Consider the following 118,952-nt stretch of genomic DNA (forward strand, 5'->3'; position numbering starts at 1 on the left):
ATGTGTGTTGAACAAAAATTATCAGCTTCGTTGAATAAGTGTTAATAACCTGATCCTTAGTAATAAAACTCACATGCGTATATTTTGTCCTATACAAAATTGGCAAGTAAAAAGAATTGAGTTACACGTTGTTGATAAAAGTCGCAGTAAATTAACAATAAGCTGCTTTCAAACGAGTAAGTTTACAAACACAAATTCCTTCTGTAAGATTTTTAACGTTAATTATAGTCAAACACTTCCAAGTAGTATACATCTTAACTCAACCCCCGGTGATAGGTCAGCTCCAGAATACTTTTTTCGGCGATAGTTTGTCTCTGATAGAAACAGCATTGATTTTTTGTTTACATCTTGATTGAGTGTTTCTGGTGTATCTCTCAGCTGTCCTCAGTTCTGTCCTATCCAAGGACTTTGATATGAACCCGGCAGTCTGCAGGTTTCTCTGAACGTTTTGTATATACCTGCCCTGTCGTTCCGAGATTGATACAAGTTCTTTCGTATCCTTCCAGCACTGTTTGTCACTTTTAATCGAATCCAACTCCTTTCTACACTTCATGAAATTAGTGCGCAACTTACTAACTTCTTCATTCAGCTTATCAAATTTGTCCGTTTCCCTGCTAATTTCTGCAAGCATAGTTGCATTATTTAACTTCGCCGTGTTCAGGTCAATTTGTAAACAATTTGTAGCCCGTTTTAAATCCCCGTGCTTCTTTTCTTGTGCAAGAAATATGCGAATATCTGCCATTCTTTGTAAATGCAAATCCTCGGAGAGTTTGAGAACATTCCTTTCAGGTTTAATACTAATTGTATTAGAATTTAAATTATGTTCATGCTTCTCTGTCTGTGAACGCATTGCAGTCACCCAATCCATAACGCCATTTATTGAATTACATTTGCTCTTAAGGTTGTCCATATCTGTGTCATTAGCCTTGTAAATTCCATCGTCATTACTGTCATTAATTTTCCATGGCAATGTTTAGTTTCTATCGAGAGGACGTCCTATCTGAGCAAAACGACATCATTCAAATTTAAATGATCCTTTTGCATTACGTATTGTAAATTTGTTTTGCAGAGAACTCTTTTTGTTCTGTTTATTTGTCAAACATTTTTTAAATAAACGAAATTAAGTCCATTGAAGTTTTTGTACAAAAACCGTCGATCATGATATCGATATTTACATACACCAATTGTTTAGACAAGGGCTAATGTTTGCAAACTATTGTGTTTGCTAATATGATCCGAAATCGGATAATAGCTCAAAGAAAATCCCGTTGCTTCAGAAAATAAACGAAATGGACAATCAGGCTCAAATAGTTCACATCTTTGTACGGTTCCCTTTAATGGTCAATATTTAATGTAAACATTATCCATTTTAAGTTTAAACCTGAAACTTATCCGATGTTCATATCTTAAGTTTAAAACGAATATTCGTTTTCAGGGTAATCGTATCCTTTAAATCACAAAAAAAGTTCACAATGATGTTTTTGTGAAGAATAGACAATAGCAGATATCTGTAGAAAAAGAAATATTTTTTGTTTAAGATGTCTGATGTATGTTGCTATAGTTGTTGTTGTTGTTGTTTAAGAGACCTGCTGTTTACTTTTGTTTAAGATGTCTGCTGTTTGTTTGTGTTTAAGATGTCTGTTGTTGTTTTATCTTCAATTAAGGTTTCTTGTTTTTCAGATAAGTATGTAGATTAAATAAATTATAAAACCAATCACATGCATTTACGCCATATAGAAAAACACCCGCATACTTGTACATGGTCTAGTTCAAGTATGCAAACATCACATAGAGAAATGCGAAGAGAATTAGAATGTACCATCACAAAGTATGAGCATCTTAGAAAAGATGTATGTGTGGTTTTATTTTCCAGGTATTCATTCAAGAATATCTTTGTATTCGAATGACAAGTAGATGCAACGCAAACTTACAGTTGAAACCAATATTGAAATTCTTGTTGTGACGTTAACATAACGTATACTCCGTACGATATAAGTTGACACAGTGATATTATAACACACACAAACAATTTTAATTCAGTAAAAATCGTTTCATTTGGAAACGATGCGACAATACTTTAAAATAGCCGTCTATCAACTCAACTGTGATTATGAAAAAAAAATTCACAGAAACACCTCAACCACGCGTGTCCATTTCCGGGTGTCACTGGGTCGCCTGGTAAAGAACTCTCTCGCACTGACGTATTCTTTTGTTGTGTTTAATGACCGCGACCTCCGCAATATACCCTTTGATGGTCGTTTTAGCGGTTTAATTTCGTCAGATGTTTTGTAATTCATCAGAGACTTTCTATCAAATATTTTCGGAAAACGTGACTTTGTTCCAAACCTTAGTCCTTCCGTGGGTTCGTTCTTTGGAGACGATGAATGTACATTATTAATCTTTGATCCATCAGCAGTAGGATCTATTTTATTGTTTAAGAGAAGTCTTCGTAGCTCTTTATTTGATTTTGTTAGCTTTGCTATTTTTGTTTCATTTTCTTCTACAGCCGCTTCATCTTTCTCGCACATACGTTTCTCTCTTTGAAGGTCTGTTGTTTGGATCATCAGTCTGTTTATTTTCTCCAGGACTCCGTCCATTTCTGCCTGGAGTTTATCACATTCATCCTTCCTTGACTCCATCTCCCTGTACAGCTCATCATTTGTGAGCCGCGAGGCATCCAGCTCTTCTTTAACATGCTTAAATCTATCCAAAGTCATTCCAAACTTGCCCTCCTGCTGACGTATCAACTTTTCATTCTCCTTCCTGTACAACCGTATCTTCTCCAGGAGTCCCCTGATATCCTCCTCCTGAATTCGTTTCTCCTTCTCAATTTCCGCGGCGTATCCATCGCGCTGTTTGCGGAGATCTCCGGCGCGGCCCACGCTAACACTTGACCGTTTAATGGGGTTTGCGTTCTTTAAAATCCCTTTTGACTTCGTGCTAAGTGCTGCGGACTTAGCCGACCGCGGTGATGTTGAACTAACTTTCTTGCTTTCCTCCACATTAACTTTTTTAGGCGGCATGATTTTCAACTGAAAGAATTGAGTAAATTTAAAAACAATGCTATTCAATCGATATAAAATTCATAATTATCTATACATGAAACGAATGCTTTAGTTTCTACTTACTCGTGTATGACATTATACTTGAATTGGTCTCAAATAACTTTCTATTGATAGTAAAACAATGAAGTGTTAAAATGTTACAATAAAAATTGTTCCATGTGTGAATACGAGGTCAAAGATCTATTTGCTCCAAAAACCTGCTAAAACGCAATTGAAATTTTACCACTAAATAACAGTTGGAATTACTTAACATTTTCTTTTAAGCGAATGTTTAAATCTTAATACGAAATACAATTAGTGTACATTTAGTTCGCCCCTGAGTCGGCGTCGGCGTCGTTGTCTGTATCCAGTTAAAGTTTTAGGGTAAGATGGCATTTTCACTTATTAAGTCCAATACCTCTCATTCAATTCTCTTAATACTTCACAGTTGTTCAGGACCAGCAAACAATGAGGTTTCATAACCCCATTATAACATAATTAAATAGTATGGCCCCTGATTGACAGAGGAACTTAGGTTAAAGTTTTCGGACACATTGTGTCAGGTTAAAGTTTTAGGGCAAGTTGGGATTTTTACTAATATTTTGTATACTCTTCATTCAATTGACTTAATACTTCAATGAAATTATTGACTACCATCTAATAATAAGGATACCTAATACCATTTTATTCTAAATAAAATTATGGCCCTGATTGATTTAGGAAATTAGGTTAAAATTTAGGGCGACATATTGTGACCAAACTTGGTATATAGAAAGAGCTTATGTATGCCTTTTATGGATTGCGTTTGGGTCCCATGGGGTCAAGATCAAGGTCACTGTAACCTTCAGTAGATACTCGTTTAGTACTGATTAACTTTAGTAAGGGTTAACATATTGTAACCTAACTTGATATGAATAAAGACATTATGGAGGACTTCCATGTGATTGCACTCACAACGAGGGCTGAAATTATTCTGTCAATCATTGAACAGCTGGTTTCGTAGCATTGCGGCGTTTCTTGTTTACTTTTTAATTTGAATTTTTATTGCGTTTGACAGGCACATATCACTTCATTAGTGTATTCATTTCTATGACAAAGCGAATGATGGTCGAGCGCCCTGTCCTACGACAGATCTTGTTCATTACGTTATACCTATCTAAGGTCATTGTGGGTGAAGTCCATATAATAACAATAAAAGTAGTTTCAGTTGTAGTGGACACATGGCTTCATGAGATTGTGTGATAAGGGTAAAATCATCGATGAGATGGGGTGAAAAGAACTATCAATAACCTTTTAAATGGAGGAGTTTTCGATAAGAGTGTAGATAGACCAACTTACGCATGCAGGGCAGCGAGGATGGTCCCTTAGCTAGGCCTTGCTTCGAAGAGTCTGTGGCTATACTAAAAAAACGCATGTAGGACAGCAATGATAGCCCCTTTTTAAGACTCACACTCTCATTTTATGCTCCCGGATGAAATAAAAAGCCTCAAATGTGAATTTGGTTTGTGGTCTCCTGAAGCTATCTATAAAGTGGGTTTCCTCAAGGAACTCAGATAAACCCCACAACTTAAATAAGGCAATTTTCTTAAGTTTGCAGTAACGTTTTAACAAGAGCTGTAAAATAAATATGTCTAAACTAACTGTCTACAATCTGCATATTTTAGCTTATTCTAATTGGCATGCTAATCCCGACAATCAAGAAAAGTGATTCCCTAAAAATACATGCTGAAAACGAAATGTTGTTACCACAATGAACTACAACAAATCTTGACATTGGGCCACAGCGGTGACCGGAAACTACGTTATGTCGTCGTTTTGGACTGAAAAATACCCACACCATTTCACACTTTTCCCTGTTTCACACGGTATAATATTTGGATAGTGAACTATTTTTGACGATTTGCCATTTCAACTAAGCTGACTTTATTTTCACCTCAAAATTCCATACGGACATATTACATAAATGTATATATTTTACTGCTTTGTATCTATTTTATAAGTTTTATAAGTTCCCTCATATTGCCATATATTACTGTCATCTGCAATGTCAAGGTCAATGTTATTTTAGGGTCAAAGTACGCAAAATACCCAAAAATTTATCTATTTCATAAGTGTGTTCCCTGTTGACATACATTACAGACATCTGAAAGGTCGCAGTTACGTCTAGGTCAATATACAAATTACGCAAAAATAAGATATTTGTTTATGTTCATCGCTTTATATGTTGTTGTATTGTTAAGCTTTCGCTTCAATATTGAGGGTAAGATAAGTTTGTTAAAAACATGATAAAAAAAAATAAAAGATACAAATGTATAATCATCTTCATGTATCTCGTGTATAGTGTTATTCTGCACATATTGATATTGAAATATGCTTAGATTTCAATTATCATAAATTCAACTGATTTGTGGTTTATTTAATTGGGTGTATTATATAATCATACATATATCTTTATTTGTGCCTTTATATTACTGTTTGTGTTTGTGTAACATGAATGTTAGTCTCATTTCTTTTGTGAGGTTAGTATTAATATTTATTTCTATCATATCATAATGGAGAAAATAAAGGCTGTCTCTCTCCCATTATGTTTTGTTTGCTTTGTTAAGTGCAGTGATTGGTGCACTCGCTTCTTAAAAAGGCGACCCGGGTTCGATTCCCGGCCTGGGCGCATGTGCATTTGGTTGGTGCTCGCCCTGACAATTGGGTTTTCTCTGGATTCTCCGGTTTCCCATTCAGCACAAGACCACGCTAAGTGAGTGACTTAGTATAAGTTAATATTGTCGTAAAATAAAATAAAGTTTAAACTTAAGTGATTATGAAAAGGTTTATACGTTTTTCCTCCATATTCAGTCATTGGTCAGTAAACTATTTAAAAAAATCATACGAAAAATACTAGATGTCATGTTTGTGCAGATGCCTAATGAGGGCGACACAAATTGCTGTTTCCATGAAGTTATGATACTAAAACGTAACTATTTTAATTTTCAAAGGTACATCATAATAAATATAATGAAAACCATCGAAACGACTCACTTCTTTAGAAGTGTAGATATGAAATTGATTATAGCATTGCTAGTTGTATATTATTCTATTGAACTTAATTCAAAGTAATACATTTGTTGTGATTTAATGTAAACCCATCAATTGCCAATACTAACCCCAAAGTGGCACAAATAGTTAATCAACCTAATTTGTAAGTATTGAGTACATAACAACTAAAACAACGTTTTCCTATAGATGTTTTATCAGTTCTTAACAAATCATATGCCATTTGAGTGTCCAACGGCTAATAGCGGAAATTCAAAATTGCTAATGTAGACGTAACAGGTTTACTGCAAACCCGCTGCATGATTGAAAGAAGGCTCAACGGTTAATCGTTTAAGAAAAGTGTTAGCTTTACATCATTGTATGGTAACGGACACCGGATATAGCTCAAAAAGTGATAAGTAAACAAACAATTATGCAGTTGTTTTTCTTTACCAGAGGTAAGATCTTGCTGTGTTAACGCAAATCTACCGTATCCACAATGAAACAAGTGTTTGAACTAATAGCTGAATGCCAAATTTGGCCTATGGTATACTTTAAAGTGCTTACGATTTAGAAGACCCCGGAAAATGTTTCTTCAAATCTGAGACGATCACCTCGAAACTTACAGAATTTCGACCAGTATTGTTATTTTTAGGAAATATATCGAATAAATAAAAAATCTTAATCGAAGGATTTCACAAGCATAAGCTCAACTATTTTTAATGTAAGAACTGGCAATGTAACTTTTAAACTGTTAAAGATATGCCCTTAGAAATGTTCACAGTACTGTACTGGGGATAGCCGTATTATGTACTGAGGATAGTTTCAAAGTTGAAATATGTGGCCTGGTGATAACATGTAAAATGGGACAAAAATTGAAGGGTAACACTGCTAATATACAATATACATATATGTCTGTTTCAAATAATCTTCAAAAAGTGGGAGTACAATTTGATAAGAAATTATTGAGCAAACTTTAGTTAACAATGAGTTTGATCCATGCTCACCTAAATGAACGTATATATGCAAGCTGCTTAATTGTCAGGGTTGGTCACAATACATACTTTCTCACTGAAGTGAACGAGCAGAGACCATTATTCTGTTCTAAGTAAAAGCAACATCGACCCAAGCTTAGAAATAAGCTTCACGTGTTCCAAATTTGATCATAATATCTCATTCCCTACTGATGACTTTCTGTGTGCAAAAACGTACCTACTTGATTTACAAAGCAATACGGGTCACGGACACTACGGACCTTGGACATTACGGACCAGACACTACGGACCAGATTTAGGGACATTACGGACCAGATTTAGGGACATTACGGACCAGATTTAGGGACATTACGGACCAGATTTAGAAATTTACGGACCATGATTTATATTGTATTTAAACATTTGTTTTTTTTTAATTATTCACTCATTGGTCTGAAATTTGTTAATAAATACTTGAATATTAGTGCTCAGTATGACAATTATCTTTAATGTAACTGAAAAATCCCATGAAATTTCAATGTTAAACATCAATGTATTTTTAATAAAGTATAATGATAATTCGAATAATAATGAACGTAATATGTGTTTATCTTATAATTGTAAATGTGAATATTAATGTTTTCATATGTGATCGATTGCTTTCTGAAATAAACTTTGAATAGTCATATTTGTTTGTTTTCCGTTTCATCTGATTTAATTGAAAGTGCGCCGTTACAGTGGGTTTTCACACTTTTATGATTGCCAATTAAAGGTTGTCAGTGTAATGTTTGTTTCTTTTGTAATATACCGCCGATAATTACGGGTACAATTATAACTAATTAAGGCAACCACATACATTATACGGCCATATGTTTTGTGTTCCTAAATAAATCAGATTACTGGCGTATTTCAAATATTTAGATATTTGCGACTCGAACGTTGATGCTTGTGAAAAACACATCATGGTAAACTAATCTGTATGAATGGTAACAGTTTTAAGTGCATAAAGATACAAAAAACAGCAACTTTTTTTGCTGTCATCCCTCGATTTGGACAACATCGAACAATTTCCCTCGAGCTCGCGTATAGGTAAAAGGCCGTTATCATTATCACAGTCTCTTCATCTAAATACATCGTTACTATCCCCAGTCCACTTAATAGCTATCCCCTGTGCAGTTATTTATTTGCTTGATCTATCCCCAAGTACACCGCCAGGGCATCAAAAGGTATGAATATCTCCGTAACAACAAAACATATTGATATCTTACACATTACTAGATAATGTTATTACGAAGAAATCACTCGATTCAGTTTTTATTTTTATTTTTATTTTCAATTTGTTGATTAATGTTTGAAATTGTACCACATAAATGAACATTTCTGAGCGATCATGCAACTTTCGGCGAGAATTATTATACAAAAGAGGAGACACATTTCCATCATAGTCGTATATTGCACATGATCAAGTTATTCGAAACACTTCGAGTTTGATAATATATAACCATAAAATACAAAGAAATTATAGAAAACTTTCCATGTGTCAAAATTAGGGATGAAAACCGGATAGCAAATTGGTATCCGGATACTCGTATGAAATTGTTGTCTAAGAATGTGTACACCTTGTTATATAACGTTTACCCTCTACTATGTACACCCTTTATCATATCATATGAAATAATAGTACACTTCAGTTGGTATCCGTCGTAAGCTTGATGTGTTTTTACTAATCTGTTTTACGTCATTATCGTTTTAAGTCGTAAAATACGTTACATCCATTGTGTCAATGGATTGTGGAAGGCAGTCACGTACGACCAAGTCCGTCACCGCTCGGGTAATCCTCTCCGTCGTGGCAGCCTGCATCCTCGGAGGGGTGGAAACGGTGACGTCAAGTGTCGTCTGCTTCAGGGGGGTCTTAGACGGAGTTGATGGCGTACTGCACACAGGATGCTTCTTCATGTGATTCCTTAGATTTGAAGTCCCACCACAATACACAAGTTTCACACTACACAAGTTACACACAACACTTTTACCATCCTCAGTTTTAGTGAAATACTTCCAAACACTAGAAGTCACTTTCGGAGGCATAGTTCCAGTTTTGACAAGATTGCTCAATTGATAAACTTTGAAACGATGTTAACTGATTGGGAATAAAATAGAAATGAAACGATTTTTTTCCAATAATTTTATTCAGACATCAATACTTGATTTATGCATATTCATTAAGATAACTGATTGGTTAATAATCTACTGATTGCATGACGTTACTTTGTGATTGGACAGTTAAATCGTATGGATTAATGCACATATCATATACGTCAGCATTGATGTCAACTACTGCCAATTAGTGCCAATTAGCCACTTCAGAGACCATAAACAACACTTGTTTTCATAAACAGGACCATGGACCTTTCAAAAGATGCAATCTCGCGCCTTGTGCAAACAACCAATTAATAGCAGACGGTTTATGGCACCCATCACGCTTCGCCAATCAGTCTGTGCAGCACCTGAAACAGTCTAAACGCTAAGATGTTTAAGACCTACACTTATTAATCGACAATTTTAACCGCATAATTTATACAAAAAATATTAAGAAAATTATACGAATATCAGAATACCAATATTAGTATCCGAATACCAATCTAATATCCGGATATTCGCTTCCATCCCTAGTCAAAATCAAACGCTTATCGATTTATCACTTTTTGAGCTATATCCGGTGTCCATTTCCCCACAGTGTACATGGCATATTATGTTATATGAAATTTAAAAATTGGTATAAGAAAAAAGTTAATATATATTATTTATTATATATACACAATTACTGGGGCCAGTCATTTCAGATGGGATTCTGGGCAATCAGTGAAGCCGAGTACCAGCGGGTAATTAAAGTATGTACTCCTCTTTCATTGATGACTCCTCATTGGCCGAACGAGAAAATGCGCGCGGAGAAGGGAAGTAGCCATTCGAATATGTTGTTCGAAGCCTCATGGCCAGTTTTCTACCGACGAATTAACTCTGGGTAAATCCAAGATTTGTAAACTCGCGAATTATTCGAGTGTTATTTGTAATAATATGACTCTATGTGGAGTTATTTAAGTAAACCAGGTAAACGTTGTTAGGTATTTTTTTTTTTTTGTATTTTTCTGTATTTGATCTTTGTTCATTTCAAAAACAAGAACTGTTTGTTGTACACTTTTTATGCCTTTATCTTGACCCACGTCTCTCATTGGTACAACGGTTTAAGATTATAAATGACAGATGTGAAAAGGACTTGGACCTAATGAGAATGTTATGTGGAACAGACCTAAGTTCAGACAAACACAGTCTACTTGTCATCTATAAGTCCTTAATGCGTTCAAAAATAGACTATGGACCTCAAGTCTATGCTAATGCCTCGCCAACAGTCTTAAGATATTGGACAACATACAAAATAAAGCCGTCCGAAAAGCACTGAGAGCCCTGTAAGTGAACTCTTTGGGACCGGCTACTTCATCAAGACAAAAGACGATAAGGCTAAGCACAGAGACTTTACCTTTGGAGCGTACACACATAGCATTGTTGAGGCGGCCGAAATCAAAGATGTAAGTGTAGCAGACCTAAGGCCTCCCTGGACCCTTCGTAACCATTAAGTGGACATTTCTAAATCTCTAAATAACGAATGCAGACTTGCTGCACCTCGTCAAGGCTGAAACTCTTTTCCATATTGATCAAAACTATGCTGAACATCTAAAAATACACACTGATGGGTCTCAAAACCAGGAATCTGGCATAGTTGCATGTGCCATTTATACTCCATCCAAACATATTAAAAACATTATTTTTGGCTATCAAAGATGTATTGGACTGGGTTATCAGTAACAAACCCATACATACTGTTATCATCTCAGACTCGCCATCATAATTGTAATCTATAAAATAGAGATAGCAGCTCAAGACCTGATTTAATTAAAGGTATTTTGAAACTGATAATAAGTGTCTGGAAAAGTAATTTAACGGTTACCATGGTATGGGTCCATAGCCCACGTCGGCTTGAAGGGGAATTAAGTGGTTGAGGGGTTGGCCAAGGATCCGGTCTCTCGTGCACCCCGTCTATTGACTAGCCCGTCGACACGACCTTAATGAATGGCGGTCGGCGAGGGCAACTAAAACATGTATTGATACATTTGATAGGGCCTCTGTGAATCTTCAGCCTTACAGATACTATGATTCCTTAAGAATAGACAAATGTATAACAAAGCTAAAATTGGGCGCATCACTTCTTGTGCTGGAATACTTTAGAAATTGATCCCAGCTGTGCTCGGTGGGACGTGACCTGTGACACTTCCCATGTTCTGTTACACTTTTATACTTACAGGGGACAGAGAGCAGAACTGATGGTGACCCTCTGGTTTAGATTTCAACATAACTAATATGCTTAACCCCAGCAAGGCCGCCCGGAAGTCTGTCTTCAAGTCACTTGCTAAATTCCTGGTTGACTGCCAGATGACAGACGAGATTTTGATTTGTGCAGTTAGGGGTCAGCAAGTAGTTGAAGAATTTGCAGTTGACCGCTAGCAAGAGAAAATGGTGGAATTATTCGCACCAATTAAAAGGGTCAATCAAAGACATTCTCTGATATGTTCAAGAAAACTACACCCGATAGGTAGGGAATAAACCCGGATTTTATGTTATCTTGCATATATAATTCTTAGTCCTCTACAAACAGGGAACTAGAAGCGCCGCAATGCGACGAAACCAGGTTTTTGTTATGGGCAATCAGAAATTATAGCCAATTAATTTGTTGTATGACTTTATCTTTACTTTTATCAAAAAGAGACGTAACTGAAAATTACTGTTGGCGGAAACCATTTTTCTATTTTTAGTAATAGTGACCTTGACCTTAGCCCCTCCCCACTCAAAAGCAATTCCAAGCTAGCTCTTCACATAAGCTACCTACACACTAAGTTTCATCAATATCAATCAATGAAAACTTATGTTATTGGGCAGAAACCATTTTTCTATTTTTAGTAACAGGCGACCTTGACCTTAGCCCCACCCCCTCAAAAGCAATCCCAAGATAGCTCTTCACATAAGCTACCTACACACCAAGTTTCATCAATATCGGTCAATGTTAACTAAAGTTATTGGGCAGAAACCATTTTTCGATTTTAAGTAATAGTGACCTTGACCTTAGCCCCTCCCCCCTCAATAGCAATCCCAAGCTAACTCTTCACATAAGCTACCTACACACCAACTTTCGTCAATATATATCAAACCTAACTAAAGTTATTAAGCAGAAACCATTTTTCTATATTTAGTAACAGGCGACCTTGACCTTAGCCCCACCCCCCTCAAAAGCAATCCCAAGCTAGCTCTTCACATAAGCTACCTACACACCAAGTTTCATCAATATATGTCAATGCTAACTAAAGTTATTGGGCAGAAACCATTTTTCTATATTAAGTAACAGTGACCTTGACCATTTTTCTATTTTAAGTAATAGTGACCTTGACCTTAGCCCCTCCCCACTCAAAAGCAATCCCAAGCTAGCTCTTCACATAAGCAACTTACACACCAAGTTTCGTCAATATCTATCAATGCTAACTAAAGTTATTGGGCAGAAACCATTTTTCTATTTTTAGTAACAATGACCTTGACCTTAGCCCCATCCCCACCCTCAAAAGCAATCCCAAGCTAGCTCCTCCCATAAGCTACCTACACACCAAGTTTCATCAATATCTATCAATGCTAACTGAAGTTATTGAACAGAAACCAATGTTTGACGCCCGCCCGCCCGTCCGTCCGCCCAACGACAACCTCCATTCTAATAACCCGGTTTTCGTTGAAAACCTTGTTAAAAATAGCAGGGGCATAACCTCCCCTTGACGCACGCTTAAACGGCACAACTAAACTATTTAGAGTAAGATGTACATGATTTTACACAAGATTTAACATTTTCATACATATCCCTCACCACTGTCAGTAAATGACCTTTTATACCAGATTTATACTGTTTAAGCCACAAGGCATTGCGATAAATACTATCAAAACTGCTTCCTTTTTGTCATGTTTCAAAATCGTTCGCGAAGTCTTTGATACTTTGCATCAAAATTAGTCTTGTTGCATAATATTATATAAAGATTTTTTTTATCAGAACCATTATGCTTCATATAATAAATAAATGCATAAATGCAAGTAAGGTAACCACTCCCGTTTTCATTTCCTGTCATTCTTTGTGTTTCTATATAATTTTCTTGCTTTCGTTTTGTATATATATCGAACCTAGAGGGGAAGCAACCGCTGCATGAACATATTTCATCCGGTTAAACATAATCTCACTCAAGCGTTTTTAACCATATAGGTCAAGTTTGTGTTTATGTGTATTTGAAATCTAGACTCCATTTAGTTTCAATTGTATTTGTGAATGGAAGCAGAACAATACGAGATCTGTACAAAACACTTTTGTTAATATTAGTCATAGGTGGTTCGGTGTCACCTTTCTATCTGTAATCTTTAAATCTGTGACGCGTAAACGACTTGCTTTATATGGATGCTTGATCAACTTCCAAATTAAATTGCTATTTTATAATAGTGTACGTGTATGCACTATAAATGGCATTCGTAAAGTTTGCAGTAGCAGCTATCATGGCTGCGTTGGCTTACGATCGGTTTTTACCTAAACATAAAAGTGCTGGAAGTATTGACGTGCGATTGGATGGTGAATACGATTATATTGTGGTTGGAGGAGGCTCCGCAGGTTAAGCGGTCGCCGCAAGATTGTCCGAGGACCCTACCAACAAGGTTCTACTTATCGAAGCAGGTGGGGACTATGATGAGAGCGAGTTGCCGCATATTGGATTCAGCTCTGGTTCTCTCAGTATGACTGGGTTTAACAGTTCCCCAAAAGCACGCCGCTAAGTCTATGAATGATAACAAGATTTTCTGGTCACGGGGCAAAGTGCTTGGAGGTACAGGGATCTTGAATGGCATGATGTAATCACGGGGAAGCCGCTTTGATTATGAGGAATGGAAGCAAACGGGTTGCGACGGTTGGGGTTACAGAGATGTACTGCCCTACTTCCTAAAATCGGAGGACAACCAGATTACACAATTGGAAGGCTCGCCTTTTCATAATACCGGGGGCCTTCTAGCCGTAAACTTCGGCCCTGAAACTGAGATGACAGCAGTTTATAATCAAAGCACTGAAAGTGCTGAGGGACGGTGCCTCTGGTGTATGTGCAGAAAAATATACAGGGAGAGCTGCCTGGTTTCAAAATCGTGTCGTTGTTATCAACTATTGACAGTTTGGTTATTTCAAGAGCCAACTTTAGTCATGCATGAATATTTTTTATGAATGCATGTTAAGCAAGCGATCACTTCGTACGAAGTTGCATACGGAGATTTCTGCGACCGTTTTATTAACGCTTTCGTACGTAATTACTCTTCAAAATGGGGAAGGATCGGACGAAAATGTAAACAAACCGTAGATGTGAGTATACTAAAAAAATCGCAAATAGTGATTTGATCTGCTTCGCTTTTCGAATAATCAAAATAGACATTTACTATTTATTTTAATAAATATAGTGGGCGGTAACGTTTTGTCGACTACGGTTGCTACGGCATGGTTTGACCCGTTTAAACAGTTGTTTCCTGTGTCACATTGCAATGTTTTCAGGTTATGACACATTTCGATACCAACTATATTCATTTCTTATCGCTTGTATTGTGTATAATAATTGTTATGGCGTTAACATGTTAAATAATAACATCCCAAAAGGTAAATGTACTATTACGTTCGTTAATTCTTTGTTCTATTCGATTGAAAACCCCGGAAGTACAAATTTAAGAAAGAGTTTAGTTAGCGAATATTATTTGAACTGTTTCCTTAAGGTATGTAAGTTTACACACTCAAATATGTTTTAACATACAATTCTATATACTAACCAGTATACAAATGACATTTGTTATTACAAATAGGTAGACCTATTGTCAATTACAGTATCCTTTTTGTTTGTTATTGATATGATTTATTAAGTTTTTCATTGCAGGCAATCTTTTGAAAGAAAAGCTCAGTCATCTGGGATGCAGTGTTGCAGCACTGAAAAGCATGGGGTATGACTGTATATCTCAGCGTATGATTAAACCTACTATTGCAAAAACTATGCAAACAGTAATCGGGGAGTAACATTATTATGATATTTTGTAGTGTTATTAGACCCAGTCTTTCAAAAACAGATGCAATTGCCATTATAACATAGTATGAAATAAGAAAATACTTGCTACTGCTTCTTGCAAACTACCGATTTTTGACCAATATATGTAATCTTAATACAAAATATCACTGTCAAGGCAATTTCATTTGAATTTGAGAAATGGCTTTTACAATACAAATTTGTACTGTAGTGTTTTTTATCTCTTAAGATAAATGTGTACTTTTACAAGAAATATTATCAAGAATTGTATTTGAAAAAAATGTTAGACCATTTCTTTTTTATTTTACTAACAACTTTCACGTTTTATGGATAATAGTAAAGATTATGTATCTTCTATTTTACAGGTGCCCATCAAAGAGTGTTTCTCTTTGCCTGCAATCAGGATACATCAACTGACCTTTGAACTGTGTTTACCAACTTGGGATTCAAACACATGCCCTCTTGGGTAGGAGAAAGTCAGACAAACACCTGTGGCTATATCACTATACTTCTTCAAGTCTTGCTCTATGAGTGATCATGATGTGAAATAAAACAAAATGCAGTCATCTTTTTGTTATATTAAATAAGTTATGAACAAATAAAATATTTCAAACATTTTATTAATTCGTTATTTTGAAAAACAGTATGAATAACATACATGTATACCAAAAGACAAACAAATAATTGGCAAAGAATGGGCACAAAAACATGAGAATATTGAAGTTGGATATTTATTGTTAATATTGATTTTAATGTGACAGAAAATGCCCCAATTTGCCAAAAAGCATTGAATATCAAATGACAATGCTTGGATTTACAAAATTCTGCCCAAATGAGTATTGATCTGTGAGTTGCTGTTTGGTATGTGTTCATAAAAGTCATGATATATAAATCAAAGTTTAAAAAAAATGTTGCAAACATAAAACAGTGGAGGATCTGATGTTATGTTGAAATGATATACTTGTATAAGCTATTTAAACTGTATATGAGCAGATTCTTATGGAAATACTTGTATTGGTCAATGTTATATTGTTCACTTAACAGCTTGAGGTAAATGCAAGATATAATACAGTCAAGTTCAGAAACTGCTCAACAGTTATAAGAATAAACCCTTCCTCTCAATATGGTGTACATTTGTGGGAAGTTATATCAAATCCTTCAAAAGGTTAAAGAGACATGGAGCAGACACAATTTGTTACAGACGGACAGACAGACAACTGGAGCTAAAAGAATTAGTCTATTTCAGGAGGAGACATACTAAGCCAAATGGTTCTTGAGAAAAAGTCATTAAAAATAATTTATAAAAAGTACAATAAACAGGCAGTTATAAAAGTTAACATGAACACTAACTTAGGCTTAGATGAGCTGGATGAAAAATGTCTTAAACAAAATAATTGAGAAGTTGCCCAAAATGTTACAGCTACATGTAAGAAATGAGCCAAGTATCAACAAGAGATGTTTGTCAAACATTATGCCCCCACCTGAGCGCCATGTTGTCAGGATTATATGAACAATTGAATGAAATAAGCATGGACCGAAATGACAGCTGATTAGTCACTGACATTGGATGCCGTTGAGGCAGTTTTAAGATTATGACAATTCAAAATGTGAGGATAGTGTGTTATGACCATGACCTTTGATTCTATGACCTCAAAATCCATATGAGTCATCAGTTGGTCTACAAAATCTAAATGTCAAGTTTGAGGGACATGGGTTCAGGCATGTTATCACACAGACAAGCTTTTTTCAATCAATGTCACTGTGACCTTGACGTTTGACCCGATGACCCCTAAAATGAAAGGGACTCATCTACAGGCCAGACACAACTCCAAGTCAGATTTGAGGGCCATGGGTACAGGCATTGTCAAGTTATCACTCGAAACATTTTCACATTCAATGTCACTGTGAACTTGACCTTTGACCCAATGACTCCTAAAATCAATAAGCGTCATCTCCTTGTCAAGACCAACTTCCATGTCAAGTTTGATGATCATAGGTTCAGGCATGGTTGAGAAATATAGGATTTGTTATCTTTTTTGCATTAAAGGTTATTGTGACCTTGACCTTGGCTTGATGACCCTCAAAGTCAAGAGGGGTCATCTACTGGTCAGGCCCAACCTTTATGTCAAGTTTGATGACCATTCAGACTGAATGGCATGATTGGTCCAGGAATTGTCGAGTTTGCTTTCAAGATCACTTTGACCTTGACCTTTGACCCCTAAAATCAATAGGGGTCATCTACTGGTAAGGCCCAACCTCTGAGTCAAGTTTAAGGGCCAAGGGGGCAGGCATTGTTGATTTATCACTTGGACAACCTTTTACCATTCAAGGTCACTGTGACCTTGATCTTTGGCTCGATGATACCCAAAACCTATAGGGGTCATCTACTGGTGAGGCCCAACTTCCATATCAAGTTTGATGACGAAAGGTCTAGGCATTGTTGAGTTATCACTCGGACAAGCTTTAAAATTAATTTACCATTCAAGGTCACTGTGACCTTGACCTTTGACCTGAAATCATCTACTGGTCAGGCCCAACCTTCATGTCAAGTTTGATGACCATACGTCCAGGAATTGTTGAGTTATCACTCGGACAAGCTTTGGTCTACAGACGGTAGACGGTACCGGCCGACATGTGCAAAGCAATATACCCCTCTTCTTCGAAGGGGCGCATAATAAAAAATGTCTTATTATGCACAGCAGTAATTACATTGACAGAGACATTTTTCCTTTGAAGTATTTATAAATTGAGTCAGTAGCTGAGTCCTTGGATGACATAACAGTGTAGTATGTTGGGTATAATATTTGTTTCCTTTTTAAATGTTATGCCAGCATGTATAAAGATGGTCTCTTCTTCCTGTATAGAGTCAACATCAAAGTCCACAGTAAATAGATTCATGTGAGTTGCACGAAGACAGAATTTTCAAGTTTAAACAATTTACAATGTTGAATTGATGTAAATAGTTGCTCAGATCACAGCAAGGGTAAACTGAATCAGAATGAATCCATTGAAGGTTTTGAAACAGTTTCTGTTTGAAGGCTGTTCAACTCAAGCACAATCCTTTGATATGAGATGGTGGCATAAACTGTTTTGTGAATTCTGTCCTTGAAAAGTCTTTGGTATTCTCAAGTATCACCTTGAAAAACAGTTAAGATGAATTTTGTAGAGATTGGAAAGTCTATTGCTCTTTCGGTAACTTTCATTCTAGGTTCTGAAGTATTTGTGACATGGCGCTGAGTCTCTGAAACGAAAAACAAAAATTATTTAAAAGCAAAAAAAACAATGATAAAAAAAAATTGAGTACATATACAAAATATTTTAAATTTACACCATTTAACAGTCACAGAATATTTCAAAGAGCCACTTGTAAAATCCGTATAATAAAACATCAGTTGTTTTCTCAGTTAAATAAAGGGCACAAGCCGGATTTATAGACCTAATAATTAGGGCCTATACATCATATACAAATATAATACAAATGTACAATAAAATTAGTGTATTGTCTCTGACATGACAGACGGCTATAATGATACCTTGAATTTGGTTCTTTGACAACAGACTTATCTGCTAGAAATCATTAAAAACCCTTTTTATTTCATTTGTTTTCTTTAAGGCCGCACTCTTACAGATTAACAGTTTTAATAATAGTTCATCTTTTGTCCAGGAATGAGCAAATTTTGTGCAAACATCTGAAAACCAGCGATACAAGAATGCTTACAAAAGATTTTATCGCAGTTTTTCATATTTCTGTCCCAAATTAATGTTTTTGAAAAATGCATAAAACATCATTTTTTGAAAATAAATATGAAAACTTGCTATATGATTTTTCAGCAATCTTATATCACTTGTTGCTATGCATTTTCACATGCAATGTTACATATATACAGTATCCAGTGATGTGGATCATTCCATTATATGCTGCACATCTTTAATATTATCATTATAGAATGTGCATCAAACTATACTGTATGCATGATAAGCTTAAAAGTTTGTATTAAATTGAGATTTGGTAAAAAAAAAATGCTACAAACTGACTGTAAATACATACATAATGTACGATTTCCACTTGATTCGCTCTTGCGGTGTATTTACTTTTATCTTGCTTATAAATAACACAAGTAAACCGGAAATATGGGAATTTAGTTACCCATCCAGAAACCTGCAGTTCTGTGTAACAATCCGTCCTGCCTAGTTACCAGCATCTTGGATCCATGTCAAGATCTGAAATAAAAAATGAATAATCTATTTATTTATAAACAGGCTGTTTTCTTTCTGAAGCTTAAAATATGGTTGACATTTTTCTTTAAATGCAAGGTGGTTTCTGTTTTAAGAAAGCCATTGCTTGAGCTCAAGTAGTCATCAGTCGTGGGGTTCAAGATCTGAACCTGTCCCACTTTTGCACCCAGGTTTACCGTACTAATATTATACCGTTCATGAGTGTGTCCCAGTACTAACCCACAAAGGTCAGATTGTTTGCAAATTAAGTTATCAGGAACAGTTTGTCGAGCTGGTTGAACAATTCAACTGCAAGCTTTAAGTTATTTTAAGTTCTAAGAGCCTGTGAGCCAAGTTGATAGAGCACAAACTTGCAAACAGGGAGTCCCCAGTCCAAGTCCCATTACTAGCTGCAATGTTTTCAGAATCGCAAGAAAATCGAAAAAAAAATGTAGTTTGGGACAAACAAGTCTCCCAACTGTGACCAATAGAGCTTATGCTTACCTTCTGGCTGCTCTGGATATTTAAAAAAAACAACTTTTTGACCCATCCCACCCCCCGCATCCCCACCCCCAGGCAACTTTTAAATTTATAAGCTTCAATGTTGATTTAGAATTTCTGAACACTATTAGAGACATGATAATCTTGTAAATATATAAGTCAAAGCAAGTTATTGAAAAATGATAAAAACTTTGACAGATGAAATGACAAATCACATTCGGAACTCCTCGGCCATTTTATCGAAAACAACCTCGGATGTATGCCGGTACATCAGTTGAAGTAGTCCGTAAATTTTTGAATAATATCATTAATTAAATGTAGTGTTTAAGAGTTGTATTCATTGCTCTCAGTTTAAATTGATTGCCAATGAAGTGTATTATTGCAAACATGATTAAGATTCCCAAGAGTTAAGTCATAAAGTTTAACAACTAATTCAGATTACTACGCGATCTATTTGCAGCGGACTTAAACGTACCACTTTTTTGAGTATGTAAACCGTCCAAATACATCCGAGGTTGTTTTTGAAAATAATGGCCGAGGAGCTCCGAATGGACAAATCAGTGTAAACACCGTCATAAACATTCGGAGCTCCTCGGCCATTATTTTCAAAAACAACCTCGGATGTATGCCGGAACATCAGTTGAAGTAGTCCGTATATTTTTGAATAATATCATTAATTAAATGTAGTGTTTAAGAGTTGTATTCATTGCTCTCAGTTAAACTTTTTTCAATAATACTTAATCTTTTTTGAATAATTAGCCTTTAGATCACTCTTCACCAAATGACTCTTTTATGTCCAACTCCATAAAATGCAAACAAGAATAATTACAGTTTGGATCAACATGTCTCTTAATTTTATTTTTAATATTAGTCAAGTAATAACAGAGCCATATGTATGCAATCCAATGTAAAACTAATGATAAATTAGGTTTTGCTCCCATTTTTACCTTCATTTCTGTGCCAAGCCCTTTTAAGTGCATTGAGTCTTTTGGGAGACTTCACAATATTTCTGGCGCTTAATCCCCATATATGGCTTTAAGTTGCCATACAAATTTAAGTCTTCATTACAAAATATACTGTATGTCTCCACTTTAACCATAAACACACAATGAGAGGACTATTTAAAGCATTACCATGTGTCAGAATTATAGATCTTTCTTTACATTTTATTTGTCTAATTGTATTACCAGTCTCTTTAGCAATATCCTTGTGCCTCTTTGAGTACTTGGCTTGACAGTTTGGTTTTTAATACATTGTTTTGAATGTTTTATTTGTACACAACAATGATGATGATGACACTATGCTATGCCAAAACCTCAACACATTTTCTGAAAACAAAAAAGGACAGTCATTCAGAATAACTTTTATTACATCATTTGAGAAAATAAACTCATACAATCAACGAAATAAACATGCATCTGTAAAATCACAAGTCATGTTATGTGTTCAACTTAATAAAGAAAATAAATATTGGTTGCAGTAAGCAATGCGCATCACTTCTAATAAACATTCCAACAGACTGAAAAATAAATCAACACAAATGGAAAAACTGTTTGCAAGTCAGCTAGTATCTTATTTTATGCCTTATCAGATTGCTATGCAAGCTGGAAGCTTACAAAATCACTCTTAAGTCTGTTGCCTAAGAAGAAACAAGTATGGACATCCTTTTCCTGAGGTCAAGAGAAAGTATCTTGGAGGTCTTGAACTCACAACCTTGAATTTGGGGCTTATCCTCTAGACCACTTTCACCTTTTCACATTTTAAAGAGCCCAGTTTACAATATGGCATTTACAAGGATGTGCCCTATTAACAGATTTTCTGAAGTCTTAAAAATTGAACTGAACAAAATAGTTCTCCTTTATTTGGTCTGCCGATGCCCTCCATAATATAGGAAAACCACTTAAAGCGTATATAAATCCTTTACCATTTTACCCTTTTAAAATATATGTTCAGATTTATTTAATAATCACGGACCAACAGATGACTTTTATCTTCAACTTCACATCAGTATGTAAGTCATCAAATATTTGAGATGACAAGATGTTCCACTGAACGCTTTGTTTCCATCTTGCACTCATTTTTCCAAAGAAGGCGTTGCAGTTGTGTTAAGATGATTGCCATGCATTGCAGGTCAATCCTTATACAATGGCATTTTTGATTACATTCGGATTCCAGTGCCTGAAATAGAAGACAGAAAATACAACAATAATAGGAATTATATTTTCAGATCAATTATTTTAAAAGCCTGTACAACAACAGAAAAGTATTCACAAAACATTAAGTGCAACACCAATTTAAAGCTGCATCCTCACAGTTTTACTGTTTTGACACCTTTTTTATTTTTGTCTTTAAACGAGCCAATTGGCAATTATTGTGCAAATGTATGGAAACCAGTGATATTAGACTGCTGACATAATATCAGATCACAGTCTTTCATATACAAGTTTGAAAATTTGGTAAAAATTCCTCCAACTAGTCATATAAGGTCACACATAATAGAACAGATTTCAATTGTTTGGAAAATATTTTTTTGCTATTGCTTTAAGCCATATAATTAATTATATGTGTAAATTTAATTTAATTACTCCTTTGGGCTTTTGAAGAATGACCAAGAAGAACTGTCAATCTGTGAGAGGGCAGCTTTTAGCTCTGGACTACTGGTTAATTAAAAAATATGAAATGAAATTGTTATCATGTTTAAATTCATCTACAATGTTGATATTTTAATACTGTCAATCCTTGTTGGTTAATTGTACAAACATGCAGGTACTTTTGGGCTTAAACCAATAGGATACTTGACTGTTAAATTATTGTCCGAATTTCGAAAATAGCACAACCATTACCTCATCTGCCTTTTTTCATTAGAACAAGCCGGGAATCAGTCAGCTGCACCCCTGGTACCATACTCTTCTCTGAAAATGACAATAAGATTAAAATTTAAATGTCTGCATTTCATTGGCACAGTAAAAATGTCAGCATTTTTCAATGTTTCTGCATCACCACCACTGGTGGATATCAAAGAATTTAGTCTTGAAAAAATTGTGTGCTGGTTTATGCGTTCAAACTCATTTTGTTAAACCAATAGAATGAAGATCTAATTTATTTAGAGAACTATATTAGTGAACAGGGCCGAGGTATTCAATTGTGCCATTACATTAAGTTGTTCGCTACCAACACTCACGGACATATAAACCATACATCCTTGGTTAAAAGAATGTAAATTTTAATTATAAAAAATTAAAGTTAATGATATGAAATGTATGAGATGAATACACTGAGAAAGAAAGTCTTACCTATAATCTAGTCATTCTAAAATGCCGTCCAGGCTTTTTTTTTAATGATGGTTAGCCTGGACTAACCATCATTAAAAAAAAAAGCCTGGACGGCATTTTAGAATGACTCACCTATAATCGATCTAACTAAAGTCAGATTCAGACTTATTTGTTATAAAAAAAAAATAGAGTATTTGTTTTCTTAATTTTTGCCACTGATCACTGGAGCTTCAAAATTGTTATTTACTAACTTAGAATCTGTCAAATGAAAGAAGACTTTACCCCACCCACTAAGAATTAATGACATTTCCAATTAGTTTCACATTAGGGCTCTTAATTTTTTTTTATATTTTATTAAAATACAATAAGTATAAAAATAACACTTACACACAAATAAGTGGTAAAAGTTCGCTCCTCATTCTGTCTTTGGACTAACATATCTCTTGGTTGTTTGAACATCTTCTTGGTCGGCCATGATGGACTACTGATGGTCCAAACTCCGCGCAGTGTTACTTCCCTTGCAGTACAGTAATCACTGCCACCACAAGATTTTCATCCAAAATTGGATGAAAACTTTTAATGGCATTTTTTTTAATCATATATATTTATTCTTATATCCTTTCTTAAATAATTACTTTACGCCAGTTGATAGGCATAATATGTTTTATAAAAAAATAACAATTAAAAAAAACATTCGGAAATGTTCGGTCTTTTTTCAAATTGAAAGAAGGATTTACAAATTACAATATCAACATGGATGTGTTGTTAGCTATTCAGACATGTATCGAACGTTTTGCATTTTTTCCTTTTATGGAATAAAATCGTTTATTTTCTAAACAAATGAAACATGTTGCTGGAATTTCTTTTAAAGGTGTTCCGTCCATTTTGTAAATTGCAATCACGTGCCGTTTCTATCATCACGTGATATTTGTGAAGGCAGTGATTACTGTACTGCAAGGGAAGTAACACTGCGCGGAGTTTGCTGATGGTCTTGATACTAGCCGAGGAGTTCCGATTGGTTGTTTTCGATAAAATGGCCGAGGAGTTCCGAATGCGTCATAAAATCAGTCTGTTTTCGGTCGGTGGAATTACCGAAATCCCGAAAATACCGAAAATCCCTTCCATTCTCTGAGGTATATAGCGTTTTCTTTAATACGCCCGGATTTACTACTTTATTGTGTTTATTGTGTTCGAATGTTGTATGCCGTAATTGTTGGAGGTTGGAGAGGGGTGGGGAAGCCTGGGGAGGGTGGGGGTCGTGGTGACTAAAACCCGGGACCCCCTTTCATTTTCAAAAGTTCGTACAAAAGAAGAGTATGCGAGGAGGTTCTTACGCCGTTCCTTCCTATGCTGTATATCTTGGTGGTTGGAGAGGGGTGGGGGAGTCGGAGTAGTTGGGGTGGGGCAGGGAGTGATTAAACCCCGGGAACCCCATTCATATTTCTAAGTACATACACAAGAGTATGCAGTATGGTTTAAAACTGTATTGTGTTTAAGTGGGTTGTATGTCGTGGTTGAGGTTGGTTGGAGAGTGGTGGGGGAGTCGGAGGAGGGGGTGGTGGCTACGAAGAAGTCTCAAATACTACTTTCACATATCTCATTTCAAATTGTAGAGGTAAGGGAGGGTAGGGTCGTACCTTACCGTATACAAAAATGTATGCGAGGGTGTGTACGCCGATATTTAATACTTCATTTTGGTCGTCCTGTATGCCAAAGTTGTTGGTGGGTGGAGGGGGGTGTGGAAGTCGGACGAGGGGGATGGCTAAATCCCGGGAAGTCCTTTTAATTTCATATATGTTAATGTTTTAACGACTAGTTCAATATCACATTTCATTGTGTTTGATTGCTATTCGTATTTTAAGTATATCGTATATTGAATGTTTTAAAGGTGTATTATTTGTTATTGATATTTCCTCTAATAAGTTATCCGTTTATTTCGTTGTAAAGCGCCTTTGAACGTGTGGTTAAAAATGGTGCTGTATAAGTTAATCGATAAATAATAATTGTGTAGTGTGAACAAGTTGTGTGTCGAGAAAGGTGAATAATTGGTATCAAGCGGGAGTTGATTATATTCAAAGTCAAAGTCAAACACGGTTTATTCTCTCATACCATAAACATGGCAAATGAGGTCCAATACAAAACATATATACATGGCGGCAGATATAATGTAAATTTCTAACTACAATTCATATGATACCCAATACGAGTATCGGACGGTCACTCACATGAAGCCAGAAAACATTATAGCCAAATCACAATGAATAAGGTTGTATCAATAGTAGAAATATTACCTTTGAATCACTTGTACATAAGAAAAAGAATATCTAACAATTGTGTGCCTAATTTATACAATTGTTCTTATGTGTATCATAACGATTTGTATGTGTCTCAACTGTTATGTGGAATCGCTTGGTATGTTTCATTGCACAATCTCGCGAAGAAAGAAATGCAAATTGTACAATTTCACATAAATACCATCACTGTACCTAAATAAGAATCATCAACATATTTTAACATTTGTCATGACAATGATAGGAAAGTGTATTTAATGAATAAAGGCTTAATATAAGATTTAATATCATAAAGCATACTACTTAAATTCATACATGAAATATTCGTCTCAATATCGATATGGACATGTCATTGTGAGATATTGGTCCATGTCTGATACCTATAGTAATGACACCCCGCTGTGACAGATTCTTATCGTGCGGTCAGTACCTGGAACCATGCTGTCACTGATGACTATAATACGATGTGTATTGAACCCCAATGGCGATCAGGTTCAAAACGGGATGCTCCTGTGAACCAGAAATTAAATCTTGTATTTACACAAAGGAGTATTTGAAGATCAACTTTAAATATTGACTTATAATTATAATAGTTTTGTTCATCCTCACCTGATGTGAATATTTTTTTGAATGTATTTATGATTCTATTTCATATTATGTATAACCTATGTCATACCATGTGTTTGTTTATTTATTATTCATTTGTGGTTAAGAAGATGATGTACGTTGTACAAGTCTTAATAAAATATATGTTCTGTTCTATTTACACGAAGGTAACAAGTAAGAGTACGCGGTGTATGAGAGAAACATCTGAAGTCGGAATATTTATTTCTTAATGCAATGCAGTTCAAGAGTACATTGCACGTCAGTGTTTCTATTTATATATATATATATATATATATATATGTATGTTTTATCAATTATATTCGTATTGTTCTTGGTATAATAATAGTACAATATAGATTTAGTGAATACATTTTAGGAAAAGCGTTGTAAGCATTTGCTTTTAAAAAGAAAGGCGAGGAATATTTGGGGAATAGTTGAAAGCGAATATGGATTTTAAAATTGGCTAATTAAAGTCGGAACACCTTGAGAACGTGATATGTTAAATTTCACGTGTTTGGTAAAAAGGTGTGAATTCGCAGTACCTAATGAAAGCGCTTGTTGATATATCAAAGTTAGAACCGTGTAATGAGTGTTTGTAGCAGAATTAACACCTTGGCATGGCTTGAGCACAATCGTCAGATTGTCAGTATATATAAAGGTGTGTTCAAATATATTGCATGTATGTTGTGTTCACTCTTGTTATTAAAAATGAAGAAAGTTGCAATTTTCGGGGACAGTCACGTCTGGCGACTAGGCGCACTCTGCAATGAGGACCTCAAGGTGCGTTGTTTTTTCATGTTCACTCACTATGTACAGTAAAACCTAACTTCCTATTTAGTTAGCTTACATCGGCGATTTATACGTGTTTGTTTCTAGTTGTCATATAACGACATGCCAATATACTCGTACTAAAAAGTTTTAGGATGGTCAATCTGTGAGAGTGCAGCTTGTAGACTTTTTGTAAACACCTACTGTCACGATTTAATGACTCAACCTAATTAAGCGTACTAAATATTAGGTCTGAATGTACAATGATATATTATGTATTCATATGTGATGTTTAAGCACTTTGCACACTGTGAAATGTTACAGTCATAAGTGTAGTAATTCTATAATTGAAAGGCCGCATATATATTCTGTTTTGTATATATTATGTTTTACTTCAATTGAATATATACGGATGACAATTATTAAAACAATGTTGCAATGAGGTGATAATTGAAAAGAATATTACAAAGGCAACGACTGTGAAGCCATTTACAATATTAAATGTATTCTTTTAGGTGCCTATGGAGGTGCGTTTCTTTGGTGCGGGCGGGATGAAAGCTTCCAAACCCAAACCAGGACTTTTGAAACAGGTGAAGATGTATGGGGCGGACTTGGTGGTAGTGAGTTTGGGCGGCAATGATATCATAACTGCATCCGTACCGAAGGACATAGTGGCGGCCGTACTTGACATTGCCCAGGACTTCCTTGACAGTGGTGTATCTACCATCCTGGTGTTGGAGATTGGGGAGCGTGAAGCATTCCGGGACGGGTTGGGGTACAGGTCTTTTGCAAGCCAGCGTGCACGAATTAACCAGTTGCTGGGGAAGAGAGAGCTCGTTGAAGTTTTGCGGCTTCCCCACATACGTTTTCCAGCCGAGTTCATGCGAGACAAAGTACATTTAAATGAGAAGGGACTGAAAAAGTTGTTTTATAGAATTAGGTCGGCAGTGTGCCGGTACATGTAATTGTGCTCGTTTCATTCGTCAATAATGTTAATTTGTATCTGTTCATGTGTTCAGCATAATAAACATTGCAGGATTGCTTCTTAAAAAACTGTTATATGCCCGATTAAACACTTTTAATCTGGAATGAAGTTTGTCTTCATTTATTGTACTTTTGCCACTGACTACAGTCAAAGCAGTTGTGCGTGCGTGCGTGCGTGCTTGCGTGCGTGCGAATCCAATTTGCCGTACAGAAAGCGAAATCCCTCAGCTTGTGATTAATAACGCGATTTATTCTAGCCAAGCGTAATCACAAAGAAGAATGGTAGTAGCAGTTCACTGCCACTAAACCGATTCACATTCCCTGCAATGTGTTGTTTTCTAAGACAGTTATATGAGCTGAAATTAAATCATGATGATTAAGAATGGGCGAATTGAGTGTATAATCCAGCTATTACTCAAAACAAGATGACGTGTCACCAGTGTACAAATAATATGAAAGAACATTGGGGAATATAGAAATCTATTTGTACAGTTCCTGAAGTATGCGACCATTAAGGTAGCACACCCCTAATAAAACCTCCACTCGATACTCAATGCTTTAGCCTGTAGTGTTAAGCACAGGGACTAAGAATATTTTGAGGGTTTCATGATAGGGGTTCGAATCCAGCCAGAAGCACATTGCAATATTTTTTATTTTTTTTGGGGTTTCATTACCTAACATTTCTATTCAAAAGTTCAAATTGTATTTTAATTAAAAGTAATGAGATAGATGTTTTGACATATTAATATATTAGCTTCTGTGACGTTTTTTAACTCGCAATTACGGCTGAAATAGATGTTTGGGATTCACCAACTTAATTTGTTAAGAATGAGACGGTTAAACATTTCGATATTTTGGCATAATGTTCTCAGAAGACAATTCTTAATACTAAACTACATGAGTATTTCAAGATAGTGTTGTTTTTGTCTAAATATCGATGTTCCAATTTTAGTTAAACTTGAAATGGCCATTTAAGTACAGTTTCATTATATTTGTTGCTGATGTGATCAATACTCTAAACTTCTGAAATCAAATATTTCTTCGTATAATTATTATAATTTTGCAAGAAATAATAAAAAGGGACTGATCTTGTCATTCGGGAGATGGTGTACGGTAATTCAAATTGAAATAAAAGTGCTTTTTTGACGGTAAATATCTTTTAAATTCTGATTGTGAACCCAGAAAATGATATACTTAAAGAATTTAACAAGCTGATCAAAGTTTTAAATGGAGCCAATTAGTGATGTGCTCCCTCAATGTGCAATTTGTATTTTACATGTTGTTGCTGTTCTAAAAATAAGCTGTTTTTGCACCAGCGCCTTCCAACCGTAACTCACAAGATGAATAACCAGGGCCGAACATTATTTGAATTTAACGTATACCAAGGTACATAGTCATATATTACGAAGTACATTTATTTAACGTTAATTGAACGTGTCGATATATGCAACGTCTATATGTCGATATGAGTAATCGTCTATTTGGGAAACTATAATATGCAAATGATACGTACAGTACGTCATCCAGATGTAGTAATGTCATTAACACTTGACAGGTGTGAAAAGGGTCAAGTCGCCACTCAGTGGTAGGGCCAACACGGTAGCCTTTTCTGTGTAAAAATAACATGCCAAACTTAGTTATACTTGTCACCTGGTGTCAACAGAACGGAATCATTACATAAATACCAGGTAATTTTTTAGTAGTCTCATTCCGTGATTAAACGCACACTCTTGGATTTTCTTAGTTAAATAAGGTCTTCTTTTCTCGTGCAATTAAGTTTAATTCATTTCTTTTATTTCACTTGCATGAAAGGAACAAATTCGTAAAAGATTCATAATTAACTTAAGACAGTAGCTTTTAAAATGGGTAGTAAGTGTTATTGCGTGGTGTGTTCGAACAGTTGCGTGACAGGCGTTATTCAGTGCAGCAAATGCAAAAAGTGGATGCATAGTGACTGTGTCAACATCGCAGAGGCCGAACTGCCGTCGTGGTCCACCAAGCACACGCGACTTCTGTCCCAAGTGTATCTTCTCCGGAGATTAGTACAACTCAGGCAGCGCTCTACTTCGGTAAGTCATATGTAGTGTAGTAAATTTTGTTTTATTTCATGATCAATACAGAAGCATATTCATTCGATTGAGTATTAATGTATACAATGCGCAACATGTCTCAAACTTAACTGTTGAAAATGTGACTGCTAAGTACTACATTAAAGCTTTCTATGCTGAATACAAGCCTTTCTATGCTGAGTACCTGCCTTTATCCCCATAATGTAATGCTTATCATGCCTACTGCAATGCTTAGTCTGCGTATATTATACTATATACTGGGCACTATATACTCCCTTGTTTTGGTTAAATTTTGTTTTGAACTAACCCCAAATTTTACTGTTTTTTACCATATCTGATAGGGCGCCTCATATGGGAGATCATGTGACGCTGACGTACCCGAAAAAAGCGTGTTGAAAATTTTTGCTCGTGCCATGCTGTGTTTACTCTGGAAAACATGTCATACCTTTTGAAGTGCTTGCGCGTGAGTTTGTTGCTGCAGAGACCCGCCGTGAATCCCATTGTAGGGAAACTTCAGTCTCACTGAGGTGGCATATCTCTCAGCGCAACTCGCGTCGCAAGTGCAACTACTCCTTTTTCCAAATTGCATTAACCTTTTGTCGTCGTCGAAAACCATGCGCCAATAATAAGCAATAATAGCGGCTAGCTGATGTCAACATGCACTTTTATGTCAAACGATATACATGGTAAATTCAATTTTGGGGTGTACCATTTATGTCAGAGCTAGACAATCGGTGAGACCCTTTTAAGCGCGTGAGTTTGTTGCTGCAGAGACCCGCCGTGAATCCCATTGTAGGGAAACTTCAGTCTCACTGAGGTGGCATATCTCTCAGCGCAACTCACGTCGCAAATGCAATTACTCCTTTTGTAAACGGCCAGCAATAAATACGGTTAGCTGATGTCGACTACATTTACTGGGATGGATTATTCCATAATCATCGCTTTATGATAAAATATTTCTCTATATCGCATCAACAACAAATAAATAAAAAATAGTTCAGGAAAAGTTCATGAAGAGTTCGAACTTGCTCGACAACATGACATGTTACAGGCATATTTTCCTCGCGTTTCGCTTTCGAGTCTTTGAGGTACGCATGAAGTAACAACTGTACTTAAAAAATGAAAAAGGGTGCTTATGTTTTCAGTTTATGTCCCCCTTTAGGGAAAGCTGAGACATATGCATTGACGTGACATTCAACAGTACTGCCAACAATGTCACACCATTATACCTATCTTTCTAGCCATGGGTTCTTTGTATGCTTTGATTGATAATTGACAGTCATTATACAACTGTTTTGTCAACTCAGTTTTACATCTTGTACATATGTTTTATTTATTTTGTTTTATACACTGAATGTTCAGGCTAACATATGTGTATTTAACTTCTATTATTATACATGCTTTACATTTGCCACAACCCTTGCGCGTTAGTGCTACATTGCTGCTGAAGAGAGCCATTACATAGCTCTCTTACGTGGACTTAAAACATTGCATTTCTGTATGATTACTAACCCATTTAAATGATGGTGTGCCTTTATGTGAATAGTTCTAAAACGGGATATTAAATGTTTGTGAGCTAGATAGGTTTATATAACAAACAAGGTACAGTTCACGAGTACTGTCATAGTGGCAAGACGGTTGTTAATTACCTTTAATTCGAACATATCACTTTACGGTCATTCCCGTGAATGTTTCGGCAACCTTACTGTTTTCGCAGAATAGGATGATTATTTCAAAATAAGTATCGATTTCTTTCGGGATTAATTGATGAATATTTTTAACATTGCATAAGCAGTCCGTGTTAAAATAATACGAAATGAAAGTCCATAAGGGAGGGAGGTTATTTTCAATTAGACCAATTTTTTATGATTTTTTGAAGATGCTGTTGCATTTCAATGTTCTCTGAAGCTGTAGTACGTAACAAATTAGGAATGTGTTGAAACTTCTTCAACTAAATGAGGGTAGGTTTTGGGTGGGGGTGGGGGATGGGCCATAACGAGAGCGCCTCCTCGTGGTGTGGCCTGGATATGGCACGGTGAATGAACAATCTGTTTTTCATCTAAATTAGAAATATATATATATATATATAATACAAATCTTTGGTCCAATTCAAGTCCACATTCATCCTGCCATAACTGAACGCTCTCATATGGTCGAAAATTAGCAATATCACTTCGCTTAAGATCATCCTCTATCATATAATATACCACTTCGGGACATATGGCATTATAATAACCGCCTACTCAGCCCCCGAAGGTGAACAGACCTCGGCTTACGCCTCGGTCCATATACACCTTCGATGGGTAAATGGCCTGTCCTTATTATGTCATATGGCCCTCAGTGGTGTATTATATTAAATTTCTTTAATATCGTAAACACTGACGTGCAACGTACTCTTGAACTGCATTACACTAAGAAATAAATATTCAGACTTCCGATGTTTCTTTCATACACCGCGTACTCTTACTTGTTACCTCCGTGTAAATACAAGATTTAATTTCTGGTTCACAGGAGCATTCCGTTTTGAACCAGAACGCCATTGATTGGGGTTCAATACACATCGTATTATAGTCATCAGTGACAGCATGGTTCCAGGTACTGACCGCACGATAAGAATCTGTCACAGCGGGGTGTCATTACTGATAGATAACAGACATGGACCAATATCTCACAATGACATGTCCGTATCGATATTGAGACGAGTATTGCATGTAAGTATTTAAACGGTATGCTTTACGATATAAAATATTAGATTATGCCTTTATTCATTAATAACACTTTCCTATCATGACCAATGTTAATATGATGTTGATGATTCGTATTTAGGTGCAGTGATGGTATTTAAGTGAAATTGTACAATTTGCAATTCTTTCTTGGCGAGATTGTGCAATGAAACATACCAAGCGATTCCACATAACAGTTGAGACACATACAATTCGTTATGATACACATAAGGACAATTGTATAATCAACTCCCGCTTGATACCAGTTATTCACCTTTCTCGACACACAACTTGTTCACAATACACAATTAATTATTATTTATCGATTAACTTATACAGCACCATTTCTATATACACGTTCAAAGGCGCTTTCAACAATATAATCTGATAACTAATTACAAGCAATATCAATACAAAAGCTATTAAACAATCAATGTACGACATATTAAAAATCAGAAAATCAATAAAAAAAATATAATGTGATATCAATTGAATTACTAGTTTGAAGTTAAAACATTAAATATCTATATCTACGATAACAAAATAACTCCAGCCCATGTAAAGTACACAACTTCTGTGTATCTTTATTACCGTCTGCTGTCTTATCAGATCACACATTTAAGTGTCTTGCTGTGCGGTGTCATCCAATACAGTACAATTTTCATAAACGAAACTGAATGAATAAATCTTGTTATCATACTTCGTTGGTTTTGATTACGTTTAAGTCACCCCAACACCCCTCCACCGACTCCCCTTCCCCTCTCTACAACTAACTATGGCATACAAGCGATGACACTAACAATAAGTAATTACTCCCGGCGTACAAACCACCTCGCACACTCGATTTAAAACGAAAGGGGGTCCCGGGTTTTAGTCACCATGACCCCCATCCCCACCCTCCCCAGGCTTCCCCACCCCTCTCCAACCTCCAACAATTACGGCATACAACATTCGAACACAATAAAGTAGTAAATCCGGGCGTATTAAAGAAAACGCTATATACCTCAGCGGAATGGAAGGGATTTTCGGTATTTACGGGGATTTTCGGTATTTACGGGGATTTTCGGTATTTACGGGGATTTCGGGATTTCGGTTATTCCACCGACCCCAATATCAAACGCAAATTGCTTGTTTCAAAAATAGAATATTGATTAAATCTAAGCTAATAGGGTTCTGCATGCAGCTCGCATCAATAGCAAAATCCATTTGCATGCTATTGATGTAGTCTGACCCGGTCGAGTCCATGTGACGGATCGATACTCCCCTCCATATAGCCATCAGTTCCATTTCGGATACAGAGGCTGGCAGAATCATTTCTTCCGTAGGCGTAGTTTTCAACGTTTATTCAGGGATTTGTAAAGAGTAAGTGTTTTGAACTTATGTTATTTGTTACAGTATATACCTGGTATAACATTGTTTTGGTATCGTTTTATCTAGGATCGAGTTGTATTGAAGTACGTTAGTGCGGTAATTGGAAATTATAATAAAAACTCCTTCGTGAGGTAGCGGCGGTGTGAAGGTGAAATTTATCTTGATCGATATTGTATTGATTCGCATGACTACTCGCAGATATTTTTTACGACTATCTCTTTCTTATGAAATTTGTGGTTTGATACAATGACGTTTTAAATACAATTTTGTATTATAATATTACGTACTGTAATAATTATTATAACATTAAGAGTGATGACTCATTTTTGCGCTTAATTTAGTTGTCACTGTCAATGTGCTGCAGGTAGATCTAGTCAAAATAATTTTACATTGAAATACTTTTTTACGTATGTTATATGGCAAATCCTTTTAGGGATAGAAAATTTCCGTAATGAACACATACACGTACTTCAAACATCCTTGAACATAAGTAGAAAATAATTGATGTCCTGAACAACACATTAGTAAAAAATAAAAGGTGTTTTGAACGTCTATTATTTATACTAATGTTTGAGGATGTTTGAAATGTGTATATATGCGTAAGAACCAATTACCACCTGGCTTAGCTCAGTCACAGGGGACATTCCCTTGTGAGCTCAGTTGGTTAGAGGCTTACAGTAGAGGTTCCAACGATCGTGGGTTAGAGCACATGCAAAAACCATTTACACTTTTCCACCATGTTTACTTTAACATGTGCAATGGTGTGCGATTGAGGGTTCTCTTGGAAATGCCTATCAAATTGTTTAGTGCCCTATCATTAATATCATGGGTAACTAAGAATGCATTCCAATAGACAAAACCTGTTTATATTTGATGTAGTCCAAAATGTCCCTGAACTGTATATTATGTACACATGTATATTAACTACAGTTTCTGGTGATATTTTAAAATAAATTTGTCTCATTCAAATCAAAGTGCATGCTTTTTAATGACAATAGATTCTAAGTTAAGATTTTATAATAATATGTATCATGGTAATGGCAAAATAAAAATATATATCATGGACATATAATTAAATGGTTTATTGGTCCGGGTAGATATACAGATGTACATAGATGGAAAGACATTGTCAATTTCTCAGACATTGTTATTCTAGATGATCAGATATTGTGTTTTGTTCAGTTTAATCAACTACAGGCTATTTTGCAGTTGTAAAGATTGTTTTGTGCATTGACATTTGTGTCAAAAACAGTAGGAAGTACATTGAAATAAATATAAAATATTAAAATAAATTACATTGGAAACAATTTCAAAAGAGTTGCTTTTGCTTTTGGCATTACCGTATTATATCATGCATAGGACGCACTTTTTTACCCCCAATTCTCGTCATAAAAATTGCCTGCGTCCTTTCTATGCTATTAGAATTGCATCTGTTTTTTCCCAGTCCATTTCAGGTCGAAAAATATCGGACCGGGGAAGAACGCGGTAATAGTAAGTATCTCTACTGCGTCACCGAAGAGAACAACTGACATCTAGGTAAAATCACGCAAGTTAACACACACAGAAATATATTGAATGTTCACTTTAAAATGATTTATTGAGAAATAAATTGAAAACAAACATCAGTGTTTACTTTTTTACAAAAGGGACGCTACTCACAAAAACTCGATGTGAGTCAGCACTTTAACTGTATTGAGTTATAACGGCAACGGAAAATCGGGAAAGGAGGTAAATATCAATTAATCGTTGTTCACGATTTTAATGTTTTGATATTTTACAAAACATTTTGTTGTATGTTACTGTTTTAAAAAAATAAATCAAATCTTTTCAAATGTGCGAAGGTGTGATAAACGCACGCTGTCTGTCATTAGAAAAACATCAATAGAACAAACTATTGCGATGGTAATACCAGTATGGTTGTTTGTTCGCACTTTACCCGTCGTGCCTTCTGCTGGCAAGGATAATTACCGACACGCATTAATTATGCCTGACATGCTTTAATCCGCGCAGCGACAAGCCTTATCAAAACAATCATCAGTTTTGACAGTACAGTTTTGCAACAGTTGCAACGGTTGACTGTCATTCAAAAGGCATGTCGGAACTATTGCAACGGTTGACTGTCCTTCAAAAGGCATGTCGATACTATTATAACGGTTGCAACGGTTGACTGACAATCAGAAGGCGTGTCGGGACTATTACAGCATTTGTATAAGTCTTATAATATGCGTGAATGTTCTCAAAATGTCAAGACTTATATAATTGTTGTGTACACTAAATTACCGAAATGCGAAATTACCGAAATACGACAATAATTATCGAAATATGCCTTATATACAATATACTTATATACAATTTTTTTTACATCAATATTATGTTATAAATACTTTACCAACCTTAATTTTTCGGCTCCGATTTTGACATTTTTCCGCTGCGTCCTATCTTATATATTAGGGGTTTTACCCGTTTTTTCAACGATTTTTTTGCCTGCGTCCTATCTGTGCTAGCGTCCTATACATGATATAATACGGTAATCCTTCATATTCAAAAGGCTATTCTTCAAAATTGAGTTTACCTCAATGTTAACTTTTTTCCAAAGAATCATGCCAAAATCCGCAAATTCTCACGGGGCGTATGGCCGCATGAGATTGACTGCGCATGCATAATGACCAATATGCATGTTTATTTATAGCAATTAGTTTTCTCTCAAAAGAAGTTTTGTAAGTATAGTATCAATTTTTGTGCAACAAACTCCAGGAATGGTATTTCATTAAATTGCTTAGTTGAAAAAAGAAGTATAAATGCAACACTGATCTCCACATCCTGAATACAAAATTCACCTTGATATTTATTGACCATTTTGTTTATCAAGCCAGACAACTCATACAAACACATGATTGCCTACATGTAGTTTTATTGTTTTGGCAACTTGTTCCTCTGTGGGAAAACTGTCACAAACTTCAAAGAAACACTTCAAAGGAGAAAATTAAGTGCTTTCTTATATTTAACAAGGAAGTCAGTAAAATTAAGATTAAAATCTTTCATTTGGTAAATTATTCCTTCGCTATTGAATTGTATCATTTTCATCAAAACACACTATATACATCTCGTTTTATACTATGAATGAGTGCATTTGAGCTCATATCGGGATAGCATTGGATTTGGAATGAAACAAAAACATTTATTGGGTTTTATGCCGAAATGCCGGGTACTGCTACTAACTAAGCTTAAAGCTGGACTTAAAGATTTACCATTTTTACAACTTTACAATTTTTTGTCTTAGAATGAGCAAATTTTTGCTTAAAAATCTGCAAACCAATGATAAAAGACTGCTGACAAAAGATCAGATCGCAGATTTTCATATTTCCGTTCCCAATTTAAGGTTTTATGGCTTAAACGGTTACTAATGGTTTGGGAAGAATGCATAAAACATCATTTTTTGAACTTCAATATAAAAATCTGCGATCTAATTTTTTGTCAGCAGTCTTATATGACTGGTTTACATGCATTTTCGCATAAATTGACTCGTTCCAAGACAAAATATAAAAAAGTTGTCAAAACATTCAATCTGTGAGAGTGCAGCTTTAAATAAGGCTTTAATAATTGCCCCCTTTGGCGCCCCAATTTTGCACAAGCTTTATCACGTCACAAATTTTTATTATTAACAATCATAAGTCATTAACCCCCAGTTGTGTAACTATAAGAATCATTTCAGACAACAATGAACGAGAAAATCTTTAAAAGCCTGTCAAATTTGCCGTACACTGCTCTCCAACCAGTATATACATATCTAAAACAGAAAACAACAGACCATACTCCCCATTTACCTCCATTTTCTAGTGCTTGGTGCCACAACATGGACCATTTTCACTGCATGACAAAACAACTCCAATGTTCACCATGGGTTTAAGTTATGGGCCCTAATACTAGCCAGGGGTGTCTGTGTATTTCACATGTCAATTAGCCATATTATTCCTTAAAAAGAGAATTGGACCCGGATTAATGGATTTTTGACTCATCAAATTTGCACAACATTAAGTACCAATTCACATTGTAGTGCCCTCATTGTTTAATATATCTGAATGCATTTTAATGAAAGCAAAATTAAAACCAACACATTTAAACTGGTCAGTTATTTTTAGGCAGTATGGGGCAGAAAAGGAAGACATATTTTGAATGCATGGGGGAAGGGACGCTGGGAAGGGCTGTTGGTTTGTACAAAAAATAATTCAAATGAAACCCAAAATGCTTAACTTTACTGAAATTAAATAGGATTGGGGCCTGTTCATCCAAAAGTCTCGTTCCAATGACTGTTGACATTTGTTGCAGGTATTGTATATAGAATGCAAGTGTGAAGGACTACACAAGGATGTCGTCGCTGCTTGTCTTGGTGTTCACTGCCCTGCTCTTCTGTGCTACAGCCAGGCCCAGGGATAGACTGGTGAGTGAAATTGTTCAGTAGCGCTACTACAACTTGACCTGCACTGCTCATTGAAGCAAGACCTCGTGGAAAAATTAAGCACACTTCTATTACAAAATTTCAAATGTAAATTATTAGACACAGCCAGGAGCCACCTATATAGGGATACATGTTAACAATGAACAAGGGTATATGGAAAAAAATTTAGATTGTAAAAAATGTGAATACTTTCAATAACACATTTCTTTCAATTTTCCTTATTCTATGGTGTTAGGGAACTGTTTTGATGTCCTTGAATAGTTAAACAATTGATACATAACATGTTTTATAAAGAAATATTAGTCAGACGGCAATGACGGAAATCTACAAACTTATTCACTTGCTTTTCACTTATACTGGTCACTCATCAGACGCAATGGTTATTTGCCTATCTCCCTTTGAAAAATTGCTATACATTCACATGCTGTTAACAATTAGACTAAACAATTACTCCTGCCTGTTTACATTATAGTGGGGGATGTGCTAGTAAAAAATTATAACCTGGGAATAGGAGCTACTTGATATTCTGTTTACTCTTTTGCATAATCATTTCTATATAAATAGCTTCCTATTATCCACCAAAATCAAACACATGCTGGAAAATATGGTTAGTAACAAGGATAGGTTGTAGACGGATGTTTCATGTTAACAAGGATGGGTTGTAGACGGATGTTCCATGTTTAACAAGGACGGGTTGTAGACGGATGTTCCATGTTTAACAAGGATGGGTTGTAGACGGATGTTCCATGTTTAACAAGGATAGGTTGTAGACGGATGTTCCATGTTTAAACAAGGACGGGTTGTAGACGGATGTTCCATGTTTAACAAGGATGGGTTGTAGACGGATGTTCCATGTTTAACAAGGACGGGTTGTAGACGGATGTTCCATGTTTAACAAGGATAGGTTGTAGACGGATGTTCCATGTTTAACAAGGACAGGTTGTAGACGGATGTTCCATGTTTAAACAAAGACGGGTTGTAGACGGATGTTCCATGTTTAAACAAGGACGGGTTGTAGACGGATGTTCCATGTTTAACAAGGATGGGTTGTAGACGGATGTTCCATGTTTAACAAGGATGGGTTGTAGACGGATGTTCTATGTTTAACAAGGATGGGTTGTAGACGGATGTTCCATGTTTAACAAGGATGGGTTGTAGACGGATGTTCCATGTTTAACAAGGATGGGTTGTAGAAGGATGTTCCATGTTTAACAAGGACAGGTTGTAGACGGATGTTCCATGTTTAACAAGGATAGGCTGTAGATGGATGTTCCATGTTTAACAAGGATAGGATGTTTAACAAGGACAGGTTGTAGACGGATGTTCCATGTTTAACAAGGATGGGTTGTAGACGGATGTTCCATGTTTCACAAGGATGGGTTGTAGACGGATGTTTCATGTTTCACAAGGATAGGTTGTAGATGGATGTTCCATGTTTAACAAGGATGGGTTGTAGATGGATGTTCCATGTTTAACAAGGACAGGTTGTAGATGGATGTTCCATGTTTAACAAGGACAGGTTGTAGACGGATGTTCCATGTTTAACAAGGATGGGTTGTAGATGGATGTTCCATGTTTAACAAGGATAGGTTGTAGATGGATGTTCCATGTTTAACAAGGATGGGTTGTAGACGGATGTTCCATGTTTAACAAGGATGGGTTGTAGACGGATGTTCCATGTTTAACAAGGATAGGTTGTAGACGGATGTTCCATGTTTAACAAGGATGGGTTGTAGACGGATGTTCCATGTTTAACAAGGATGGGTTGTAGATGGATGTTCCATGTTTAACAAGGATGGGTTGTAGACGGATGTTCCATGTTTAACAAGGATGGGTTGTAGATGGATGTTCCATGTTTAACAAGGACAGGTTGTAGACGGATGTTCCATGTTTAAACAAGGACGGGTTGTAGACGGATGTTCCATGTTTAACAAGGATGGGTTGTAGACGGATGTTCCATGTTTAACAAGGACGGGTTGTAGACGGATGTTCCATGTTTAACAAGGATAGGTTGTAGACGGATGTTCCATGTTTAACAAGGACAGGTTGTAGACGGATGTTCCATGTTTAACAAGGACGGGTTGTAGACGGATGTTCCATGTTTAAACAAGGACGGGTTGTAGACGGATGTTCCATGTTTAACAAGGACGGGTTGTAGACGGATGTTCCATGTTTAACAAGGACGGGTTGTAGACGGATGTTCCATGTTTAACAAGGATGGGTTGTAGACGGATGTTCCATGTTTAACAAGGATGGGTTGTAGACGGATGTTCCATGTTTAACAAGGACAGGTTGTAGACGGATGTTCCATGTTTAACAAGGACAGGTTGTAGACGGATGTTCCATGTTTAACAAGGACGGGTTGTAGACGGATGTTCCATGTTTAACAAGGATAGGATGTTTAACAAGGACAGGTTGTAGACGGATGTTCCATGTTTAACAAGGATAGGTTGTAGATGGATGTTCCATGTTTAACAAGGATGGGTTGTAGATGGATGTTCCATGTTTAACAAGGATGGGTTGTAGACGGATGTTCCATGTTTAACAAGGATGGGTTGTAGACGGATGTTCCATGTTTAACAAGGACAGGTTGTAGACGGATGTTCCATGTTTAACAAGGATGGGTTGTAGACGGATGTTCCATGTTTAACAAGGATAGGTTGTAGACGGATGTTCCATGTTTAACAAGGATGGGTTGTAGACGGATGTTCCATGTTTAACAAGGATGGGTTGTAGACGGATGTTCCATGTTTAACAAGGATAGGTTGTAGACGGATGTTCCATGTTTAACAAGGATGGGTTGTAGACGGATGTTCCATGTTTAACAAGGATGGGTTGTAGACGGATGTTCCATGTTTAACAAGGACAGGTTGTAGACGGATGTTCCATGTTTAACAAGGATGGGTTGTAGACGGATGTTCCATGTTTAACAAGGATGGGTTGTAGACGGATGTTCCATGTTTAACAAGGATAGGTTGTAGACGGATGTTCCATGTTTAACAAGGATAGGTTGTAGACGGATGTTCCATGTTTAACAAGGATGGGTTGTAGACGGATGTTCCATGTTTAACAAGGACAGGTTGTAGACGGATTTTCCATGTTTAACAAGGACAGGTTGTAGATGGATGTTCCATGTTTAACAAGGATAGGTTGTAGACGGATGTTCCATGTTTAACAAGGACAGGTTGTAGACATGCTTCTTAATGATCCTTAATATCAGTAATGAGCCAATATTTAATGCATCGGAACATTTTAAGAATATAGGAATATACTCAAAGTGGGTTCAATCTGAGATCTCATTCTGGGATCTCATTCAGGGAATCAATATTTCTGTGCAAGAAATTCAGGAAACTTTCCAAAAATATCATTTTACACGAATATTCTGAATAATGATCTTTCCCCCCTGAACTGGAATTATGTCTGGGCATGCAGTTGATTATTCCATTGTCAGAAATTTTCCCGTTTGTTGATGACATTGATATTGGCCATATGATTTACATGGAGGCTATCATTAAAGAGTATTAACATTTGCTTTTTGGATGATAGGCTATTGTATATAAAGTACATAAGTAACAATGTAAATTGGCAATGACAGAGAGGTAGATTTAGGTCTCAAAAGTGGTAGATTGGGTTCAAAAGCGGTAGAATTTCTAATTCCTTTAATTTTCAGTCAAAAACAATGATGAAAGCAATGTAAACAAAAACTTGATATTTGTGACTATTTTTAGTTTTTCGCATTAAATACGTCATGGTTAAGAAACTTGTCAAATGTCAGTGTTTTTTATTGAGAAACAGAAGGAATATTACCTCTGACTTGTAAAAACAAGTTAATAATCAGAAGAGCTGCTAGTAAATCAAATCAGACTGCCAAAACATGTCGGATTGTAAGTGCAGATGACTGCAGAATTGTGTACAGTACACTCCACGTGGAACTATTACTTTCCTCGGTCACTCGGAGGGTTTTTTAATATTGCGGACATCCGCCGAGTACATAACCGCTTTCCTTGCTAAAATCCGCCGAGTTTTGCAGTGTTGCTCGTTTTCCGCCGAGGGTTTTATTGCCAGTATCGCCAGTGATCGTGTTGTTTTATTGGCCTCAAAGCGGAACTCCGAGTTGTATGCTTTGCTACTACATTACTACTATTGAAAATAAATTGTTACATTTGCAATTATTTCGTTTATAAAAATCAATTTTCTCGTAAAGAAAGAAAGAATACATATTCAATAAAACAATACATCTTTATCTCGTTCGGTTATTAATTTACTTTTCAACTAATATTCGTTAATTGCCTGTTGATATCCAGACATTTTAGATATAACACCGCGTATTGTTTGTTTACCATAATTACGTCATACAGCTTTTGTGTTGTTGAGAACTAAATTGGATTGGAGTAATATGCAAGTGTTGAGTACCATGTATTAGTGTGAATATTTTTCCTGTCACTCTTTTGTGATATAAATCAGTTGTTTTTCCGCATTCCAGATAATATTTAAATTGCATTGTTAATTATGACGTTAAAAAAGTATGAAGGTAACTCATGTTCTGTGGTTTAAAAAATCGCCGATTTAATCTACATCTGTATGAAGATATTGTCGTAATCTATTTCCTACTCTAAATGAATATAATTCAGCTTTCAATTGAACTATTTTATTAAAGTTACGGCGTTTGTATGAATATTGTGCTTAAAAATATTGAAACCATAACTTCTTAGTTAATAATTAGAAATTATAAGTATGAAAAGCAATGTAGTATTTTTGACATTGTGGAAGTCACGTGATATGCAAATTTTGTAGTGACGTATTGTGCGCTAAATTTAGACTACTTTTGGTTATCTGGCATGTTGGTGATTGCGAAAAATGCATTTTTTTTATCAAACTGCAGGTTTAAATGTAAAACAGTTAAGTGAAATTAATTGAATAAACGTAGCAAACAGAATGTTTACATTACTTTAAGTAACTTGGACTGTTGGAAGTCAAATGAGTAAGATATAATTAGAACTGGGTCATAAATGGACATCAACATATATTGCTTTTTTTGCGCCGTCAAAGGATTGTGAGTCTAATTATGTGCAAGTAAGTCTGAAAAATATTGATACAACACAATAACATTAAAAGAACAGTTTTCCAATAAATTACACAAAATCAGATACATGTACAGTAGGAGATTCTTATCTGTTTCCTCGGAGTTTCGCGGGGTTTTCACTCCCGAGTTAGCGGCGATTGTAATTATACGGTCCACTGATCAGCCTTCGAGGGTGAACGAGTGAAACACCAAAGAAAGCGGATTATGATAAATTGGATGTCGTGGTCGCGATGACCAAAATCAGCCGAGGAAAACGGAAAGTGGTAGTTCCGCTTGGAGTGTACTGTATGTTAATTTTCCCGCCAAAATGTCGTAAAATTTTATACTCTGTAGATAATTAATAACACCTTGGAAATGTTGTTTTCTTTAATGTTTATAATGTCTTTGATATTTATAAAAATGCTGATTAGTAGGATGCCAATTAACAGTTTGTTTGCATTTCACCAAAATGTGGGTAATGTGCTTGCAATAAACAAAATGGGTGGTTAAGGAACAAAACATCAGTCAGGAAACTTGTACAGTCGAGTAATAACCATGAAGTTTGAAAAATAAGTATATACACATGAAAGCACAGTTATAAAATGTATAATGACGTGAATGTGTGGATTCAGTCCTGACGCAACTCACAATGAATGTTTTTAAAGTTTTATTAATCTCCACGATGTAAACACATGTATGCAGTTCTATGGAACACCAATAGAAATAAATCATACACAGTCATCTAAATTGTCTTGTAACACAGATGAATTTAAGTCTTATAAATTGGTAACACAAATTTGATGTCTTTTTAAACTGTTAATAATAAAAATATATTTGTAACACAAAAGTCCTTACTTTGGTAACACACAAAGTATAAGGTAATGTAATGGAACACCATACATATTTTTTTTGAAAGTCACCCTTAAAGGGCTTTTATACCCAACATATTGGTGTTTTAAAAGGTTAAGAAATAACAGGAATGTCTGAAATGTCTCACTCAGGCTTAGCTATCAAAACTTGTCTAGCTAAGCCTGTTGCATAAAGATAATCAGAGCATAATATAATAAAAGTGCTAAAATCATAGGAAACATATAGACACAAGAAATAACAGTTTGTTTAAGAATAAAAAAAAACAATATGAAACCCTTCAGATGTAAAAGGAAATAAATAAAATGTATCTAATATTGCATATAATTTAAAGGTACAATATTATAAAGAATATTAATGAAATCCTTATAAGTTGACAATCGTTTTCATACTAAATATGATGAGTTTATCCAAAATTTAAGAAGTTAAGATGTACTAAAGACATTATTATTATTCAATATTTTGCAACAAAATATAATGCAAAAAGAATGATCATAATAGTTGCACAGATATGCCATATTTGCAGAGAAAATACGAAAAATTGTGGATAAAATCAACACGTTTATTTGTAAACATGGCCTCCTCAGCCACAATCTGTTCAATAACTTTTTTATCTTTAAAGTTATAATACCAAACTAAGATGTTGAACAAAGAATATGTTCTTTTCGCCACATACTGGACGCATTCATATTTCAAAATTTAAAGAAAAAGTCCACAAACCAGGCAAAAGTTGGTACCTGCATCGGTACTTTTCATTCTAAATCCGCCATTTTGTTTGACATGAAACATTTTTCTCACTCAATGTTAGTATGAAACGAAAATACGTCCTCCCCCTTGATAGTATTTTTGTGAAATAGGAGTATTCGTTCTGAGAGAAAGACAACAGGAGAAAGACTCACATCATCTACATCTAGAATGCCATCAACAGAATTGACTGTCTTGATAAGAGATGAAAAGTTACATATGCCTATTTCAAGACACCGGACATTAATTTGTCCCCAGGAAAAATATTGATTTGCCCATGGACAGTATAGAACTATTTTAGGGAAAGTGGCCATGAGAGTGGGTCTGATGTTTTATCTCTCACAATCTAGTCTTGTATTATTTGCCATGGGGCTAAAATGGGTACTCTTAATTGAGTTACAATGTTTTATGTTTGCTATATGAACCTCGCAAAAAGCTACAGTAACTGGTGTTTGATCAACATCATCTGTTTTTCAAAATTTCTCCTCATTTCTTCCTAAATTGTTAAAGCCATGCATCCTAATGGAGATATAACAGTGTACAGAGTGAATAAAACAGAAAATATAAAACCAGGAGCCATCATTCTGCTTCACTTTGAAAGCCTTCATTATCAATTTTAACAAAGCTTATGAATATTCATCAAATGTATGCTCCTAGTTTGTTTCATACATGCTTTCTTCTTTGTTTGCAAATAATCGATGATTTTAAATGAATTTTGGCCAGTATTTGTTTGTTTCAAGTTAAGGGAGACTCGTCATGACAGCCATTTCATCCCTGGCGGGAACCAAACACAACATTTTTCAGAATTCATTTAATTGATTTCACCAATGCTTTTATCCTCATAAGGATTATCCAGTGATTCACAACATTGATACCAATGTTCTGACAGTTGATATAATGTTTGTAGGTTGATGACAGTCAATAGTCTCTACAAAAGTCTAATTTTGGGAATATGATCCAATTCCTGCAAGTTTCGTACCACACAAATTCGCACCTGTGATTCATACCTTTTTTTTCTTCAGAATTACGAATATTTAAAAAAAGTTGTCAAAACGTTGAATCTGTGAGAGTGCAGCTTTGATGTTCAAACATTTGCTTTTGCACATAACAAATAACAGATGAAAACATCTGCACAATCATAAATTCAATGTTATTTCATCTATCAAATATCTATTAATAACAGGGGTGTAGAAATTAATTTAAGTAGCAGGGAATATCCCAAAAGTAGGGGGGGGGGGGCTCTGGGTGTCCTCCCCCAGTTATATGGATCAAGGGGCAATGCCCCTTGTGGGATGAATTTAAGTCTTTTTTAATCAAAATTTCTAGTCTTCCCCCCCCCCCCCCCCCCCACACACACACACACACACCATTGAGGGCTTACTAATAAACCAAATAACTGTCAAATTCAGATTCATGATAATATTATAACATTCCAGGCCTTGCCATTTACTATCAATTCCCTCCAAATTGTATATGTAATATATGTAATTTCTTCTCTACAAATTATATATATATATACTTCCAGCCACTGAATCACTCTGATCCTCTGAAAATTAAACATCTAACTTCATTTTCTGTGGTTCTAGTTATTTCACCTGCAGCTAACTTATTCCGTTTTAACAACCAAAAGAAATATCTGGATACTTTGTGATGTTTAAAGCGTACAAAATTTCACCTAAGGTACATGTAAAATTCATCAAAGTATTAAATGGATTATTTTTAGCAGTGACATCACCGCAACCTTGTTTCATTTTGTTTACACCCGGGTAGCACGCATATACAAAAATGAATGTTGCATAATAATGGTAATTGGACTAGCAGATGGCCAGACACGCTCATGTTGCAAACTTACTACGCTTTTTGACTTCGCGAATCATTAACTTCACAACATCCCCAGAGGGGGATGCGACTAATGAGGTCATGTATCGAGCTTATGTTATTGTATTGGGAACGCTGGGAAACGCAAACCTAGCACTTGAAAACATCCCAAAGGGGGATGTGACTAATGACGTCATGTATCGAGCTAATGCTGTATTGTAGTCCGAACGCGGAAACCAAAATAAACAATACCAACGGGGTTTTAAACAGATGTGGACATAAAAACATGACAGAACAGATTTTATTTTCGATGATGCGGGGAAAATAGCCGGGTGAAGATGCTAAAGTAACCGGGTTATTTTACCAGCTTCCGGCCCATTTCTACACCCCTGTATTTAATAACTTGTTTAACTTTGTAATACGAACTGCTGAACTTTACGTCAGATTGGCACAATAATTAACTGATGATTTTTTTACCCTATCATTTCTCAAATTTGTCAACAACCTAGCGTGGCTTTCACTCTTTATCTGGAAAACGACCCATCTTTGAGCCAATCAGACTGGTCTCTGGCAGTGAGGGGAGATCGAATACCTCAGTATCATGAAACAAACTCCAAATATTGGTTTCTGCCCAATGACTTGACTTCATGCTCATGTGTTCGTAAAATGCGCTTATATATATATGTTTGTATGAGGAAATAAAGTGCGGCAAATCATCAGGAGTGTTAAAACTAAGATACCATTAAATCTGGAACCCTTCGGCAAATGTTGATATGTCCTCAGATATTGTCTTTCAAGACCACAATTTGCATGAGCGTTAACAATGCTAACAGTCACTTACAGCTTTGTTGTTGCATGATTGGTTGATTGACATTATCATGTAATTTTAAAATATCTCCCACTTTTGTTAAGATACCGGTGGCATTGAAGTTTAGGCGTCCATTTTCTATTCTTTTCTTGACTTTACCAGCTTGGGATTGCATCCCACTAAAACCAAAATATTTATACAAAAACTGTATTTTTTCTGCATTTTTTTTATTTCAAAGAGTAAAATAATGATAGAATAAGTGTTTTTCAAATTGATGCATTACTGGGAAAATTATATTTAGTCCCAAAACAACAGTGATTACCTTTAAGCTTTAAGTTACCATGGATGAATAGTGATAAAAGTTGGATAGTTTCTGATGTGAAGAGCTAGGTTGTGATTGCTTTTGAGGGAGGTGGGGTCATGGTGAAGGTCACTGTAACTAGAAATAGGAAAATGGTATCCATCCAACAACTTAAGTTAGAATATATGGATAGTGATGAAAGTTGGTGTTAAGGTAGCTTATTTGAAGAACTAGCTTGGGATTGCTTTTGAAGGGGGGGGGGGGGGAAGGGATTGAAGGTCATTGTATTTAAAAATAGGAGAATGGTTTCCGCCCAATTAAATTAGGCTGCTACTTATTCCTTACCCATACAAGAAAAAAATTGGCTATAACTTCTTATTGCCATTAGTAAAAACCTGGTTTTGTCACATTGCCTTGTTTCTAGTTGATCCTTTGATAATCTGTAATTGTTTTGCTGACACGTTTGACCTTTCAAATTTCCATTCAGTGAATGGTGACAAGTGTAATTCAGGTTCATGTATTCATACCCTGTTTAATTTAAAAATACAATTGTGTATTAACTGTTATTTTTTTGGAACATGAAAGCATTAACAAATGATCATTGATGAATGTTCATAAAATGTTTGCAGTGAAACACCAGTAAATAATAAAGTTTAAAAACAATAATCTTGGAGAACTACTTCTCCACTAGCCGGCAGAAATGACAACCATATCATCATCATCAAAACTCTGCCTGAGGGGCTTCCCATGAGTAGCATCATAGTTTACACTCTTCAAAAAAATGGGTAATTTCACTCTATATCATATTAAAACTACTTTTCACTTGCGGCTTTGGAACTGTTGAAAATATGTTTTTTTACGACACTTGTGAATTAAAATAAGATCTTAAACTGAAGTCAACAAATATCCTCTATATACTCTTTAAAATCAAGGTGAATATTACATTTGCTTGAATGTTGCTACTTACTACATTAAGTTCTAACCCAGCATGTTCAATTTTATGAAATATTTTTCTGCATATTATACAAGAACAAGATGGCCAAGTTGAGTCACTGAATAATGATCAGGCAGACACTTGTCGCTTTTCCTAGGGACTGAATCATGCTTGCCTGGTAATGATATTGATTGTGTTACTCATTTCTCATGTTCAATGTTCAAGAATGAACTCCTAGCTTTACTGACAATGATTAAAATTTGACAGAAAGAAAAACTAGGTTTACATACTGAAATGATAATTTGAGAAACTTGTCTGTTTGTTAGACATCATATGTTGTTATAGGGGCAAATAAAATACTGGTGATCCTCAAGGGAAGAAAAGATGCACCAGATTTTACCAGATGAATTACCATATTTTCTCGACTATAAGTCAGGGAAATTTGGTCCTGATTTTGAACCTTAAAGTAGGGGGCCCGTCTTATAGGCGAGTCTATAAGAATTTCATAAAAAATCTCTACTCTAAATGATAAATCAAGCAAGAATAGATACTTAAGGTATAAAAGTTTCAGGAATAATGATAGTTTTGATTTACAGTGAATTGAGCATGTAAAAACATGTCTATCAATCATAAGAACTTTTTTTTTTTATTGAGAATTTTCCACACAACGGAAGTACATATGACGTAATGGTGACGTCATTCCTATAACTAAACCCGTCCCTGCATTTTTTATGAAAAACACTTTCGATTAGTCCTTCATACATAAATACACCCAAAGCTAGCTCAATCTGATAGTCTGTGTCAGGTTTTCCAGTTTCACTGCCTGTCACCCAAGTGCCTGTGCGTCTGTATTTTCTAAGGTGTTTTGGCCCAAAATGCCATTCTTTGAGGTTTTTCAACTGAACCTTGACTCAAATGGCATTCTAAGCATCAAATGGGGCAGTTCTACACATCTTTGCACACATTTCAAGTTCTCGCAGTCAAATTTTCACCAAATTTGGACATTTTTTCAGTGCTCGTAAGATTGCAGACGACTCATTTAAAAAAAAAAAAATAGGCGAAAGTTGTGAAAACCAGGAAATAGCATATTTTGATCAACCGGACAAGATAAATGCATTTAATTGTGAAAATTTGCCAGAAATAGTGAAATGCAATACATTTCTTACCAAAAATAACACTTTTTAAACAAAGCAGTTTGGTCCCTATAACTAAACCCGTCCCTGCATTATTTATGAAAAACACTTTCGATTAGTCCTTCATACATAAATACACCCAAAGCTAGCTCAATCTGATAGTCTGTGTCAGGTTTTCCAGTTTCACTGCCTGTCACCCAAGTGCCTGTGCGTCTGTATTTTCTAAGGTGTTTTGGCCCAAAATGCCATTCTTTGAGGTTTTTCAACTGAACCTTGACTCAAATGGCATTCTAAGCATCAAATGGGGCAGTTCTACACATCTTTGCACACATTTCAAGTTCTCGCAGTCAAATTTTCACCAAATTTGGACATTTTTTCAGTGCTCGTAAGATTGCAGACGACTCATTTTAAAAAAAAAAAAATAGGCGAAAGTTGTGAAAACCAGGAAATAGCATATTTTGATCAACCGGACAAGATAAATGCATTTAATTGTGAAAAATTGCCAGAAATAGTGAAATGCAATACATTTCTTACCAAAAATAACACTTTTTAAACAAAGCAGTTTGGTCCCTTTTAAATCTACCCCGTCTTATAAACAAGTCTAGACAAAAACACCAGATTTCATGGGCATAGTAGGGGGGTCGTCTTATAAGCGGATAGCCTTATAGTCGGGAAAATACGGTATTATGTTAATTGGCAACATTTTGCTTTGATAAAAATAACATTACTGAAGAGTTAGTTAAATCTGAATGAATTGATTAGGAACAACCCATTGTGCTACTGGCCCCAATTTTTCGAAACTTCTTAAGCAAAGTTAACACTAATAACAGGCTTAAGTAACTTATTTCAATTAGCCAAAATACATACTTCAATTGAATGTTGATAAATGAAAAATGGTTTATTGTGATTATCATAAAGATAATTCCAATTTAAAGTATTAAAACTCTTAAAGAAATAAATATAATGCAAATTATTCAAAAAACAAAAATAGTGAGCTTAGCTTAATCCTGTTATAAGGGACTTAAGAAGTTTGGAGAAAGTTCTTTAATGGCATGAACACTATTTTAGGGTGAGACACAGTTTCAAGAGCCATTTTCCCCGTGTTACATACATGTTATTATTTAAGACTACTTAAAGCACCAGGCCCCAATTTCACGAAACTTCTGAAGTCCCTTATAACAGGATTAAGCTAATCTCACCATTTTTGTTGTTCTATAAAATGTGTTATATTAACTTCTTCAAGAATTTTTAGAAATTATGTAGGAATAATGTGTATGATTATCAGAATAAAACATTTTTCATTAATCAAAATCCATTTTCAGTATGTATTTTCGCTAATTGAAATAAGTGACTTAAGCCTTAAGGCTTAAGAAGTTTCGAGAAATTGGGGCCAGATGATCAATTTCCAAGAATTTTTTTTTGTCGAAAACAGACATAAACTTGGTATTCATGTGTACAATGCATTGAAACTTACTAACTAAAGTACCACATTGTTTACAATTTATTTAAGTTTACTAGTTATTTCGTATTTTTCCATTAAAAAAGATTACAGGGTATGTCTACCTAGTAGAATTAATTCCTTATGCGTGATTCGGGCTAGTCGATGTTATCACGTGATATTACCAAGTTAGGTATATAGCTTAAATATACCACTTGTTTAGAGTAAGTCTTCGTGGCTCAGTGGATACGACCCTGGGCTGCAATTTTTGCGACACGGGTTCGAACCCGGTGTCTGCCACAATTTTTTTTTTACATTTTGATACTTTTTTTTACAATTATGATATCAAAGCGTAACACATTCTATTAAATAATTGTCCTGAGATTTGTTACAGAAAAAAATATTTTTGGTGCCAAATTACAGTCCCTTTAAGGGTTGGACACAGTTACAAGAATCATATTGGCTTGCTACATCAATGTTATTGTACCAACAATAGGGTGAGACACAGTTTCAAGAACCATATTGGCTTGCTACATCAATGTTTTTGTGACAACTATAGGGTAAGACACAGTTTCAAGAACCACATTGGCATGTAACTACATCAATGTTATTGTGACAACTATAGGGTGAGACACAGTTTCAAGAACCATATTGACCAAAAAAAACAATGAAAGCAAAACAAATTTCATTTTTAAAGTTATAAAAGATGCACAAATGTAGGTCATTTTGAAGAGAAAGCCAGATGTTCTAACTTCTGATGACTATAATAACCTTAATCATGCTTCCAAATCATATCAAATTGTCTTGTTGTTTTCTTTTGACATACAATGTATTCTGCTTGTTGTCATATTCATTTAACATTTTTAAGACTGCCAGTTCCTTCCCCTGCGAAAAAGGTTCATAAAGTTCATAAATTATTCATGAAATAGTTCATGAAGGAAAAATGGCCGATTTATTCATGAAGTTCATGAGCTAAAGGTTCATGAAGTTCATGAATTATTCATGAAATAGTTCATGAACTTTTTAATGAAAAGTTCATGAAGGAAAAAGGGCCAATTTATTCATGAACTAAATTTTCATGAAGTTCATGAATTATTCATGAAAAAGTTCATGAAGGAAAAATGGCCAATTTATTCATGAAATTCATAAACCAAATTTTAAGAACTTCATGAACTAAAAGTAACTGAGCTAAGTGTTCATCATAAGTGGTCATTTTTCTTTCATGAACTTTTTGCAGCAAATTAATATTATGAATTTCATAAATATTCATCAACAAAATTTCACTTTGACCACAACAATTTACTCAATAATTGGAAACTATGAATGTTATGCAATAAACATGTAGAAATGTGATGATCACAACTGTAATAAACTATTAGTGGATTGTAAGCAAATTAAACTTGACCTTCACATAAATGTTCTATTAAAAATGAAAGTACTTTCAATAGTTATGCAATTGAACACACATTAATTTATAATACTAATTCATTGTTTTTCATAATGGTTTAAGAAGTTATAATGAAACAAGACTAATCATTATAAAATATGACAGTTCTATGGTTTTGTGAAGAAGTCGTCCATTTATAACACTTCCACTTTTTATGACACATAACACTGTTGTGAGTATATACACTTAAGACCTTGCCAAATGATGTAATCATTGTAGATGATGATGGTTCTTCTTCTTTAGGGTAGAATGTGTGTAAGTTTCAAATTTATTTAATCACTGCGACTTGCCAAACTTTTTCTGACAGGATCTAGTTTGTGTAAAGCAGTCCCTCACTATACAGGAACAGTTTTTCACTTCTTCTTTAGTTAAACATGAAATTGGCCCTTGTTCATTAAAATAAACTTTACATACGCTGTCAATAACATACATGAATGCTAATTGCAATGATCTCACTAGTCTCCCGTACCAAAAAAGCTTCGCTAAAGCATCGCAAAACGATGCTAAAAGCTCGCAAAACAATGCTAAAAGCGTCGCAAAACAATGCGGTATTGGCCAAAAAAAAGCACAGCTTTTTGGACATAAAAGCGCAGCTCTTCGCAAAAGCTGTGTTTTTTGTTCGCAATAGCTGTGTTTTTTTGTTTGAAAAAGCGCAGCTTTTGCGAAGCTTCTTCCTTTCTTGTTTGAAACAGCAAGGCTTTTGCAAAGCGTTGTGCGGTATTGGCCAAAAAGCGCAGCTTTTCGCAAAAGCTGCGCTTTTTGCTTGAAATAGCGAAGCTTTTGCGAAGCTTTGTGCGGTATTGGCCAAAAAGCGCAGCTTTTCGCAAAAGCTGTGCTTTTTGCTTGAAATAGCGAAGCTTTGTGCGGTATTGGCCAAAAAGCGCAGCTATTCGCAAAAGCTGCTCTTTTTCAGGCCAATACCGCACAAAGCTTTTTGGACATAAAAGCGCAGCTCTTCGCAAAAGCTGTGTTTTTTGTTCACAATAGCTGTGTTTTTTTGTTTGAAAAAGCGCAGCTTTTGCGAAGCTTCTTCCTTTCTTGCGGTATTGTCCAAAAAGCGCAGCTTTTCGCAAAAGCTGCACTTTTTGCTTGAAATAGCGAAGCTTTTGCGAAGCTTTGTGCGGTATTGGCCAAAAAGCGCAGCTTTTTACAAAAGCTGCTTTTTTCTCTCCAACCCTCTAATACTGTAGGGGATAAAAAGCCTCAGACTGGTGTACCAAAATCTTTTAATAAAATATAAACCATATATACATCAATGCCAAGTTTATCACTAGTTCCCACATGATATGAATAAATATCCCATTGACCTGTGTATAAACTTCCCCAATAAAGAATAAAAACAAAACATTATGACCTTTTATTGCTGTATTAAAATGTGAAATTGTTGAATATCATTTTTTTTTCACTGATACTATAGTCTCTATCAAACCACATGGAAGCATATTCTAAATGTTTGAAATCAATATTTATACTTAATATTGTTTATTTTTGTTTAGATCTTCTAATTATTTACACCATTAGTTGTTGTAGAGGCATACCTTTCAGTATGATACCTAAATTGTAAACTATTTTTTAAAACTGTCAACTACATAGTAAAATGACTTTTTCCAGCTGCCTTATGTTACCTTTTTGTTAAATTTAGAGGTTCCTAACAGCTCTGTTTATTACACAGTGTGAACTACCTGATTGTTAATTAATACTTTACATAATTGATCAATCCAATTTTCAATATCTGGTAGGCCATCTGGCATATGGCAGTTTTATTACCGCTTGGAAAACAATACTGATTCTTATCAGATGTACATTTAATGGAAAAACATTCTGCAAATTTTGATAGATATTCTGTTAAGCCAATGGTAAAAACAAGAAATCAATGAGTTTTAAAACAATCCCAGCAGGCACAACAACGTTGAAGCAACGTTGAAACAACAGTCATCCTTCAAAGTTAAGAAAAGGTTGAAATATGGTTGTATTTGAAAGTTGTTTTGACGTTGTGATTTCAATGTTGAAACAACGTTGCAGTTTAAACGTTGAAACAACGTTGAAATGAGGTTGAAACAACGTTGAAATGAGGTTGAACCAGAGTTGCAGTTTCAACATTGAATAGACGTTGCAGTTAAACCGCTGAAGGGTTACGGTAAGGTGAAAACTATAAAGAACACAGTTTTGTTTGGATTACATATATACAGTATGTACATGTTAATGGTAAAAACTGCCCCATCAACAATGATGCGCCACCTCTTCTTCATCCATGCTGAAATGTAAAAGATTAAAACAATAAATGTAAATAAACCATCCTTTATAAACATAATAGATGCAAAAAAGAGTATTGTTAATAACAATGCAAGATCACCGCTTGATATGAACATTTTTCACCATAATTTGAACAATGGAAATCGTATCCGAAATCCCGTCGTATCCGAAATGCATGATTTTCAACAAATAATTCGTTCAAAAACATAATTTTTTGACATTTTGTAAATAAATACCAAACGTATTTACTCGAATGGAACCGACTGTCATTTCCCACACGAAGTTAGCTTGAACTAATGGAATTTACGATAATTTTAAAGCTCTGCTATTACTGATGATCTGCACAATCGATATTTTTTTTTAAACTGACCGGAACTACGCAATATGCTAGGGGCGCAACTCGTTTCGAACTGTCCAATCGGGGTAACTCTGTATTGCGGTAGATGGCCATTCAGCCTAAAAAAAGAAGTCTACTCGTCAAGCATGAATGGCTCTCTATTAAAAATTGAATGTGGAAATATTAATATAATCAGAACAGAATATCGATCTATATTCGAATGTCATGACAACATCAATATGACAACCATTTTTCAACCATCCTCAATGTTGAGGTATCGACCGTATTTCAACCTCGTTTCAACGTCGAAATGTCGACAATTTTTCAATGTTGAAGCTTCAGCATTGTTTCAACGTTGAAATATTGTTGATCTACGTTGTGACCAAAATTCAACTATATTTCAACGTTGAAACAACGTTGTGTGCCTGCTGGGATATCTTATAAATTTCATTGTATTTTTATGAGCTGGATATCATTTTGAAATATAAGTCCAACATGTTTAAGAAAATAGTCACTGAGGTTATTAAGTAATTGATAAACAACTAAAATAAGTATAACATCAGAATATTATAAGAACTCACCAGTATTGCATGTCATCTTTTACAAAACATCAAATGATTGGATTGTCATTCCAAATCATAGTCCATGTTCATCTGATCTTATGATAGTTATAGTGCTGCAAATTTTGAGAGGTATAGAGCACCTAACTGGTCTATGTCTGCCAACAGCAAGTTTCATATACCAAAATGTTCGCAAAGGTCTGTAGTTTCTGGAATGGATAATCATTTTGTTCAATGCCGATGCGAAGCTGAGAAATCCAAGATGGCGTCCAAGATGGCCGCCAAAACACAAACATTTAGTGAGTATTCATATTTGCCTATTTCTATTACCACATTTGAGTTTTTAATGACAATTTTCAACTGATATGTTAGTAGGTATATAACGAATGCGATATACTTGTTTTTTATTACTGTCTTTGTCATTTTTGTTTATTTATTTAGCTAAAATATGCTAAATTATGCGCAAAATAGGGGTTGGGGTTAGCATTTTTATGTGCATACTGAAAGAGGATAAACAGACATATGTATTTTTCAGTTTAAATGGATGCACAGAGTATGGACATTCATGTATGTGGCATTTTAATTAAAATTAGTGTGATGTCCTCTTGCAGTAAGGTTTATGATGTGGGTGGGGTAATTAAAACGAGTTTCAGCGGTACCTCATACTGCACTTTTTCTACTACAGATCTACTATTTTTTATCTAGTTTTAAGTATTCTTACACTTCATAGTTAAACAAGACACATATTAAAACGGTTAAATACACTCTTTAATGATTCATAATTTGTTGGCCAAGCTAGGTGGCACCTAATTTTAAAGAATACGTGGGGGGGGGGGGGGGGGTGGGGGGGGGGGGGTAAGTTTTCATAATTTTATGAGAGGTCATACCCATCATAATATATTACATTTAAAAAAAATGAATATAATTCATAAATCTGTGTTGCTTCTTTAATTTATTTCTTTTTACAGAAGGCGCATGCTACATTTGCCTTTAACTGCGAAATTATCAGTAAACCTACTTGCTGACCACCACCACACTTTACGCACATGACGAAACTGATTTTTATGCATGTTACTTATGGAGGTATATAGCTCATGCATTATGTACATTTGTATAAACTCAAATACAGTTTGTTATTTATCAGTACATTAGTAACTTGTAGAATACCAATATTATAACAAAATTCATACATGTTGAGAGAAAAAATATGTTTTCATCTTTATAGAAAAGATCTTTATAGAAAATTTGAAGTACACACTATTATGTAAAAAAGTCATATACTGTTGCCTGTTGGACAACTTCATAAATGTCAACTCATTAGGCAAAGAGATCGTAATGTTTGTTATAAGGAACTAAAACACTCTTACTCAAACTCACTGAGCAGCATCCGTACATGAATAAGAGAACATGATGCATATCATTCTCAATCTAAATGTATTTACTTTCAGAACCATCGGCTGGAATAACGCTGGGTTTTAAATATGGCCAACAAGGAAAATATTGGAACACATTTAAAAACAAGATCTTACAGCGATAACTTTGACTGGAATGAACATTGTTTTATTTGTGGATGTAAATGTGACCCTAACTGTAAATCGTCATCACAAGGTTATTCGCGAAGTTGGTCGTATTTTGAAAGTTCTATTTCTACAGACCATAATTCCATATATCACAAGGTGTTAAAAACCGCTCTACAGATCAACGATAAAACAATTATCGATCGGTTAAGTGCTGTTGCAAATGGTGATCTTGTAGCAGTTGAAGCCCGCTATCACAGGAGAAAAGGCTGTCTTGCGACTTACTACAGTTATGCACGCACTGGTGGCCGTACTCCACCCAAAACTGTATTTATTGAATCTGACAAGTATAGTGAAATATATATAAAGGCAGCAGAGAGGCTAAAGGAAGAGTGCGAGCACTCGATTGTAGTCCAAAATAAAGTGTTTTACTTGTCTACGTTAAGAGAACGTTTCATCCAAGTAGCAACAGATGCTTACAAGAAACCAAGTCAAAGCCCAACTCCTGTTTTCGAAAGCTCTGTCACACTAGACGAAATAAATTCAGTAGAGCCCAATGCTGTAAAATGTGTGAGACTGAAGGAGTTGCTATACTCATTGGGACGGAGCTCCGTCTTTTGTGATGACTTAGCTGAAGATAAAAAAGTTCCAAACTGGAGCATTTTTTTCGCAAATTCAATTGGGCAAGCCAATCAAACCATCTCGACTATCGATGATTGGGTAATCATCATGGCCAAACAACAGATTACAGCACTGTATACACAACACTTCTTCGGGCCAAAGAGGTTATGCATGAGTTAGAACAGAGTCATATCCCTGTAATTTGTGACATGGGACTGCTGTCAAAAGCTTGTGAAATTGTATGGAGTCAAGACATTTCTCTGGAAGGTGTTATTCCCGTCGAAGGTGGGATGCACCTTCTCATGTCTATTTTTGCTGGAATAGGCTACTTGTACGGGGAAGCAGGCCTGAAGCATCTTTTAACCGATGCTGGAACATATGCCCAAGCTACAGCAGCCAACATCATGACTGGGAAAGATTTCGACCGAGCATTGACAGCCTTCAAGTTGATTGACGAAGTGTTATACAGCCGTCTGCTCATTAACTTTGAAAGCTGGTGTATAAACAACAACAAAAATCTACATCATGACGTTACATCGGTCTTGTCAACACTCAAATGTATGAATGATGATTCTTACCCAGAGCCTGAAATAGAAAGCTTCTGCCAAGCTTTTGCGACTCATGTGGTGCGTCTGCTCGACGAATTCCGAGAGGAGGGTCGGAAAGTATCCCCAACGTTCCAGGTATGGAACAATTATTTATCAAGAGTATCAACACCCCTTAAACTTCTCCTGGCTTCTACAAGGTCTCCCAAGTTGGACAGTATATCAACATGCAAAATTACAGCTTATGCCTCTACTGTTCGCTTCCAATTATACAATTTATGCTACGTTTATGTCAATTCAAATTCTGACTATGAACAGGCTACCGACGGAAGTCGAAGAGGGATTTCTTGCAGGTCTTTTCAAGAAAACGGAAACACGAAAATACAGAGGTGATTGTAGCAGTTGTAGAAATGTTGATGTCCGGGGTGAGCTTAAAGTATCGAAGGACTGGAAAATGTTTTTGAGTAACGGGCAGAATAAGGAGAGACTGATCCAGTTTTACAGTTGATACATGGCCGAATATGCATGTACTAAATTAAAAGCACAGGAAGTCCTGTTGATCAATGGTGGTAAAAGCACACCATGCGTTATTGTGACCACAAATGGGTGTTGCAATCAACCCATACTCGATACTAACAAAGAGGAAGCAGACACTGTAATGATACTTCATGCCAAGTATGAGGCGGATAGAGGGTCAACTTGTATAGCAATCCACTCTCCAGACACAGATGTTCTTGTGCTCTTGCTGCATCATTATCGATATATAGGCGCTGCTCATCTGTGTATGTCAACTGGAAGGGTTACTCTTCACACGGATGGTAGACGATTTATTCCAGTCCACCAGTTGATCGACAAACTGACTAAAGACCAATTAAATATAATCTGCTGTCAGTGTACTGTATCACAGGATGTGATACTACCAGCGGATTTTTCGGAAAGGGAAAGCGAAGAGCATTCAAATTGCTGACGGAGCGCGAGTCAAACTACCAACCTCTCTTCAACTTGGGCGAAGAATTACTGCTTTCCGGCCTTCAAAGAACAGCATGCACTAGGTTTGTTATCAGTTTGTACGGGGGAAACAACGTGCAAACTCTTCACCAGTTACGATGCATCGAAGCCAAGTCTTCTGTTCATCCCAGGAACATTCCCCCAACCGCTGACAGTCTCAATCTTCATCTGCAATGATTTGTGATCCAGTTGTGGATATGGAGACACGCCACTACAGCACAATACGATCTTCCTCCATTTACCTACTTTGGATATGAAATAGACGGAGATGGTTTGACACCAAAAATGATGAGTCAGCCAGCCGCTGCACCGGAACTCTTGAACGACCTCGTTTGCGGATGCGAAATATCTAGCGAAACATGTGTTTGCTTTGCAAACAGACAACCATGCACAGTGGCATGTTCTTGCACAGGGAACACTAAGACAAACGAAATGATGTGCACGAACATTTACACACTTGAATCCGTCTTTGTCGAGGACACCGAAAGCTCCGACGATGAATAAAAAGAATGCCATCACTTGTTTCTAGTGTAATATAACTATAACGCATTTCTTAAATAACACGCGTTATTTATAACACATTGTTCTGCAGTTAGTACTAAATTAATTTAAAACGTGAATTGTACTCATATACTGCCATGTGATCAATTAAATCTGACTTTCGCTGTCATTTCATACACATTTATTCAACATTTGTTCAGGAAAACATTATACATGCATACCCATATTCTGTATTGTCATTTAAACAGAAAAAAACAAAAAAATTTCAGTCAACATATAGAAGTGCTAACTCAAACCCCTATTTTGCGCATAATTAAGCATATTTTAGCTTAATAAATAAACAAAAACGCCAAAAATAGTAATAAAATACACTTATCTTGCATTAGTTATATACCTACTAACATATCAGTAGATATATGTCAGTGAAAACTCAAATGTAGTAATGGAAATAGGCAAATATGAATACTTTCTAAATGTTTTTGATTTGGCGGCCATCTTGGACGCCATCTTGGATTTCTCAGCTCTGCATCGGTCTTGACACAAACGATTAACTTTTCCAAAAACTACATATCATTGCGAACATTTTGGTATATGAAACTCCTTGTTGGCAGACATAAACCAGTTACTCCTCTAAATATTCGTGTAATGTGATCTGATTTGCAGCACTATTATATCATAAATTTAATATCATTAATTTATCCCTTTAATTATCAATGGTTGTTATTTGTGAAAATTCATTAATTCCTTTAAAAACATCCAGCCCTTCCTGCTGAAATCCCAACAAAATGGCCGCCCCTATTTCAAATTTGGTTCTGAGATTCTGATTGGTTGTTGTACAAATATGGCTTATCATGGGAATGGCTTATGAACAAAGCATTACGATCTATGATGATAACATGTATAGAAATTAAAGTAATATGAATTCTGTGAATATTCAGTTGAATGCAATTAATAACTGTTTATTTTGTGTATTATTTTGCATAATATTATAAAATTATGATTTATTGCATTGATTTATTAAAAATATCCTTTTTTATTTTATTTTGAATCATTAATTGATAATTCATTTATTCATCCAGTCATTTGAAAGTAACCAATTAAGTAAATTAATTAATCAATTTATTTATTATTTATTAATTTATTTATTCATTCCTTCATTCAATTATTTATTCAAATTTTCATCCATTCATTCATTCATTCATTCATTATTCATTCATTCATTCATTCATTCATTCATTCATTCATTCATTCATTCATTCATTCATTCATTCATTCATTCAATCACTAATCAATCAACCAACCAATCAATCAATCCACCAGTTAATCAAACAATACATCAGTAAATCAATCAAACATTCACATTCATTCATCATTCATTCATCATTCATTCATTTGTGCAATCAATCAATCAATCAATCAATCAATCAATCAATCAATCAATCAATCATTCATTCATCCATGTATTATTTTATTAGCTCTACTGGCCAAAGGCGTAGTATGTGCATCCGTGCGTTCGTGCGTCTGTAAACAATTGCTTGTGAACACGATACAGTCTTCAGTTTTGATTGTATCTCGATGAAACTTGTACAGTATCTAGATATCCATTAGAGCTGGGTTCCTTTCGAAAACCAACCAGATCCGCCCATGCATGCCTAGATTATGGCCCTTGATAGTATAAAAAAATGCTATTGTGTAAACAATTGGTTGTGAACATGATACAGTCTTCAGTTTTGATTGTATCTCAATGAAACTTGTACAGTATCTAGATATCCATTAGAGCTCGGTTCCTTTTGAAAACCAGCCAGATCCGCCCATGAATGCCTAGATTATGGGCCATGAAAGTTTTAAAGAAATGCTTTCTATTTTTAGCCAGGTCTGCATGAGCTAATTCTGTTTTTAGCCAAGTTTACATGTACATGTAAATTCAAGTTTAGAGTTAAGGGAGACAATTTGCAAGTCTAGGATTTTGAGAGACAATTTGCTTTTTGCTTCTGCAGTTGATTTTGTGAATTACTCTGCCTTGTTCTTGTTGAAAGCCCAAAGGCCATTTTTTAGCTTTAAGTTCTGTAGTTTGTGCATTCATCTTAACAAAATTGGTTGTGAATGTTTAAGTTATGCACCTGGTGTCATTACTGGCCACACCCAGGGTTCACAGGTTTGGTAAACATAAATCTGGAAAGGTTTGAAAATCTTTTTGTGTGTTGTGCATCCATCTCAGCACAATTGATTGTGAATATTTGTTCAAATTGATCAATGTTGTCCTAGGATGCCCTTGACTTTGACCTTTTGACCAACTTTTTTTAAATTTTAAAACTACAGAAATTTTTACTATGAGTACAGTTTTGAAAGCATTTTTTTTTGTCAGATGACTTTTAACATATTAAAATAGTTCATGCAACTAATCTGCTTACAATACTTTCTGGGCTCAGATGTTGAACGTGCTACGTTTTCAGGTAACCCAAACACAAAACATAAACTATATGTCTGTTGCCTTTTACCCATACATACATGCTGTGGATAGATATAACCACAAAAGCCATGCCAGTAGAGCATAGGCCCTTTTGGGCCTCTTGTTTTTGGATTCAACCCTTTTTTTTCCATATTTCATTCATTCATCAAGAGGTTGAATACTTCATTCAATCAGGAATAGAATGTATATGACTGAATATTTTTTTTATGTTATTGTAGATTTACACATGGATAAACTAAAACAATTAAATTACTGCTGATAAAAGAAATTCTTAACTTGAACATTAATTATTATAATTGAGTTGAAATGCAGAATTTTTAAAAGAAAATTCTTTATATAAACCACTTAAAACGTAAAAAAGTGGACCTACAAAGCAAAAGATCCAAAAAAATAAGCTTCGTCTTTTCTTTTAAAGCTTCGTCTTTGGTTGAAAAGCTTCGTCTTTTCCAATAAATATTGGCCATCTTAAATTTTAAAAAGACGAAGCTTTTTATGCAAAAGACGAAGCTTTTATGTTAAAGAAGAAGCTTTTGTTCAAGGAAAATATGGCTTAAACAAAAAGACAAAGCTATTTTTCAAAAGACGAAGGTTTAGCGAAGCTTTTTTACTAAAAGCGAACCTTTCATGAAAAAAACACAGCTATTGCGAAGCTTTTGAAAAAAGCGAAGAAAAAGCACATCTTTTGCGAAGCTTCTGAAAAAAACGCAGCTTTGGATAAAAAGCGCAGCTTTAGCGAAGAAATAGCTTCGCTAAAGCTGCGCTTTTTATGAAGCTTCGTTTTTATTTGGCATGGGCTGCGAAGTGCTACACAGCCTGACAAATATTTGCTATTCAAGTGTGAATCTATGAATGATGCCTTTAGACTGACCTTGCTCATATTTATAGACATTGAGAAGACCTCAGTTCTTTGGCCAGAAGACATCATAATAGTTTTAAACTTGTGAAAAAAGTCACTTATTTTGCATTTTCACCCATGGTTGAAGCGAAGAACAAGGATTGATGAAGATTGATGATCAAATATAGCTAAATTGCATGCTCACTGATGCATGTAGATTTTTTTTAAAGAGAGTTAAACTCTTTTAAAATGACTCTGGATGTTATGAATTCAAGTTGTTCAATAAATGTTTAAAGCTTCCCTCTCACGGATTGAACAATTTGACAACTTTTTTACTTTTGTCTTGGAACGAGCCAATTTTGGCGAAAATCCATGAAAACCAATTATATAAGACTGCTGACAAAAAAATAGATCGCAGATATTTATATTTAAGTTCAAAAATTGATGTTTTATGCATTGTTACGGTAACCGTTAGTAAACTATAAAACATAAATTTTAGAACGGAAATATGAAAATCAGCGATCTGATCTTTTGTCGGCAATCTTTTATCGTTGGTTTGCAGGTATTTATGTCAAAAGTTTCTCTATCTAAGCCAAAAAATAAAATAAGTTGTTAAAATAGTATATCTATGAGAGTGCAGCTTTAAAAAATGTTCAGAAAGTAAGTTTTTGTTCAGAGAGTAAAACTTTTTATGCCCCGAAGGTGGGCATATTAAAATCGCTCCGTCCGTCCGTCTGTGTGTCCGGCTCAATAACTCGTGTCCGGGCTGTAACTTTCCCTTGTATGGACAGATTTTAAAATAACTTGCCACATGTGTTCGGCATACCAAGACGATGTGTCGCGTGCAAGAACAGTGTCCCTACCTCTTAGGTCAAGGTCACACGTTGGTGTTTATTCACAATGGAATGCTGCATATAAGGGGGCGATACTATTTCCCGGTCCCGGTCTCATCCAGTCCCGGTCTCATCTGGTCTCTGTTTTCAAAATTTTATTGTAGCTATCGGGCGTGATCGAGAAGGTGTGAATGACCGCGGGGGGTAATACGATTACAAAAGATTACAGTTGATTAAAACATCAGATATTTAATGATAATTATTACACCATTTATTTCATATTTTATATCAATAAAACAATAATAAATTAAGGCAAAGATAAAAACATAATATATGCACATGTACTAAAATTAATGTTATGAATAATAAACACATTGTGTTTTTTTTCCTTATTAAATTCAGTTATAAGTATACTTTTGATAAAAGTAATACAAATAGAAATGCATGAATACATGTAAATCAAATTTGTAAGTTAACTCAGTACTTCAGGAATTCTTACATTTTTGTTTTGTTTAACTATTAATTTTGTTAAAGGAGATGCACTGCCACGACCAGTTGCCTTATGTATTTCTGCCAACTGATCGTCTATTTTTAATTTTTATGCCGACGCATTTGATGTGGAATCTTTTCCTGCATGTTCTTTTTTTGCATATCACTATCGACAAATTCTGGCATTTCACATAAACAGAATGTTTTTATTATATTTTGAAAGGGATCGCGACTTTTAATTTTCTTTATGAAACAGATTTTTTTTATTTTCTAGACAGCTGACTTTCAACGAAATTGACATTTGTATTTACACAGCCATTCTTAAAACAAAATTCTACAGCATTCGCAATTGCAAAGACACCACAGGCATGTCCATTTGGTTGTTGTAGTCTAGAACTAGTCTAGAATTCGTGGAACTTGAGTAATCACAAGCTGTGATTTGTTACTTTTTATAAATTTGTAGCATCGTAGTTCCAACAATCATGACGACTTTGAATAAAGATTCTTGTATCTTGTAAGTTATATTTCATTTGTAAAATAGCCCTCCGAATATTTCAGCAGTTAATTTATTATTATTATATTTTGTTTCATAAATAAATAATTTGTGTTGAAGTTGGACTTCTTTAATTATCACCATCACTATATTTTGTCAAGGAACTCTTCTTAACAGGTTTATGAAAATACACAATATTGTCATACCATAAAAGGTTTAAATGCATTATACAACGTATGCGTGCCAGAGTTTAGCGCATGTCCCTCGTTAAGGACATGATAAACGGATTAGCCAGTTTTATTACACACGCACTGCTTCAAAGAGAACCGTTCACACTCATAGCTGGACTGCTTAAACAATATCATGTTTGTTTGTTTTTAAACAGAAGAAGAAGAACAATAAACCAACTTTGACATAACATAATTTAAAAGGTGCAATTCTAAGTTACTCTAGCCGTCCTCAATCCTTTATTAAACAACATGAGCATTTTTATTGCCATCGCATCTTTCTCTACACCTTTAACAAATTGCATAAATTAAGACATAATGTTTATATATTTTATTCTATTTTGTTACATATAAAAGCAAATAAGACTGTCAAATTAGTTTAACAAACATCGGCAACACAATCTGTTGCCTTGGGCCATATGTTATGAACCGGGAATTATGAGACCGGATGAGACCGGATTTTATGAGGAGAGACCGGGAAATAGTATCGCCCCATATAAGGACATAGAGTATAGGTTGTCGTGTCCGGGCTGTAACGTTCCCTTGTATGGACAAATTTCAAAATAACTTGCCACATGTGTTCAGCATACCAAGACGAAGTGTCGCGTGCAAGACCCATGTCCCTACCTCTTAGGTCAAGGTCACACTTAGTGTTTATTCACAAGGGAATGCTGCATATTAGGACATAGAGTATAGGTTGTCGTGTCTGGGCTGTAACTTTCCCTTGTATGGACAGAATTTAAAATAACTTGCCATATGTGTTTGACAAACCAAGACGACGTGTTGCGTGCAAGAACCGTGTCCCTACCTCTAAGGCAAAGGTCACACTTAGGTGTTTATTCACAATGGAATGCTGCATATAATGACATAGAGTATAGATTATCGTGTCCGGGCTGTAACTTTCCCTTGTATGGACAGATTTTAAAATAACTTGCCACATGTTTTCGGCATACCAAGACAACGTGTCGCGTGCAAGACCCGTGTCCCTATTTCATAGGTCAAGGTCACACTTAGTGTTTATTCACAATGGAATGCTGCATATAACGACATAGAGTATAGGTTGTCATGTCTGGGCTGTAACTTTCCCTTGTATAGACAGATAATAAAATAACTTGCCACATGTGTTCGACATACCAAGACGACGTGTCACGTGCAAGACTCGTGTCCCTATTTCTTAGGTCAAGGTCACACTTAGTGTTTATTCACAATGGAATGCTGCATATAACGACATAGAGTATAGGTTGTCGTGTCTGGGCTGTAACTTTCCCTTGTTTTTTTAATAAATTGGTTATGGATCTGCCGCCCAATTATTTCGAAATCGAAATCTCCAAAAAAAAAAAAAAATTGAACAAAATTTTTTTTTAGTAATTTTTTTTTTTTTTTTAAATATTGAAAAACAAAGTCAGATTTTTTTTCTGCGCACATGAAATGATGTAAAACCTGTTGCCTGTTCCTTTGCAACATAAGGATACAGTTCTGAAAAATGTTTTCAAAATGGCGGCCTCAATTGAGCTGAGATCATACAAAAAATATAAATTTCTCATTTTCAACATACCATCTGCATTTAAAGAAAAAAAAAATTTAGTAATAAATGTAAACTCAACTGTAAGCGATGTAATTGCTGCTATTATTAATGATATTTTGATCTTTTTGTTTTGGGTTTCACCGCAAACACTATGAAAAATACATGCATTGTAAAAAAATTAGTAACTAACTAGTCTGAATTCCTTTTTTTTTTCTTTTTTTCGCACCACCCGTCCAACATTTTTCCTAAAAAATCTGTTAACCAATTAATAAAAAAAAATGGCCTAGCTGAGTAACTGCATAACTGGTTGTGTATTACTGGTCTCCATTGAGTCTGAAATGGACAATTTACTTTAGTGAATATCATAAACAATTATGCGTAAGACATGTTTTTTCACCCAAGAACATTAAATGAATGCAGTCACATATCACAATTCTAAACTGTCACATATATTCGCGACTTCTTTAAATTGTCTCTTTTCCGATCAAATGAAAGTATTACACAAGTAAACACATTTCAAAGTGATGAAACGAAATGACAATAAGTTCTAATGATTTTTTTGTAAGAAAAACATATAATTCATAATTAGACAAATCAAATTGACGATTGACATGCTCTTTCCAGAAATTACAATTTACAGTCACTTGATATTGTCATTGAATAACGTCTTCACATTTAGTAAGGAGTCAAAACCAATTTAGTTCAACAATAATTTACAAGTGATAGGTTAATGTACGTGGTGTGGCCTAGATCTAGATTGATATTTCTATATCTACAAATGATTAAAAAGTCATCCATCTTTAACTAAACGCTCTTATAAATTATACAAATATTTATAATAAATCTGGTATAATACATTCAATAGTACAAGGAAATCAAAATAACCCATAAAAATTAATTCAACAGAAATAATTCAATTTTCAATTTTCTGGCTAGCGTTTTCCCTCTTCATTTATATGGTCAGCTCTCGGGTCAGCCTTTTAGCACAAGACAACGCGCACCTGCTAAGATAGTTCCAAATGGCGATGTTTTGTTGAAAGAAGCCGATCTGAATACGTTTTTTCATAAAACACTAGTGTCATAAGAGAAAGGTATAACCTACAAACAATTCATGTGTAACCATTGTGTTTTTATTTAACAATGCACTGTGAATATTGTGGAGTTACAGTCGAAGAATATATTTTACAATATGAATCAGCCGCCTTTGGGCGCTACTTGACTCGCGTACTTATGAATAGCGGACAAAAGGTTTAGTTTATTTGGCCGTGCACTTCCGTTTAAAACTGGTTCCTGGACGCTTCTGTTTGAGGTATGAAGCCGGGGACCAAATGATGCATGCCTGTCGAAAAGTAGCATGAAACCTATGAACGGCACTGCTTCGCAGTACCGTCCAACAAAACAACAAACATATACAGTATAATGGTCTGATTAACCTTTCCAATATTCAAACTGTAATCAGGGATAATTAGAATAGTTCATGACATGAAATGAGAAGCTTTGTGTTTCATAGCTGCATATGCACCTGAAAATACATTTCACTATATTATTAATTGTTTGTAATATTTGTTTTATATGCTATCATTAAGTTGCCATGTGATGATTTGATTGTCATAAAATGCAGTGTTGTACCTATGGAGACTTATCTCAAGTGGCTGAGGAGCCACATCAGTGGTTGGGCTTGAGACTTGCAAAGCGATATGGTGGTCGACCAGCAAACTTATCTCAAGTTGCTGAAGAGCGGCATTGGTGGTCTGGCTCGAGACTTATCTTAAATCACTAAGGAGCAACATTGTTTGTCGAGCTCAATATTTAAACTCAAGTCGCTAAAGGAGTGACATTGGTGGTCTGGCTCGAGTAATTATCTCAAGTCAAGTCTGAAGTCACTTAGGAGTAACATTGTTTGTCAGGCTCAAGACTTAACTCAAGTCACTGAGGAGCGACATTGGTGGTCTTACTCGAGTAATCATCTCAAGTCACTGAGGAGCAACAATGGTGGTCTTGCTCAAGACTTAACTCAAGTCACTGAGGAGTGACATTGGTGGTCTGACTCGAGTATTTATCTCAAGTCACTGAGGAGCAACAATGGTGGTCAGACAAGTTGCCCCATGGTGACATCATTTAAAAGAGTTTTTAAAGAACATTTCAAAAGAAACAATGTGTTTTGAGTATTTAATTCTGAATATAATTGATATATTTCACAAACAGACCATGTTTCCAGTTTTATAAATAATTAATTAAAATACACAGCATTAGTTTTTTTAGTTTGTATTTTCTTGTATACAAAGTGTGAGTCACTGAGAAAATTTCATGGGCAGGCAATGCAAGCATTAATTATTGTGTTCTTCTACAGACATAAATAATGGTACAAATGATTATAATATGATTATAATATGGAATGAGGGCAAATATTTACACATGCTTTGATATTAATAATTTTCCCCATATTTACCTGTAACACAATCATCACTGACTTGATTCAGTGTTGGGGCAGTTGGGCCTGTTATTGTATTGACTTTCTGAGTCACTGTTGCTCCCTTGATTGATAAGTGCAGTTGTATTGACTGCTTCTATTGACTGCTCGTCTGAGTCACTGTTGCTCCCTTGATTGGTAAGTGCAGTTATATTGACTGCGCCCCTGAGTCACTGTTGCTCCCTTGATTGATAATTGCAGTTGTATTGACTGCTTCCCTGAGTCTTTGTTGCTCCCTTGATTGATAAGTGCAGTTGTATTGACTGCTCCCCTGAGTCACTGTTGCTCCCTTGATTGGTAAGTGCAGTTGTATTGACTGCTTCTATTGACTGCTCCCCTGAGTCACTGTTGCTCCCTTGATTGGTAAGTGCAGTTGTATTGACTGCTCCCCTGAGTCACTGTTGCTCCCTTGATTGGTAAGTGCAGCTGTATTGACTGCTCGTCTGAGTCACTGTTGCTCCCTTGATTGATAAGTGCAGTTGTATTGACTGCTTCCCTGAGTCTTTGTTGCTCCCTTGATTGATAAGTGCAGTTGTATTGACTGCTTCCCTGATTCTTTGTTGCTCCCTTGATTGATAAGTGCAGTTGTATTGACTGCTTCCCTGAGTCACTGTTGCTCCCTTGATTGGTAAGTGCAGCTGTATTGACTGCTCCCCTGAGTCACTGTTGCTCCCTTGATTGGTAAGTGCAGCTGTATTGACTGCTTCCCTGAGTCACTGTTGCTCCCTTGATTGGTAAGTGCAGTTGTATTGACTGCTTCTATTGACTGCTCGTCTGAGTCACTGTTGCTCCCTTGATTGGTAAGTGCAGTTGTATTGACTGCTTCTATTGACTGCTCATCTGAGTCACTGTTGCTCCCTTGATTGATAAGTGCGGTTGTATTGACTGCTTCCCTGAGTCACTGTTGCTCCCTTGATTGGTAAGTGCAGTTGTATTGACTGCTTCTATTGACTGCTCCCCTGAGTCACTGTTGCTCCCTTGATTGGTAAGTGCAGTTGTATTGACTGCTTCTATTGACTGCTCCCCTGAGTCACTGTTGCTCCCTTGATTGGTAAGTGCAGTTGTATTGACTGCTCCCCTGAGTCACTGTTGCTCCCTTGATTGGTAAGTGCAGCTGTATTGACTGCTCGTCTGAGTCACTGTTGCTCCCTTGATTGATAAGTGCAGTTGTATTGACTGCTTCCCTGATTCTTTGTTGCTCCCTTGATTGATAAGTGCAGTTGTATTGACTGCTTCCCTGAGTCTTTGTTGCTCCCTTGATTGATAAGTGCAGTTGTATTGACTGCTTCCCTGAGTCACTGTTGCTCCCTTGATTGATAAGTGCACCTGTATTGACTGCTCCCCTGAGTAACTGTTGCTCCCTTGATTGGTAAGTGCAGCTGTATTGACTGCTTCCCTGAGTCACTGTTGCTCCCTTGATTGGTAAGTGCAGTTGTATTGACTGCTTCTATTGACTGCTCGTCTGAGTCACTGTTGCTCCCTTGATTGGTAAGTGCAGTTGTATTGACTGCTTCTATTGACTGCTCGTCTGAGTCACTGTTGCTCCCTTGATTGATAAGTGCAGTTGTATTGACTGCTTCCCTGAGTCACTGTTGCTCCCTTGATTGGTAAGTGCAGTTGTATTGACTGCTCCCCTGAGTCACTGTTGCTCCCTTGATTGGTAAGTGCAGCTGTATTGACTGCTTCCCTGAGTCACTGTTGCTCCCTTGATTGGTAAGTGCAGTTGTATTGACTGCTTCTACTGACTGCTCGTCTGAGTCACTGTTGCTCCCTTGATTGGTAAGTGCAGCTGTATTGACTGCTTCCCTGAGTCACTCTTGCTCCATTGATTGATAAGTGCAGTTGTATTGACTGCTCCCCTGAGTCACTGTTGCTCCCTTGATTGATAAATGCAGTTATATTGTCTGATCCCCTGAGCTTTTTTTGTTTCCTTGATTGATAAGTGCAGTTGTATTGACTGCTCTTCTGAGTCACTGTTGCTCCCTTGATTGATGAGTTGTATTGACTGCTCCCCTGAATCACTGTTTCTCCCTTGATTGATAAATGCAGTTATATTGACTGCTCCCCTGAGTCACTGTTGCTCCCTTGATTGGTAAGTGCTACACTGAGTCACTGCGTCTCCATTGCTAGGTGCACTCATGATATTGATTCTTTACCGATATATAAATTGTGATCATGATTTATCTAAGACAAATTGATATAACAAAGTATGTTTTTATTTTGTGGTCTGTTCGTTTACAGAATTAAGTCTCACTGTTCACCTTTGTTGAATTTATGTTGCATTTACCTTTAATATTTAATCAAAATGAAACAACATATAATAATGATAGACTACATTCTTCCTGGTTATTTCCTAGAATATTCATGTAAATACAGATGGGGCTTGATGAAAACCAATATGAAGCAACAGGCCAAATGAAAAATGCTTTAGACTCCTGTGGGACTCTAAGACAGCACTTAACAAGAGGACCATGTATTGATCGGGCTCTCAGAGGTGATAGAGCACTGCAAATGATTGTTTCCTGTTGTCAATAAGTAATGTAGGAAAAATGGTTGTTAAATGATCTTATTTTTAGCTCTACTGGCCAAAGGCCAGAAGAGCTTATGCGATGGTAATGTGTACGTAGTATGTGCATCCGTGCGTCTGTGCGGTCGTGCTTTCGTGCGTCTGTAAACAATTGCTTGTGAACACGATACAGTTTTGATTGTATCTCGATGAAACTTGTACAGTATCTAGATATCCATTAGAGCTGGGTTCCTTTCGAAAACCAGCCAGATCCGCCCATGCATGCCTATATTATGGCCCTTGATAGTATAAAAAAATGCTATTGTGTAAACAATTGGTTGTGAACACGATACAGTCTTCAGTTTGTATTGTATCTCGATGAAACTTGTACAGTATCTAGATATCCATTAGAGCTTGGTTCCTTTCGATAACCAGCCAGATCCGCCCATGAATGCCTAGATTATGGGCCATGAAAGTTTTAAAGAAATGCTCTCTATTTTTAGCCAGGTCTGCATGAGCGAATTCTATTTTTAGCCAAGTTTACATGTACATGTAAATTCAAGTCTAGAGTTAAGGGAGACAATTTGCAAGTCTAGGATTTTGAGAGACAATTTGCTTTTTGCTTCTGCAGCTGATTTTGTGAATTACTCTGCCTTGTTCTTGTTGAAAACCCAAAGGCCATTTTTTAGCTTTAAGTTCTGTAGTTTGCACATTCATCTTAACAAAATTGGTTATGAATGTTTAAGTTATGCACCTGGTGTCATTACTGGCCACACCCAGGGTTCCCAGGTTTGGTAAACATAAATCTGGAAAGGTTTGAAAATCTTTTTGTGTGTTCGTTCATCCATCTCAGCACAATTGATTGTGAATGTTTGTTCAAATTGATCAATGTTGTCCTAGGATGCCCTTGACTTTGACCTTTTGACCAATTTTTATTAACTTTTAAAACTACAGAAATTTTTACTATGAGTACAGTTTTGAAAGCATTTTTTTTTTTTTGTCAGATGACTTACTTGGCACATATTAAAATAGTTCATGCAACTAATCTGCTTACAATACTTTCTGGGCTCAGATGTTGAACGTGCTACGTTTTCAGGTAACCCAAACACAAAACATAAACTATATGTCTGTTGCCTTTTACCCATACATACATGCTCTGGATTGATGTGACCACAAAAGCCATGCCAGTAGAGCATAGGCCCTTTTGGGCCTCTTGTTCAGTATTGGCCTGCTTGAACCAGTCTTTTGATATAAAAATTCCAAATTACTTTAAGCTAAAAGGTGGTCAGAAATTTTGGTATTTAGAGCAATCTATGGTTGTTATTGCCAAATATTATATTGTGAAATTATGTTATTTACATTAGGCTGCAATAATTTAAAGTTTTGTTCTCAGATTTTGGCTTCAGAATGAAGAAAGTGAGGGTGCAAAAAAACAACAACAAATTTTCCATTGAGTTTAGCAACAGGAAGGCAAAAACCATGTTTTGTAATTATTACAACATTATTCATGCCAAGACCCAGGAATGTCTTACTTGGTATGCAGGTTGGTCATGACCAGTAGATGACCCCTAGTGATTTTGAGATCAAAGGTCAAAGGTCATGGTCGCAGTGAAAAAAACGTTTTCCGCTCAAAAGCTGAAGATCCTTTTAGATAGAATAAAAAAAATATGTCTACATGTGAAAAGCTTTGAAAATCTTCTCTGCAGAAGCTATTGACACAATTTCAAAATAATTTCACAGAAATTTTCCATCGATGACCATATACATGTATCAAATTCTTTTACCCCATTGTGATTCATAAAAAACATGGCCATCATTTGCGGGGCTTGTTTTCACTATACTGTATTATATCATGTATAGGACGCTAGCATAAATAGGACGCAGGCAAAAAAATAGTTGAAAAAACGGGTAAAAACCCTTAATATATAAGATAGGACGCAGCGGAATAATGTCAAAATCAGAGCCGAAAAATTGAGGTTGGTAAAGTATTTATAACATATATTGAAGTAAAAAAAAAAAAATGTATATAAGGCATATTTCGATAACTGTCTTGTGTATTTCGATAATTATCGTCGTATTTCGGTAATTTAACATTTCGGTAATTTAGTGTACACAACAATGATATAAGTCTTGACATTTTGAGAACATTCACGCATATTATAAGACTTGTACAAATGCTGTAATTGTCCCTACACGCCTTCTGACTGGCAGTCAACCGTTGCAATAGTTCCGACATGCCTCCTGAATGACACTCAACCGTTGCAACCGTTGCAAAACTGTGTATCGTCAAAACTGATTATTGTTTTGATAAGGCTTGTCGCTGCGCGGAATAAAGCATGTCAGGCATAGCTAATGCGTGTCCGTAATTATCCTTGCCAGCGGAAGGCACGACGGGTAAAGTGCGAACAAACAACTATACGGTACTACCATCGCAATAGTTTGTTCTATTGATGTTTTTCTAATGACAGACAGCGGGTGTTTTTCACACCTTCGCACATTTGAAAATATTTGATGGTGACAATAATGCTACTTTGCGTTATGCACATTCCTTTATTATTTTTTTAAAACAGTAACATACAACAAAATGTTTTGTAAAATATCGAAACATTAAAATCATGAACAACGATTAATTGATATTTACCTCCTTTCCCGATTTTCCGTTTGTCGTTATAACTCAATCCAGTTAAATGCTGACTCACATTGAGTTTTTGTGAGTTAAGCGTCTCTTTTGTAAAAAAGTAAACAGTCATGTTTGTTTTCAATTTATTTCTCAATAAATCATTTTAAAGTAAACATTCAATATATTTCTGCGTGTGTTAACTTGCGTGATTTTACCTGATTTTATGTTTAGTTGTTCTCTTCGGTGACGCAGTACAGATACTTACTATTACCGCGTTCTTCCCCGATCCGATATTTTTGACCTGAAATGGACTTGGAAAAAAACAGATGAAATTCTAATAGCATAGAAAGGACGCAGGCAGTTTTTATGACGAGAATTGGGGTTAAAAAAGTGCGTCCTATGCATGATATAATACGGTACGTTTATATGGAAAACTTCTTTTCAGAAACAATATGGCCTGACTTCAAAATATTCACAGTAACAATGTGCTCTTTTGTGGAAAGTTATATAAAGCCAACTTAAATATTGTAAGAAGTATGGGTCTTTGTAACTATTTAGACAAAAAACATATTTTTCATGTTTTTATACAACTGTAAAAAACAGGTCATATTAAAGTTTCACATGCAGTGTAAGAGCAGGTGGGTGTCTGGGCAGGCAATGTTTAGTATGTTGTCTGATTGATTACTTTAGAACTCTTTGTCCAATCATGATCAAATTTGGTCAGAATGTGTATGGGCATAATATCAACAGCCAATTCTTTTTTGTCTCCAGCGAGTTATTGCCCTTTAATTATACAAATGACCTTAAATTGGTCTTGTTTGATCAATCACTTTAAAAGCCTTTGTCCAATCATCACAAAATTTGGTCAGAATGTATATGGGCATTATATCTCAGAAAAGTTTCATAACCAGCCATTTCGCTTTAGTCACCCAACAGTTATTGCCCATTAATTATAGAAATGTTTAGAGCACCATTAAAGTTTTACTCAGTGATCTATATAGGGCCATTTTGGCCTACTTGTCTGAAAAAAGGTGCAGTAAATCTGTAGAACAAGACATTAATTTTGGTGTGGCCTTAAAGCCATTTTAATTTTATTTCAAATTTTTTAGCAGATGCTTCCTAGATCGTACCCGATTTGCACCAATTCAAAATAGTAATTATTATTTTTACATTGTCCAGGCTGTAAATGTATGACACTTTTACACTAATCAAATTTGATATTTGGATCCATAAATTATTTTATCAGCACTGTTATCTTGTATGGTCCCAAACATTATTACACTTGGAAAGCAAAACATTGAGTTATTATAAAAGTGATTTTCACCATTGTCTATTCTCTGTATTTCCAGAGTCACAAAGGACTGTATGATGATCTGAAGACCGTTCCATTTGTGGACAATGGTGAAGAGTCTAGAGGTCAATATGGTGACTATCACAATGACCTTACTAAACCAAATAGTACTTACGACCTACATGATAAGTTTGAATCCTTATATAAAAAGTATAACCAGAAACTGAATAGGGATACTGGTATTGGTGAAGGTGACAATTTAGTTGATAGGAATGAGGATTTGAGAAAAGATGTAGATGAATCACAGGGAGGATTACCAATTGTTAATGAAATAAAACCAGTGGAAGGTGGATTAGAGGACATGACAATGTTTGAAGACAATACTGAAGATAATAGTTCTACCAAGAGGGGAGGAAGAAGGAGACGTAACAAGAAAGGTAAGGGACACAAACACAAGCAATCTGTGAAAAAGGATTTATCTTTGAAGGAAGATGAAGAAGCTGAAGAGAAAGATGATAATGATGCTGATGATCTTGGCTTCAATATGGAGAAATTCTATCGTGAAAATCCTAACTTCAAAAAGAATGTTGCAACTATAACTGATCATGACAAACATGAAACAACAACTGAAAAGAATATGGTTACAGGAGTTAATGATTTGAGTGAAAGTGAAGATGATGTGGATGAAATGGCTAAAGACATGATGGATGTTGATGATGATGCTGATGATGACGAAGAGAATGGTGTAGATAGTGTTTCTGCGGACAAAAGTAGTGAGGGAGATGATTACTATGACTATTATGATGAGGATGATGACAGTAGTTACAGCAGTAGTGAACAGGCGGCAGAGGCAGAAAGACATGATCTCACACCTGCTGATTGGTTTAAACACTTTGACAAACCCCAGATGGATGACTACCATGCCCATATTGATCCAACTACCACACCTGCTGATGATGATATCAAGAAGAGCGATTTTAGATCGGAAACAATAATGGAATATGATATAAAGACCAATACTATAGGAAAGCTGAAAGAAGGTGAAACTGACAACAATAAAGATAATATACCAAAGACTGATGTTGAACCAAGTACAAGCCCAAACCCCCCAACTCCGCAGAAGGGAGTCAAATCAACTGTAACTCAGCCGGCCTACTCCCACTGGAACGAGAGAGTGAACACCTGGAATCTAATTGAGTCTAAACCTGTAGGTAAGGAATCCTGCAAGCAGCAGTTTTGGTAGTTGGTGCATGCTCCTCCTACTGTTTGACAAATGAGATGCTGCTTAGATTTGTCCAGAAATTTGGGCTGTCATGCAGATAAATCATTGGCTGATTAGTTCATCACATGTCACTTTTTACAAATCATTTATTATGACAAAGTCACTGAGGATACTATATGTAGTATAATTTAGTAAAATTTTCTACCTTTGTAAATGCTTTCTTGTTGAGTTTAAATATAACATTTGGTTCACAATCTTTGAATTTAAGGACTCTTTTAAAGTTTCAACACTGAAAGTTTAAGAGCTATTCAAAGTGTTTTACTGTTTTCCAGAGACAGAACTGTCTTTTATTTATCTGGGCTTGATAACAAGTGCAGAACCTGATTAACATACTTCAACTTATGATACATTATATAAGTATCTTCTCTTAAAGATAAGTAGTTTTGAAAACATTGCTTGGTTTAAAAAAAGAAGATCTTGAATGACTGCATTTTATTTCATAGCCTTTTCCTTGAGGTATGATTCCAATAGATTCATATAAGTCTGATAGAATGCTATTCCCCCCATTTCAGCCTCATGCCAAGAGGCCACAGACTGCCAGTCAGGCCGAATGTGCAGGTACGGGCTGTGTCTTTGTGGTCAGCCAGATTTCTGTGAAGGGCGCAGCAAACCTGTGTGTGGTTCTGATGGTCGACGATACCCGAGTCACTGTGAGCTCCACCGGACTGCCTGTGTCCTTGGCATCCACATCCGCATTGACCAGGGTGGCAATTGTTTTCAAAATGGTAAGTCTGGAGTATAAAGGCCTAATTAAGATGTGTAAACCTTGTGTGTACAAACCAAACTTCCATCAATCGATGATAACTTTGTTACATTCTTTCACTTGAGCTTGTTTGTTATTTTTTTCAAAGAAATTGAGTCAAGGTATTGTACTAGCTTTTGCTATAACAGTGATTTACAGTCAAGTTGTGAGCATTTTAAATCCTTTTTGAAACCTTGTTTGGTATCAAGACAAAAACAATCCAATGGTTAGACTCTCAAAGAAAATATATTTTACAGGAATTTTTCCCATCTTAACTCAATTATTGGGCCAGAAGCATTTTATTGCCAATGTAAAACTTTTAATATCCAATAATTTTGGTACAGGCTAGCCAGAAGCACTGTTCAAATTAACATTGTCTGATGGTCTATATTAGGGTCCAATGACCAAAGCCTGGATATGTTGTTCAAAACATTCAAATCATTCTTTCACATATAAGACATCAGTCATGTCTTTTTATATTGTGTCTGAGTAAATACAACTACAGTCAAACCTGTATTAAGTGGCCACCTTTGGGAAAATATCAAAGTGGCTGCTTAAGACAGGTGGCCACTTAATCCAGGTTTGACATTTCCGCCACATTAGCTTTATTCAGAGATGGATTATGTATCTTAACCACCACCTCACACCACAATCAATAACATCTGTATCAATATTATTGAAGAAGGTTAACTACAAATACATTTGTTTAGATAAAATAACTTTATTTCAAATTTATAACTAAAATACATTAGATAAATGTTGATACAAGGCATAAACAAAACACACCACATATCAGTCTACACATTTACACAACTACATGTACATACACATTTTTGAGTTCACTTTTTAAAGTAGTCCGTACATTAAATAAATGTTGATGCATGACATAAATAAAACACACCACAGATCAGTCTACACATTTACACAACTACATGTGCATATACATTTCCTGAATTTTTCTCTGTCTTTTTGCGTTTGGATTTCCATTGCTTTCATATTCCTACACAGTTTCACGCTTACGCTTAAGAAAGAAATTGATTTGAGTCCGTCCACAGTTAAATTCCTTGGTAAAACTTCTTGCACTACGGCCGTTTTCTAATAACTTTAACACTCGACACGTTCTTTTGGAGTCAAACACTTTCGATTAGTCTTTTTTTCAGCCATAATTAAAGTTAAAAAATATCAAGAACAATGCATTTTAAATATCCGTTCGTAGAAATATAAATCCGTGCACTTTGAATAATAATATTGAAATGAATAATAATCGTAACTCGTTTCACGCCGTTGAATGACAATGCAAAATGTAAATTTATAATAACCGGTATTTTTGTCGGTATTTAATAATTAACTTCTTAATGATTTAATTATCGTATTAATTGTGTCATTAATTGTGTCAATTCTGATCAAAACATTCGCCGACGTGTAATAAACATGATTTCTCAATGAGTAAACACGCATGACAATCGTGTGATGCAATATTCATTTTCATTGGATGACGGAGATACCCGAGGCCGTCGTTCTTTTCCGTAAACTTCTATACGCAATTAAAGCTGTGTATCGGAAAAATTTATAAGCGGAAGTGTCAGTGACAAGGGATAAGTGGCCGCTAATTAGTGATTATATGGCTTCATGGGGACAAGAATTAGTGGCCGTGGCCGCGTTAGACAGTTGGCCGCTTAATGCACGTACATTATATAGTAAAAACGTATGGGGGGAATTTGGAGTGGCCCGTTAAGGCAGGTGGCCATTTAATACAGGTGACCGTTCAACCAGGTTTGACTGTATTGCTTATTGAGAAGGGATATGTGACTTGTCTCATTATTGTGCCGCCCTTCAAAGAGGAGGAGGAATATTACTTTGCACATGTCAGTCGGTCCATATGTCAGTTTGTCAGTAGACCAAAGCTTGTTCGAGTGATAAATCCACAAGGCCTGAACCTATCAAACTCAAACTTGACTTTAGGGTTTGGCATCACTGTGACCTTGAATTAAGAAAAAACTTGTTTGAGTGATAAATAGACCATGCCTTGACCTATGTTCCTCAAGCTTGACATGGAGGTTGTGGGTGTGACCAGTTGATGACCCCTATTGATTTTGAGGCCATCAGGTCAAGGGTCAAGGTCACAGTGACCGTTGAACGTGAAAAGCTTGTTGGAGTGATAACTAGATAATGCATAGATTTAGGGTCCTCAAACCTGACATGGAGGTCCGATGTGAACAGTAGATAACCCCTATTGATTAGGGGTCATTAGGTCTAAAGGTTCATAATAACATTGAACTTGAAAAACCTTGTTCTAGTGATAACTTGACAATGCCTGCACTGACAGATTTCAAACTTGAAGTGGAGGTTAAGCATGACCTGTAGATGACCCATTTAATTTTGAAGTAATCAGGTAAAATCAGCTAGAATTTCAGTCCATGCATATTTTATTCCACTGTCTTGTTTAAAATTTGTTGTATAGGTCTGTATAGCACCGTATAACAATAACTGGTTGTCCTTGCAACAATGGTGCAGATTGTAACCATTGGAATGGCGCTTCCTACAGGGTATAGCAGGCTTTCAGTAAAAGCAATATCTGTCTGGAGGTATTATGCAACATATTGATGAAATGTTGCAGTGGGATGTTTTATTGTTATCTGTCTGGCATGAGCCCAAAACTATCTATGGATATTAGTCAGCATTGGCATGTTAATGAACTTAAAATTGTATTTGTTTTTTTTTTCATTGAGGAGAAGGCTATCTCAGGCTTAAATCCTTGTACTAGGAAATTCAAGGGAAATTTTTTTTTTTTAAATTATGGTATTAATCACAAACGGCACATTAACATAAGAAGCCTACTTCACAATAGACCTGCATAGAGTTATGTAGGAGTCTGCGTGTGCACATGCAAGTATAGAGATTTCAATAATATATGGTCACGCTCCAGACATGCACTCTGAGTCAGCTCATATCCTGGGGATTTATAATTTTCTGCAGCAAATTACAGAAATGAAATGACAATCGTATCATATGTTAGCTGATATTCAGGAGTCAGTGGGATAGTTTTATCCTTGGCCCATGTGTGTTGGTTTCCTGATGGGATAATCAATAATCAAACCAGACTTGAAGGATATTGGAATGTTCCAAGTTGGCAATTATTGTTGTTTACAGTAATATAAAAACCTATGCATCTCAAGATGCTGAGCCCAAAGAGGGCAATATAAATTTCTCTCCTTACAAAGCATTATCATGGAACATTTCAGGACTGAAGTTTCTTACCCTTTAAATCTTACATATCAAAGGATTAAATAAACCTTAACCAGACCAACACAAGCCACTAAAATAAAAAATATTCAAAAGAAAATTAGCTTTTTTGGAGGGTTAATTTGCATTTTCAGTCAATTAACATCACACGTCATCCATGTTTAATGAACGGCACACTTTTTCTACGTAGTCACCGCGCAAGGCTACACATTTCTGATGTCTCGCAATCCACTTGGTAAATGACTCCCGGTACCAGTCTGTGTCAAGTTGTGAAGCTTTTCGACGGGTTGCCAATGTCAAATCAGCAACGTCCTGGAAGCGCTGTCCACGGAGGAAAGTTTTTGTATCTCGGGAAAGGTCCTAAAATCCATGGGTGCTAAATCAGGGCTGTAGGGAGGGTGTTCTAATACTTCAAATCCCAGTAATGTAATCTTGAACTGTGTAGAGTTGGCCCTATGTGCAGGAGCGGCACCAGGATAATCTGATCAAGGTCCAAAGCTGGCCGTTTCCTCTTAAGAGCATTGACGAGATCCCTTTTCAATACCTGAAAATCAACGTGTTTCAGTTAGCAATGCTAGCGGTGATGTTTTAATGCAAGAAAGTATAAAATTAATAAATTGCTATACTTTATATATAAATATTTAATTTTTATATCTTTGTAGTTTATTAATATATTTATTAGTTACATCCGTGGGTTGCATAGATATTTACCGTTGAATAATAGTCAGCATTCACCGTTCTTCCCGCTTTGACTCTGTGCTGAAAGATCATCCCGTAGCGATCCATGAAGAAGATGAACATCTCTTTTCCGCACCTTCTTTGCACCCGAGCTTTTTTTGGTGGCGGTGTTCTTGGTGTTTTCCCCACCGACGATTGGGCCTTAGTCTCCGAATCATAGTGATGAAGCCAAGTTTCGGGTGTTGTTGCTATCCTATCAAGGAATTTGTCACCTATTGCTGTGTACCGATCCAAGAATGCAGCTGAACACCTCCACGCGTCTGCTTTTCTTCATCAGACAGCAACTTCGGGGCCAGCGCGCACTGACTTTCGACATACCTAACTCTTTCGTAAGAATCCCATGCACAGTTGAAGGAGATATGTCGAATTCACTGGCAATCTGTCTCAACGTTTTTCGTCTGTCTTCCCAGATAATACCCCTCAATTTTTATCGAACACTAGGAATCACGATCGAAGGCCTACCTCCTCTCTTATTGTCTTCAATCGATTTCTGCCGTTCTTAAATCTTTTGTGCCATTTGTAGACGAATGCCGGGCCAAACTCCTTTAAAGTATCGCTCCTTTTCATCATTGAAATCGTTTCAGCTCATGTCATTCCTATTCCGACACAAAATTTAATGACGCTCCGTAATTCAACGTCTCCAGTTGACATCATGACGCAGGTTTGGTTTCCTTGACTGTTCAAACAAAAAAGCTGCTATTTTCAAACCGTATGTAGTAAACAACGATGAATTTTACGGAAATGACGTCATGACATTGACATTGAACGTGCAAGATTTGCACGGATATTTGACGATAAGAACCAGTGTATAAATTGCATTACTTAGGTGAATGAATGATGAAAAGAATACACATTTTGGCGTGCGCCGACTAGGGTCTGATGCATTGCCAAGGATACTGTTTAGTGTCGTTATCGTTAGCCGATTATTATTTTGCCTTATATTTTATCTCTTAATTGATTGATCTTGTGGATAATACAGTTTCAGATGAATTGGAATAAAAATAAAAATGTTTAAACAATTTACACGAACTTCGCGATCAACCCTCGTATTAACAAAGGAGAATAATTTCCAACTATTGTATTTATTTAATACTGATTGCTCTGATGCAAGGTTTAACAATTAAAGCTTATTTCACTGAAAGATGTTTGATTGGTTTGCCATTTTTGTTGACCACTCTTAGGTATAAATACATTCTGGAAGCAAGACAATTACAAGGTATAAGAACCTCAGTCTTGATTGAGGCTGTTCATTGACATTAATGATACATGCAACACTGTTAATGCCCATGGTACCAGCTTTAGGGGTAAGTTATTAAAACATATCTGACGATCAAAGAGAACAGGTAAATGAATAAGTACACTAAACAAAACCTCAAACATGTTTTTATTGCTGTGTCTTAAAAGTGTTAACAATTGGCTTCAACAATTCAATTTGGTCCTGGGATTCAGCAATCCAGATGGCAACAGACAGAGGAACAAAATCTTCACATTTGGATTAGTTTTAGTATTGTATTAAATCATATGCCATTACCCTCTGATGCTTACAATTTAATTACATGATACTATCATGCCTTAAATGACTTCAGATGAGAAGATGCAAGCTGATATGGCAGCAGACAGTCCACTGGATGAGAGACAAGCCCCCGAGAAGTCCACTGAAATACCCAGCCCAATTTCCAAGACAAACACTCCAGTAGTTGTGGAGCACATGAGTAGGGGGGACAAAAACGAGGAACAAGCGGCTGGTATACTGAAGGATAACAGGACTGATAGGAAGACAGATGCTGTAGAAGACGTTGTGAAAACTGCTGTGGTCGCTAAAGCTGTGGACAATGTTGTGGTTCAGGAGAATAGTAAAATGGGTAGTGTTCATGATAAGTCTGATTACAATGATAGTAGTTCTGACACAGAGGAATATAAGTATGATGATTCTTATGACTATGACGACAGTTATGATGATGATTCAGATGAAGGTCTTAACAATAATGGAAATAAATTTGGAGATGTTGCTTATAGATTTGATGATAACAGTAAACATGATATTGATGACATTGATGATTCCTATTATGACTTGAGTGATGAATATGCAGATGACTATGACGTTGTATCTCTGAGCAAAGACAACAGTGAAAGACAAGATTCTGAAGAGAGTCCCAGCCTAGTGCCTTTGTTCTGTACGCCTGACCTGTTCATGCAGTTCAAGGCTGATGTAATGCAGTATCACTGTGTCTTCTTTGAGGAGAAACATTGCAACAAGCTCAACCAAGAAGGTAGGGAAATTTATGATGAGCTTCTCATGTGTGTGTTTAATAGCTACACAAGGTGTAAAGTTGTTCCTGTTGTATCTGTTTTCCAAGACCGAGCAAAAAGTCAGAACTATATTGTTGTTAAAGGTGCATTCTGATTCCTGATAGTAACAAACTTAGCGTGAGGTTTTTCTTTTGTGTCAGCATAAAAGTATGCAGCTATTTAAAAAGGACCATAAAAAGGATACATTAGGATTATTACTCAAAATTGTATAATTAATGCATTACCACCGTTGATCAATTATGTTTCCATGTCCTGCATTTTCTGTGTGATGTCAGCTGCAAAGACAGACATTTCCAATAATTAGAAATCAGAAATTAGAAACTAGTTATGTAACATTAAAAGCTTCAGATCAAGCCTATTTCTTCACCCAAACAGTTAAGTAATTAGCAAATTTTTCAATTTTATATTCACAGAGAAGCAGAGGCTGGCAGCAATCATGTTTAACTATTATGACAAAGACTTCAGCGGGCAGATTGAGAAGGAGGAATTATGGGAGATGCAGATGGTGGAGCACATTGACGACCTCTCCTCTATGTGTACACTGCTCGATATCATCATGTTCAACGAGCTCGGTGAACGAGATGGAAAGCTGAACGCTGATGAGTTTATACAGGCATTTGGTAAGGGGGCTTTAATCATGATTAATTAAGACAGCATTTTGAAATATTTCTCTTAAAATTCACCTCAGTACTATTTATGTATAGTATTGCTAATTTATAACCATTGTCTGCTTTGAATAATCAAATAGAGGCATAATTCATGAAAAGTTGAAAAATAGCTATGGCAACAATATATAGTTTAGAATACTACTTAGAAATAAAAGATGAAATAAACACAAAATGCCAGAATCTCTTTGATATTTAAAGGAGATGCAAATTCTCTCATTAGTGAAATAGCCACATTAATCTCAATCTATTATTTTGTAATTGAGCACTGGCTATGATGAGTTATCTTCTTGAAATAGAGCACTTGTCTACTACATAATGATTTCCTTTAGGGAGTATAGTAGTTTATCAATGTTACATTTTATCTAAAGAAAGATTGACCACTTTTGCCAAAGTACTGGCCTTCATTAAGCACAGAACTATATGTCTTGATTTTGGATTTTTGTCTAGATAACTGTTAACCTTTAAGACATGTAAAATGATTTCAACTTGAGACAGAATGCGTATAAACAATCGTAAACTTTTAATTATTATGAAAGAAAGATCAATAGATGTCAGGGCATTTAAATTACTATTTAGAATATCATTACATATTATGGAAATATACTGATTACATGACTGCATTCACACCAGATAATGCCATAGTGCAATTTCCCTACTCATTGACGTTTGTGGCTTAAACTGTTAGTCATAAGCTTCAGTGTATTTGTCTGAAACTATTGATTCCATAAGGAAAAATAAGCTATTTGTGCATGTTATTTCCATTATTGATTTGTTTCTACAGGATTGCTTCCATTTCAAACTCATATAGAGGTTTAAGCTGCATGCATACACCTGATGCATTTAAGCTATTTGCATTTTTTTAATCATCTAAAAAAGGAATACTCAAATTGAGAGATTAACAAATATATTACTTACAGTATGTAGACTCATAAGAGAGGTTCCTGTAGACTCGTGATAGAGGTACCTGTAGACTCATGATAGCGGTACCTGTAGACTCAAGATACAGGAACCTGTAGACGCATGAGAGAGGTACCTGTAGACTCATGATAGAGGTACCTGTAGACTGAGATACCTGTAGACTCATGATAGAGGTTCCTGTAGACTCATGATAGAGGTACCTGTAGACTCATGATAGCGGTACCTGTAGACTCATGATAGAGATACCTGTAGACTGACATACCTGTAGACTCATGATAGAGATACCTGTAGACTCATGATAGAGATACCTGTAGACTGAGATACCTGTAGACTCATGATAGAGATACCTGTAGACTCATGATAGAGATACCTGTAGACTCATGATAGAGATACCTGTAGACTCATGATAGAGGTACCTGTAGACTCATGATAGAGGTACCTGTAGACTCATGATAGAGATACCTGTAGACTCATGATAGAGATACCTGTAGACTCATGATAGAGATACCTGTAGACTCATGATAGAGATACCTGTAGACTCATGATAGAGATACCTGTAGACTCATGATAGAGATACCTGTAGACTCATGATAGATATACCAGTAGACTCATGATAGAGATACCTGTAGACTCATGATAGAGATACCTGTAGACTCATGATAGAGATTCCTGTAGACTCGTGATAGAGGTACCTGTATACTCATGATAGAGATACCTGTAGACTCATGATAGAGATACCTGTAGACTCATGATAGAGTAGACTCATGATAGAGATACCTGTAGACTGACATACCTGTAGACTCATGATAGAGATACCTGTAGACTCATGATAGAGATACCTGTAAACTGAGATACCTGTAGACTCATGATAGAGATACATGTAGACTCATGATAGAGATACCTGTAGACTCATGATAGAGGTACCTGTAGACTCAAGATAGAGGTACCTGTAGACTCATGATAGAGGAACCTGTAGACTCATGATAGAGATACCTGTAGACTCATGATAGAGATACCTGTAGACTCATGATAGATATACCAGTAGACTCATGATAGAGATACCTGTAGACTCATGATAGAGATACCTGTAGACTCATGATAGAGATTCCTGTAGACTCGTGATAGAGGTACCTGTATACTCATGATAGAGATACCTGTAGACTCATGATAGAGATACCTGTAGACTCATGATAGAGTAGACTCATGATAGAGATACCTGTATACTGACATACCTGTAGACTCATGATAGAGATACCTGTAGACTCATGATAGAGATACCTGTAGACTCATGATAGAGATACCTGTAGACTCATGATAGAGGTACCTGTAGACTCATGATAGAGGTACCTGTAGACTCATGATAGAGGTACTTGTAGACTCATGATAGAGGTACCTGAAGACTCATGATAGCGGTACCTGTAGACTTACGATAGAGATACCTGTAGACTCATGATAGAGATACCTGTAGACTCATGATAGAGTAGACTCATGATAGAGATACCTGTAGACTCATGATAGCGGTACCTGTAGACTCATGACAGAGGTACCTGATAGACTCGTGATAGAGGTACCTCTATACTCATGATAGAGATACCTGTAGACTCATGATAGAGATACCTGTAGACTCATGATAGAGTAGACTCATGATAGAGATACCTGTAGACTCATGATAGAGACACCTGTAGACTCATGATAGAGATACCTGTAGACTCATGATAGAGGTTCCTGTAGACTAATGATAGTGGTACCTGTAGACTCATGATAGAGATACCTGTAGACTTACGATAGAGATACCTGTAGACTCATGATAGAGATACCTGTAGACTCATGATAGAGTAGACTCATGATAGAGATACCTGTAGACTCATGATAGAATAGACTCATGATAGAGGTTCCTGTAGACTCATGATAGAGATAACTGTAGACTCATGATAGAGATACCTGCAGACTCATGATAGATATACCTGTAGACTAATGATAGAGGTACCTGTAGACTCATGATAGAGATTCCTGTAGACTCATGATAGATATACATGTAGACTCATGATAGAGATACCTGTAGACTGAGATACCTGTAGACTCATGATAGAGATACCTGTAGACTCATGATAGAGATACCTGTAGACTCACGATAGAGATACCTGTAGACTCACGATAGAGATACCTGTAGACTCACGATAGAGATACCTGTAGACACATGATAGAGATACCTGTAGACACATGATAGAGATACCTGTAGACTCTTGATAGAGTAGACTCATGATAGAGATACCTGTAGACTCATGATAGAGGTTCCTGTAGACTCATGATAGAGGTACCTGTATACTCATGATAGAGATACCTGTAGACTCATGATAGAGATACCTGTAGACTCATGATAAAGTAGACTCATGATAGAGGAACCTGTAGACTCATGATAGAGATACCTGTAGACTCATGATAGAGATACCTGTAGACTCATGATAAAGTAGACTCATGATAGAGATACCTGTAAACTGATGATAGAGATACTTGTAGATTCATGATAGAGGTACCTGTAGATTCATGATAGAGGTACCTGTAGACTCATGATAGAGGTGAATGTAGATTCATGACAGAGGGACCTGTAGACTCATGATAGAGGTACCTGTAGACTCATGAGAGAGGTACCTGTAGACTCATGATAGAGGTACCTGTAGACTCATGATAGAGATACCTGTAGACTCATGATAGATGTACCTGTAGAATCATGATAGAGTAAACTCATGATAGAGGTACCTGTAGACTGATGATAGAGATACTTGTAGATTCATGATAGAGGTACCTGTAGGTTCATGATAGAGGTACCTGTAGACTCATGATAGAGGTACCTGTAGACTCATGATAGAGGTGAATGTAGATTCATGACAGAGGGACCTGTAGACTCATGATAGAGGTACCTGTAGACTCATGAGAGAGGCATCTGTAGACTCATGATAGAGGGACTTGTAGATTCATGATAGAGGTACCTGTAGACTCATTATAGCGGTACCTGTAGATTCATGATAGAAGTACCTGTAGACTCATGATAGCAGTACCCGTAGACTCATGATAAAGGTACCTGCAGACTCATGATAGAGTAGACTCATGATAGAGGTACCTAGTAGACTCATGAGAGAGGTACCTATAGACTCATGATAAAGGTACCTGTAGACTCATGATAGAGTAGACTCATGATAGAGGTACATGTAGACTCATGAGAGAGGTACCTATAGACTCATGATAGCGGTACCTGTAGACTCATGATAGCGGTACCTGTAGACTCATGATAGAGGTACCTGCAGACTCATGATAGAGGTACCTGTAGATCCATGATAGAGGTACCTGTAGATTCTTGATAGAGATACCTGTAGACTCAGATAGAGTTTCCTTGTGATAGAGTGACCTGTAGATTCATGATAGAGGTACTTAAGACTCATTGAGAGGTACCTGCAGACTCATGATGAAGGTTACTAGTAGACTCATGATTGAGGTATTTGTAGACTCATGATAGAGGTACCTGTAGATCCATGATAGAGGTACCTGTAGATTCTTGATAGAGATACCTGTAGACTCAGATAGAGTTTCCTTGTGATAGAGTGACCTGTAGATTCATGATAGAGGTACTTAAGACTCATTGAGAGGTACCTGCAGACTCATGATGAAGGTTCTAGTAGACTCATGATTGAGGTATTTGTAGACTCATGATAGAGGTACCTGTAGACTCATGATAGAGGTACCTGTAGACTCATGATAGAGGTACATGTAGACTCATGATAGAGGTACCTGTAGACTCATGACAGAGATACCTGTAGACTCATGATAGAGGTACCTGTAGACTCATGATAAAGGTACCTGTAGACTCATGATAGAGGTACTAGTAGACTTATCATAGAGGTACCTGTAGACTCATGACAGAGGTACTTGTAGACTCATGATAGAGATACCTGTAGACTCATGATAAAGGTACCTGTAGACTCATGACAGAGGTACTAGTAGACTCATGATAGAGGTACCTGTAGACTCATGACAGAGGTACTTGTAGACTCATGATAGAGATACCTGTAGACTCATGATAAAAGTACCTGTAGACTCATGACAGAGGTACCTGTAGACTACATGACAGAGGTACTTGTAGACTCATGATAGAGGTACCTGAAGACTCATGATAGCGGTACTTGTAGACTCATGATAGAGGTTCTAGTAGACTCATGATTGAGGTATTTGTAGACTCATGACAGAGGTACTAGTAGACTCATGATTGAGGTGTTTGTAGACTCATGATAGAGGTACATGTAGACTCATGAGAGAGGTATCTGAATACTCATGATAGCGGTACCTGTAGACTCATGATAACGGTACCTGCAGACTCATGATAGAGTAGACTCATGATAGCGGTACCTGTAGACTCATGATAGAGGTACCTGTAGACTCATGATAGAGGTACCTGTAGACTCAGATAGAGGTTCCTCGTGATAGAGTGACCTGTAGATTCATGATAGAGGTACCTGTAGACTCATGATAGAGGTACCTGTAGACTCATGATAGAGGTACCTGTAGACTCAGATAGAGGTTCCTCGTGATAGAGTGACCTGTAGATTCATGATAGAGGTACTTTAGACTTATTGAGGGGTACTTGCAGAGTCGTGATGGAGGTTCTAGTAGACTCATGATTGAGGTATTTGTAGACTCATGATAGAGGTACCTGTAGACTCATGACAGAGGTACTAGTAGACTCATGATAGAGGTTCTAGTAGACTCATGATTGAGGTTTTTGTAGACTCATGAAAGAGGTACATGTAGACTCATGAGAGAGGAACCTGTAGACTCATGATAGTGGTACCTGTAGACTTATGATAGCGGTACCTGTAGACTCATGATAAAGGTACCTGTAGACTCAGAATAGCGGTACCTGTAGATTCATGATAGAGGTACCTGTAGACTCATGATATCGGTACCTGTAGACTCATAATAGAGGCACCTGTAGATTATGATAGAGGTACCTGCAGACTCATGATAGAGGTACCTGTAGACTTAAGGTAGAGGTACCTGTAAATTATGATAGAGGTACCTGCAGACTTATGATAGAGGTACCTGTAGACTTAAGATAGAGGTACTTGCAGAATAATGAGAGAGGTACCTGTAGACTCATGATAAAGGTACCTTGGTATATCTGTAGACTCATGATAGAGGTAACTGTAGACTCATGATAGAGGTACCTGTAGACTCATGAGAGAGGTACATGTAGACTCATGACAAAGGTACCTGTAGACTCATGAGAGAGGTACCTGTAGACTCATGATAAAGGTACCTGGAGGTACCTGTAGACTCATGATAAAGGTACCTGGAGGTATCTGTAGACTCATGATAGCGGTACCATGAGGTATCTGTAGACTCATGATAGCGGTACCTGTAGACTCATGATAGAGGTACCAGTAGACTCATGATAGAGGTACTTTTAGACTCATGATAGAGGTACCTGTAGACTCATGATAAAGGTACATGTAGACTCATGATAGAGGTACCTGTAGACTCATGATAAAGGTACCTGTAGACTCGTGATAGAGGTACTTTCAGACTCATGGTAGAGGTTCCTGTAGACTCATGATAGAGGAACCTGTAGACGCATGAGAGAGGTACCTGCAGACTTATGATAGAGATACCTGTAGACTCATGAAAGAGGTACCTGTAGACTCATGATAGAGGTAACTGTAGACTCATGATAAAGGTACCTGTAGACTCGTGATAGAGGTACTTTTAGACTCATGATAGCGGTACCTGTAGACTCATGATAGAGGAACCTGTAGACGCATGAGAGAGGGACCTGTAGACTCATGATAAAGGTACCTGGAGGTATCTGTAGACTCATGATAGCGGTACCTTGAGGTATCTGTAGACTTATGATAGCGGTACCTGTAGACTCATGATAGAGGTACCAGTAGACTCATGATAGAGGTACCTGTAGACTCATGAGAGAGGTACCTGTAGACTCATGATAGAGGTACTTTTAGACTCATGATAGAGGTACCTGTAGACTCATGATAGAGGAACCTGTAGACTCATGAGAGAGGTACCTGCAGACTTATGATAGAGATACCTGTAGACTCATGAAAGAGGTACCTGTAGATTCATGATAGAGGTCACTGTAGACTCATGATAAAGGTACCTGTAGACTCGTGATAGAGGTACTTTTAGACTCATGATAGAGGTACCTGTAGACTCATGATAGAGGAACCTGTAGACGCATGAGAGAGGTACCTGTAGACTCATGATAGAGGAACCTGTAGACTCATGATAGAGGAACCTGTAGACGCATGAGAGAGATACCTGTAGACTCATGATAGATATACCTGCAGACTCATGATAGAGGTACCTGTAGACTCATGAAAGAGGTACCTGTAGACTCATGACAGAGGTACTAGTAGACTCATGATATAGGTTGTAGTAGACTCATGATTGAGGTACTTGTAGACCCATGATACAGGTAGCAGTAGACTTAAGATAGAGGTACAGGCGCTTGTGTCTTACCACTCCCCATCTGTTGCAGACATCCCTGACTTGGTTAGCTGGGAGACAGAGGTGGTTCCACTGCTGGCCACAATCGGTAATGGGCTTGAAGTGAAGTGTGATGTCACTGACTCACGTGATGTCATTTGGACCCGGGACGGGTTGGACCTTGCAGTACTCAACTACCCAGGGATTACTGTGAGTGTAGCAACAAGAATTATGTTGCTTTGATGTTAAGACTGAGCTTAAATTGAGCGAGGAATTGAAATAAATTTAGTAAAAGGAGTATTTAGTTTCGTTGATCAGGGATCTCAGTTCCTTTATTGAATGCCAATTGGAGTTTTATCAAAAAAACTACTTGCCTGAGTTTATAAAATTGTTGAAATTAAACTAGCATGGTAAATATAGATAAGCCATAAATAAAGCATTGTACTAACTGTTATATTAAGAAAAATAAATACTAACTGTTATATTAAGAAAAATAACATTGTATCATTCAGGCTTCAATTATTCCTCTGATGTTAAATTTATTTTCTTTTAATTAAGGATCAGGTTGCAGTTTTAATCAAAATTGTTTTTGAAGCTTTAAATAAATGGCAAATATCTGTTATGCCATGACTGTTTGTGTACATAAACTGCAGTCCTTATTCTCTTTACCTTCACTACCAATCACACGTTTTTTGCAGATTTTGCTCATGCAAGTTAACTTTTCCTTACCGCAGGCATTATCTTTTTAATCGTCTTTTCACTATACCCAGCAATATAAGCATATCACACACCGCGTTCATTTTTATACTTTGCCCCTCGTCTCCAAACGTGAGTCAACGTTATATGTGAAGTGTTAAATATTGGTAATTAAAATAATTAATGTAGCTGTTTTTTTGAATGCTGTTACTTTGTTCCCATCCAATTCTAGTCAGTTTTATTAAACACATACAAACTACACCCATAATCTACAAATCACTTGGTTTGTACTCGAAAAATTGTTTGACCTTGAAAGTTTTGCTTTACATTTGTTTTCAGACGCTATTCATTCAGCATCACCTTATTCGCACTAATTTAAATTTTGAATGCCCTAGTTAAACTTGTATATGTATTTAAATAATATATTGAATACAATGTAGCGTATAATTATATGATATTTATTTTTGGTGGTTAAAAATAGCAAGTGACATTAAGGGGAATTTTCCCAATGAAAACGAGGCAAGAAGGTCCTCAACCATATGCTGTGAACTTTGAAAATCACAAACCACATTTAAACAAACTATTTGCAAAATAATAACTTTTTAAACTAAAACTATATTCAATTTTGTTTTATTAGTTTTGACATTCAATTTTTGCTCAATTAGTTTTGACACTTTTTTGTTTTGGGTTATAGGACGCATGGAAAAAATGTCAAAATCATCTGGCGCGATCGGCCACCATGTTTGTTGACAGTAACGAAATTATTTTTTTCGTGAAAATGGTGATGGTTATTTTTAAAACCATACAATACTAATAAAAAGCAAAATATGTTTCATTGTTTATTTGTATCATGTTATATAAAACATAACAAATTATTTAAAATTTGTAGCTGGATGGCACTGAAAAGTACTTTTTATGACAATTTGTAAGAGTTCTTTCTGACAGTATATATCGTAAACGATAACCTGTCGAGAATGAAAAGTTTGTAATGCAAAAACCTTATATTGTACGGATTTGTTCTCAAAATGTCACCACCTACAGAAAAGAATAAAGAATGTGGCAAAGTGCAAAAAAACAAGACCATTATCGCAACAGTTTGTAGTATTGGTATGTTAAACAGCTTTAAAGGCAGTGCAAGTTTTTCACACCTTATCGTACAACTGACAAAAAATATTTTGACAGTGCACAGCTTTGCTTCTTGATATGCATGTTTAATTATTGTTATTTATACAAAATAATATTGAATAATTTTAATCATACAAATTTTTTTTTTTATTATAAACGTCTTACAATATACCGTATCCCGATCTTCAACTGCCGTTTAAACCCCTATATACTCGATCGATATGACGCGAGTAACATCCCTTTCTACATAAATCTCAAACGCTCGGCCTGAAATCGACCTCAGAAAAAAGTTCAAAAGCTTGTTACTGGTTTTAAGACGCAGGCATTTTTTTACATCGAAATCTGAGGGAAAAAAGTGCGTCTAGTCATTTACGGTACAAAAATGTACAATAACCTCTGCTCTACCTAAAAAGAGCCATGAAAAATAAATGGAGCTTTTTGTGCAAACTCTTCCTTTCACAGGTTTATTTTAGTATCAATTAACTTATTTCCAAAAACGATTTAACAAACACTCAATAATCTTATTAATTAAGTGTGGGGGATGAGATTTTTTACCCTCACAATACAGGTGAAAGCCATTCTGCGAGCATGGTACAATTAACAATTCCTTTTTTGTTCCCATGGCATCTGTTTAAAGTCCTGCATATCGTGATAAGCTGCAATGCAGTGATATACCGCATGCATGTTTTCCGAAGCCATGCAAAAACACTTGGTTGGTAGTGTATTAAGCAATAGTTCATATTGTTGCCATTTACCAATATAGAATTGTATCTACTGACCTTTCACTAACCCTCAATGGATGTAAAAGATTTTACCATGCCATTGCCATGGTTAATTATGTATGTGAATGTTACCAGAAACTTGCACTCAGCAGTTTAATCCTGATGTCATCAATGTTTTAGTGTGTAACGGATGCCAATCAATAAACAAAAGAAAAAACCTTAAGATTTTACAAATATTTTTATTACTGCCACATTTGTATGTTTACCTTATTGATCCACAGGTGCTGGGAGATGGAAGCCTGTACTTAGAGACTATCGGGTTCCATGTTGTGGGCAACCTGACATGTTATGACCGCAAGAAGCCGGCTATCAAACAGATTCACATGCTCATCGTACAGAGTAGGTGCTAGTGTTGGATAATCAAACAAATTGTGTAATCGATAATTGGGTAAAAAAATAAATAAAAAGCTTCCTAAATATTGGTTTGAAATAATGTTTATGTTAATTTCAACAACTATTATGTATCACATATTTTAAAATTAGCCCAACAATGTTTGAAAGAATATATATTTATAATTTTTTTATATATTCCTATTGTGATGTTTAATATAACTCGACAAATGACATTTAACACATGTTTTTTAGTGAAACAGTTAAGCTTGATGATAACACCAATTAACAATTCTTTCATTATATTGGATGATTGTGCCATCTCTAGTGCTACATTGAGTGCTTATAAAATAACTATAATGTTCATGATCACTATTTATCTCTAAAACTCAAGAAGCAAACGTAACAATCATTCACAAACATTTTATTACTTTCAAATTTTTTATGCAATAGTGTGCCAATAGTTCATGACTTTAAAGTTAACAACATTTTTAACATCATCGTGTTAAGTTTCAAATGGTTACTTCTCTGGAAGTTTAATGGCTTACACTTGATACATCTGCTGCATGTTCTGAACAACGGGCTAATAGATTTTGAAACAGGTTTTAACAACATGTGGACAAAACCACACACTAAAAAAATAATGCAACTATTTCTTTCAATGCTATCTATCTCAGAACTGACAACTTATTCCAGAGCCACCACATGTGCGGGTCCACATGAGATCAACGGAAGTGAGGCATGGCCGTGACCTTGTCATCCAGTGTCATGCCGAGGGATTTCCCCGACCAGCTGTAACATGGAAGTTTGATGGAAACACCATACAGAATGGACAGAAGTACCATGTACACAGCTGTGAGTGGGCTTCAGTTAAATACATTGTATCAGCATTTTGAACAAAAAGTTGTCAGAATGTCATAGTTTTTAAAGGTATGTTTGTTTTAATGACAATTTAGCCAAAGCATTTTTAGTAAACATTTCGGTCAGTTTACTTGTCCTCAAATGTTGAAACAGGGTTTAATCCAAGAAAACAAAATATACAAGACTGTGTGGGGAATGATTCCAGTTGTGTTAAACTAAGACATTTTCAAAACTATGCATTAGATTCCACTGAACTCAGTGCTGCATCCTGATACACAATGGTTAAATCTGAATGATTCCTGCAGTTGATGACTCATTGACCGTGTACAGCGCGGACTACACCAGCGATACAGGGGTCTATACTTGTGAGGGGAGAAATACGGCGGGGACTGCAGAGGCATCTGAAGCTATCTCTGTACATAATCCAAACAACACCGCTAACACAGGTACTTGAATGAGACTGCTACTTAAGATTGAACTTTTCATTCAGATACTTACTTTCAATTTCTATTTTTAAAATTGTCTATTCAAAGGAGCAGAAATATATTGTTGAGTTTAGTCCAATGCAGAAAATCTGAGAGTGTTCTGAAAGAGTAAGATTAAGGACACCAATTATGTCTGTGTTTTGAATTATTAATTTGAGTGAGATAGGCGAAAGCTTTCAAGTGCTTGTACAAGAGTTGTTTTATTCTGTCCTTTGTCTTTTATAAGGAAAACAGTTGAGACTGAAAAAATGTCTGCTGATAGAAAAGATAATTCATTTCAGAAGCCAGTAATGAGGAGAGTTTCATCATTTTCCATGATGATGGCTACACAATGCATGAGCCCACGGAGTGTCTGACCCAGCGTCATGTGAAACCAGAGTTTGCCAACTTCCACTTCCTGCCCGATGATCTTGATGCCCCGCCCTCCATGTGTGAGCCAGGAATCCCTTGTGTTTGGGGCTCGGCAGTCAGTGTGGGAGATGAGTTTGTGTACATTACGCAGCCCAGACAAAACAGAGTCCTCGTTATTGATGTAAAAAAGACTCTTAATCCCGATCAGGTGAGGACTGAAATCATAGACACAGTTCTGAAATTCACTGTACTGTAAATTTTTAACTGAAAATAAAATGTTTTCATTGAACGTTTTCCATGATGTCAGTCTTCAATTGTTGATCTCATAATATTCTTACCATTACAGGTGATATACACAGACCACATGCCTGTTTCCGTCCACTACGTGGCAAGCCAGGATGAGGTGTGGGTTCTGTGCTGGAATGGAGAGCAAGACGGTGGATCTAAGACACTTGTGGTGATCCGGGATGCCAGACAGCGCAACCAACACCACGCCATACATACACAGCCTATCGGCAACACATTCGACCTGGTGAGTGGTGTTTCCATCTTCTGATACCTCGAATCCTCGTAAAATAAAAATTCTTCATTTGCGTGATGGAAAAAGTATGCATTTCAACTCTTTGTCATGAATGTATGCAGTTAATAGTTGTATTGACTGTGAGGCAATAAACAGCATTGAATCAGCATTTTTGATTTACTTACAACTATTCTTCACAACAAACATAATTAGTCTATAATCCTATGGTACTTGTGTAGTGGTACTTTTACAGCATTCTGTAGTACTTGTGCAGCATTCTGTGGTACTTTTACATCATTCTTTGGTACTTGTACATTATTCTGTCTGGTACTTGTGCAGCATTCTGTGGTACTTGTTCATTATTCTGTGGTACTTGAACAGCATTCTGTGGTACTTTTACAGCATTCTGTGGTACATGTACAGCATTCTGTGGTACTTGTACAGTGTTCTGTGGTACTTGTACAGCATTCTGTGGTAATGGCTCAGAGTTATGTGGTACTTGTACAGTGTTATGTAGTACTTGTACAGCATTCTGTGCTACTTATACAGCATTCTGTGGTACTGGCTCAGAGTTATGTGGTACTTGTGCAGCATTCTGTGGTACTTGTACAGCATTCTGTGGTACTTGTGCAGCATTCTGTGGTACTTGTACAGCATTTTGTGGTACATGTACAGCATTCTGTGGTACTTGTACAGTGTTCTGTGGTACTTGTACAGTGTTATGTGGTACTTGTACAGCATTCTGTGGTACTTGTACAGCATTCTGTGGTAATGGCTCAGAGTTATGTGGTACTTGTTAAGCATTCTGTGGTACTTGTACTGCATTCTGTGGTACTTGTGCAGCATTCTGTGGTAGTTGTTCAGCATTCTTAGATACTTGTACAGCATTCTGTGGTACTTTTTCAGCATTCTGTGGTACTTGTACAGCATTCCGTGGTGCTTGTACAGCATTCTGTGGTACCTGTGCAGCATTTTGTGGTACTTTACAGTGTTCTTTGGTACTTGTTCAGCATTCTTGGTACTTGTTCAGCATTCTTGGTACTTGTTCAGCATTTTTGGACTTGTACAGTGTTCTGTTGTACTTGTGCAGCATCCAGTATTGCTTGTACAGCATTCTGTGGTACTTAAACAGCATTCTGTGGTACATGTACGGCATTTTGTGGTCCCTGTACATCATTCTGTGGTACTTGTACAGCATTCTGTGGTACCTGTACAGCATTTTGTGGTACTTGTGCAGCATTCTGTATTACTTGTACAGCATTTTGTGGTACTTGTACAGCATTCTGTAGTACATGTACAGAATTCTGTGGTACTTGTACAGTGTTCTGTGGTACTTGTACGGCATTCTGTGGTACATGTACGGCATTTTGTGGTACTTGTACAGCATTCTGTGGTACTTGTACAGCATTCTGTGGTACCTGTACAGCATTCTGTGTTACTTGTGCAGCATTCGGTATTACTTTTACAGCATTCTGTAGTACATGTACAGAATTCTGTGGTACTTGTACAGTGTTCTGTGGTACTTGTACAACATTCTGTGGTACTTGTACAGCATTCTATGGTGCTTATACAGCATTCTGTGGTACTTGAACAGCATTCTGTGGTACTTGTACAGCATTCGGTAGAACATGTACAGCATTCTGTGGTACTTGTACAGTGTTCTGTGGTACCTGTACAGCATTGTATGGTACTTGTACATCATTCTATTGTGCTTGTACAGCAATATGTGGTAATTGTGCAGCATTCTGTGGTACTTGTTAAGCATTGTATGGTACTTGTACAGCATTATGTGGTGCTTGTACAGCATTCTGTGGTACAGCATTCTGTGGTACTTGTACAGCATTCTGTGGTACTTGTGCAGCATTCTGTGGTACTTGTACAGCATTCTGTGGTACAGCATTCTGTGGTACTTGTACAGCATTCTGTGGTACTTGTTCAGCATTCTGTGGTACCTGTACAACATTCTGTTGTGCTTGTGTAGCATTTGGTGGTGCTTTTGCAGCATTCTGTGGTACTTGAACAGCATTATGTGGTACTTGTACAGCATTAGCATTCTGTGGTATGTGGTACTTGTACAGCATTAGCATTCTGTGGTACCTGTACAGCATTAGCATTCTGTGGTACCTGAACAGCATTCTGTGGTACCTGTACAGCATTCTGTTCTACTTGTACAGCATTCTGTGGTACTTGTACAGCATTCTGTGGTGCTTTTGCAGCCTTCTGTGGTACTTGTACAGCATTCTGTGGTACTTGTACAACATTAGCATTCTGTGGTACCTGTACAGCTTTCTGTGGTTCTTGTACAGCACTCTGTGGTACTTGTACAGCATTAGCATTCTGTGGTACCTGTACAGCATTCTGTGGTACCTGTACAGCTTTCTGTGGTACCTTTACAGCATTCTGTGGTACCTTTACAGCATTCTGTGGTACCTGTACAGCTTTCTGTGGTACTTGTACAGTACTCTGTGATACTTGTACAGCATTAACATTCTATGGTACCTGTACAGCATTTTGTGGTACTTGTACAGCATTAGCATTCTGTGGTACTTGTACAGCATTCTGTGGTACTTGTACAGCATTAACATTCTATGGTACCTTTACAGCACTCTGTGGTACTTGTACAGCATTAGCATTCTGTGGTACTTGTACAGCATTCTGTGGTACCTGTACAGCACTCCGTGGTACCTTTACAGCACTCTGTGGTACTTGTACAGCATTAGCATTCTGTGGTACTTGTACAGCATTCTGTGGTACCTGTACAGCACTCAGTGGTACCTTTACAGCACTCTGTGGTACATGTACAGCATTAGCATTCTGTGGTACTTGAACAGCATTCTTTGGTACCTGTACAGCATTAGCATTCTGTGGTACCTGTACAACATTCTGTGGTTCCCTGTGCAGTGTTCTTTGGTACTTGAACAGCATTCTGTGGTACTTGTACACCATTAGCATTCTGTGGTACCTGTACAACATTCTGTGGTACTTGAACAGCATTCTGTGGTACTTGAACAGCATTCTGTGGTACTTGTACAGCATTAGCATTATGTGGTACCTGTACAACATTCTGTGGTTCCCTGTGCAGTGTTCTTTGGTACTTGAACAGCATTCTGTGGTACTTGTACAGCATTAGCATTCTGTGGTACCTGTACAACATTCTGTGGTACTTGAACAACATTCTGTGGTACTTGAACAGCATTCTGTGGTACTTGTACAGCATTAGCATTCTGTGGTACCTGTACAACATTCTGTGGTACTTGTACAACATTCTGTGGTACTTGAACAGCATTCTGTGGTACTTGTACAGCATTAGCATTCTGTGGTACCTGTACAACATTCTGTGGTACTTGAACAGCATTCTGTGGTACCTGTACAGCTTTCTGTGGTACCTGTACAGCTTTCTGTGGTACTTGTACAGCATTAGCATTCTGTGGAACTTGTACAGCATTAGCATTCTGTAGTACTTGTGCAGCATAAGCATTCTGTGGTACCTGTACAGCATTCTGTGGTACCTGTACAGCTTTCTGTGGTACTTGTACAGTACTCTGTGGTACTTGTACAGCATTAACATTCTATGGTACCTGTACAGCATTCTGTGGTACTTGTACAGCATTAGCATTCTGTGGTACTTGTACAGCATTCTGTGGTACCTGTACAGCACTCAGTGGTACCTTTACAGCACTCAGTGGTACCTTTACAGCACTCTGTGGTACTTGTACAGTATTAGCATTCTGTGGTACTTGTACAGCATTCTGTGGTACCTGTACAGCACTCAGTGGTACCTTTACAGCACTCTGTGGTACCTGTACAGCACTCTGTGGTACATGTACAGCATTAGCATTCTGTGGTACCTGTACAACATTCTGTGGTTCCCCGTGCAGTGTTCTTTGGTACTTGTGCAGTGTTTGTTGGTACCTTTGCAGGGTTCCTTGGTACCTGTGCAGTGTTCTGTGGTACTTGTACAGCATAAGCATTCTGTGGTACCTGTACAGCATTCTGTGGGACTTGTACAGCATTAGCATTCTGTGGTACTTGTACAGCATTAGCATTCTGTGGTACTTGAACAGCATTAGCATTCTGTGGTACTTGAACAGCATTAGCATTCTGTGGTACTTGTACAGCATTAGCATTCTGTGGTACTTGAACAGCATTAGCATTCTGTGGTACCTGTACAGCATTCTGTGGTACTTGTACAGCATTAGCATTCTGTGGTACTTGTACAGCATTAGCATTCTGTGGTACTTGAACAGCATTAGCATTCTGTGGTACCTGTACAACATTCTGTGGTACTTGTACAGCATAAGCATTCTGTGGTACTTGTGTAACGTGTCTTCCCTAGCTAGCTCGGACACGCTACCTTAAATTAAACTATAAACCTATTCTCGGACTGCATTGTCCCAAAAATTAAGTATGAAATTAATAATATATACAAGTGATTAACAATGATTGCTTACAAAACCAATGATTGGAGAAATAATTATAATGGTTCAAAAATCAATGTTTAATTATGCCAAAACCAAAAAAACGCACAAACAGAAACACTACAACACCTATGCTATAACTTCAAACAAGACCAGCATACAAAACGCTTATAAACCAATCACAATATATCAGCGAAACCCACAGTCCTAAATGTATAGCTTTTACGGGGAATCAAACCATTGACCCTGTTCCGTCTGTATCGCAATGATCCAGGCTTACTAAGAGGCCAAAAAGAAACCCCACGGATGTCCGAACCTGGAAACTAGAAGCTGTAGCGCAATGCTTCACTTTAATTCTCCTAGCCTCCAATAGTTCAGAACCCGCCCTAAACAGTACAAAAAAGATACTTCAAAGCTTCACTATATATTATTTACTTGATGTTCTCACATCGGCGTCGAGACACGAACTAACTATTTCTATGCCTTTCGCTTCTTATATACCCTAACATCACGTGACCAGAATGGAATGGTCCATTTTAACAAACACGATGGGCGAAACCATAATATGTAACTAACGTTACAGAGTAGGGGTGTCAAGTTTGTCAAACTTACGAAAAAGTAGAAAACTATTAAGAATACAACTTAGTTCGTATTAATTAATCATTTACTAGCTAAATTTAGACATTTAATACTAAAACCATAACATAAGTATTAAATACACGAAATCATCATAAAGACCTCATAGCGATAAAGCGAAAATCAAATACTCTATAAAATTCACTAAAACAGAAATGATTATTTTCCGGGCTCCGGACTACATGATTCCATGAACATTACATTACCCACGCCTCCGGGTACATGCGTCCGCGCATGACAAAGTATGTCAAACGAAAAATAAAATAAAAATATTATAAAAACAATATGTTCAGTTGCTTTGGTTTCTCTAGTTTGGTATTTGCCTCTGCATATTCCGAACCAATGTCTCAAACCTTGAGACAGACTGTCAGATTCTCAATAGCCATGGCCAGTGAATCAGTCACAGTGGATGCAGACCTCATATGTTCCTGCTGTCTTTTTTCAGCCCGATAAAAAGCTTCCAACTCCACTGCATGCCTCACAGCATCATTCAGGTTGGTTGGTCTTGACTGCTTGATTTTTAATCTCATGTCCGAATTAACCAACGCATCCATAAACTGCTCTTTTGCTAAGGTTTCTCTTACATCTATAGGTGCACTAGGGTACGCAAGGTTCGTAAGGCGTCTAATATCCTGACCTAGCTCTCCCATGGACTCCATGGCCTTCTGTTGCCTATCCCGAAGTTGAACCCTATATAGTTTAGTCTGGTTGGCAGGTGAAAATCGGTCTTCTAATGCTCTGACTAACTCCTTGTAGTCAGTTGTGTTGAGCTCAGGTTACCAAAGACACCTTGGGCATGACCTCTCAATGATACCGAAAGGTACAGACCTTTATGTTCTTCAGACAATCCGTTTAGCTAAGCGCATGCCTCAAAATGTGCCTTGTAGTCCGTCCATGCTCCAGTGCCATCATATGTAGCCGGCTTCACGTGGCACTTATTCTGGCCTGTACTACTATCAGGTTTAGTAACCGGCCGTTTTATACGCTGGGTAACATGTCTGTCCATGCTCCTGTCCAGGGTCTCATCCGCTATTGGAGACGAAAAATTGCTATAGCCAGTTTGAGCATCATCCGATCGTCCACTCTTTATATCAAACCGTATGCGTGGTTTAAGCTGAGGTTTGGGCGTAGACGTCATGCTCGGTGCTGCAGTTATATTGAGCTCCTTTTGCAACGAAGAAATTTCCTGCTCCAACTTAAGCCTTGTAATTTCTTGTTTTAAGACAGCATTTTCGTCGATCAGCCTCGAAACATGGTTTGGGGTGTCCATGCTTCTTTAGTATTCAGGGTAAGCTAGATTGCTATGAATCTATATTGTCCCTCGTTGGGCGCCAAATTTTGTAACGTTTCTTCCCTAGCTAGCTCGGACACGCTACCTTAAATTAAACTATAAACCTATTCTCGGACTGCATTGTCCCAAAATTTAAGTATGAAATCAGTAATATATACAAGTGATTAACAATGATTGCTTACAAAACCAATGATTGGAGAAATAATTATAATGGTTCAAAAATCAATGTTTAATTATGCCAAAACCAAAAAAAACGCACAAACAGAAACACTACAACACCTATGCTATAACTTCAAACAAGACCAGCATACAAAACGCTTATAAACCAATCACAATATATCAGCGAAACCCACAGTCCTAAATGTATAGCTTTTACGGGGAATCAAACCATTGACCTGTTCCGTCTGTATCGCAATGATCCAGGCTTACTAAGAGGCCAAAAAGAAACCCCACGGATGTCCGAACCTGGAAACTAGAAGCTGTAGCGCAATGCTTCACTTTAATTCTCCTAGCCTCCAATAGTTCAGAACCCGCCCTAAACAGTACAAAAAAGATACTTCAAAGCTTCACTATATATTATTAACTTGATGTTCTCACATCGGCGTCGAGACACGAACTAACTATTTCTATGCCTTTCGCTTCTTATATACCCTAACATCACGTGACCAGAATGGAATGGTCCATTTTAACAAACACGATGGGCGAAACCATTATAAATAACTAACGTTACAGAGTAGGGGTGTCAAGTTTGTCAAACTTACGAAAAAGTAGAAAACTATTAAGAATACAACTTAGTTTGTATTAATTAACCATTTACTAGCTAAATTTAGACATTTAATACTAAAACCATAACATAAGTATTAAATACACGAAATCATCATAAAGACCTCATAGCGATAAAGCGAAAATCAAATACTCTATAAAATTCACTAAAACAGAAATGATTATTTTCCGGGCTCCGGACTACATGATTCCATGAACATTACACTTGAACAGCATTAGCATTCTGTGGTACCTGTACAACATTCTGTGGTACTTGTACAGCATTCTGTGGTACTTGTACAGCATAAGCATTCTGTGGTACCTGTACAGCATTCTGTGGTACTTGCACAGCATTAGCATTCTGTGGTACTTGAACAGCATTCTGTGGTACTTGTACAGCATTAGCATTCTGTGGTACCTGTACAACATTCCGTGGTTCCCCGTGCAGTGTTCTTTGGTACTTGTGCAGTGTTTGTTGGTACCTTTGCAGGGTTCCTTGGTACCTGTGCAGTGTTCTGTGGTACTTGTACAGCATAAGCATTCTGTGGTACCTGTACAGCATTCTGTGGTACTTGTACAGCATTAGCATTCTGTGGTACTTGTACAGCATTAGCATTCTGTGGTACCTGTACAGCATTCTGTGGTACTTGTACAGCATTAGCATTCCGTGGTACTTGTACAGCATTAGCATTCTGTGGTACCTGTACAGCATTCTGTGGTCCCCCATGCAGTATTCTGTGGTACCTGTACAGCATTCTGTGGTACCTGTACAGCATTCTGTGGTACCTGTACAGCATTCTGTGGTACCTGTACAGCATTCCGTGGTTCCCTGTGCAGTGTTCTGTGGTACTTGTGCAGTGTTTGTTGGTACCTTTGCAGGGTTCCTTGGTACCTGTGCAGTGTTCTGTGGTATGTATGCAGTGTTCTATAGTACTTTCATTGCAGACAATGGGCTTCTTCCTGTGTAATAATTTATGAAAATTTTATTTTCAATTTCATTTATGCACATTTTAAAGCAAAACAAGTTTTGTTGAGTAGTCTGAATGAGAGATGATAACTGTCTTCCAACAGCTTAGTTATAGAATTTGGTCTGCTAAACCAGTGTATTGAATTTAAGTAGGTCATTTCCAGGACCCAACTCAATAAGGTCATCCCATCCCTACCAGCTATGTAATAAGTGATTGATGTCTGTTTAACAAACTTCTTGACACTGTTTATACTGTTTGTTCAAGTAAAATTATTTTTTATCTGTAACATATATTCTGCAGGTCCAAGGTGTGTTCCTCCCAGAAGACACAGAACTACATCACCCGTATCACTATGGTTACACTGTCCACAACGGTCAGCAGGGGCTCTTCAAGATTGACCTTGAATTCAAGAAATATGAGAGGGCTGTTGACTTCTCCAAGTTTGAATGTGTCCCAACAAATATCGCTTTTGTGCCGTTAGGTGGGATTGCATTGTTAAGACACTCAAGCGGACTGTATATTAATATTTAATTTCACTGAAAATGTTAACAAATGTTCTTTTTAAACATTTTCATGCAATATGATTTAAAGTGAGAATATCAAATGAACTAAAGCGAAAGGGTTGAGACTTACTTTTGAAATAGGACTAACAATTTGTTTCACTTGAACTTCTTTAAATGTATGTCCTATTCCCGCAGGTGGGCATGCCCTGGTACAGTGTGTGCGGCAGACTGTGGACATTGAGGTGACCAGTCTTCTCACCCTCGACACAGTCACAGACACTGTGATACACAACATCACCTCTCCCGCCACCCCATATGTCAGTCCCGATGTCAGCTTTGTTGTATTCGTTGAGGAGAGAACGGGAAACATCGATGTCCACCTAGTCAACGAGAATGGTCTGTAGACATTAAATCTTTGTGAAGCAGATTAAGCAGAACAGAATTTTGTGTACATGATTGTAAAGTCAAGATTGCTTTAGTTGTATTTTAGTTTTGTTGGTTATTTAAGGCATGTCATACAAAATGTTTATGCTAGTTTTCATGTTATTGTCAAACATTCTTCACAAAAATCAAAGTGAATCAGTATCATTTAAAGCTAGTATGATCATTCAACTATAGACAGCTACTTTTTTCCATGTAGTTCCATGTCAGTAAGATCTTAACTAATTGTGACATACTTCACTTAATTACATCAGCATTATTTTACAGGAGAGATAGTCCACCAGTTTGATGTTGCCCTGGGTACTCCTGTCTGCAAGGCAACATTCCACAGAGCCAGCCATCACCATGGTTATGATATTTACCTGACTGCCCTTGATAAACCAGTCATCTTCTCTGTCAGTCTCAGTAATGGACAGATAGAAACCATAACAGGTAAAACTGTCTGATTAATTGTACATTTTTACACCGTTATTATTTTCTTGACAGCTTTTAGAAGAAATGATTAGCTGTGGATATTTGCAGACTTAGCCTTAGCCATAATTTGAAAACCATTGAAAATGTAAATATCACATGAAAATTGGTTCACTTGCTAACTACAGGAATGAAGTTGACATAAATTATGTGTTTTAACTCCATGAAAAAAAATTGTAATTTTGTGGCAAATATCATGAGAGCAGTCCTGGGGTTGGTTGCTCAAAACCTCCGTTAGGCTTGTTAGGCTTAACGGACAGTTAATATTTAACAGAGGACTTGAGCAACTGGCCCCTGAGCTTCAGTTGAATCATAAAAAGGCAGTGTAGGTAAAAACTACTGTCATACAAAGAAATCCTGTGAAACACAATTTATACAAGTGTTTAAATGACATTATCATAATTCATTGACGTATGTTACCATTTTTTTCTAACCACAGATATCGGTGAGGTGGACTCCGAGCTGTATTTACCATGGTTCAATAATCTCCGACCTCTAGTGTCTGGGGGGGTCTTTAGCGACTTCCTGTCTACGACTGGAGAGTCAGCCATGTTGGTTCTCAATGGGAAGAAACATGCCGTGCAGTGTCATTACAAGGACTTACAGAACCCGTCTGTTATTGTGTACACCCACCTTACCACGTAATAGAGTGATTTGATGTGAGTGAGTTTCTCTGTATAAATGCATTGTGCCGTCATTTCACCTGCATTCAGTAACTGTGAAAAGTATGTGTACAAACTTCGTTGAAATTTAAAAGGGCACATTTGGTTATCTTGGTATATGTGCAGTTATTAGAAATAAAAAAAACATGACCGCCTTTACAACAAATATTACAGGGAGGGAATATCTCTGTTTTTATAGGTTAATACCAAGTGTTTAAAATTTATCTTGGTTAATCAATTTTAAAAAACATATTTATTGATTTTCATTTATGTCTACTTTTTTCATTTAAAATGTAAGTAATCTATCTTTTAATTAAGACATTTTCACAAAATAAAACAATAGTGTTATATACATAGCTGGGGTGTAGGATTGCTTGTTCAGTGTTGTAATAATATAATGTGCAATATTTTATGGATCAAGTGATTATAAGTCACATTTTTACATTTTTTCATACGGTTTGAATGGGTTGTTTATTTACATTTTTAGTAACTTTTATTTTGAAATGCAAAACTTTTTCTAGTCGCCGAATGGTAATGTGTAATCTGAATTTATAAATGTCCTTTGTGAATGTTTTTATGTATTAAATAATGTGTTCTTTATGAAAAAAAAAGAAAAAGTTTATAATGACTTAGTGCATTATGTTTTTGTTAAAGATCATGTATACATGTTATTAGCTTACTTTGATTTGTTATTTTTACCAAGATTTTGTTGACATTTTTGTAAAGCTTTATATATACTTTCATGTACATATAATTTATTAATGTTCTTCATACATTCCTATTTTTATCATTTACTTATTCTAAAGATTTTACATTTTTAGCTCTACTGGCCAAAGGCCAGAAGAGCTTATGCGATGGTAATGTGTACGTAGTATGTGCATCCGTGCGGTCGTGCGTTCGTGCGTCTGTAAACAATTGCTTGTGAACACGATACAGTCTTCACTTTTGATTGTATTTTGATAAAACTTGTACAGTATCTAGATATCCATTAGAGCTGGGTTCCTTTCGAAAACCAGCCAGATCCGCCCATGCATGCTTAGATTATGGCCCTTGATAGTATAAAAAAATGCTATTGTGTAAAAAATTGGTTGTGAACACGATACAGTCTTCAGTTTTGATTGTATCTCGATGAAACTTGTACAGTATCTAGATATAGATTAGAGCTCGGTTCCTTTCGAAAACCAGCCAGATCCGCCCATGAATGCCTAGATTATGGGCCATGAAAGTTTCAAAGAAATGCTTTCTATTTTTAGCCAGGTCTGCATGAGCGAATTCTATTTTTAGCCAAGTTTACATGTACATGTAAATTCAAGTCTAGAGTTAAGGGAGACAATTTGCAAGTCTAGGATTTTGAGAGACAATTTGCTTTTTGCTTCTGCAGCTGATTTTGTGAATTACTCTGCCTTGTTCTTGTTGAAAGCCCAAAGGCCATTTTTTAGCTTTAAGTTCTGTAGTTTGCGCATTCATCTTAACAAAATTGGTTGTGAATGTTTAAGTTATGCACCTGGTGTCATTACTGGCCACACCCAGGGTTCACAGGTTTGGTAAACATAAATCTGGAAAGGTTTGAAAATCTTTTTGTGTGTTCGTGCATCCATCTCAGCACAATTGATTGTGAATGTTTGTTCAAATTTATCAATGTTGTCCTAGGATGCCATTGACTTTGACCAACTTTTTTTAACTTTTAAAACTACAGAATTTTTTACTATGAGTACAGTTTTGAAAGCATTTTTTTTTTGTCAGTTGACTTTTACTTGGCACATATTAAAATAGTTCATGCAACTAATCTGCTTACAATACTTTCTGGGCTCAGATGTTGAACGTGCTACGTTTTTAGGTAACCCAAACACAAAACATAAACTATATGTCTGTTGCCTTTTACCCATACATACATGCTCTGGATTGATATGACCACAAAAGCCATGCCAGTAGAGCATAGGCCCTTTTGGGCCTCTTGTTACAAACTGTAAAGTATTTTGCTTCATTGTATCCATTCATTTTTTTTCACTGTAATCACCATGAATGTCATAATGATATGAATTAAAAGCTAGCATACTTAACTTTGTTATGCCATGACTTTTTTAACATGTTCAAGGTTGTTTGCAAGACTGTATTAACATTTGTCATGAATTCAAATAGATACAACAGTTTAATATGCAACCAACACATGTAGTAGTTTTTCGTTCCAACATGAAATGTGCAATTGTGGAAGTTAATATTGCTCTTATTCCAATACATGCAAGAACATTTCTGTGTTCTGACATGCCTGTTGTATAGTGCAAGATGAAGGTGATTACATGTTCCATTTTAATACACGGTCTTTTTCATGTTATGCATAATCATGTATTCAAGTACCGGTAAAGTCCTGCTTTTAAACTAGTCATTTGTTGTAATAATATAGTTAAAAAAAAACTCTTGGAGAATTCTTAGTGTTAAGAAAAATATATATTTTAATCTCTGATTATAAGAACTATCTCAGAAATGTTTGCAAACTATCTTGAAAATATAGGCAAACTATCTCAGACATGTTGATGAGCTATCTCGTGACATGTTGATGAGCTATCTCGTGACATGTTGATGAGCTATCTCGTGACATGTTGATGAGCTATCTCGTGACATGTTGATGAGTTATCTCGTGATATGTTGATGAACTATCTCGGACATGTTGATGAGCTATCTCGTGACATGTTGATTAGCTATCTCGTGATATGTTGATGAGCTATCTCGTGACATGTTGATGAGCTATCTCGTGACATGTTGAAGAGCTATCTCTTGACATGTTGATGAGCTATCTCGTGACATGTTGATGAGCTATCTCGTGACATGTTGATGAACTATCTGGGACATGTTGGCCAACTATCTGGGACATGTTATTGATATTGACAATGGTGTCATCATGACTGTAGAGGTTACTGTAAGACTGGTAAACATTCTGTTATCAATCATGTCTCATGTTCCACACTCGGTGTTGTTCTGTTATTGTAATGCTTGTTTGTTACTTTTTCTGGTCATTGCTTTTTAATAAATGGCCTAACATAAAATATTGCTAGTCTGTTTTTGATGACACAAAAATTGAGGTGTTGTTTTAGCCTTGGTGTAAGTGTTGCCTACCTCCTTGGCCATAACTTAATAACTGTAAAAATATTTATGTGAAACTTGGTACGCATGTCACCAGAAACAATACTCGCATATGAAGCAAGGGCTCAGGTATAAATACTAACAGAGTTTTACACACTTTCTTTGGCAGCTACTTGTGGTGCTCTCTTTAAGACCTTGACTCAAAGGCAAGGCTTCCAAGTTTCATAACAAGTGGCATATTTTAAATCTGACAAAATGTTGTGGAGTATACAATCTAGAAGAGAGATCCTTAGGAAGCAAGGGTGAGAACAGCTGTCTAAGTATGATTGAATACTCACTTCATAAGAGCAAACATACGAAGTACATGAGACATAGTTTTGCAATAAGTATTTTATGCTCCCCGAATGTTTTGGGTGTACATTAAGTGGCCACTAATATGACAATCTGTTCCATCTGTTATGGTCCCTTTTCAACATAAAATTTGTCAAACTTGTTGAAAGTTTGAAATTGGGGGTACAATCCACCAATTTTTGACAGAGGCATGACCCTTTTTGAAGAATAAGTATACCATTCCTGTGACAGTTCTAGTTGAAATAATCTGGCATAAATCCTAGCTACATAATTTCAAGTTGTAAAGACCTCTACGAAGCCATTTCTCATGTCCACTCTATAACTCCCCAACTAATGAAAGGATATCAAACAATGAAATAAATCACAAAACTGAGGGTCGTATGACATTATAAGGACTGGCCAGTCATCCCCAAGGCATTAGCTGACTTGGTTCAAGGTCAGTTGGGGACAAATGTTATTATATAATCATGTGTTCAATCAATAAATCCTTAACTGCAAAAGCTCAGTAATTACGTGCCTTACATCTGAATAAAGTATTTTCCAGACATTTTGTTCAAGGTCAAATACTTAAAAGAGTCACTTACTGCTAGCGGCCATTATTAATTCCCCGCAAGGTTTGAAGGTGGGTTTATTGGAGTCATCATACATTTGTTTGCTAGGTCAGTCAAGCTGCCTGTCATGAAAATACTTTGTACACATTATGACAATGATGAGTTGAGTGGCGGACGTATTTTTAGCAGCCAATACTTGTCTTGAGTGCATTAAATGCCCTTGAACATAGCTATATTGGATGCTGTGGAGCATACTTCTCCCACAGCTCGTAGCCAAACTCCTGCTTATCTTTCAGTTACATGTCCTTGAACATGATCGTGCTGTGAGTGTGACAAAGTTGTCACAATCACAGTTGCATGCATCAGAGCATCCGTCAGGACAAAACCTTGTCGAGGCTGTATGACCATGCATGATAGGATTTTCAAAAAAAGTAAAAAATGAAAGTAAAAAAGGTGTCATGTTGCACACAAGACCCATGCCTGTTCCTCAAAAGTCAGCCACACTTTCAACAGTTCAAAAGTTAAAATGATTCATGTCCAGGCTGTATCTTGACCATGCATTATAGGATTTCTATAAATCTTGCCATGGAGGCTCACCATGATGAGATGGAAAGTAGCAGGTAACACGTATGCGCACTAATGTGTCTGTCTGTCCGTCCAGACTGAACCTTGTATGGGTTGTATCTTTACCATGCATTAATAATAATCTTTTTATTGTTCAACTCAATGTTTTTTGGTATTGCATGTGTATGAAAGTGCATTTTGTCTGAGCTAAAGGCTCTTTCAACGGGTTCAACTTGTCACTATTTGGCGTCTAGTTTACACTATTACATGTAATTATATTGGACTTCGTGGAGTGAACTTCTCCCAACAGTTTTAGAAATGTAACTATGAAATTTAGTACTTAGTTTTCATGAAGATGGCGATGTCAAGGTGTTCTCACAGCAACTCTACATTTCTACAGAGCTCCATGCGATCTACCGCATTCCTACAGAATTCTAGTTAGCGATTTTCTGCGCTGTCATGCCGCTTCTACTGTGTTCATGGAGTTGTCACTGCGCTTTCACGGCATTGATGGTGTTTTGTTTTGCATTACCTATAAAAATGAAATAGCAGTAGTTGAAATAACTGGCAGGGTCCTCATATTACAGCTCAGGCTTGAGCTGATGATAGTATCCATGCTGCAACCATCTGCCTTTGTCCAGCCATGATCTAACCAAAGCCTTCTACGCCCCCTCTGTTGTCGCCACAAAATAAGATCCACAGCGTCTGCTTCATCCTGGATCTGCTGGATAAAGGCAAGCAGTAGACCGGCTTGCTGTTCCACATTAGTAATAATAATAATAATAATAATTTTATTTAAAGAAGGTAACACATTAAGACATAGGCATCATATTATAAACAAACATAACACACGACTTATTTACAATGTGGCCTTCTGAAAGAACATACACACGCACTCACACATAAATGTTTAGAATGAAAACGCAAGCATAAATTTGTTATTTCAAAAGGGTACGTATTAAAATGTTATACGAAAACATAAAGAAACATGAATATAATACATTAATAACAACATCAATGCCGAACAATACATCAATTTGTACCTAAAGGTTAACAAAACATATCATTAAAATTAATTAACTGAGTAAGTAAGACAGTCACACATGTATTTAACACCTTACTCGAGATACATGGAATTATGTGTACAATTCTTACAACGGTTTTTGCAATTGATGATGTAAAAAGAACTTCTTGCAGCAGGCTTTAAATGTCTTTTCCGTGTTCGATTTACGTATTCGTTCTGGTAAAGAGTTCCCAACTTTCCCACTGTAGCATGCATGAGTGTTTCTTGTATTGAGTTTATGTCGAATGTGGGCAATGTCTTGTCGCATAGAAGATCTTAATCCATGTCTTGTATTGTTAGATAACTTTATAATGTCTCTTAAATAACTCGGTGTAAGATTGTTAATAGATTTATATACCATAACAGCCGTTTGATATTTGCAACGGTATTCAAATTGAAGCCATTCTAATTGTTTAAATTGTGATTGCCATGGCAGCTCCGTACAATTGTTGTCAGAGCACAGTTATAAAACAAAACTCGTAAGCATCGTAGACGTGCCATTTGAGTCCAGTGAAGACGCAGTGTCATCTCAAAAAAAGCTCAGCCTGTATGACTGCTGTGCAAGAGCCACCGATAACCATTGAGTTCGCGCTGCCACCTCTGTGCGCCCCCTTGACAATCCTGTTGCATCGTGGGAGACCTAACTGCACTGGTACGGGGACCTCATGGCAGTCGCACAGTACTATTATCAGAACACCGAGCAACGGTGTTTTTTTGGGCATGCTCAAAGTGCACGCTGTCCCTCGGCATTTTATGTGATCCAAACACGTTCACTGGTGATGCCACTGTGATGCTTCCTCTGCGCGCAGATCGGCATTCTGGATTGTTTTTAGACGCCGTTGGAATACAGCCCTAGTGTGACAGGGGTTTAAATGCAAGGTGCAATTTCCTTGACCTATTGAGAAACCACACTAGTATTAGTTACTGACAAGTGTTTCAAGAGTTATGAAACTTGGTACACATGATCATCATGAAGGGTACTCATGCCAGGCATATTTGTTATAAGGCAAGACCTATTTGTCCATGAACATTTACAAAGGTTTGAAAAGTAAACTTTTTCCACACTATGCCCATGTGGCAAATAAGACCTACTGCCTTTGAAATAATCATAAATCATCTATTATCTTATTATTTTTAGCCAAGTATACATATAAAGTAAAGTCTAGGATTAAAGGGAGACAACTTGCTTTTTGGTTCTGCAGTTGATTTTGTGAATTACTCTGCCTTGTTCTTGTTTAGCTCTACTGGCCAAAGTTTCTGTAGTTAGCGCATTCATCTTAACAAAATTGGTTGTGAATGTTTGTTCAAATTATGCCCCCGGGGTCATTACTGGCCACGCCCCAGGGTTCACAGGTTTGGTAAACTTAAATTGGGAAATGTTTGAAATCCTTTTTGTGTGTTCGCGCATTCATCTAAGCACAATTGCTTGTGAATGTTTGTTCAAATTATGCCCCTGGGGTCATTTCTGGCCATCCCCCCGGGGTTCACAGGTTTGCTATACTTAAATTGGGAATGTTTAAAAATCTTTTTGTCTGAACCAGCTAGGCAGACACTTGCTATTTTGAATAAGGCATTATTTAGTGGTCTGCTACCATGGTTGTTCAAATTATGCCCCTTGGGTCAAAACTGGCACTGCCCCGAGGGTCACAAGTTTCCTAGAGACTTATTTAAGAAATATTTTCAAAATCTTCTTGTTTCAAACCACAAAGCTCATACCTTTGATATTTGTAGTGGAGCATCATATGATGACTCTCAAGCAAAACAGTTGAAATAATGCCCCTGGGGTCAAAGCTGGCCCCACCCCTTTTGACCTTCTTTTTTATTTTTAAAGCTACAGCAATGATATTTTGACCATGTGTACAGTTTTGCAAATGAGCATCAATGTTGTCCTTGGATGACCTTGACTTTGACCTTTGACCAATTTTTTTGATTTTAAAGCTACAGAAATGAAATTTTGACCATGAGTACAGTTTTGAAAGCATTTTTTTTTTGTCAGATGACCTTTACGTGGCACATATTAAAATAGTTCATGCAACTAATCTGCTTACAACACTTTCTGTCCTCAGATGTTGAACGTGCAACGTTTTCAGGTAACCCAAACACAAAACGTGAACTATATGTTTGTTGCCTTTTACCCATACATACATGCTCTGGATTGAAAATGACCACAAGAGCCATGCCACTAGCATGGGCCCTCATGGACCACTTGTTTTATCAATACATCTGCTAGATTCAATAAATAACGTCCTGTGTCAAGGCGGCGTGGTGCCGGGAAGTTATCACTCCTTTGAAGTTCTTGAATGCAAAAACCTCCTTATTAGCTTGATAGATTATTAAATTACATACATGTATCAATTACATTAATCCAGTGTGTGTATACCACGTGACAAATGACGTCGTATATGCTACGTCGGACGGCAATATTTTGCTTAAAATGAAGACTAAAATTAAAGACATAAAAACAAAATTGTCAGCTCCAGATATCAAGGTCAGACATACTAAGATGATAATAGCCAGAAACAACTATTGTGATATTCAATATATATGATAACCATATTTTAAGGGGTGGAAGCTAAATTTGTACATACTGGACTAAGACGATTCTAAATATTGCGGAAATTTGAGTGTTATTCTTCTGCAAATAAAGACATACTAAGTAACATTCCTACTATGATATAGATGATAAAAAATGTTTATTTAAAATTAATTTCACAGAGTGATCACAGAAAGACATAGTTGATAAGAGGTGCAGTCAAGAGACATAAATTGGATTTTACACTGAAAATAAAAAATCTTTTTCTTTTAAGCCTAAATTTAAGAATAAATTATTTTTGAGAGCAATGAAAATATCAAAATGCAGTGGAAATATCCTATTGCAGTGGAAAAAACATGATATTTCACTGAAAAGCATTAAAGAAATAACAAAATTTATATCATAAGTCATGGTAAATTGTAACAAGAGCACCGCGGAGTGGGTGCCAACGCTCGTCTGTTTTTTAAAGTCTAAAAAGGGGCATAACTCTAAAAAACTAGAGCTATGTGACTTTGTATAGATGTGTTTCATTCCTAGGTACATATGTATCAAGTTTCATAGGTAAATGTTGAACGGTTTTTGAGTTATGAGGTAAGGTTAAAGTTTTTGGACGACGACGACGACGCAGACGCAGACGCAGACGACGCCGACGACGCCAAGGCTATCACAATAACTCGACTTTTTTTCTTCGAAAAACAGACGAGCTAAAAATGAATGATTAGATGCAGAAACAAGTGCAGAAGAAACATGTTTTATCGAAAGCAGGGGAATTCATAAGATTCTACTCCAGATAATAAGTACTCTAGTAAGTTTAAAATCTGACAATGAATGTGAAAGATATTGAAAATACAAAAACTGGGCAGACTGATGGACACATACTACTGGTATGTTCAGAAGGTTGCTGTGACCTTGACCTTGAAGGTAGGAACAAGGGTTCTGTGTGATGACAATCGCGATTCCTATAAAGCCCCCACTTCACTTTGTGAATAATAACAAATGGAAATCAGAAAGGTACATAATCCTTAAACAAAAAGTCAAACTCCCATGTTATGTTAATATTTTTTTCCCCATAAAGTTCAGAAGCCCTGAAAATCCATTATTATACAGAAACAAAAGACATTAAGTTCCTGGGATATACAAAAGAACCTCTTTTTAACATGGTTAACATCATTGGATATTTTTTTTACAGGGTTTCAAATGATTTATAATGTTGTTATGAGCATTTTTATCATTCTTCAAAAGACCAAAGCTCTAATTCAAGTCTAGTTATGCACCTAAAACTTGAGAAATGATAGCTATATATACTCGGCAAAAAAGTCATGTGACAACGTGTTCCCTTATGATTTTTTCAGGCACTTTAAATATTCATAAATTATGGTATTGATTTTGTGAAAGTTTAAAATAATACTGTTAGAAATGGGTAGGGGTCTACAGTAAAAAGTCATAAAATGCGCGTGTTTTTCAGACTTACGGAGAAATTGCATAACTTGTTTTGTTCACATAAATGGTTCTATTTTACATAATGAGGATTTCATTTTGATTTAGGCACAAGTTGTTTTGATTCTGTATGTCCAAATGTCACTTTTGGAAGACATGAATGGTAACCATTTATCCGAGGACGACCGGTTACGTGATTTTACGGATTTAAAGTAGCGGGGTGGAACGTTGAAAACATTGTGCAAGGCGCTTAAACGTCAACCGTGCAACTATTTATCACTTATGGCAACGGTTTCAAGCGACAGGGAGCGTTCGTAATATGCCGCGGTCAGGGCGACCAAGAGCCACTTCCGGCGAGGAAGACCTATACCATGAAGTAAACGTCGCTAGAAACAGGTTTTTGTCCAGTGTTGCGTTGCATCAAACTCTTATGGCGAGGCCGGGTCCAGACACGAGACCTGTTTCATTCCAAACTATCCGTAACCGGATGCACCCTGCCGGGTTTAACTCACGTGTTTTGGCGAAGAAACCAGGCTAACAAGACCGGCACATACATATCCGGCTAGCATTTTGCAACGAACATGCCCACTGGAACAGAGCGCAGTGGCGGACTGTTGTTCAGTGATGAGTCGCATTTACCTTCGGAATGTTGACAGCGCCAGCGTGTGTGATGCCAGCGTCGTGAGCATCACGCGCATTGTACTGTAATGCTGACTGTCGCAGGAAAGGAAGGATCAGTTATGATCTGGGGAGGTAAAATGGCAGAGGGTAGCTTGTTGACGGCTCATTGACCGGTCAACGGTATCGTTACAAGATTCTTTGGCCGCATGTGCTTCCATTCTTACGCCAGATAAACGTTCGCCAGCCAATCTATCAAGATGACAATGCTAGGCCCCGTAGGGCTGCTATTGTGAACCAGTTTGTCCAGGAAAATGGCATACAGCGCACACTAGCGGATTTAGAGGGGGGCGCTTCCGGCGCGCGCCCCCTCTAAAATCGTCAAAGTTTACTTTTTATGTCATTTTAGGAGATAAAAAATAATAAAATACGCCTATAATGCATCATTTCCAACTACAAATTGTTAATTTTTCTTGATTGCTTAACCCCCAATCCATATGCAAACAGTTTATGCCATACACTTTCGGTTCAGAGGGAGGGGTGCATGTCAAAAGGTTGCGCCCCTAAGTTACGCCCCCTCTAACGTTCATTCCTGGATCCGCCTCTGGCGCATGAGCTGGCCCCCAATGTCGCCCGACCTCTCGTATATTAAACATGTTTGGGATGTTCTGGGACATAGCACCCTAGTGGACCTTCGAAGATTTCTTGAAGAGGAATGGGATGCCATTCCACAACAAGAAATTAAACAAGAGCTGTCACAGAGACAGCGCGCTCGACTATTCCGCCGGTTTTCAGTGTAAGGATTGAAAAGTTTTGGCAAAACATGCATGAATCACTGTTAGATTAGATTTCAATGCAATACATGATATGCGGAGATATTAACATAAATGTGGTTACATGCAAAATTTTAACCAGAATTCTTAAGTGTAATAATAAA

The 118,952-nt window shown here is 36.5% G+C and overlaps 1 protein-coding gene and 2 long non-coding RNA genes across 3 annotated transcripts; 2 read left to right on the forward strand and 1 right to left on the reverse strand.

Moving 5' to 3' along the window:
- The first annotated feature begins 13,408 nt into the window (after positions 1–13,408).
- LOC128223279 (uncharacterized) lies at positions 13,409–15,824 on the forward strand. The gene is made up of 3 exons (XR_008259310.1): positions 13,409–14,513; positions 15,073–15,136; positions 15,582–15,824. It is a non-coding gene; the product is annotated as an uncharacterized LOC128223279 (long non-coding RNA).
- A 5,469-nt stretch (positions 15,825–21,293) lies between these two features.
- LOC128225062 (uncharacterized) lies at positions 21,294–24,180 on the reverse strand. Its single transcript, XR_008259598.1, has 3 exons — positions 23,592–24,180; positions 22,776–22,844; positions 21,294–22,110 (listed from the first exon to the last, which is right to left on the reverse strand). It is a non-coding gene; the product is annotated as an uncharacterized LOC128225062 (long non-coding RNA).
- Positions 24,181–33,744: 9,564 nt separating this feature from the next.
- On the forward strand, positions 33,745–110,861 carry LOC128222050 (follistatin-related protein 5-like). The gene is made up of 16 exons (XM_052930814.1): positions 33,745–34,007; positions 38,343–38,454; positions 76,184–77,336; positions 77,920–78,132; positions 83,717–84,400; positions 84,854–85,060; positions 92,571–92,728; positions 95,343–95,460; positions 96,148–96,306; positions 96,618–96,758; positions 97,079–97,356; positions 97,495–97,680; positions 106,044–106,224; positions 106,442–106,642; positions 106,955–107,119; positions 107,598–110,861. Exons 2-16 carry the CDS (start codon positions 38,383–38,385, stop codon positions 107,801–107,803), a joined length of 4,122 nt encoding a protein of 1,373 aa, XP_052786774.1. The 5' UTR covers positions 33,745–34,007; positions 38,343–38,382; the 3' UTR covers positions 107,804–110,861.
- The last annotated feature ends 8,091 nt before the right edge of the window (positions 110,862–118,952 follow it).

The sequence above is a fragment of the Mya arenaria genome, chromosome 2 (genome assembly GCF_026914265.1).
Source record: "Mya arenaria isolate MELC-2E11 chromosome 2, ASM2691426v1".
In the NCBI taxonomy this organism is placed as follows: domain Eukaryota; kingdom Metazoa; phylum Mollusca; class Bivalvia; order Myida; family Myidae; genus Mya; species Mya arenaria.

What these genes read in the sequence shown, in the direction of transcription:
- LOC128222050 (XM_052930814.1), top strand. Translation starts at nt 38,383, where the DNA reads ATGTCGTCGCTGCTTGTCTTGGTGTTCACTGCCCTGCTCTTCTGTGCT. An exon ending in TGAGTTTATACAGGCATTTG is followed by an intron (nt 85,061 to 92,570) that starts GTAAGGGGGCTT and finishes CATCTGTTGCAG; the next exon opens with ACATCCCTGACTTGGTTAGC. An exon ending in TCAACTACCCAGGGATTACT is followed by an intron (nt 92,729 to 95,342) that starts GTGAGTGTAGCA and finishes ATTGATCCACAG; the next exon opens with GTGCTGGGAGATGGAAGCCT.